The 144,179-nt window shown below is 37.4% G+C and overlaps 2 protein-coding genes across 2 annotated transcripts; both read left to right on the top strand.

The window, feature by feature from the left end:
• Nucleotides 1–42,366: 42,366 nt before the first annotated feature.
• On the top strand, nucleotides 42,367–106,162 carry LOC139735091 (uncharacterized). Its single transcript, XM_071645862.1, has 5 exons — nucleotides 42,367–42,575; nucleotides 85,236–85,328; nucleotides 101,813–101,816; nucleotides 103,477–103,653; nucleotides 105,179–106,162. Exons 1-5 carry the CDS (start codon nucleotides 42,367–42,369, stop codon nucleotides 106,076–106,078), a joined length of 1,383 nt encoding a protein of 460 aa, XP_071501963.1. The 3' UTR covers nucleotides 106,079–106,162.
• A 387-nt stretch (nucleotides 106,163–106,549) lies between these two features.
• LOC139735090 (TNF receptor-associated factor 2-like) lies at nucleotides 106,550–126,762 on the top strand. The gene is made up of 3 exons (XM_071645861.1): nucleotides 106,550–106,804; nucleotides 124,053–124,229; nucleotides 125,977–126,762. Exons 1-3 carry the CDS (start codon nucleotides 106,550–106,552, stop codon nucleotides 126,760–126,762), a joined length of 1,218 nt encoding a protein of 405 aa, XP_071501962.1.
• Nucleotides 126,763–144,179: the final 17,417 nt, after the last annotated feature.

Raw genomic sequence — 144,179 nt, 5'->3', positions numbered from 1 at the left:
TTTGTTTTGATTATGTTTTACGTCGTGTCAAGCAGTATATAAGCGTGACGAAAATACAGTGTATAATGCTACATGTCGTTTTTTTATATAAATAGGCGACAGCCCGTGTTTCATAATTGTATTACTTACTGCCCAAATTCATGCCTTACATTTGATCGCATGAAGTTTCTTTCGGTATTTTGTTGCAAATGTACCACCTACTATATCTGGCATTGGATATCACAGATTTCTGTTGTCACCGATTTAAAGCAACTGCTCGCTGTTTATTATGTACATTGTATAAGCGGCTGCTTGTTTTGTTGTTGTAAAGCTTTTTCTTGTGTGGCCCTGGCTTTTCTCACTCCTTCTCACGCTGTTTTTAATCTTCTTAAGACACTCTTCTTCTTTCCTCTTGCTCATTTCTTTCGCTAATCCCTCTCCCTCTCTTTCGCCAGGTGTCTCTTTATTTGCACAGATTACCTCAGCTCTGTTGCAATAACAATGTGTACATAGGTCGTGAAGTTCATTGCCCTTGATTTTGTCGCGATCAATGGACCGCGTGATTTAAGTGTTTTCTGGCAGTTCTGTTTCACTTTGTTTAATAATATATGACAGTTCCCTTAATAATGAAGTGTCTTATACTGGAACTGTTCAGTTACACGTTTTTATATAACCACCCTTTTGTGCTTCTTACTGAGTTCGATCTCGCCATCATGATCTTGCCGAGTTTGGTCTTGCCATTTATATGTATGCTTTTTATAGTTGTTTTTTGAAGAGTTTTTATAAAGACGGTATCTGCGGATCATTTATGACTAATTACGTTGTTTTAGAGAGATTTGTACTGAGAGTAATGCGTTCCTTTTTCTTCTCTGTCCTTCTGTCTTTTACATCTTCTTACGCCTTTTCCTATTCTCTATCTTCCATTCTTTCTTTTCTTCTCTTGCGCCTTCCGTCTTACTACCCGTATACGCATTTTGTTAACTTGTACGGTACATAATTATGTTCATTGCTCCTTCATGCGTTTCAATTGATCTTGATGATGTGTTTTTGCCCGCTCTAGCTCGGTTTATACAAAGTGTATATATTAGATTTATATCTTTCACCTTACTGTTCCTCATCGCTGAGGGCAGCGATTTTTCGTGGAAGGGGGATAGTGTAACGGTTTTATAACTATACATATATGATTAAGTATAGCGTTCAGTACTCTGTTGTGTTGTTGTTGTTATGACTGTAAGCTAGGTAATTATGCTCTGTGTGTTTCTGTTGTGTAAGCAAGGTACACTGCCAGCTCAGCGTCTTCTCTGTCTCTTCTCTTCTCTTCGTCTTAATTAGCTCGTCTATTGTCTCTTATGTTGTTCTTTGTCTCTCGCCTCGTCTCCCTCTCTCCCTCCCTTATGTTGTTCTTTGTTCTCATCCAGCCTCTCTCTCTTCCCCTCTCCTATGTTATTCTTTGTTTGTAATCCGGTCCTCCTCTCTTCCCCTCTCCTATGTTGTCCTTTGTTTGTAATCCGGTCCTCCTCTCTTCCCCTCTCCTATGTTGTTCTTTGTTCCCCGTCTAGTCTCTCTCTCTCCTCTTCTCCCTTCTTGTTCTTTGTTTCTTGTTTACGCTGGTTCTGGTGTGTCTAATTTGACCGTCTGCTTTGTAAACGTGATTGACAGCTAGCCACACTGACGGTCACTGTCATGTCCACTATAAATAGGGCAGGGTTTCTCTTTGTTGGAGCACACACACTGAGATTACATTGAGATTGGGATAAGATTACTCTGTTAGTGTCAGACTTCGGCAGATCACAAGAACGACAATGTTATACCGTGTACATGTATTGAATGTCATGTGGAGCAGGCGAGTGTATTGTCGCCTTAATAAAGTCATTGTGAACCGGAATCTCGAGTCTTAGTGCAGTCTGTCATGCTTCAACATCCACTCTACAGTCCGTGAGGCCCGCTACCAACCTCATCTATCACGGAATCTCAAAGGAACTATACATGTCTTCTCACACTTCTCCGACCCAGTACATCACACTCATAATCTCCTAATAACTATACCACATACGACTATGTTCCAAAGAGACAACGCCGTGACAATATGATATGAAAGGTGTCATGAATTATGATAATATGAGCAGTATTTCAACAACAAAAATCTCTGTCAAATCATTATCTACACTTAGTAACTGCTTATTTCGGAAAGTGTGATTGGCTCTTCATACACGGGTTATGTACTGTAGTTCAATTACAGACTTGCAATAGCTTACAATCAAGTCCATTGCAAACGCGCCAGAAATTTAGTTTCTAAATTCTAAATTCCAAAATTCGCTACAACTTGGGGCACACAAGGATCAGACTGGTTCCACTGTATGGAATAATCTCCTTTTAGTTAGATAAACTTTGCTCTTCATCAGAGTCCTTTAAAAGTAGTTTAAAACTCACTTCTTTAATGCTACCTTTTGATTACCCATGCCTTGTATTAATAATTTACTTTCTATCTTACTCTTCTATTTTCGCGTGGAGCATTCTACAGAGTGGATTTGCCGCATTACAAATCTCATCAATCATTATTATCATTATTACTTACTGTTGCAGAATTTTAGGGAAACTAATATGAGAACTGCCTCGTGCCGTTTTTTCGACCTCTAATTTACGTCTGTAAACTCGCTGTAAAACGCATACGTTTTTAGACGCTAAACGGTTCAGTGTAGGACAGTACCTTTGTATTCACGAAACATGGCCCATATCTAATATTGACTTTTCACTTGCATATTGACATGTTTCTGTGGATTATTTTTGAACCTTCAGTATATTCCCACTTTTTTACAATAAACTTATGAAACAAATTTCCTTTTTACATTCTGTGTGCTACTTGTAGCAAGGAGAAAGAAAGAGTTAATCATGTGTTATTTTCTATTTCAGAAACGTGGGAGGAAGAGAAAACGGAATCCAGAAGAATGGAAGAAAAGACAGCAGTCAAGAAAACGTAATCGGGGAGAGGAATATGTTGTACGTAATAAAACAATCCCTGCCAGAAAGATAGGAAAGAAGTGTAACACAAAATGTCCCCATAAGTGCTTCTCTAAGTTCTCTGATGAAGACAGGAAAACATTGTTCGAGGATTACTGGAAAACGGGCTCCTACACCCGTCAGCGAGATTTTATTCATCACCATATTTCTCGGTCCAAAGCAATACCTAGAAAAAAGAGAAAAAGTCAGAAGCGAGTGCGTCACATGTACAAATACCATCTCCCGCTCACATCACAAAGGGAACGAGTGTGCAAACATTTCTTTCTCAGTACTTTGGGAATTGGTTCCAAGCTTATTGAGTATACATTGAAGAAGTATGAAGGCCCGTTTGCACGAGAAGACAGGAGGGGAAAGTTACCGTCAGTGAACAAAACTTCAGAAGAAGATGTTAAAAAAGTATGTGAACACATTGATTCATTTCCTGTTGTTGAATCACATTACTGTCGTGCGTCTTCAAAAAGGAAATATCTGGACCCTTCTTTAAGCGTTTCCAAGATGTACGCAATGTACGAATCGTCTGTATCGAAACCAGTTTCCTTCGCAGTGTATAGAAACATTTTCAATTCCCAATATAATTTGGGATTTCATCATCCGAAGAAAGATGAATGTAACACATGTGCTTCATTCAATAATTCAACTCCGGAAGAAAGGGAAGTTAAAGAGCAGAACTACAAGAAACACATTGCTGAAAAGGAAAGTGCAAGAGAAGAGAAACAAAGAGACAAGGAACGAGCAAAGATCGATCCAATCTTTAGCTCCTTTACTTTTGATCTTCAACAGGTCTTGACTACACCCTATGGCCAGACATCTTCGTTCTATTACAAGCGGAAAATGTCTACGTATAATTTCACTGTATACAACCAGGCTACTGCATGTGGAAATTGCTTTGTCTGGCATGAGACTACAGCGAAGCGGGGAGCATGTGAGATTGGCTCATGCCTCTTAAAGTTCATGCAGTCACTTGATCCTGATACCACACACATAAGTTTCTTTTCTGACTGCTGTGGAGGCCAAAATCGGAACAGAATTATAGCTTGCACTTTGCTATATGCAGTTCTGCACACTAATGTTGCCATCATTGACCATAAATTCTTGATCAGCGGACATACTCAAATGGAATGTGACGCGATGCATTCCTGCATCGAAAGGAACAAAAGGGGAGTGACAATCCATCACCCCGACCAGTGGATACCAGTTATTCAAACAGCAAGGAACAGGAATCGGTATGAAGTTACCCACATGACGAAAGAGGACTTCCTTGATCTGCGTCAGTTGACAACACCCTGTGTGAAGTACATGAAGAAAGACAGGGCTGGCAATCCCGTCAACTGGTTGAAAATTCGTCAGATCCGCGTACAGAGGACAGACCCCTCTGTCATCAAAATAAAGTATGATTTCAACGAAGACTTCGTAGAAGTTCGCGTCTCGGGCTCAAGTCGAAGAAATGACATGCGTTTGCCTCTGTTGTACAAGCAACATCTCGCCCTCTCAAGGGAAAAGAAGCAAGATTTGCTTAGTTTGTGCAAGGACAACATTATCCCATCGATGTATCACAGCTACTATGAAAACCTCACGACAGAGGTACAACAGTCTCAGAGTGATGAATCCGAGGAGGAGGAAAATGATGGACACATGCATCAAACATCCGAACAGTGAATCATATTGTAGGCCTACTGTTGTGGCTTGAACACAGACGACAGTACAAATACATATACAGCTGTAGTACTCTTGTGCATCGTTTGAATTCTACACATCTTGCGACTTTGACATTTCACAGACATGATCCAAATACTAGTATCATTAGTTGTATAGAGTGTTTGGTGTATTTAGGGAAGTCTGCAAAAGGACTTTCTAACTTTAAGGCGGAGATACACATACAGTATATAACATGAGCCAACCTGATGTCTGCATTAGAGCCTATTAGCATATGGAATGGAACTTTAGATTTCATACTGCCTTACTTTGGTAAAAGGAATCAAGAGACATACCATCCAAATTTGAGTAATTGACGTTTTTATATTACACCTAATGTGCTCTTCTTCCAAGTCAAATTTAATGCACAAACACTCACCTTGCTCAGAGATATAATAGGTTATACATTGTGATATTCCATTGATGCCCTTGCAAATTTGAGACACATTTTGGTCATTACAAGGAGTATCACTTTTGTCGCTTACTTCGTTTTGCCCAACTAGGGCACCACATTGAAGGGAGAATGCAATGACTTGGACTTGGACATTACTTAGATTGAACACGTAGGCCTGTACTTAGAAAATACAGTAAGTATGTACACATTTTTGGATGAATTAAAATGTATTCTAGGAATTCTGTTTTTCCATTGGTAATTCGAAATATTCAAAATTAAGTGCAAATAAGGACACTAACAATAATTACAGAAATACCTGGTATAATGTGTGCTTGTGTGACAATTGTATCATAATAAATTACAAAACGAATTGAATCGAATCTGCAAATCCTCAAACCTTGGGAAATTTGAATACATGTCTTCTTGTATTTCAAAATATTCCGATGAACTTGATGAGATTTGGGGTTTTTCGCCCAAAGTGAAGAAAATTTATGCTTAATTTACACCATTATCTTTATTTTTTGAAATGTAAGTATTGGAAGAATGTGACATGCCCTGCAAAATTACAAATGTGTTGTTTGAAAATTGATTTCTAAGTTGCAATTTGAAATGCCACGATTTCACTTTCTTAGACTACTTTCACAACATAACTAATAATTGTGATTAGCATTTTGATATTCTGCGATGCAATGACAGCAAGGAGAGCATGAATTCATATTAATGTAAATAAAGGCAAGAACAGTAAAAAAATGTCAACAAGTTTTGAAAAAGTATCATAGTTAGAGACGCGAGTATATACCTGGCAGAATGTCATCACAAGTCCTGCATAGATGCAACACTGTGTATTATTCGAAATGTATTAATCTAATTGTCGATTTCACTTTCGTAACTATATCTGCACAGCATGAACAAGAAAGTGAATAATATTTTGATATTTAGCATTGTTTCATATTTATGCCTCCGCCAACGAAGTGGCCGCAGGCGTTATGTTTTCGGGTCGTCCATCCGTGCGTATGTCCGTCCCATTTTGTTTTTTTCAATATCTCAAGAACCGTGATGGTTTGACATCAAACTTAGTATGAGGGTATATGGGGGGGGGGGGGGGGAATAATACTTTGGTTCGATTTTGGGGTCATTGGGTTAAAGGTCAAAGGTCACAGAGGTCATTTTGTGGAAAAATGAGGTAACTTTGAGAAAATAAATAAAATGAATTTAATTGTATTAACTGCCTTAAAGATGGTTCGTTCCTTGAATAGCTATGCAACATCGTAAGTTGATTAAAATGTAATTTTAGACAATCTGAAGCTTTCACGTTTGGAATCTTGATGTATACACGCAAAACATTATGCCGTTAAATTTCAAACGACCTTTTTTCATACCTCGAAACAAATATTAGTCTGTATTACAGTCCCTATTTGTAATTATGTAATGATGTGTGAAGTCCTTATTTTTACCATATTATTACAATATTTTCCAAAATATCTTCTACAATAATGAATAATATGTTCAACATTTGTTTTTTTTTTCAAATTATACACAGAAACCTATTATTTCAACAAATAAACATGTCAATTGTCTGAGCAAGAACTATCAATCATGTATTGTTTATGTGTATTATTTGAATTTCGCGTGACTTATCGACTTCAAATTTTGAATATATAGCTTAAAAGTGTCATGTCAGGTAGACCGATGCCGCAATTTAAATGTTAATTGGCTGTATATATATATATATATATATATAATAAACTCATTTGAACATACATGGTGTTTGATTTGATTTCATTGTTGGTATTTCATTGGTCAGCTACATTAGACCATTAAAGCACAAAGATAGCTTTGATAAATCTGAAAACCTTTGAAAAATACTTCTCAAAAAAAATTGTAGTATTAATTTTGATCATGATCATTGTGCCAAGTCATTGAGCAGTAGTAATTGCTCTAAATTTCTTCATTAATTTCTAAATAATTTATGTGAGTTATTTAAGAATGGTCTCGAGGGCATTCGAATGAATACATGCACATTATCAGCTATAGTTTACAAGGTGTAACTATGAATAAATCGTTAGTCTAATATTTGTTCAAAGCGTGAAAATTATTTAGAAACACTTGCGAGAATGTCTTAAGATATAAAGAGCAAGTTCTATTTTATTTTCTGTTTTTCATTCCCAAAAGTATCTCTGTGCTTAGTACCAGACCACATTTAAAATTTTCTCGTACAATATACATGTATTATCTATGCGTAACTCTTGATTATTTTTTCTTTAAAAATTATGAATTATGTACCAAATGAAATAACCAATGCTGCAAAATATTATCCCCTTTTGTCACGGGCAAAATATGTTGAAATAGCTTGCAGGAATTATCTAAAGGCAAAATAAGCTGCAAATCCTTAAATTGGCAACATAATTCTATACACTGTTGTAGGTGCAAATTGGCAACTTTTTCGATTGGAAAGGATTGCCACATGTTTTTATGCCATATTGTATACACAAAGCATACATTTTCATAGAATTGACTTAGAAATGAAGAAATTTATGTTGCTAATTTTAATACTAAAAAGCGATTGATGTCCTCTTAGGAATGTGGTCTGGTATGCATGGGGTTAATGCATTTCTCACAAATACAATATATTGAATCCTATAATTTAGAATTTTCCAGTAATAAAATGGGGATAAGGCCCCACTACAGTATATAAAAGACACGACTGATAAAGCCTAGCAGTTACGTTAAAATCACTATTGGGTACAGACAAACTTAATGCACACATGTTATGGAGTGACAGTACCCTTTCAACACCGTCAGTTCGTGCGATGTTAAATGGCAAGAAGGGGTTATCGACGCGCGCTTTAGCGTTAACCCCTTTTTGCCATTCAAAAGCACGCGAAGATATGGCTGTATTAAGGTTACTAATGGAAAAATTGTAATTACTCAAAGATTTAATGAGGATTATCGCTGAAAGTACGCTTGTAAAGTAATTAATCGTTAATCTACACTATATATAAGAAATGAAGGAATCAACCTTGATTAAACCCAATTTTGAAGCCAAAAAACCTTTAAAGTCGATTATCTCGAAAACTTTTTTCGCGCAGCCCCGCGTAGCTCGGATGCGTTAACCCCTTTTTCCATTGAGGCGACGATATGCTCTTTAATATTTCAAAAGTGTTTTTACAATTACCTTGCAAAAAGTTAAATGCTGAATATTCATCTCGACCAAAACCATACCATACCTTTTACGAATGGAGAGGTGTACTTCTCAAATCAATGAATAAGGTGAATGTCCATCGACATTGGATTCTGAAATGAACGTGTGTTCATTCCTGTAATGAAAGGGTAGAATTTCTTTCCATGTTTGTGGCTGTTAAATAGCTAGATACACGTCCAAGCTTGTAAGCGCGTGTTCAGGCAAAATCAAGTATCCTGTAACTGAGTTTTAGCTATCGAGTAATTATGTTGCAGTGTTTTTGCGTATTTCCTTCGGGTGATTTTTCCAAGTCGTGGAAGTCGGCTTTCTATCTATGGGGTAAGAAAGTAACACTTTTGCCTTCTAGATGCGGAAATGAAGCCATAGAAATAACTGTTTCCATCTTCGATTTTAGACGGGATTATAATCCCCCTACAGCCACGGTCACTCTGACATCAAGAAAATGGAAGAGGAAACCTAGATCAATAATAGTTCGTTACGGTCGGGTCTGCTTTTGTTTTTATTCACTCTGTGTAAGAGTAAGTCTCCTTTTGTAGGTATGTAAAATGTATGTATGTATGTATGTATGTATGTATGTATGTATGTATATATGTATGCGTGTATGTGTATGTTCGTATGTTTGCATGTATGTCGTGTGTCATGTAAGTATGTGGGTATGTGTATGTGTGTGGATAGGGTGCGTGTACATGTGCATTGTGTGTATGTGTGCAGGTAGATATGTGGATGTACAGATGTGTGTGAGTGTGCTTATTTGTGTGGTTATGCTTCTTGTGATCAATGAAGACAGGTTCTGCGGAAGTTCGCCGTCGATCGGAAAGACCACCTTGGCCGCACAAAGCTCCTGAACAATAAAGGTATTGAGTGCATCGTGGCGAGCATCGTGGCTAGATCTGCGATGCTAATGCTACGACACGCCTATCTATATAAAGCAAAAAAAAAAAAAATGGTTTCTTACGCATCTAAAAGACAGTTGTTCTCATTAAAACGTTGTCTAGCTTGGGAGGAGGCTGATCATACTCATAGCATTAGCGTCTTAGATCTAAAGCTGCCTATTTGAAGATACTTATAGGGAAGTCAACACTTGAAATCGATCCTTTCAAGACAGTCGTTTTCAATGTCTGCTACTATTAAACTAATGAACACAAAAGTCAATTTTGTTTTGCTCTAGGGTAAATTGAATGATAGGGCCTATGTCTCTCTTCTTCAGTCATTCTTTTAGGCAGAAGACCTATGCCACTCTATTTTGCCCAGCATCGTGTACGTGTATGTGTAAGTGGACGGTGTACATACATGTATGTGTGATTGGATAATTACATAATTCTTCCAGCTCGAAATATTGTTCGAATATACTGCTCCTATAATTGCATTTGTTAACACGCACTTACAAAATCTACAACATATATCTCTTTCTCTATCCATCTATCTCTATCTATCTATCTATCTATCTATCTATCTAACTATCTATCCATCTATCTATTTATCTATCTGTCTATTTATCTATCTATCTATAATCTATCTTTTCATTTATATCTATTTTATGTACACATGCATATTTACCCGAAAATCTTTCGTTCGTATATCAGTCATTTACCTTTGCGTTGAACCTCCTATGAAAGTATCTAAAATATTTCAATCATGTGTCAATAGTACGCTCTAAGATATATATATATATATATATATATATATATATATATATATATATATATATATATATATAAAGAAATTGGACTGAGGCGGGACGTTGCTGCTGAGCTCTCGATCTTAGTCTCCCTTTTATTTGTCAAGCTTTCGGCCCGTCAAAACGATACGAGTCCCATGCAGGTAATTTATAGAAACTGTTGTTGTTTATACATCTGATTTAAGAGTTGATATATTTTTGGCAGGGTTAAGGTTATTACAGTTCGGTAATATAAGAAATATATAGGATATGCTGATTTAGATAGTATTACATCAACCGGAGTTGTGTGTGTGTGTGCGTATGTGTGTGTGTGGGTTTGCTTGTGTGTGTGTATGTGAATATGTGTATATGTGCGTATGTATGTGGGTGTGTGTGTGCGTATGTGGATGTATACATATACGCAATGCAAATAGACATATGAATATGATGTATATGATTCTGTTTGTGGTCATCATGCTAAGAATTATAAGACAATATGATTATCATATGGCAGCATAATGATATGAGAATCTATTTATATATTTTTTTGGACATAAATATGTTATTCTGATGATGATTTGAGGTTAGATTGGATATTTGTATTGAATAGAATGATTGATTTGTGTATATAAAGGAAATGATTTAGAAGATTGGTAATATATGAAATTGCATTATATATTACATGACACATCAGGTCATTCATATAATAATTATTCTGTTGGTAGGTCCTGACGAAGGCCTAATGACGGGCCGAAAGCTTGACAAATAAAAGGACTAAGAGACTAAGATTGAGAGCAACGTCCCGCTCAGTCCAATTTCTTTCAATATAAATGCAACCCAGGGGCGGATCCAGGAATTCCGTAAAGAGGGGGCGCGTTTACAAAATTAAAGGGGGGGGGGGCGCACGCACCCCTCCCCCATTTTTTCTTTTTATTTCTTTTGTTTCAACAAAAAATAAAGGGGGGGGGGGGCGTGCGCCGGTTGCGGTCCTCCCTGGATCCGCCCCTGCAACCAACAATGCGGCACCGCGCACGTTCGGGACCCAGGGGAACTATCTCTCACATTATATATATATATATATATATATATATATATATATATATATATATATATATATCAGCAGAAGCTTGTTCATGTAGACGAGGCAGAGGAATCCTGCGGTATAAGGAATTTATATATCCTTTTATAAGAAACCCTTTTCCTTTTTGGTATAATTTGAAGGAGACGAAATACTTTTTGAAGTCGAATCGTCAGTTGCAGTAATTTTGATTCAATTATTCTCAAATATCACATGACGCACTCTCTAGTTCGACCTGATAAGACAGTCTTCCATGTTCTCCCCTCTCTCTATGCTCAGAATGTAAACACAACATGCACTATTCATGATTTCAGTTTTTTAGCAAACCTCTCAGTATCGATATATATAGAACGTTATGGGATGCCAAATGTAACGACGCACGTTTTGACGAATGAGGTCAGTGACCTCTCGCATGACAGAAGATGCTGTCGACAAAAGAAAAATCTATAAATCTACAATGGTGGGAGGGAGAGGCGAGAAGACGAGCTTTACTTCGATCTGGGGACGGACCCTTTTCATTCATGTAGTAAGGTAACGTCTGTAACTGTTCTTGATTGACAAGTCACGCACGGATGATCTGGGTACCTACGGGCTGCAACACGGTTTCCTGTAACGCCTCCTATGCCCTTGGGTTTGGCATCAGGCTTTCGAGCCCATCATACGCCCCGAGTAAGCTTCGCCACAAACTGCCTCCCTGGCTTCTTACTATTAAGTTCTTATACTTAGTTCCACATTGCAGTGAATTCGCGGAGCGTGTTGATAATGGGTGGGGAGTGACAAAAGAATTGTACGGAGAGGTTGGCTATTTGGGAGGGCATCAAAGCAAAGAAAGGCAACTCTGAGTCATTGTCTGTGATCAGTCAATCAATAGGTATTAGGAAGGACTTCAACAAAGGTATCTTTTCCTTGTCTAGGGCTGTCACAGCTTCGTGTGTCAAGTCTTTAAACTGACATTGACTTTCTGCTTTCAGCTTGTAAAGGGGATGGCTAGTAACTGATCAGTGGGAATCAGTGGGAATGCTGCGGAGGATGATTGTTCCAATCCTTGTGGGATTCATTTAAGAGTACATTATATAATATCTATTGTTGTGTGAAAATTATTTGCTTCAGAATGGTCTCTTTTTCAAGTAATGTGCAGTTTAATGTTTTCAAGTTAGCGTGCCTGGTCAGTGACGGGGCATTAATCTGCACATTACTTGAATATGAGACCGTTCTGAAACAAATAATTATCACACAACAATAGATAGGCCTATATAATGTACTCTTAAATGAATCCCACACGGATTGGAACAATCATCCCTCAGCATTCCCACTGATTCCCATTAATCAGTTACTAGCCATCCCCTTTAAGAGTCAGCCTTACATAGTGGTTCCAGTACCTAAGAAAAATACTATAACATTTGTTGTTCATTTTCCATCTGTGAAGATGGCTGGATAGCCCATATTCAGCTACACTAAGCTGGTCTTCCATGGGGTCCAGCTGGATGTGGGGTGGGACCACTTCACCGGGTTAGAAACCCTGCTCTTTTCGATGAATGAATGAAGCGGGATCTTTTACGTGCATGAGCTGTGACTCTCTCATACACGGGACCTCCATTTTATGTCCTATCCGAGGGACAGAGTGTTTTGCCTCTTGCTAGAGGGGACGGTATGTTTACACACAACATTGCTCAGTCCAGACTCGGGTTCGAACCCGGGCCGCGTGATCGTGAGGCAGACGCGCTACCGACTGAGCCAACTCACCGCCCTTAATAAAAATCATGCAAATGATAGCCGCAGGTGGTCGCTTTTTCCTTTAAGAATTAACACTTTGTTAAAAACGTACGGATATTTTCAACAAAACCAAAGCATATTTTCTATTCTTGACTAATTTGCATGATTTTTATTTTTTGAATCTTTAAAACTAAAATTACCGCCCTCCTTATTGTCACTCATGCAGTTCCTGAAAACGTCTGAATTATTATTGTTATTCTGAAAAAAGCTTATTATTATATCTAAAACGGAATCGATGTTGATTATTACGTTGATTATCATTGGCTATTCGGAGATCCCAGGAAAAGAGTACTGCTCAGAAAACAATCTATTTAATTTGGCTTTTAAAGATATATTCAAGGTTTGGTCATTTATTTTTTTTAAATCTCCTGTGACTCATCACCACCAACAACAACAACTGCGACGACGACGACAACAACTACTACCACTACTGTTACTTCTACTACTACTGCTGCTACTACTACTACTACTACTACTACTACTACTACCACCACCACCATCACCACCACTACTACTACTACTACCACCACTACTACTACTACTACTACTACTACTACTACTACTACTACTACTACTACTATTACTACTACTACTACTACTACTACTACTACTACTACTACTACTAGGCCTACTACTACTACTGCTACTACTACTACTACTACCATTACTACTACCACTACTTCTACTACTACTTCTGTTACTACTACTTTTTGTACTCCGTATAGGCCTACTAACAACAGCAAATCACCTTATTATTTTGTAGATCACACGAAATTGACACTGCATGTTGCAGTGGCTTCTACAATAAACATGCTGACGCAAGATGGCGCTATATGTCATCACAAAACCGGTCTGTTGAAGTTCCGGACTATATGCAAACAACCCTGCATCCATCCACGCATAGTCGCTCTTGTGACTACTTTATCTATTAGTGTCTGTCAACACTTTTTATCGATTTTGTAGGTGTAGCGAGCAGGTAAACATAAACTGATTAACAGATACGAATGCAGAGGTAGAGAGATAGATGGATAATGTAAATGGTTATGTTAGCTGGAAGGCAACTATAGATACGCAGATTCATTCACTTACTTGTTCGTTCATTCATTCATTCATTCATTCATTCATTCATTCATTCATTCATTCATTTATGCATGCATTCATTCATTCATTCATTCATTCATTCATTCATTCATTCATTCATTCATTCATTATTCATTCATTCATTCATTCATTCATTTATTATTCATCCATTCATTAATTCATTCATTTATTTATTCGCTCATTCATTCACTCATTAAACAATATACATTTATGATATCAAAAACAAAGAGATGATATTAGAGGTCGTACATTCCACGTAACATAATACATGTGCACACATCTTGCTTCATTGGAGACTGGAAATGAAAATAAGGGGACGCTAAAGAGCGAACTTGTTATGGGGCAGTCCCCTCATTATTTCAATTAAACCATTAAGTTTACGATATTAAGCGGTGACACGACATTTCCCTCTGCGCCAATTGCTCCGGTCTTTAGGACTTCTAAAGGATTAGGGTATAGGGTTGTGATAGGGTTTTAGGCTTAGTTTAATGTGAGGATTAGGATTAGGGTTTGGGTGATATTTGTGGGTATAGATATTTGATTGACTTAGTGTGCAGACATTTCACGTGAGCAACACTGTCACAGGAGCAAATGTCATGGAACAAATAGATACAAATAAAGCTTTGAAAATAAGCAAGTAAAGCAAAGTAAACAGTGCAAAAATGAACATATCACTGGTAGCATGAGTAAACATACATACTCACACTATAGCGCAGAAGAACAACAACAACTACTACTACTGCTACTACTAACTGCCATTACTACTACTAGTATTATAGAAAGTAGTGGAGTAGTAGTACTATACTACTGCTACTGCTACTACTACTACTATACTACTACTACTGCTACTACTACTACTACTACTACTACTACTATACTACTAAGACTACTACTACTGCTACTACTACTAGTACTACTACTACGACTACTACTACTGCTACTTTTTATACTACTACTACTAGTACTACTACTACTACTACAAAATAAAGAAACATACAAGTGTGTCGTCATCCCGTGAAGAACAGTAAAGAGTGTGTGGGAAAGTAAGCAAAGAGAGGGAGAGAGAGAGAGAGAGAGGGGGGGGGATAGAATTATTCATGAAAGGCAGTTATAGAGTATACATCCGTGATATAGGGCGAAACGCAATTCATTGGCAAATTATTGCAAGAACTTATGGATTTGCTTAAGCAAATCCATAAGGTCATGCAATAATTTGCCACACAATATCATATTTATTTCACCAAGCTTTGATAGAAAAAAAATGATATAAAATTGATACAAAGAGATGAAATACAATCATGAAGGAATATAGACACTTCATGATAGATAACAGCAAAGTAATAGCAAGCAATGACGAAACAGACAGACAGACAAACATACATTTACCCAAACTCTTATGGTTTGAAGGGGCACGTTTAACATTAAATATTTCTATGAATGAAGTCTATCTTTTATTTATTTTCAAAACACAAAGCCATTACAAATTTACCTTCTTGTACTTTCACATGACTTGTGAGTGATATTGGAGTTCAGCACTTAAGTGTGCACTTGTAGAATGTAATAGCATTAATGTAATGTTTTTGAACATATTATCACGCGTGTAAGTCATTATTTTAGATGTATTTTTTTTCAAATTTCAATTGCATGAAAATGCTCGGTGTTGAGGTGCTTGAGGTCCCTGTCGGAAGACTACGAATACTTTACACTTACAGTACCTGCTTGTAGATAATGCCCATAAATGCATGTATTACAGCTGTTTTTAGTCTTCTATTATAGGTGCCAATGTTTGTCTTTCTTTGCCAAAAAAAAAACAAAAAAAAAAACAAAATGTAAGAGTGTTTTTAAAGATAACCAATGCCCAAGAGTGGATTGAGTGCAATCAGCAATATTAGTAGAGTACACCAGTGAAAGTTTGAACAAAATCAGACAATCCATTCAAAACTTATGTTTTTTCCTCTTTTTTTTTTAATTTCAGTGCCGTCATCTCTGGGTAAGGAGACTACTAGACTCCTTGACGTCATTATGGACAAGTTCAAATTTAAGGAAAAGTCAAAATAATTTTCATTTTCAAGCATAATGAAAGGGCACTTGACTTACCTACTGAAGAAAACTTGGGAATGATATTACCCTTAAGTAGAATGTGTATTTTTATAAGTAATACCATTTTTTCAAAATTCTCCACATATTTTCTCTATATTAATGTCTATAATGACGTCATGTTATGATGCAGTTTCCCTATCCAGCGATGACGGCACCGAAACTCCATTAACAAGTACTTATAAAATATCTTGAATCGATTAACTTCCGAATTTTCTCTTTCTTCACCGATGTGTTCTAATAATTAAATGATATAACTCAATCATAATTTATATTTAGGCTTTGGTTTCTTTTCTTCCAACTTTCCACCGATAATTTCCTTCTAATAGGGTATTATGTATAGGCCTATAATATGTGTATGGATCATAGGTTTTTAATTTACTGCTGCTCTTTATATGAGATCACACCTCTGATTTGTATTATTACAAGAAACAAACAAACAAACAAACAAACAAACAAACAGACAAACAAACTTAGTTGAACCCCCGGGCTGTTTCCTTTATAGTCAGAACAAGCATGCGATCTCATCTACCGAGAGCTAGTGGTTAAAAAATAATGCATGCATATACACACTCTCCGCAAAACAAAATTAATTCACTTCGTATTATGCCTTCCTGATTGATGGGGGGGGGGGGGGGGGGGGGATCATGAACAGACCTTCGTTCAAGTTAAAGACTTTTGTAATCACAGTGTGTTGCGATTTTGTACTATCTGCCCCTTCTCGAGTCAGTCGAATTGATCATAATTTTATTATGCTTCTCTTTCGGTTCTATAGTTGTCGCTCCCATGTGTCTCTCTCAACGACACGAATCTAAAAGCAAATAACAATGTATCATTAATAATCGCGTCTCGTAAGACGCGCAATGACAAAGAAGAAAAGAAAATAGAAAACAGAAAAAGAGAAAAAAAAAACAACTAGAGAAAAGTACTTTTGAAGGCACAAAATATATAAACTTCTAAAAGACATCGATATAACATTAATAGTGCTTTCAGATTTGTATTAAGGTCTTTAATCTTCATTTTGCCATTTTACCCTTTTCCTTGTCTCCGTTCTTATTCATTTAAATGTATTTTTAATGCAAATATTTAAGATACAGTCCACCAAGAGTTTGACCTTTGATAGGCCAGAGCCTGTCATTCCCTCACATCTGCTGCATTTACTTTTTTTTCTTTTTTTCTCAGTACTTGATGATAACAGTTCTTGTACTTTTTGTACTTTGAAATTGTTTTTTGTGTGGTATATTTCCGTATCACGTTCTGTACTTATACATAACCAAATGTCTATTTTGTGCATTCTTAAGAGAAGTGAAGTGAATTGAATCAAATTGAGTTGAATTGAATCGAATTGAATTGAATTGAATAAATGATTCGTAGGCCTAGGGGAACGTGGGGCAGGATGGGCCATATTTCACTAAATGTCCTTTATTTCAAATACTACGTCACAAACTTCCACATGAAACAGGATTTACAAAGATTATGTTAGGCAACACTATCGCACGTAATATCATCTTAATTGCCTACTTTTATTTTACGTAATAGCCATCTCAAAATAGTCAAATCTGTCCCATCCTGCCCCACACACGTGGGGCACAATGGGACAAACAATGAAGACGCATATTTCCGTGTTCCACTTGAAACTGTCGCTCTTTCTTTTGTAATTCCGGACCATTCTGAAACTGAAAAAAGAATAAAACATATACATTAACCTTATCAAATATGATGGGGCAAGATTGGACACGGTGCCCCGAGGTGAATGTCCCATCCTGCCCCATGCACACTTCTAAGCTCTACATAATACATGCAATGACAAATAGTCTGCCTATACATTTTGTGAAATAAACTTGATGTATATACTATGAAAACTACACGATATCAACGTTCTACCTTTCTTCATATTATGCCAGGGATACTATACATTTCCTAACTGCAGAAATTCTGCCGTCATCGATATCAATTTTTGCGTTTGTCCTCCAAAGTTCAAGAGAATCTCAGCTTCACAGAGCGTAAAGATGGCTTCCTGACAGCGTGTTTTTTATCAGTGCAGAATATAGTGCCCTCTGATGCTTAGTTAGATAGTTATCGCATCGTCCCATCCTGCCCCGTGTCCCATCTTGCCCCACCTTCCCCTACACGTTTTCTTATCATACGATTAAAAATAAACATGGCGCAAATGTCAAAGTTCAAATGAGAACGTCATACAATACAAACAATAAGCATGCATCGCCATCATAAATCATATTGAAAACTTTTGCCCTAATTCACGCAGAAAATCCGAGGTAGCAGAAGCTGGCGAAAGTGAGTGCGTGTGGGGCGCGTGGCTAGTCGACACTTTAATGGGGGTGGCCTGCAGCACCGTGCGAGGAGGGACATCATGTTCACATAATATTACGCGTAGTGTGTTGTGTGTGTAGGCGACAGACATCGGGTTAAATCTACAGTTGATATGATATACATTGTAGTCTATGACCTTATCATTCCTTTACAACATTATTTCAGTTGATTACCTGTGTACAACACGTGTATATAAGCGCCCGATTGCAGACAGCAGGTGGCAAGCGACCGTTGCAACTACAGTGTACTTACATTATTACCACCTCCGAAGGAAATGCACCAGTCCGACTAGAGCCATCATCGAAAAATCAGAAGAAATGTGGAATGTATTTGGTTGTTTTTGCTCCCAAACTTAAAGGGACTGTACAGTACTGGTTGAGGTGGGGATTCATGTTTTGCACATTCCTAAGTGAGATAATGAGAAACTTCGTATGAAATATTAAAGGGCATGTAATTCTAAGAAGGGTTCAACGTTTATTTTATGAAAATTGGTTTTCAAATGGCTGAGATATCCGAAAAAGTGATAATAATAAAAGGCGACATGCCACAACTTTATTAGGATCTCTTTGTTTCACCTCGTTTTTGGATATCTAAGCCATTTCAAGACCGATTTTCATCAAATAAACTTTTGATACCCCATGGAATTGCATGCTCTTTGACATCTCTTAGAGTGGTTTCTGAATATCTTGCAAAACATTAAAAGCTAAATCCTCACCTCAACCAGAACTGTACACACCCTTTAACAGTTATGTTGTTAATAAGGCTGCTACGTATCTAGATAATGTCTCACATACAACTGTATCTGGATATTGCGTTGAAAATGATATTTGGCGAGAAACAAGAGCTCGAAATCACAGGAATTCACACTGCTGACGACGGCAGACAGTGAAGGTCAACGGCTCAAATTTTCGTTGGTAGTCTCGTCACGTGATAGTTCTGTATGGATTGTACACGTTCCCTATGACAGCAATTGTGAATGGGTAGTCTAGCTTTACTGCAAATTTGCGTCAGGACTGCTCAACCAATGGACAAGATTCTTATATCACAAACATGGGCAGAATCTCTACTTTCTGAAACCGTGCGCCCAAAGTTTATGCGACCTTCCGTTCTCGAGATATCCCGTCTGGAAGAATTGCAAGACGGCAAAAATATGCTCAAATTCGTCAAATTTGTACTGTTCGCCATAGACAATTCTACTCATGTAGTTTTCTGATCTAATTTGCGTCACTGCTACAAATGTTACAATAAAGAAATATACACATAAATAATCCCTAAAGTGTACACTTTCAGAATCCGGGCGCCCCAAGTTTGCTTCTTAAATGTTTTAAAAGTTATGGCAGATTTTGTAGAAAAATGCGTCGATTTTTTACCCGTTTTACGTGTTGTAGCGTTCGCGCGGAAGCGCGGCTTCGCAGATGATCGAAAGTTTTCAATAATATGGTGAATCTGTCAAATACAAAGATGCCATGCTGAATAAAGTTTTGGGGAAAGCTTTGTTTTCAGTGAGCCCATAGACTGCCCGGGCGGTATTTTCCATCCTTCAATTAGCAATAACACCCTCTGTAGCTCATTAACAAAAAAAAAGGCAGCTTCGGCTTATCACTGACCGGCGGCGTGACTCTGGTAGCTCTATTATAATATGAATAACCCCATAGGCTTTGTACACGAAGATGGCGGCATGATTGGGGACAGTTCAAGAGATATACACCATATATCGAAACCTTGTTTTATTTTTCTCTGCTTCATAGCGGACCGATCTCTTGCACTCCCTTTTTACGTTATAATTATCTCCATATTTATAGGCTTCATGAAAATAATAATAATAAAAAAGAACAGACAAGACAACCCGTCGGACGAATGTCGTGAACATGAATAATTATACAGTATGCCAGCTGGAAACTATACAAGGATTAGAACCAGCACTTGATGTCGGGCGGAAGCTCGGTGGTCTATAGTGGATAAGACGCCCGTCCGGAGAATCAGGAGGTCGTACCTAGGTTGAATCCTGTCCGAGTAGGTCATTTTATATACTGAGTAAATGCCCATGATTTTGGTCATGACTACTACTAAAACACTGATCTCAGTGGCGGATCCAGAGTGGGGCGCAAGAGGCGCACGACCCCCATTTATTTATCGTTAAAAACAAAATAAAAAAGAAAAAAAATGAAATGAAACCCGGAAGTGGCACCAGAAATATTAGTTGCCCCCCCCCCCCCTTTTACAGAATTCCTGGATCCGCCCCTGGATCTTCTATCTAGCGCTTATTTACGTCGATTTAGGGTTATTTGTCAATCATCCGAGAAATTGTTTTGCAAGAGTGAAAGCATTTCTGGTCCATCAGATTGGAAACATTATAGATTATACTGCGACATGCACAGTCACTATTTTTCTCGCGTATATGACATTTTGTGTGTGTGAGTGGTATGTAGTAATGTTCGTTACTTTGTCTACAGCGAACTACACAACTTTATGAATACACTAAAATACTCTACTTTTGGATTTTCTCAAGGTCATTCAGAGATAGCATGATTCACCAGCAGAAAGGAAAGAAATATCTATAAAAAAAACCAATATGCATGTCGTGTTTTTCTATAATCTGTTATAAGATTAATTATTTTCATATTTGTCATGAAAGAGCAAGTCAAACTTCACTATTTTTGCTATTGTTGAATTGCCCAATGTCACCACAGTCAGACCTTCAAGGTTGATGATTCTTTTTGGGGGAAAGATAAGCCCTACATATCAAGTATCACAATCTGTTGTGATTTCTCTGTTTCCAAAGTATTATGAGTCTATTATAGAGTTTGCAGATTGATAACATATTTAGAAAAGATGCTAAAGGCAAAACCTGTGTGAAAGATTTAGAATGATACAAAGTAAAATGGATTTTTTTCTTTGTAGGAAACACTGTTTTGTTATCATTCATATTACATCTATTATTTTGATGCTTTGTGTCACATGAAAAGCGAAGGAAGTTTTAAGAAGACCAACAGGGTCATTCACAACCATTAAGAGATACCTTGTATTTTTGGTCATTCAGCAAATCAAGGCCTCTCAAACTACCGTTCCATACACTATTATATTCCATTACACTATATTATAAACGAAAATTGAACAGAAACCCTCGCAAGATCTGACAGACTTTATTGCAGTTAAACGGTTGCCATGGCAACTAGCGATATCCCACATTCTACGGTAGCTATTATAGATTGTAAATATTGATTATCACAATGTTCTCAATGAAATTACAGGAAAAGTCAATCAAATTTGGTTGAAATTGTTAAGTGACAAATGAAAAAAAAAATGGTAGGGTACATTGTGACCCCTCAAATATTCCATTTAAATCAGACTTTATCTAAGATTTAATTCATTTTACTCGCGTCGAGAGGCACAAACCACATACCTACCAGATACCATAGGCCTGTACCTCGAGAACTGAACCGCATCCCCATTCCTCCTCTCTGAGAACAGCGAGCATTCCGAAGGTTGATCACAGTGGCCAGTCTTTCTTCTTCATTGCTATGTGCTTGTAAATATCTGTAAATGAACGGTATTACGATGTAAATAACAGTCTGTAACAATTTTCAGCTTATACAATTTTGTAGGCTTAGAACGAGTTTGACTTCGAAGAAGAAGAAAAAGAAGAAGAAGAAGAAGAAGAATAGGGAGAAGAAGAAAGTATGTCGATTTATGGGTCAAGCCCTGTGCTAGATCGCTGGGATAAGTGGAGAAATCACGGATAATAAGCCAGTTCGGAGTTCCACTCTGCGCATGAGCAGAAAAAAGGTCATTCGGACCAACAGGCACGTTGGTTTTTAAAGTCACTGGGATAAGCGTCTGTGATGTATTATTATGTATAATGATTATTCATGTAATCCTTATAAATGCTGCTTGTCAGCACATCCACCTGACAGCAAAAGTGATATTTGGCAATATCGATAGAAAGAGGTTGTTCTTACATTCAATGCCAGATAATGAAATGGATGCTTTCCCAAGTGTTAACGACGAATCATTCTGGCCATCTGGTCTATGCGAGTTCATTCTTTGTTTAAGCAGGATTGATGAATACCATAAATCGTTGCGTAAAGCTTATGCATTATGTCGCTCTGAAAACGAGTGAAGAGCCCCTTAACCGACTGAGAAAAAACAAAGGTCATTCGGACCAATGTGCCCATGAGCTAACTTCGAACTGGCTTATAATAATATTATAATATTGATCATTGTCTAACCTCCGTACACTCTTAAAGGGATTGTACAGTTGTGGTTGAGACCTAATTTCAGGTTTCTAACATTTTTTGGTGATATAATGAGAAACCTCTTATAAAATGTGAAATAGTATGTAATTCTATGAGGAATTCAACGTTTATTTGATGAAAATTGGTTTTGAAATGGCTGAGATATCAAAAAAGAATGATTCTAATAAAGTGTGGGACCCACACTTAATTAGGATCGCTTTGTTTTACTTTTTTTTTTTTTTGATGTTTCAATCATTCCAAACCCGATTTTCATCAAATAAACTTTGAATTCCTCTTAAAATGGTATGTTCTGTACTATATCATAAGTGTTTTCTTGGTATCTCGAAAAAAGTTAAAAACCTAATTCTCATCTCCATCAAAACTGTACTATCCCTTTAAATTGGCAACGCCGATCAGCGATTTCTCATAGACTTTGTACAGCATTGACTTAACACGCGATTCCGGCGTACTTCCATGCGGGGTAGCACTTCAGCCCGTGGGAAAATGAGAGTCGCCGCCTTCTTATGAATAATAATAGAACGTGCCACCGCGGCCATCCCCAGGAATGCGGGGAATCCGCAAACAATTACAATAGACACGTGCCTACCCCGGCGAGACGCTTGTTACGGTCTTAAAAAACTCGGTCTTAAAGTGTAACTCCATACCTATAGGCTTCTGAAAATGTGTCTCGCGTATAGAACCTCACCTGTATGGTGGGTTGGGCCAGTTCTTTCTGTCGTCTGCTCACTCACCACTCACTGATTATTTGCCATGTTTTTAAAATGGAAGTTAAGTTTCATTCTGCATGCTTATATTTCAACTTCTCATAAATGAATATCGTTATTTTTTCCGTTAACTCTTGTCATTATGTATGAAGTGTGCTTATTTTTTTAAAGAGGCATTATAGAAGAAGAGGTGAATGACATATGGGAGATGAGGGAGTAAATGTCACTGACACGGGGATGGAATGACAGGTTTTATATGTGTGAAAACATCACAACTCCATCATACTGGAAACTTCATTTAAGAAGTGAAAATTGCCAACTTTTCATAATTTGGTTTGACCTAATTTATATGTATACCTTGCTGTATGTGGGTGTTAGCGTGTTGTTGATGCATGGTGTGCGAGTGTCTTGTATGACTTTAAGCAGCAAATTACTAGTATACATGTACAAACCTCTACACTAGTTTTTGAGATACCAAATTTTCCTTCTCACAGTGAGTTGTAAAATGTTTCTACACTCAATAATCACAATATAGGCATGATCATTTCTGTATGCAGGATATTCTATGGGGTGCATGTTTTCGAGAACAATCATGCGAAACAAACCACACATTACATGGAGCAGACATATTAACTTCAATAACTATACACGAACGCGAAGCTGCAGATGCTTTCAGGGTCCTATCTATGAGCAATTCTGTTCATTTCATTTATTGCTGTTTCTGTATTACAAATAACTTTTGAAAACATACTTATTGGTTCATCATTAATTATGGCTAACTTTGCACATGAGGGATAAGGAAATCATCATGAAAGAAAGCAGAGATAAAATAAAAGGAAAAGTGGAAGCATGAAGAAAATAGTTTGCATTTCCTGATAAAATTGTGAATTTTATCGTACAAGCTGACAAGTTGACACCTCACCGAGCAATTCATTGGCAAATTATTGCATGAACTTATGGATTTGCTTAAGCAAATCCATGAGTTCATGCAATAATTTGCCACACAATATCATATTTATTTCATCAAGCTTTGATAGAAAAAAATGATATAAAATTGATACAAAGAGATGAAATACAATCATGAAGGAATATAGACACTTCATGATAGATAACAGCAAAGTAATAGCAAGCAATGACGAAACAGACAGACAGACAAACATACATTTACCCAAACTCTTATGGTTTGAAGGGGCACGTTTAACATTAAATATTTCTATGAATGAAGTCTATCTTTTATTTATTTTCAAAACACAAAGCCATTACAAATTTACCTTCTTGTACTTTCACATGACTTGTGAGTGATATTGGAGTTAAGCACTTAAGTGTGCACTTGTAGAATGTAATAGCATTAATGTAATGTTTTTGAACATTATTATCACGCGTGTAAGTCATTATTTTAGATGTATTTTTTTTTCGAATTTCAATTGCATGAAAATGCTCGGGGTTGAAGTGCTTGAGGTCCCTGTCGGAAGACTACTAATACTTTACACTTACAGTACCTGCTTGTATACGATAATGCCCATAAATGCATGTATTACAGCTGTTTTTAGTCTTCTATTATAGGTGCCAATGTTTGTCTTTCTTTGCCAAAAAAAAATAAAAATGTAAGAGTTCAAATTTAAGGAAAAGTCAAAATAATTTTTATTTTCAAGCATAATGAAAGGGCACTTGACTTACCTACTGAAGAAAACTTGGGAATGATATTACCCTTAAGTAGAATGTGTATTTTTATAAGTAATACTATTTTTTCAAAATTCTCCACATATTTTCTTTATATTAATGTCTATAATGACGTCATGTAATGATGCAGTTTCCCTATCCAGCGATGACGGCACCGAAACTGTATAATAATAAGTATTTATAAAATATCTTGAATCGATTAACTTCCGAATTTTCTCTTTCTTCACCGATGTGATCTAATAATGCTGCTTTAACTCAATCATAATTTAAATTTAGGCTTTGGTTTCTTTTCTTTCAACGTTCCACCGATAATTTCCTTCTAATAGGGTATTATGTATAGGCCTATAATATGTGTATGGATCATAGGTTTTTAATTTACTGCTGCTCTTTATATGAGATCACACCTCTGATTTGTATTACTACAACAAACAAACAAACAAACAAACAAACAAACAAACAAACAAACAAACAAACAAACAAATAAACTTAGTTGAACCCCCGGGCTGTTTCCTTCATAGTCAGAACAAGCATGCGATCTCATTTACCGAGAGCTAGTGGTTAAAAAAATAATGCATGCATATACACACTCTCCGCAAAACAAAATTAATTCACTTCGTATTATGCCTTCCTGATTGATGGGGGGGGGGGGGGGGGGGGGGTGGGGGATCATGAACAGACCTTCGTTCAAGTTAAAGACTTTTGTAATCACAGTGTGTTGCGATTTTGTACTATCTGCCCCTTCTCGAGTCAGTCGAATTGATCATAATTTTATTATGCTTCTCTTTCTGTTCTATAATTGTCGCTCCCATGTGTCTCTCTCAACGACACGAATCTAAAGGCAAATAACAATGTATCATTAATAACTGCGTCTCGTAAGACGCGCGATGACAAAGAAGAAAAGAAAATAGAAAATAGAAAAAGAGAAAAAGGAAAAAACAACTACAGAAAAGTGTTTTTTTAAAGCACAAAATATAAACTTCTAAAAGACATCGCAATAACATTATTAGTGCTTTCAGATTTGTAATAGGGTCTTTAATCTTTATTTTGCCTGCCTGTCTTTCTCCTTGTCTCCGTTCGTGTTCATTTGATGTATTTTTTAACGCAAATTTGTAAGATAGAGTCCACCAAGGGTTTGACCTTTGATAGGCCAGGGCCTTTGTCACTCTCTCACATTTACTGTTTTACTTTTTTTCTCTACTTTATGATAACAGTTCTTGTACTTTTTGTGCTTTGAAATTGTTTTGTGTATATTTCCGTGTCACGTTCTGTACATATGCATAATCATATGTCTATTTTTGTGCACTTTTAAGAAAATTGAATTGAATTGAATTGAATTGAATTGAATTGAATTGAAAAGAATTGAATTGAATTGAGTAAATGATTCGTAGGCCTTCAAGTTTTCTTACCATACGATTCAAAATAAGCATGGCGAAAATGTCAAAGTTCAAATGAGAACGTCATACAATACAAACGATAAGTATCGGGGTACTTTGTGAATCTGTCAAATACAAAGATGCCATATTGAATAAAGTTTTGGGGAAAGCTTTGCTTTCAGTGAGCCCGCAGACTGCCCGGGCGGTATTTTCCATCCCTCAATTAGCAATAACACCCTCTGTAGCTCATTAACAAAAAAGGCAGCTTCGGCTTATCACTGACCTGCGTGACTCTCGAAGCTATATGAAGGACGGTGCTCAGAGTTCAGCCCGTGGGAAAATGAGAGTCACCGCCTTCTTATGAATAACGTGCCACCGCCATCCCCAGGAATGCGGGGAATCCGCAAATATGACAATAGACACGTGCCAATCCCGGCGAGACGCTCTCTTCCACTGACTTAAAAGTTCATGCACCCTACTGTATTGTGATATCGTATGGAAAGCCGAAAGGACGACATTGATTTTATCGCTTAACATGACTACAGTATAGACTACGGTGATTCGAATAATCACCGTCACGTGTGTGTGTGTGTGTGTGTGTGTGTGTGTGTGTGTGTGTGACGGCTTTTTAGATGCTAGAGTACCCGTCATAAAATAATTTCTGGCAACGATCAACAACTATAACTGCTCGCAATCATTAATGTTGTTCTTTGGGCATTCACAGTGTGTGTTCCAAAAGGACAAGATAGGCCTAATTAGGTGACTGTCACTTTCAACTTGATGACGGACACATTTGATTTGATTTGATGATGGTCATTTTTATTTCACACCATATCATATCCTCATCAACAGACAAGACTACCCAGAGTGGAAACCACTGCAAGGTGAATCCCCTTCTCCCTTCACAGACGCGTGGTTTTACGAGCCATATACAGTGCATACTCAGTATTCGAGCTTTTCACCGTTCACGCGATACAATGACAATGAGTGACAATGACGTAAATAGCGGGGGGGGGGGGGGGGGGAGATATTATTATGTATTTGCAAGGGATTCCCTTTATGATTATTCCCTTCTTCATTTGCGAATATGACAATATGAAAATACAACTAAGTGCTGGTAGAAATGATAATCTTAAGTCATTATAACAAAGGAAAAAATCCCACTCGGGCCGCTTCCCTGTTCCCTCATATACGTCCTCATATCTGATTTGGACAAACCCCACTAGCTGAATGAAATAGACAAGAGGGGCATGAATGATTTTGGTCGGATATTTTTCTGACAAACTGTTATAAGCTACTGAAATCCTTGCATCAAAATGCTTCATGAAATGCTCCCAGGTGTTGGATCTTATGCGAAACGCTGTAAGTGAAAAGTAAGTAGGCCTACATCACCTCTTTTCGTTGAGGACTATTATAACCCCTCTCGAGGTCAGTATTTTCCGTTCTTGGAATAAAGAAGACATGGGGGGGGGGGGGTTTCGTCATCATACACTGCATATATGACAATCCGAAAATCATACCATAATCGATCATATGAGTATGCATGCATATGAATTGATTACATTCATGTGAAGACACTGTCAAAGAATACCTGAATGCTCGCGAACTCGTGCTAGAGCCTACAAGATGAGGTGGAAAATGAGAGTGGTCCCCCCCCCCCCCCCCCCCCCCCCAGCGAAAACAATGGCACAAACCCAAATCAAGGCAAGGCGAAAAAACAAACGAACAAAGGGAAGACGAACGAAGCTGAGCCGACTGACAACCGGGCGGTAATTAAAGGGGCTGTTATACAGTACTGGTTGAGGTGGGGATTCATGGTTTATGCATTCCTAAGTGAGATAATGAGAAACCTCTTATGAAATTTGAAAGACCATGTAATTTTAAGAAGGATTCAGCATTTATTTGATGAAAATTGGTTTTCAAATGGCTGAGATATAAAATCCAAAAAAAGTGATAATAATAAAAGACTACATGCCCCAACTTTATTAAGATCTCTTTGTTTCACCTTGTTTTTGGATATCTCTGCAACTTCAAAACCGATTTTCATCAAATAAACTTTTGATACCCCTTAGAATTGCATGCTCTTTGCCATCTCATAGAGTGGTTTCTGAATATCTCGCAAAATGTTGAAGCTAAATCCTCACCTTGACCAGGGCCCCATTTCATAAAGAGTTTATTTGATGACAACTCTTTGCTGGAATGACTATTGTCATGGTAACGACAAGAATACAGCTTCCTGATTGGCTATTTGCTGTGGAAAGTGGTCATTCCAGCGAGAGTTGTCATCCTAACATCTTTTATGAAATGGGGCCCAGAACTGTACACACCCTTTAAGTGGTGCTATCATGACGTGAGGGCAACGCTCCAATTCACGCTAGACTCGGCAGTGCTCGGAGGCTGATCTACCTTCGTACTCTGATATGGCCGAGTAGGCCTACTGAAATGACCCTATCGTATGTTGTACATGGTTTCTTTTGAAAATATTATGATCCATGTCTTGATTGAATGATAGAAGTTTCTTTATTTTACTATACACTGTATCTACGACATTCATGTTATCCACTGTACATTGGTTTGACTAAGTCCTCTTATCATGTGGAAATCACAAATGCATAAATTAGTGTTACCTATAACTTTATGGTTACACGAGGATGGATGCAGGTGTATCAAAATTACATTATTTTGCTTTGTTTTTTTTTATGTAATACATTTAAAGCTATGGCTATTGATAGCCAGTATAATCATTTTAATTGTTATGTCACAAACTGAATCGGCTTGCCGTACACGTGTGAAAAGGCGAATACCACCAGTTTGGCACTCTTCCAAAGTCACACGGTATTAATGTCGGGTCGAGTGAATCACAGGGGCAGTACGTCATTCTAACACATCACACTGGAGGTTGAAGTCTCTCGAGCTGGTAGTCCAGTAGCCGTCATCCCGATCTTGAGATTGCCTACAACTATCTGTTGATTTGCAGCCGAGCGTATAGGGTGCATACTAGTATTTGGATCAGCACATCACTGGTTTTGTTTTGTTTTTCAAAGAACTTTCTACTTTCTTGGTGAGTAGGTCCTATAGTTCACTTATGAGTAGATTTTTACATTATGATGTGTGACCTTGCATTCTTGTTAACCGCAGCAGCGACCCCAATATGTTACAGCGCCCCGCGCTGGAGTTACATTCTTGTATGACATTGCCGATGAGTCAAATGCTCGACAAGCTTGTGTACTGCTTAGAAATAGTTTGTTTTCCTCCTCTCTCGCTGTATCACAGTCATAATAATTCTTTACCTGGATGGAGCGCTGCTGAAAGTAAAAGTAGGTCAGCATTCAAGGCAATTTTACAAGCATTTTGTTTGCCAATAGTCTCGTACCACCCATGGCCCAACTGCAGCAACGGCAGGTGTCTGTCACATGGTCATGGCTCTGCCTCCCTAATCTTGCACATAACAGAATGATGTGCTCATTTCAGGGATGTGTTGTGAGAAAAATTGACATTGCCATTGATTTGCCTGACAAGGCTTTGTTTACACGTTTTTAATGAAGGGATTGTACAGTTTTGGCTGGAACCTAATTTCAGATTTCAAACATGTTTGGGTGAAAAAAAAAGAAGAGAAGTCTCTTTTGAAATATGAAAAAGCGTCTAATTACAACGGGAATTCAACCTTTATTTGAATATGAAAAAGTATGCAATCACAACAGGAATTCAACCTTTATTTAATGAAATTTGGATGTGAAATGGCTGAGATATGAAACACATGCTTTTATTACGATCGTTTTGTTTCACTTTGCTATTGAAGTTGTTAGCCATTACAAAACTGATTTCTATCAAATAAACTTCGAATTGGTATGCTCTGTATCATTTCATGTTCAAAAAGTTAAAAGTCAAGCCTCATCTCCACAACCCGAATGTGTTTAGTTTTGTTTAAGACTCAAGAGGATGAAAAATTTTGCTTTCTGCTCGCATTCGTTTTCTCGACTGAAATTTTGCTATAACTGCTACAACGTAAATCTCGTCACCTCGGGGAAACCACGAGGGGTCGAAGTCCACAGTAACTAAACTGTCTAGTCGTTTTTGTTTACATATCGTACGAGTTACTGTCAATGTCAGCGGCCTTCGTTTTTTTTTTCCTCAACCAAGCGAGAGATTATCGCGATGAATAACACGCGAGGAGAGTGTATTTTGCAGGCACAAACTCTTGTTGGACACAAAGGAGTCTTAGCGCGCTACGACTACTACACGCACCACCACTGAACTCTAGACTTATAGAGTTTCGTTAACCGTGCATTTATACAAAATACAATGTATCACCGTTAGTAGTTTAAAACGAAAGAAATGAAAACAAACGATAGCTCAGGAGAGAGAGGGTGACAGAAAGAGAGAGAGAGAGGGGGAGAGGGGGGGGGGGGGAGGGGGGAGGGAAAGAGAGGGAGAGAGAGAGGGGGAAAACGAGAGAGAAACGCATGCAAAGGAAAAAAAAATGAGGATAGTTGGCTCAAGTGCATTTTTAAGCTTATAAACGTTGGTTTTTGTTTCAGTTCCAGTGATAGCTTATTCCAATGCATGATGCAGAATTTGTCAAAATGTTATGTTAAAAACAAGTTTTAATCAATGGTAACACAAAATTTAACGATGAATTCCTTACGTTATATCAGTATCTGAAAATTTTTAATTGAAACATAATTATCTAAAAAATATTTTGGACAGAGCTTGTATGCAATCTTATACATCATTATGTAAAGAATGTTTATTTCGTTTCTTATCAAGTTTAGTAGTGTAGTAGTGCTGTGTAAAGTAATTCAGGAGGGAACCAGCCTTGTACGTTCAGTATATTACAGCACGCAATGATCGATTTTAAAGAATTTGAAGTCTTTGATTAAGACATTTCTTTTTTGTTCGTACAAGTACAGCACACAGTGATCTAGTTTAAAGAATTTATTTGAAGTCTTTGAGTATGACATTTCTTTATGTTCATAAACATCACAATAATCTAATTTACTTTTAATGACTGTGATATAAAACAAAAGGGCAATATCATCAGAAATAAAGACCGAAGTCTTTTCAACAAATACATCTTTACGGTAGTTTTGCGCAAATAATCAATGTATTATGTGCATTCCAGTCATTGAATTTATCAACGTAAACGCCAAGACATTTGTAACAAGAAACCTGTGTAATGATCGTGTAATTAATGACTTTATTAACTTTTAACTCGTTTATGTGAACCGATTATCATATAGCTTCACATTAATTTTTATTGAAATTTAAAACTAAATGATCACACTTTTGCCATTTGGACCTCTGCGGCCAATCCTCGCGACTCACTCGAACTAAGTTTGGTCGTGCTAAAAAACTTGGCTGCGGATACAAATCGGACTTACATGCGCACCTCCGGAGACTACGGGCGCTGGGTACTGTCACTGGGTACTGTCACTGGATACTTTAAGCAGGCAAATAGACGTACCGACAGCTGACCAAGGATACTCATTACAATTTTTTTTTTGAAAAAAAAAAAGGATAAAAGGAAAAGAAATTTATAGAGTAGTGTTTAGCGTAAATATTCTAAAGAGAATGGAAAACGCCACTAAACACAAAACAACAACAACAACAACAACAATAACAACAACCTGTCACGTGCGGACCAATACAGGGAATTTTTTCCCCGCAAGTCGACCCGCAAATACCAGGCTTCCCCATACGACGCGCGAGCAAGTGCTTCACAGCTAGTCTTATCGTGCAGCCGCATTCTTTTTTTCTTTTTGGATGAAGCCCCTGGGCGGGAACTACACAACGCGGTGTATGTACTCATCCGAGACAAAGGAAGACATAACAAAGGGGGTTCATGAGATTGTGAATGGAGTGCGATGCTATGCTCCGCCCACTGGTACACTTACTAGTACATTAATTTGTACAGTGTACTTTGTACTCGCAAGGAGGTTTCTGGGTTCATGGATCTGTACAACGTATACAGCCTGTGTTGCGCAGTTAGTTGCCTGAAAGGGTATGTACAGTTATGGTCGAGGTGAGGATTTAGCTTTTAACGTTTTGCGAGATATTCAGAAACCACTCTATGAGATGTCAAAGAGCATGTAATTCTAAAAGGTATCAAAAGTTTATTTGACGAAAATCGGTTTTGCAATGGCTGAGATTTCCAAAAACAAGGTGAAATAAAGAGATCCTAATAAGTTGTGGCACGTCGCCTTGTATTATTATCACTTTTTTGGATATCTCGGCCATTGCAAAACCAATTTTCATGAAATAAACTTTGAAACCTTTTTAAAATTACATGCTCTTTCATATTTCATAAGAGGTTTCTCATTATCTCACTTAGAAATGTTCAAAACATGAATCCCTTTTAATACCTCAACCAGTACTGTCATACAGTCCTGAACAATGCTGTATGCTCTTGGCCCTTATAGCCTTTTGTCAAGCCCTCTTCGCTGTATGGGGAAGAGTAGGGTCGCGCTGTCGCGCCCGGCTGGGCTCGCTTCGTTCGCCCATTGCAGCGAGAGGGCCTTGATAAAAGGCTATCTTGGCCCTGGCTCGAAAATAATATCAATAATATACGTCCGCTGCTGGGCGCCACATTGCGTGGCCACGTGGTAGTGAGCCCGATTGTGTTACACCTTGCACGGCCGCACCCGCCACACGAAGAATCGTCGATGCTGTCGCAAGTGGGCCTGAAATTCAGATCTTACGGTTGTATAATCTGAAGGTAAGACGTACGTTTGAATGTATATAGGCCCTAGATCAATCGTTATCATGGTTTGTAACAATCTTGATAATATAGTGTTATTAATGTTATATATACAGACTATGCATCATAAATGTCTCAAACAATATGGATATGTATAATGGTAATATGGATATTAGGTGAAATGGCAATGTATATGATATATACGCATATAATATATGTATATAGGACCTATATGTATGTATGTATATATATATATATATATATATATATATATATCAAATGGATACGACCAATGATCAACAAGCTCGCCACATGCACTTCCTTTCATGAAGGCAAAATGAGGGGAAAAAAATAAGATTTGAACATCATTTATGAACAAGTCTTAAATTCTCTGTGTGAAGCGGACTTTGGATACCTACATAGATCTGTAGTTGGGAAAGTACCAAAAGAGTGCCACCCTATTAAACTCTATGTTTTCTACCCTAACAATGACAGAAACAGTAGGCCTATCTGAAGACTACGTTTAGATAATGAACTCTGTTGATCTGATAGATTTTTCGTCTAATAATAAATATTGTAGGCCTACGTTTCTTTCAAAATGTCGAGGGGAAGCGTTTCCAAACGCAAAGAATGCACATGCGCACACAGAGATGCTTATTCTGACGTCATCCCAATGAATTTCCGGTTCACGTCGGCACGTGTGTTAGGTTTCATTTGTTTATTATTTTTACCCAGGGGGAATTTTACCCTCTTCCCTCTTTGTGTGTGTGTGTATGCGTGTGTGTTGCATGGCCGGGCTGCAGCATGGCCTGGCTGTGTGGTTGCTCTGGGCAACTAATTTGTTATACTCACAAATTAATGTTGACACACTTGAGATGAGAGGAAAAAACATATGTTGTGCACAATGTATAAAGTTGCTTATGATTTAACCCGTAAATTTATAGGTAAAATGTTTTGAGTTGAAAGTTTTTGATTATGATTTAAGGAATACAACGCTGATATTCAAGTTACCATATCAAAACCTGCTTTAGACAAAGGAGTTTTAGTTATCAAGGTCCAAAATTATGGAACACATTGCCAACATGCACAAAACAGCAAACAATTTTTAGCGGTTATAGACGGAGTTTGAATTTGTATCTGACACCACAGTGATATTATACCCATTCCCCATTTTTTTTTAAAGTAAACCGAGCATGTATTCATTTTTTTATGTAAATATTTTTTCTTTCGTTTCTTTTTTCTACTTTTGTTCCGATTTGTTTCATCTAATTGTATTTTTATATGTTTCATGTACATGTCTATATGTTTTAAAAAAAGCATGTCATTTTTACCTCATGATACACGGACATGAGGAAGAACAGCCGTCTGGCTGAATTATGTGCCGTGCTGAAATAAATAAATGAATGGAATGAATGAAAGAGTATCTTTATCTAAATTACAGTATAGTCCAACTTTGATTTTTCGACTCGGTATAGATTAACTTTCTGCATTAATATGCTTAGCCATGAAATAAAATTGTTTACCGTTGCTCTCAGTCACTCGTCTCCAGACATCACTTTTATGCCTCCGTCAAAGTGTCACCGGAGGCATGTATACGTTTTCGGTTTTGTTCGTCTTCCCGTCCATTCGTCGTCCGTCCATCCGTTTGTAGGGCCTAATTAGTGAAACTTGGTAGGCCCAATAATATGTATACATGTATATGAGTGGAAGAAGTTGTGCCTATAATGATCTTTTGAGTGCACACGCTCAAGGTCAAAAATCAATGTCCAATTTTTCCCAATTTCTCTGCAATGCGTCAAGGCATTTTCGTAAGAAAATCTGTGAAAAAAAAACACGAATTACAATGACGATTGACTAAATTGCAGTTATGATTTGCATTCTGTGAGTTTTTCGGGCGAATTTGAATGAAAAATCTTCGAAATTGGATTTTATAAGTGCTAAAATGGACGGGAAAGTGTGATGCATGATACTGCCTGTCATTTTAGTGACAACGATTCTCTTAAGAATTTTTGGGTCAACGATCAAAGCACAGGGATGAAAGACGGGTGAATATTAAAAAAAATTGTCGTAAAATCAATAAAAATGCTGAAATTTCTTAAACTTTTCCATGTCTTAAAATTACTAATTACAAACACTCAAACTTTGTATAATGGATGGGTTCGGGCAATGGGGTCAAATGCTATACTGAAATGTCACTTTTTCCTCGTATTTTCAAAATAGACCAGATAGTGAGTACTTGGAGTAATTTAAGATTTGGATCATGGGGTGAAAGGTCAAGTGAAAATGCTCAAATTCCCCCAAAATTTGATCTCTTAAACAATTAATAGCCATTCAAAACAATGAAATCTGGTTCAAGGAATATATCCGTATAAACAATAAACACATTTGGGGTTTTGCAATCAAACTTCCAAACATGTCATTTCAATTTTTACCAATCATGATGTGAAACTGTTGTTTCACGCTATCAAGATATGCAACAGACTTATGGAAGAATAATCCAATATGGCAGACATAATATACTTGTCGCCATACTTGGCGCATTTCTCGCTAAAGATTTAGGGTCTTGTGTTGTAGGGTATCATTGTTGGATATGAGGGGCCACAACATTTTGAATAGAATATAGATAGGATACGTAGGATCGAACTTCTCTAAGACAGTGTCAATCTAAATTACATGCACAGCAGATCACTGGCCTGCAAGAAGGTATTGTTAACATCTCCAACAGTCCAATAAGGATTAACTTCAAGTAATTATAATTGGCTGAAGTCAGCACGTATTCCTATCCTTCGTAAAACTGTTGCTTTACAATGAACAATTTTTTTTTTTTTACTTGTTTTCGCACCCAGGATTTTTGACCATGGAAAAGAAGAGTGTAGAACTTTCAGTTGATCAGCTGGATGACGCAGCCAGCACTATTCGTACACTCACACTTGAACCTGGAGGTGCTATCGAGACGTCTTGTCATGGCCAGTTGGCATTGAAACTTTACTCTGTCGTACGCTTGCAAATGATGGAAAAACACGTGGATGCTGCCATCTGTATCAGATAGTATACTAAGTGGTAAGTAACTGCAGTGTCCTGCTTCCCCTCAGTCTCTGGAATAGTTTTAGATTTAATTCTGGAGATGTGTGCGATTCTCTATGGGCAACAGTATAATGTTATATCATGTACAATTATGTCCTATATTGAAATTATCGTTTTCCCCTGTGTAAATACACCAAAATCAACGATCACATACATGTATTGTCCATTCTGTTCACCCATCACCATGGGTCTCCCACCTGTTCCGCATCTCCTTATCTCGATAAATAGAAGTGAAAAAGACCAAAACGAACAAACAAACAAACAAACAAACAAAAGACAAACAAAAAAAGTTTTTGCTTGAAGCAATTGTTTAGAAGCAATTGGTAGTTTTATGCATTCGTCCCATTACTATAGTGTCTGCTAGCAAAATCTTTTGCTCGCAAGCAATTGCCTGTTTTAAGCATAGGCTACGGATTCAAGCAAAAGGTTGCACAAGCAATTGTTTGTTGTTTTATGCATCCGACCCAGTGGGTAGAATGCATAAAACTAGCAATTTCTTGCGAGCGAAAAAAAAAAAAAAAATAGCCCGGATCTGCCAGGTCGCACGTGGAGCCGAGGTCTCCATGCTTTTCGCCGAAGTCAACATCCTTCCTGTTCCTCATTACATTTTGCATCCTAACTATAGACGGGACATTCTTGTTGTTGAAACAAAGAAGTTTCTTACACTACTTATAGAAGTAATTTCTTGTAGATTTATCATACCACTTCTGTACAATAAAAGTTTGGCTGTTCTTTTATGAATATGAAAAATGATACTTATAAGGGAACGTCCCACTAAAGCAAAAGCTCAGGCTCATTTTACAGAGCTTGGGAAATCTTAATAGGCAATTGCTATAGCAAGAACAAGCAAAAGGTCTGTTTTATGCATGCGCTTTTAAGTAAATGTTTGGTTGCAGCAAGCAATGGGCCAATGCATAAAACTAGAAACTATAATAGGGATGCACATGCGGCAGTCAGCTAAATTTTTAAGCTTTGACAAATAGATCCTCATTCTCATTGGCTATTTTTCTGTGATTTCGTCAAAAACAAAAGAAACATGCATGCAGAAGGTAGTTATACAACATTGTTCTGGTAGGCCTATTATATCATGATTTCTCACAGATGTTTAGTAGTTTAGTACCATACATTTTGCTGGAAAGTAATTAGAGCTTGACTGTTGAGATATATTGACGATTTCCCCCCTTTTCCCTTGTATTCCTTTATGTCTCGCAGGACCGCAACAATGTTCCACTGCACGCTGTGAAGATGACTCCAGACCAGTTTCTTATTAAGAGCAAAGATGTTGCAGGCATGTAACATTCATTTCAGCTAATGAGACTGATTCCATCCATGTCTTCGTATGGGAGAAGCACTGGTGGTTAAAAGAGGAAAACACCACGTACCTGAATAAGCGAGACTATACTGTATTAATAGTACATAACACTGAGGTTTCTTGCATTATGCGTAGACTGGTTAGTGGAGAAGTATAGACCTATATAGGCATGCAAAGTACTATTTCTGTTCCATGTTTTAGTTGACTTTAATAAAGAAAATGAAATAAAAATAGAATGATCGGAATTTTATCAATAAGATGGAATATAAAGTTTTGGAATTTGTCGGTTGCACATAAAATTTTGCCGCATTGTTTCGTCACTTTTTTTCTTTGAAGTCTCTCGCATATTTCGAGACCAAATTTGCGAAGTTACGTAACGTGTTGCATAATTATTCGTGTCAACCCGAAAACAGCTCAAATTCATGATATCGTGTGCAAATCCAATGCAAATTGTGGTGTTTTTTTTTGGTCAAATTGATATGAATTGGAATATTCAAACTTTTAATAATAGAAAGTAATCAGTTGTAATGTAGATAAGAACTTGAAAAGGCCCTGCAATAAACATTGGAGACAAAACAATACTCACTAAGAATCGAATGAAATATTCACTCTCAAAGGAGTGAATACAAAAAAGAGTGAATTTAGAGTGAAATTGGAGTGAATTTTGAGTGAAAATGTGCATTTTCACTCGTTTTAAAGTGACCTCAGGGATCACTCTAAAACCTTCGAGTGATCCCTGAGGTCACTCCAAAATGAGTGAAAATCAACATTTTCACTCAAAATTCACTCCAGTTTCACTGAGGTCACTCCAAAATGAGTGAAAATCAACTTTTTCACTCAAAATTCACTCCAATTTCACTCTAAATTTACTCTTTTTGTATTCACTCCTTTGAGAGTGAATATTTTCACTCGATTTTTTTAGAGAGTAGAAAATCTTCTTCTTGAAAACCCCATGATGAATTTTCACCAACATTAGCATCCCAAGGAAGATATAATCACAATTCCTTCAAATGGACACCTCTCCTTGGTGACCCCCCAGGGAGCCCAATCCCCATAAGGAATCTAGAACCAGAAGTGATTGAGTGAAGTAATACAATCTGACAGTGAGTCAGTATATTGATGACTGTTGTTTCGTGTTTGTTCATGGCAGAATCATGGTAGCTCTCCCATCACCCCTTGTGACCCAGGGGAGTGAAGTGGGATGGGTACAAAAATGAAGACTCAATTGTACTATGTTCATATTTTTTAAAACACCTTGATGAATATTCACCTAATGACAGGTATCATGCCACGGGGTTAAGATCTGAATTTGTTCGACTGGGCACCATGATCCCCTTAGGGCCCATAGGGAGCTCAATCCCTCTTTAACATTAAAGAATATTTTAAATCTTCTGTAGAACCAAAATGACAAAGCAAAATAGATGCCATGAGTTTTGATGACTGCATGCAAGTAGTTTCAAGTTTGTGCATTGCAGATCCAGGGCTGCCCCCCCCCCCCCTCCCTTGGAGTCGGGCGGGGGATCCAAATGCAGACCTAAATTGTACATTATTAATTCTTCTTCTTGCTGAAAACAACATAATGGATTTTCAACAAACTTGGCAAGTATAGCATTCCTATATATGGGAATAGGATCTCAAAGGCCTGCCCATGAATTCACGAAATTGGATGGTATAATCTTTGTCCATGGTTTAAACCCCGATGGTAAAAGCATATACCACCTTCGTGAATTCGTGCCAAAGTGTTTGAATGGGCACCATGTTTTCCCTCCACCTCCTGAATTAAGGAGTATTCAAAAATATTCTTCTCCAACATCAGAAGTGATAGAGCTTGAAGCCCCCCCCCCCCAAAAAAAACAACAACAAACAAACAAAAAAAACAAAACAAAACACAAAAAACAACAACAACAAACAACAAACAAACAAAAACAAAACAAAAACAAAAACAAACAAAAAACAGGTGAAATCCAACTTTCTATAAAGTACACGCAGTGTACTTAGCAGGTATTTTTACCAGTGTGATGGAATATGCAAATGGACACCATGCCCCCAGCTCTCCTGCCACCCCCCCCCCCCCCAAGTTTCCATTTGCAAGAATGCATTGAAGGTAAACTTATACTCTGGTAAGCGCGATATCTCGTGGTCTCGGGTCTTGTGGTTTTAGCACTTGCAAACCACTACGGTTATAGATCATTACAACAGAAGAATAATTAAGTACGACAGATACAAGGCTACCTTTTATTTTCATGTTATAAGGGGATTCATTTTTAACCCTTTCTGTGCCAATGACTCAAATTTGCACAAATTTCACTCCTGTCAACAAGAATTTGTGGCGTGCAGAGTTAAATAGCTTCAGGATCGAGGGAGGATTTATCTCTATTTCTTTTTTAATAGCTGTAGGATTAGAGTGCAAGTCAATTAGAGACTGCACAAAAATGCATCACCACGCCTGTTTGATGGAAAAATAAAACTTTCAGTCCCATAGCTTCCACTATATGTGTAATTGTGACGAATGGTATCACTCCGCGCGACCACGATGGCGACTGAATTCTCCCTACAGATTCGTAATATCCAATGTGATTATTGAGGGGAACAATGTCACTTTGTCTTTGAATAATTGAAGCCGTTTCACTTTCAAATGGCCAAATAAAAGCTCTGCACTATCAAATTTCAGATTTTGGGGCAGTGTTTTCCTGAACTGTGAAATAAGTGTTGACATCTGATCATGGAATCACCAAGTACTGGTTGACAGTGCTCGATAACTCCTCCCACCAACTTCAATTTCCATTTTTTCCTAATCAACTGTGTTACCTTTTCCATAAAAGTTAAACTAAAACTGGTATTTGATACAACACGCGCAGTAATTAGTTGGATGTGTCGACTAATGTTGTTAACTCAAACTGTTGCACTTGTGCCCCCGGGCCCACATGTATAATCTTCCACCTCCCTAGTCTAAGTATGGAGGAGACTACATTTGCTAGTACTAGCAAAGACCCTACGTATTGTAGGACCAAGGAGGTTGAAGAGATGGAGTAACAATTAACAGAGTTATTCCCTTTGATCTATGTTTGAAGCCGCCGCTCAAAAATATTTGAAGCATGTGCCAAACAGGATCTGCCGCGCAGATACGAAGATTGACTCGTGTCTCATTGCATAATCACCAGCCACTTTCAAAGGAAGATAATGTCTTTGTGATGGTAAACTTTTCGCTATCCCTTCTTATAAAAGCTAGGGTTATATACAGACACGAGGATGTGCGAACAGAAATTGAGGAAAACATGCTGAAATGAAGATGAAAATTAGATTGGGCATACGCGGGCACTAATCTGATATATTTATCAATAAAGAATTATACTTGAAGATTATTACATGTTAGTTTCATTTGGGGAAATTAAGTCGAAAAGTGATAAAACCAGCTTTCCAGGATGGTACAGAAACATTTTCACATAATACAGCTCTCATTTACACTTTTGCGCAAATTTCTGAACGGAATTGACTTTTTTTTACATGCCTTGTTATCAAGTGAAATTTCATTTCATTTAATGAATAAATGAAGCAAAATATGGCCAACATTAACGTTCAAAATGATTCTTCAGATTGCTCAGCAAGACGGCGGCTTGGAACATCGATCATCGAAGGCACAGGTGCACCTGTGAAATTATTTTGTACATCAATAGAAATCTGACAACTGTTTGAATAATTACAGCCAGTTGGAACTCCATGTATAAAACCTCCTTGGTACCCTTTGCTATTATAGTAACTGCCGTAGATGCATGTGTTCACAAATTTCACGCGCCACAAATTTCACAAATCCATGCCAACTGGGAGGTGGAATTTCCGGGTATAGGGCAATTACTCCCTGTGCGATTACCCCGAACTCTTCCTCTGGCCCTAATCCTAATCCTAACCCTCATCCAAACTCCTAACTCTAAACCTAACCCTAACCCTAATATTAACCTTTATAGGCCTACCACTACTATTTAGTCGGGGTGCCCTCTGAGGGTAGGTAATTGCTGGAATTTCCCAGGAGTGCACGGCCACCAGTGTCATCTCGTCGTAAAGGACAATCCTACGGACACGCCCACACTCAGAAACCAACCAATGGTCCGAGGTCTCCACACTTCGCGCATGCGTGGTGCACGTGGGGAGCGAGGCGATGATGTATGTGGCCGTGGGATACGAAGTACGTGTACATGCCGCGCCGCACGCGTGTCAGCAGCTACAGAAGTAAATAAACAGTGCGGTACCCCGCGGTAGCTACATGTTGAGATCACCCGGTGCGATGCCTGCCTGCGAGACCATGCGCCCGCCGTAACATAAGCACGTCGCGTCGAACGTGTACTGACTGCACAGTACCACCACCAGCTGCGCAGCAGTCAGACGCATTTCGTAATGTAATCGCCGTGATTGCTGTACTGATCAGATCGCTTACGCCTGCATAATAGCGCTCAAACAAACTCGTAGTCGATCGTACCAGGGAGGTGTCACCTCCCTGATCGTACTCATCTCCGCTCTACCTATTCAACGCAACATTGTATTAGTAAACTGACCAGCGCATTGACGACACCAACTCAACTGCTTCACAATCAGATGAGACCTGGATCTAAATTGTCTTCTTCTGACCAGGGAGGTGCACCTCCCTGTTCTGACACTGATACTAGTTCTGATTGATGTTTGTCGCGGTTGGCAACAATATTTTTTCAACCTCTCTTTGGGACCCTGTTCTGCATTTCTTCGCTCAAGTTGGTGCGTCTTATCCAGTTCGTATTATCGGAGGTTAGATTTCTGAACTGACGTCGTACTCGTAGAATACTAATAAGATCTATGAAACACTAGATCTAGATCTAGTACACTGTAGTACTACTAGAAAATCTTCTAGTTTAGAGCTAGTCCCTATTCATTTCTCCTGCATTCCAGTGACTGTAGCGTTCAACAGACGGCATGCGGCACGGAGAGCGGTTACGTTACTGCATGCTGCAATCGATTTCACAAGCCATAACCCGTGCTACACCGAGCACCGCCGCCGGCGGCATGGGACCGGGCACCGGTACTGATGTGATGCTATGTCGCAGCGGCAGGGTAGCCCGCGCCCGACAAGCCACAGACGGTCGTGTTCTGGCAACGGGGCAGGCAGCGCAGGGCAGGGCTTTGTGCGTTTATACAAATGGTAGCCCAAGGAAATTCAAGAGAATAGTCACAACCGTCTTATTTCCTTTTCTAGATGTTCAATACCACGCTCAAAAATATTTCAGGCTTGTGATACTACTCTGATTAACACTTTTGCACAAATTTCTGCATGGGATTGACTTTTGCTTTACATGCTCTATCATTACCTAGAGGTCTAGGTAAATTTTCATTTCATTTAGAGTCTAAATATATGTAGATAACTATGTAGTATGAAGCAAAATATGGCCAATATTAATGTTTACGTTCAAAATAAATCTTCAGATTGCTCAGCAAGACGGTAGTGTCGAACATCGATCATCAAATCAAAGGCACACATTAATGTACCTGTGAAATTCTTTTGTACATCGATAGAAATCTGACAACTGTTTGAATAATTACAGCCGGTTGGAACTCCAACTTTGGAGTCTTGCAGCCAGACCATACGCCGTGCGAAGCGCAACTTCGGTGCAGGGACAGGGCTGAGTTGTTACTCTCAGATTCAAATGAGCTTGAGCATGATATGGAATTGTACCAGGTCCAAGTAAAGTGTTCAAGACTGTAGTAGGAGGTAGAGCTTTGATTAGCTTGCAAAACCTGGGTAAAATCCTCCACGGTTATGTGTATTATCTGGGTAGTGGGAGAAGAGTAGACTGATGGTAGATGTCTCTGTAGATAAAAAGCCAACCGTGTGAGACAGATGCCATCTGCTCAGGATTGTACGTGTACCGGTAATGCCATTCTAAATATTTAAAGCATATTATGGAAGTCTCAAGTCAGCATGCCACATACTACAATGTAGGTGTTACAAAAAAAACATTTCCCACTCTTGATCCTTATTCTTTATGTGCCATGGTGCCTGCCCCCTATGTGCCACAGTACTCTGAGACACCAAAGTAGTAAACTTTGAGAAAAAAAAACATGCAGAGTTTGAAATTGGCGAAGGTCCGCTGGCCATTGGCCACCCAAAATCACATCGGACTAGCTAGAAATCATAAAATTCTGAAGTTACTAGTCCGTCTGGCTAGCTAAAATATTGCTTCAGTGTCAAAATTGATTCTAAGTAGTCCGCCTGGCTAGTTAAAAAAAAAGTTGAGTGCGACCCCTGATATGTTTACAAATCTAGACTATAACTTCTATAGATTTCTGTTATGCTGGACATAGAGTGAGCAAAGTTTAGAAAAAATGCCAAGCTTTGCTTTGATGTAAATTGTATGACAAATCTATGATTGTTTTTCATTCAAATGATCGGTAGCTATCTTACTGTTAAAGCGATCGCGACAAAACAGTGACAGAAGCTCAGAATTTACATGCAATTCAAAAAGGAACACCGCATGGTAGTCGATAACCCCCCCCCCCAAAAAAAGCAAACTTTATGCAAGAGGAACAGTATGCACACTAAACACTTTTATTGTATTGCAGGATTTGGCGATTTATCAATCAGTTTGGGCGTGTTTGTGCGTTTGAGCATACTGTATGCGAAGTTGGCACACTGTCGACTGAGTTGGACCATGGACGTACAGCTGTAATACAACATGGACTATTCAGGGCAGTCTTTCTTTGATGTAATGAACGTCACCGACACCTGATTATAGATATATGTCCATCTTAATGAGTACATTCATGTGTCTTGACAATAACAATTGTTTGTGATCATATATCGTCACTAACAAAAGAATCGTTTCCCTCATTTCAGTCTCGTTTTGCTGATGTGCCTTTTTCAGATGGAAATGTCTTTGAATGAATACAGATGATGAGGAACAGCAAACCTGAGATCATTACACATTTTGTGTCAAAAGATGGGTAATTGCTGATTCGCACACTTTCGCCCACGCATAAGACCTTGCCTAAATGGCAAGATATCTGTTCTCTACCATCACCGTCCCTTTTTGCTCTGGAATAAGCTGGAGAAAAGTGAAATATTGAGATCACAAATGACAATCATTCTGCCAAAATGTTAGTTTTCTTTTAAAATCTGCCTACTTCTCCCAAGCACAATTGTTTGAGGTATGATTTCCTAACATACACCACAACTGCACATTCACTTTACTTGATTTTTGTGAGTTATTACCTCCGCCAAGGGGGGAGGTTATGTTTTCGTTACCGTTGGTTTGTTTGTTAGTTGGTTCGTTCGTTTGTCCGTGTGCAAAATAACTCAAAAAGTAGTGAACGGATTGTAATGAAACTTGCAGGAAAGGTTGAGAATGACACAAGTACCAAACTATTAACTTTTGGTAGTGATCCGAGAATTTTTGGGGAATTTATGAAGGATATTTGATATTTTGGCAAGTAGGGTCAATGAACTAGGGAGTTCAGGCTGCGCGTATTTGAGGTTTGCATGCGCGCACTAAAGCGCGTGCTCTAGTTTCTGCTAGGGCGAGGCACGCTGTGCAGCTGAGCTAGGTTTATGACGTAACAAAGGCTTCTATATTGGGAAATCAGGCGGCTTTGGGTGGAAATCACTGATCTCAAACAAGATCAGTGCGGGTTGAAATGGGCTGCATGCTTGGCGGAGGTCTGTGCTCTCGGAGTGCTTTTCTAGTTTTCTTCTGTGCATATAGTTTTACAATGTAGATTTCTTGAATCTCTGTCTTGTTCTTCCGGCTTGCTGGCGGTGACGATCATGGGATCAAAGTAGTGAAGCATGCTAAAAATGTTTTTGTGGCGCTTTTGAGATGTACGGGTGCATGAATTAATTAACAATACGATGAATGTCCATGTGTATTAGGTCCATGGTTGGACGTGTGAATGTGGCACATAAAGAGTTCATAGTTTGAAAAGTACATTGTATAGGACCTATTAGATACAAGTAATACTGTCATTGATATGAGCTACAGCGTATGGCTGAATAATGTACAATTTTGTAATGGAAGGTGATTTGCATGAAAGCACAAAACAGTTTCATTAAATCCATAATTAATTGTAAAGTTAAGTTCCAGATAATTATCAAAAATGAACCCTCTGTACAAAATGTACCCTTGGTAACTTTCAGCCAACAATGATGTGTCCTGATGAGTGTGTGCTTTTACAATGATCCTGAACAGCAGAATGAATAGTACCATGAATACCATCTTTTGAGAGCTCACTAGCTGACTAGGCTTCTGGTCTCTTGCCCCAAGGTACAGGATGCTTTATTCATGGTGGGTTCCCCTGGGCCCTGGTAGTCTGAATTCATGGTAATGGGTAAAATGCATGCACATAAAAAAAAAAGAAAAAGAAAAAAGAAAAAAAATGTATTTCAAAGTAGGTTATGTTTCATGTGCTTGCATGTAATGTGCACTACATTTTAGGATGAATATTGTGGAATTTCTCTTGAATAGAGCATCCAAACCATGGCCATTGTTCAGGACCATCGTCTGGGTGGTAACCACACGTTCCCATGTTTGACCCCTGTGTAAAGTTTAAAGTTTTGTACAGAGGGTTGAAATACAAGCGTAGAGCAAAATCTGAACCCTGATTCAAAAATTAATCTTGAATTGAAAGAAATTTAATATCTTCAAAATGCTCTCATTTTATTACCTCCAACAAAATTGTACATTATTCAGCTGTTTCTTGTATCAATGTTGGTATTAATGTCAGTGTTATCTGAATATAATTTTTGATCTCTAAGGCTGTGTTCACATAGAAGTATACGGTATTCGCTATTCGTTATTAGCTATTCGCTATGCGCCGTCAAGTCGACCCAGTACACCATCACCCGCACCATCAACTCCCTATCCCATGCGGTGAGGATTTCTTCCTCCTACACAATCATCCCAGCAATCTTATTAACAATTTCTAAACTGCATCAGAATGTCAGTCTACATGCCTATTTTTGCTAGAGGGCAAATCCAGACCAAAATTTTCATCATATAATTCATAAACGAAAGATGGTACACCCTGCTTGAAAATCGAACAAGCGTGATTCCCACTATGCTATACTATTCGCAACTATTCGGTATTTTCGAATAGTGCCCTCTTATTGTGGAGATGTGAACCGGTATGAGGAAATCCTATCGTTCGATTCAAGCTATTCGCGTGCCCTCGAAAACGAGCACCGAATACACATTAACTTCTATGTGAACGCAGCCTACGGGAGTTCATGGTTAACAGTTAGTGCATGTCTCATTTGACCCCTACACCACAAGAAAGGTGGAAAATGTTTTTTGTAACACCAGGGTTGTACATCACGTACAGGATGTACAAGTGTATGCATCTTTTGTATGGGTTGTTGGTTGTTAACCAATGAGTAAAATCACCCATATTTAACACTCTAAAGATACAATTACGATTCTGTACATGTACGTGTTTGCAGAACACCATTAGCCATGAGTAGGCCCTACTCTCGGTGTGATTGAGTGTAAACAAGCCAATATATTTGCTTTGAAAATCGTACAGTATGTAGTTAAGTACATGTAATATTGGAAATCACAGTGGATTCTCACACTATTGTCTTTGAACCAATTACATTTGACATCTGGACTGTCGTGTAATGGTATGTGTACTTTGGAATATAGCATTGACATGTTGTTTGGGTCCCTGTGCTTTGTGTCCCCCCCCCCCCCCCCCCCCCCCCCCCAGTTGTGCACATTCTGTAAACTGCTAGAGTGCTGCATACACTGTAACTTTATTTTTACCACTTGCCTGGTTGGGCAAGTAGATTTTCATATTCTTGCAGCACAAATGCCTGAACATGGATTTTATTTGCCTTAAAAAGTAACCCACAAAAAGAGAAAATTACTGTGCATGTACATGATAATACAGTAGGCCCTATTAGAGGGTCTGCTCTTTGCCCACTTAGTCTGAGTGCTCAGTACAAAGGGCATGAAAAATTTCACACATAGCATGAAAGAGAGAAAGAGATAGAGGAAAGAAAGAAAGAATTCAGGAATTGAACCATCGACTAATATGCGAAATGAAGGTGTTTTCAGTGATGTCTAGTTTGTAGGTGATAAGTACATTTTGTACAGATGTGCGAAGCTTGTTCCAGAGAGTGGATCCAGCGTGAACAAAAGACCTGTCACCCCACATGTTTTTTGTTTTTGTTTTGAGAATTACAAGATTGTATGAGGAGGCCAGTATTACATTACAAGAACAGAGTGATGTAGAGGGAGTGTCTAGATTGAAAGAGAGAAGTGCTATGGGGCAGATCTATTCTAACAGTGTATGTAAGTATAGAAAATCACTTGTCGGTCAAGTGCACAATGGGCGTAAAACACAATACATCGTAATTTGAATTTACATCACACATCCAATCAAACACATGGGATCACCAAACTTGGTTTGATCGAGTGTTGGTGTTGTACTAGTATTGCATTAGGACTTCTTAACATACTTGTAAAGGCCCGAATTCACGAAGGTGGTGCAAATGAAACCATGGAGCACCAAGTGTCGCACGGAATATTTCGTTACGAAATTGGTCATTTTGTCAACAAAATGACCGTTTCGTTGACGAAATTATAATTTCGTGGATGAAATATTCAGTTAGTTACAAAATGTCATTTCGTTACAAAATAATCATTTCATCGTCGAAATGACCGATTTCGAAACAAAATATTCCGTGCGACACTTGGCGCTCCATGGTTTTTGTCCATGGTTTAAACCATGGTTTCATTTGCACCACCTTCGTGAATTCGGGCCAAAGTGTTGGAAAGCTGGTGATTGTTTTGCATCTCTAATCAGTCATTATCTTTTGGGCCTCCCTGCATGGTTGATTTTATGGGTTTGTAGTGGGGAAAAATGAGAAAAGGTAGCATAATAACTTTTGCTTGCCCAATGTGGGCAAGCATTTTTGTTTTCTTGTTGCTCCAAAACACTTGTCTGACTTTGATTTTACCTGCCCCAGGCAATCGGCAAGCACCTGTAGCACCTCAGGTGCGCTTTAATACTTTGTAAAGGGAAATCCAAACTGTCAGTGATTGGATTTATATTCCATCTTTACATTAACCCTTTTAGTGTAGGCAACCAAAAGAAATGTGTTACTGACTGCTAGTGACATGTTCAGAAAGATGTTTTGTGCTAGTTATTGGGTGAGTCATGTCAATGAACTCCTGACTTACCCTTCTTTAAATCACGCAAATTGTGATTGATCGATTCATGGTGCATAGTCAGAATGATTAGCTGAAAGGTCATTTCCTTCCCCAGTAAAACACACAAATGTGTGCTACTTGTACTTTGATTATGTTTGATGAGCCACAGATTAGGCAAAACAATTTTCTGTATTGATATTTACAGTGTATTTATGGTGTGATAAGTTGGCAGGGGAATTCGCTTACTGGGTGAACGGCCTATATTTGATCAGAAACATGCTTTCAAAGCAATAGTATAGATACAAGTATCGGTTGAGGATAGGATTTAGGTTTTGATTTTTTCGCAAGACATTTTAGAAACAGAAACCATTTGTATGAAATGTTAAAGAGTACATGTATGTATTCATACAATTTCAAGAGGAAGTCAAAGTTTATTTGATGAAAATCAGTTTTGGGATGGCTGAGACAACTAGAAGCAAAGCAATCCCAGTGAAAGGTGGGTCCCACCTTTCATTCCGGTCCCTTTGTTTTGGATATCTCAGCCATTCTGAAATCAATTTTCATCAAATAAACTTTGGCTTCTACTTTTATGGAATTTATTTCATATTTCATATTAATGAGATTTCTCATTATCTAAAAAAAAAAGAAGAAATCATCGAAATATGCTTAGAAACATGAAGCACCATCTCAACTGAAACTGTACCATCCCTTTGGGTGAAACAGACAGGAACCTTTTTTTTTGTTTTGTTTTAATTTATTCATTATTTTTTTGGGGGTGGGGGTGGGGGGTGGGAGGAGGAGTACCTTGAAAGGGGCCATGTCATGTGACTACCGTAGTACTTAGTATTTGTTTCCTGTGTATAGTTCTTCCATTTCACTACGGATCTGCTGCGAAATTTTACGAAGACATGGCGAATGTGTCTGTGCTGTTCTTATTTTTTTAGTGTGTACGGGTACTTCTTTTGATAGAAAAGTATTTGGGCACATGTGTCTGTGAAACCCATCATAATATCTGCATGCACTGTGAATTCAGATATGATCAGATATTTAAACAGGGTGTTAAAATGCAAAAGAAAAGGGGGAAAAAATACCATAATGGTGTAGCTACAGGTATGTCTGAACACTAAAACTAATGAAACAATGTATGAAATGGGGTCAGATGGTGGTCAGGCATTCCATCATGTCCATGTGCGTCTGAATGTACGTACAGCTGTAGACCATAGAATGGTATACTGGACGGGGTTGCTTTTGCTTCAACACTCATTTCCCAAAGACACAGGTTTGCCCGAGCATACTCGGGACTCTTCTTCAACGGGTTAATGAGCCTGTTTCTACAGAGTGATGAAATTTTGAGGCGATGCGAGATGATTCGCAGTGATACGTGGTGATGTGCACATGGCGATGCGCGGTAACACCTCAAATTTACCTCAGTAGAGCACGTGAGGTAGTGGCCGATACGCGGTGATGCGAGGTGGTCCGTCGTCCACCTTTTGAGGTGGTAATGCGTGTAGATGTGAGGGAAGATTTTATGTAGAAACACAATCGCGGTTTACCCGAAGTCTCAAATTGCTAGGAGATTAAGCCCGCGTTATCCACATTGTCACACACCTGCTCTGCGTTCACAGTGCTGACGCATCTTGCATGTCGTAGTATCCCATACAATACATCATACATGCGTACTCAGCATACGCTGTACATACTGTACAGTCTACACTGTACTGTTCTGCGTACTGTTACCAGGGAGGTGTAGTTATTTCTCGTCTCACAGCTTGCATGTTGTTAGGGTGTAATGTTTCCTGAACAGATACAGTAACTTGTTTCTAGTTTGAATAAACAACATAAATATACATGTATGTCTGGAAATATTGACTGGACATTGGGACATTGAGATATTTTCAGTATAAAATACTCTTCTAAATAGGATTTTATTCTTAAATAAGCAACTGTTTTTATAAGATGAAAAAAGTCAGTAGTAATTAATGTTTGTTTTGTAAAGAAGAGTTGGAAGATATTGTAAATTTCTTTTATGAATGTGAATATGAGTCAATCTGGAATGAAACTGAAAACTGGATATAAATTTGAAGTATCTAGAGCACAGATAAGATTTAGTCTGGAAAATATAATTTTTAGTTTTAAAGAAAAGAGAAATGATGCTCTATGTGTTGTGATTTGCATTAAGCAACAAATGTGATGTACAAAAGTTAAAAAACAAAGTCCATGGGTTTAACTCTATGAAGAAAAAAAAATTACTGTATATTATGCAGATGAGAGAAATAATGCTTACTCTGTGTCAGGTATTCTCAACAAGTTCGGTTTAAAGTGGCAGTTACTCCAACATTTGTTTTTGTAAATGTTTATGAGAGAAATGTTATGGGAAAAAAAGATTATGGTTGAATATTTTGAGTTTGTGTTATGTTGATCTGGAGATAATAAAATAGTCCATGGAGGGCTAAGAGTTTTGAAAAAAAAAAAAAAAATCTCTTCAGCTCCCTTGCGTATACAATGTAACTGATCATATGATATCAGTCATGTACTTTGTACATTTGGTATGTCATTTGATATAGTGAATGCAAGGTTTTTGAAATTTCATTGTGTGATGCTTGTTTATTATGGCATAACCTCCAAAAGTCTTTGCTAGAGATAAAGTGTATAATGTGCTTACTCAATACTGTCATCTGTCTGGCATGAATTACAAAAAATGTGTCCACACAGAGCGAAACTATTATGAGTGAGGACACCCCCCAGGCACACACATGTCTAATGTGGAAATCTAATTGATCTTTCTAAATAGGGGTGAAGCTTATTTCTTGTTCAGTCAGTGGTTCTCAATGGTGAATTTGAATAGTTGCTTGAGAAAGTAACTGATTGTCACCAATTATGGGAAAATATCATGCTGATGAAGTAAATGTACATTATGCAAATGGCCTGTTCAATGTTTTATTTCACATTCTGCAATTTATCATCAGTTATGTTCTGCAGAAATTTATAGCAAAATTTCACAATTTCATAACTTGTCTAATCTTTATCCAATTTTTATCAAATTTTACTCTTTTAAGATTTTACTCATGGACTTCTTATCAAACCACTGTCTATTACATGATCTTGTATGTACTGGACATAATTCCTCTATTAATCATGGGCCTTGCTCTCAAGGGACACTCTCGTTAAAAGAAATTTGTGATGGATTTGCTGATTACCACTGATGATGGAAATTTTCTCATATTTATTTTGTTTGTTTTTTGTTTTTTTCTTTCAGGACGTCTACAATGGCACTTAGCAAATATAAAGTGGATTTAAAGTGTCGTCTTTGCAAGGAAGAGTGCCGGATGCCTTGCTCTGGTCCATGCAAGCACATAGCCTGCAGGAGCTGCTGGATTGTGTATCTAATAAAGTAAGTTTTACTTTTGATCAGATTGTGTAAAAGTGGATATTTGTGTGTGTGTGTGTGTGTGTGTGTGTGTGTGCTGGGAAGGGTAAGTTGAATTTCACATGTTGTATTTTAATTTTGCAGATTCAAGACATTAATTAGTGTTACATATAGTAAGCAAAAATGTTCTTGTGCTTTTAATTTTGACTAGTTTCTGGTCATATGAAATGCACAAATGCGCTAAATTTTCCACACCTCAGAAATTTTGCACTATTAAACCTAACTAGGTTGGCTGTTATGGTAAAGTCACATGATAGAGATGGAGGAGAGCCTCCCAGGCGTCCCTCTGATCTTGGCTGCTGAACGTGTGATCGCGATGAAAATCGGTACACAAATTAACATTTGCCAGTGATGTAAACTGCGAAACTGTGAAGTTGATTCCCCACCCCCAAAAAATATCATAATCATTATCTGATGCTAGACTAATTTTGCATGATGTACGTGTATGCATGAAAGCAGACTTTGATATTAATCACTAAATAAAGCTCCAAAAAGGCATATTTTTGGCGTACAAATTTTTTTTTAATGTTCTTAACAAATGTGAGTGAAAAGATTGTGCAGTCAAAAAGAATTTTCTAAGTATTTGGTTGTTTTTTTTTAAATTTCTTCATTTAAAATATAATTGCTTTTTGAATTTTTTTTTTTTTTTAATGAAATTTGTCAGCGACAGTGTTCTGAGCATGAAAATGTGTCATAATTGTTTTTAATAAATTTGATACAAAGCAAAGCAAAAACTATACATGTACACATAGTTAGGGTAACCAGGAAATATGTGTATTGTACCTTGGTTGTGGAGATATTATGATCCAGTACAAGTAGGAGTTGGTGCTAATCATGTCAAGGTAAGGGGCATTGATTGAGAAGAGGTATAGTAGTGAGACATGATGAACAAATGAATTTCAACTCATGTAATAAAATTAAACACTATGTTTAAAGTTTCCATATTTGACAAGTAGAATTTTTCTTTGACTTTGCCAGTATTTTGACTTTTGCAATAGGGCTACATGACAAATGTATGTTTTGGTACAATTGTCTTTATACAGTACACACATACAATGTGTATGCATGTACACATTAAAACAGTAAAAAAAAAAAAAATTTCATTGTTTTGTTTCATGTACAGAACACACCATTTTTCTTTCAATATGTACTGTACATGTGGATGATGACTCTCTTTGTGGAAAACGTGAATCTCAAATCCTTTATATAAATTTGCTCACTTCAGTCTTGTCTAAGTTGTGTAAATTTCCTCACTTCATGTCTATTAATTTGTGACTTAAAGGGAACACAAACCCAAAGAGCAATGTGCATTGAGTAAAAGCATTAACATTAGTAGAACACATCAGTGAAAATTTGAGGAAAATTGGACAATCGATGCAAAAGTTATGAATTTTTGAAGTTTTGGTGTTGGAACCGCTGGATGAGGAGACTACTAGAGGTTATGACGTATGAGTGGACTACAATATAAAGAAAATATGAAAGGAATTCCACAAAAATTCACTTTTCTAGCAAAATGAAAGAGAACTTGACTAACCGCTTTCAGAAAGCAGGGGAAGTAAGTGCTACCCCTAACATATGTCAGTATCAAGTTGATGGAATGTGTAACTTTCATGAAAAATGAATTTTTATTGAATTTCCTTTATATTTTCTTTATATTGTAGTCCACTCATACGTCATAACCTCTAGTAGACTCCTTACCCAGCAGTTCCAACACCAAAACTTTAAAAATTCATAACTTTTGCATCGATTGCCCGATTTTCCTCAAATTTTCACTGATGTGTTCTACTAATGTTCCTGCTTTCACTCAATCCACATTGTTCTTTGGGTTTACATTCCCTTTAAAGTACAAAATGTATTTTCCACCACATTCTTTGTTTACCCAGGGAGGTGGAGATGGAGTGTGCCCTTGCTCTAACCTCTAGAAGACATGTTTTGCCCTCTGGCTATGCCTATTATTTGGTTTGCTTCCATAATCTATCTACTCCAGGCTGAATGCAAGTTGTAAAGACTCCTGTCGTGTGCAGTGTACTAGTGTATACTGTGTGTGACTGAAGTAGCCTTTGACCTTTTTAGGAGGCACTGATTTTGTACCGTATGCAGTGTACACTTGTACATACACCTGTATGCTCGTATTTCATGCACCGCAGTTCCAATTTTCTTGAAATTTTGCGACAATGCAGAGTAGCATGTACTAATAACACATCTCTCATCAAATTGGAACCAAGGAGCTCCCTACAGGTACTGTGTTCTTGTCACCATTATACAGTGAACCAGTAGTGCTTACCCATACACATGTTTGTACAAATTTGTGATGTGTACATGCACAACAGTGTGCTCAGTAACCCTGCGTGTGTATACATCACCCTTATACACCTAATTAATTGTCCCCGCCGAACGAGTTCGAGCAGGGGACTATGAAACGGGCTCCGTACGTGTGTGTGTCCGTCCGTCCGTCCGTCCGTCCGTGCGTCTGTGTGTGTGCGTCCGTGTGTGATCAAAATGTTCAATTTGCTACTTCTCTGTCATTTATGAGCCAATTTTGATTCTGTTTGCTTTATATGATAGCACTACCTGGGAGCTTTAAAACTTGTGCACAGAATTTCAGTTGTGACCTTTGACCTTGACCTTTGACCTATATTGTACATTTTGCTACAAAATGCTACTCCTTCGCCATTTCTAACCCGATTTCGATTCCGTTTGCTTTATGTGATGGCACTAGGTGAGGGCTTCAAAACTTCTACACAGAATTTTGACCTTTGACTTCTTTGACCTTTGATCTTGATTTTTGACCTATATTGTACATTTTGCTACAAAATGCTACTCCTTCGCCATTTCTAACCCGATTTCGATTCCGTTTGCTTTATTGATGGCACTAGTTGAGGGCTTCACAACTTCTACACAGAATTTTGACCTTTGACTTCTTTGACCTTTGACCTTGATTTTTGACCTATATTGTGCATTTTGCCTCAAAATGCTACTCCTTCGCCATTTCTAACCCGATTTCGATTCCGTTTGCTTTATGTGATAGCACTAGGTGAGGGCTTCAAAACTTCTACACAGAATTTTGACCTTTGTCTTCTTTGACCTTTGACCTTGATTTTTGACCTATATTGTACATTGGCTACAAAATGCTACTCCTTTGCCATTTCTAACCCAATTTCGATTCCATTTGCTTTATGTGATGGCACTAGGTGAGGGCTTCAAAACTTCTACACAGAATTTTGACCTTTGACTTCTTTGACCTTTGACCTTGATTTTTTACCCATATTGCACATTTTGTTACAAAATGCTACTTCCGGCGGGGACATATATTACGCACCGCGTAATTTCTACTTTTCCTTGTTATTCTTGAAATTAATTTGAACTCAAACTACATCAAACACTAAATATATTCTGAGGTCTAATCGTAATCCTGAAATCACCATTTGTGACCCTGCATCACAAAACCAACAAAAAGTCGCCAGACATGGATTTTTAATTACGAGCAGATTATGAAAAGAGCACACTCTATAAAGCTTTTAAAATGAGGTATAACTCAATTCAAATGGACTCTCTTAACCTATCTAAATATTGGACAGAAAGGACACACTCTGAAAAGTGTGAACTGAGAAAACAGGCTCTGAAGAACAGGGTCTATTCAAGCCATGCTACTATAGGTAGCTGTGGGATGAATGGAACAAAAGAACAGGATGCTGACCATCGGAGCGACAACAATGAAGGGATTATCAGATCAGGCTGAAATTGAGCATTGCTTACTAAACACATTCGGCTTGTGCCGAAAGGGTGGGTTGGGTGGTGGCGCGTCGCGTTAATGGGAACACCACCCTTCGTCCAAAGCCCCCCCCGGTTTTGCCGAAAGGGTGCGTTGAGAGCGTTGGATCGCGTCGCGTTGACTGGAACCCCACCCTTCGTCCAAAGCCCCCGCGGTTTTGCCAAAAGGGTGCGTTGGTACTTTTTCTCATGTAATATTAACCGTATAAAGCCCAAGCTATTTTGACCCTTCCCAGGCCCAAGGGGGGGGGGGGGGGCACATTGTGCCTCCCTATATAACTTTGTTATTGTTTGATGTTTCATCGCCACATTTGGCACATGGGTAGAACAACTCATAGTCTACATGACCGCATACTTTAATTTTTCAAGGTCACACATAGAGGGCGCTGTTTACCAAAATATAAAGAAATACATAGGAAATATGCTAAAAACATGATTTTTCTGTATAATTTCTTTATCCCCAGTATATATGTCTTACAACTTAGACCAATATTTTTCATATTTGCCACAAAATGATCTGCAAGTCAAAGCTCATTACTTTTTATGGTTGAAATTTCTCAAGGTCACCACATGGGGGCGCTATTCATAACAAAATAAAGAAATACATTATGAGACCTGTGATGTATTGTTTGGGATAGGTACATGCATAGTTATCATATCTCATGTTCCCATAATATCGGAATAAGTTTGCAGATTGATAATGTGATAAACAAATGATATTAGAGGTACACTGTGTAACTTGGGTGAAGGAATCAAAATGACACAAAATAGAATGGCAATCTTTTGAAAATACTGTTATTTTCAAGTATCTCTATTATATCTATTGTTTTATGGCATTGTCACAGATAAACAAAGGAAATAATATGAAAAACATTTCAGGGCCATAATTACTTCACATTTTGCTCCTTCAGCAAATTTCAGCCTAGAAACGGCGATTTTATACATTATAATATGGTTAATTGGAATTGGAACAGAAAAATATGCAAAATCTGACTGACATGGTTGTCAGTCTATTGTTGCCATGGCAACCAGTAATATCAAATATAGCTAAATTATATATCAAAATGTTCGGAATAAGATTTTAGGAAAAGTCACCAAATTTGGTTAAAACTGGATTAAGGGCAAAGGAGTGGCGAAGGAAAATCTTGTAGGGGACACAATGTGCCCCCCCCCCCCCCTTGGGCTTTATAGGGTTAAAGGGACACAGTCCTCACGAAATTAACAAAAATATGTTGTTGTTGGTACCTCCAATGAACTACTTTCACCAAAAACAAACTTTAAAATCACCAAATAAGCTCGTACATTTTGGTTGAAAAAGTGTGACTCTGCATGGTGAATATGCTAATGAGCAAGTCTTGGCGGAGAGTCATACGTCGTCGATGCACAACTCTTCCCAACCGTGTTCTGCTCGTTATCCGTACGCTCCCTAGTTTACCCGGATGCATGAAGACGTCGGTGGCTACTCCATCTCGTATTTGACATTGTTTCTACGTTGTGTGTGTGTGTGTGTGTGTTTGTGTGTGTGTATGTATTGTGTATTATATTCGCACGTGTGGACGGTACAACTAGATGATAGATCTACGGTAGATACGCGTACGCACCCCGTACGCGGTTTGCCCTTCGCACTTTTCCAGTCTCAAGCGCAGCTGCAGCCCTACCTGTCGCCGCTCATGCATGTTCTATAGTACGTACAGAGTGTACATATTTGTAGGTAGAAACGATTCTACACTGGCCTGCTAGTACACTACAGGGGCGACCGCATTCAGCGTCGTCTGGTCAGGCTATCTTACATCAGTAGTTTTGCTCGAATCGTGCAGAAAATTTCCCAGGAAAATCCTTTTTTCCGTCCCAGACCAACAAAAGTATCGTGAAAGGTGAGCTGTATGGCTGGGAAATATTGGTACAACGATGCCGAACATAAGAAACTTTGGGCCTACAAAATCTCGAAATCGTGTTGTGACCTACCTGTGCGTGGACAATTTGTGAAGCGATGTTTTTACGTGGACCGGCAGGCTGTGGCCCTCGGTTATAAACCGAGAAAACTCCTGAAACCAGATGCAATCCTGACCATTTGCTCACATGAGTTATAAAACAGAAACACCTCGAGCATCGACTTCGAAGAGAACTGAAGGAAAAAAAGCGTAGAGAGGTAAGGAAAGTGGCTAGCTATGTTTAATTTACCGTGGGCCTGCAGCTGGGGTTGGACTGCAGTACAGTGCCACTGAGCTAGCTGCTGCCAGTGCCGACTGGACATGCATGGCAAAGTGGAGCGAAATCATATCCCTACGACCCCCTGTGTTTACCCTTCCCGGCTCACGTCATATTTTTTTTTTCGAGGAAAGGCGATTATCTGACTACTTACAGAAATATTGAGATACAAACAATATTTTCTTTGAAGAATTCGACTCTCTCATGCACAGGTTATCTTCGGTTTGAATGCCAAAATCGACTGGACGGAGTCAAGTGTACTGTGTATGTATACATTGGTATATGGTAAGGATTTGCGCGCGAGAGTGGTTTCTACGCTAAGAACTATGCAACACGGACGGAAGCTAGAAAACGACCGTGCCTATTTGATGTCAAGTTCATGGTATATTTGGTTTAAAAATACATATAAATTTATGTTTACAATATTAATTTTTCGTAAATTATATATATCTAAGCTTGAAATATTTTGTTTGAAATTATAAAACCACAAACTTTCACATTATATGATAAAATTGCAACTAATCATTTGAATACTTAAATTGGTTTTTAGAGGCACGGCTGTCAACTTGGTGAGTAGGGCATGCACTACGTAGCATCTTTTTGCCGGCTCTTTCACGATCGCTTGCAGGAATTATTTTTCAAAAATCGCGTACGGAGACAATTTTTGATGTCCAAGCGTATAAATTGGTGAAAGTTTATATTTTTTACTCTTCTTAATTATCAGTACAGTGAAAATCTCAGGACTGCTTCCCTTTAAAAGACAAGTTTTGAATTTATATTCAACCAACTGATATCAAACAACAAATAACAATTAGACCAAACAGTAATTGGACGAAATGATGACTAGACCAACTGGTTATTAGACCAATTGATATTAAACAGTCTATTAGACCAACTGGCTGTAGACCAAGTGGTAATAGAGTGTAAACCGATCCGGACGATAGCCTCTTTGAAATGGTTGTTTGAAGGTTAGATATAAATTCAAAACTCGTCTTTTAATATTACATGAGAAAAAGTACCAACGCACCCTTTTGGCAAAACCGGGGGGGCTTTGGACGAAGGGTGGGGTTCCAGTCAACGCGACGCGACCCAACGCTCCCAACGCACCCTTTCGGCAAAACCGGGGGGGGCTTTGGACGAAGGGTGGTGTTCCCATTAACGCGACGCGCCACCACCCAACCCACCCTTTCGGCACAAGCCAACACATTCTTATGATTAATGCCAACTTTCAATGCAGTAGTGTCATTCTTTTCAAAGTTATTGGAGTTGAAAGTGAGAGTATGGACAGGGTTTTTAAGAAATGAAAAGAGGGCTCTATGAGAAACATCTACTCACACTATTCCACCAAAAAGTGCTTGAGAAAAACTGCTGAAAACACAAATTCCTGTTTGTTTTATGATCCCAAACTTTAACATTATGTAGAAGAAAATTTGCTCTTTTAGAAGATACAACTCACGACTGGTTAGGTTGACTCAATTCACCTATTTTCAGTCCTCACACAAAATCAGTGCTTGCAAGTTTTTGTTCATTTTGTGATGCACAGTCACATTTGAATTTTATGTACACAACATGAGAGTGCTTACACTGCACTTGTGTACATTTGTACCTGTCGTACTACACGCAGGTTGATGTGTGAAATGTTCAGTAGAAGAGAAAAACTTCAAAAGAGGGCAATGCACATGCAGCACTGAGAGTTGATGTGTTGCTGACATTATTGTTAATTTTTCATGGATTTATCTTTAATAAGCTCCTTACTTAGAGTGCACACTCCATTTCTTTCCACTTCCCTGGTCTGCTTTGACATACTGTACTTTTATCATGAAATGCAGCATGCTCTGATGGATTCAGTGCCATTTAAAATCCAGGTATATTGTGTGGGAGCCACCTTGGCACCTTGCCATGACCAAGTTTGCAACTTGAGTCTAACATTGGGCATTCAGTCACTAAATCTATTGATCTTGACGGGTTACAACAGATTGCTGACGATACCTGCTCAATCCATATTAGCCACATTTGCCAAAGTACAATGTACACGTACAACATGGGTGTTACAAATCTTTCGAACATAAAGGGGCACGAGTCAGAGCACCTCAGGACGCTCTTGTGCATGACTTTATGTATTAAAATGGGGCACTGGTATTTGATAATTGATTGTACACAACTGTATTTGCATAGAGATAGCAAATTTCCAGATCAATAAAAAAAAATAAGAAGAAGAAAAGAACAACAAACAAACCCCAAAACAAAACACCTAAACAATTTCACTGAAGTGTGGTACGGTTGTATATAATGTACACGTGTACCAGTAGTCATCATTGAAGCCATAATTATAACTTGAAGACCTGAAGTTTTAGTGATTTGGGGCGATCTTGGGTTACATTTATAGGGCTCACAAGGGAGTTTATAAGAGTGACATTTAGTAACCACCAAGATAGCAAGGGTATTATATTTCACAAATATGCACCACTTTACTGGCAATTTGAATAAAGTCAAGGATCTTTCCTTATTCTGCATGACAGGTGCTGTTTTAATGGCAAGATGTACGGGTACTGCACTCTTAATATTACTTTGACTCCCCCTTTTGGTACAAATTTTGTACAGTCATGTACTGTACATTGTAAACATAATTTACATGTATGGCTGCTATATTATACAATACATGTAGCATCTTCATAATATTATATGACCTACACAATGTGTATATAGATATCAATGTGTGATTGGTCAAAATGCAGTCACGTGACCATGGTCACAAGGATGAGAAGCGTTATATTTTCATAACATGACGTAAATTACGTACAACCATGGAATATAATAGCGACTACGTTAAACAAATGGCGTTATGTCAGGAGGGGTGACGTCATCAAGAAACCAATTGTTATGATGCGCGCAACATACACAGAGATGCTTTGCACACACACGAGTGCAATCGCCGCCGTGACCACAGTACACAGCATGCACTACTGTAAAGCGGTAGACAACACTTCATGCACAGCATACACACGCTACAAGCGAGAATTGCGAAATTGCAACAGATTTGTTTTTGTCAAACTGTTGTGTTATAACTGGTATGGCAGCTTGAGAGAGAAACAAACTGGTGAATGTGTTGGAAGCTACAGAGCCTACTACTCCCGTTAATGTTAGACAGTCGTGACAGGGCCGGAAGGCAAAGGATTTCCCATTATACTAGTATTAGATCTACCACCGCCTGAACTGAGTAAGTTTCTTTGACACCGGTAGTTCTATGTTACTAGCGCTGGACCTGGACCAGGGCCAGGTCCGTAGTCTACAGCTCATGTACCAGTGACTGCAGACAGAAGAGATTAGGTCCTACATTGTTAGAAAGTTCACATTCTCATACGTCACCACAAACACTTAGTACTTCAACAAGCTTGCTTTAGACCAAAAGCGGCAGTTGTAGACCCTTAATGTTAGTTAGGCATAGTCTTCTACAATTTTTTTAAAGATAATTCTGCAACTGTCATTACAACATCTAGCTCTAATGTTACTGCTACGTAAATAGGCCCTCGCTACAGGCCTACGTACGATTGAATAGGACTGTTCTAGGAATGCTCCTGCACGGCTATATGCCACGGAAGAACGAATTACCGATAGTTAGGGCCTACGCGAAAGCCATCATAGTTATGGCTCTGTTTGGCTCGATCACATACCACTGTAGTGCCGAGCGTTGTCACGCGCGTTCATGAATTTGACTGCTGTGGGTTTGAAAAAGGAGAAGTCGTGTTGCTTTATACAGCAGTTTATTTCTTGTACTGTAGGTCATATAATATAACAGATATATTGGCTTGTTTCCTTCGGTAGGAATATAAAATTTCATTTCCCTTGGGAAGTTATATTTTTGTCTCGAAATACTATATTTTTCCTCAGCGCTACCCGCTTCGGAAAAATATAATAATCCTCGACAAAAATATAACTTTCCGCGAGGATCTCAAATGTTATATTCCACCTCTGATAAGTCAATATCTGTATAATACTACCCATCCTTGCTGAACATACCGGAAGTTCAAGTAGACTGCAGCTATGTACATGTACATTGCAGGCAAATATTAAAGTCCTGTTATTGCAGGAAGCAGGCCTTCACGTGTAGAATGTGGATGGTCACCCTCTAATTTGACATTTCAAATGAATGCAGACAATATCTGATGCTGTTGATGCTGCAGTAAAAAAAACATCAATAAATGTTTAAAGCATTGTATGTATCCTCATAAAGGATCAGAATCCCTCTTTTTTTTTTCAAGTTACCAAACAGACGTCTTCATTGGCACACTTTCTTCGCGTTCAGTGGTGAATTCACAAAGAGTTTGTTTTTTGCTTGTTTTTTTCAAAACAAAAATCATAAAATTTTTGGCAATCACCCACATGAACTTCGGGAATGGAAAGCTCTTTTGAGATTCAGTAAAAAAAAAGAAAAAAGAACTTTATGCAGAGCAGAGATAAAGTTCCTTGAATTTTGAGAACTTGCTGAGCGTGAGACCACAAGGAGCTTCAGCTTTGAGATCGTCCTGATCATGCTATCACGGAGTATCAGGAAGCTCTTTTATATGCAATATACCATTCAGCGACCAAGGATCTGTTGGAAACTCCTCGCTCTCACCAACTTATGGCGTTCTGACGTAGACCCCGTTTACAGTGCGGGGCTGGGCCGAGCCCAGCCTCAATTGCGGGGCTGAGCCCCACAATTTTGTCTGTTTACACTGCCGGGCTCGGCCGCACTTTTAATTCAATCCTTTCAATATTTTGTCGTAGTGGCGCTCTGCTTGTAAACAAACGCAATTTGGTATAGTCTGGTTTTCAGACCCTTTGCCAACTGGATTCCATGGCGAGGAAGTGGGCAAATTCCTTTGCCAAAGGAAAAATCCTTTGCAGGACAAAACCACCTGAAACTATACTAGTTTTCGACGTTGAGGGGGTTAATATCCTGAATAGTGAAATAGTACGGGCAGAGGGTTTGGAAGCCAGACTAAAATTGGCCGCGCGTTTGGCCCAGTTTGCGTTTACACTGAGAAAAGGCCGGGCTCAGCTGCGGCTCGGCCGCCGCTGAGACCACCTCCAGAGCGTGGCCAAATGCGCGGCCAATTTTGGACCTGCATTTGGCCTTTTGCGCGTTTACACTCAAATGAAGGCGGGCTCGGCTGCACGGCCGAGCCTCGCACTGTAAATGAGGTCGTAGTTGTCACTGTCTAGTATAGGCACATGAAATGGCTGTGCATTTTTATCGGGATATTTGATTCTTTTTTCTTTTTTTGCAAAGAGAGTTGTGGTAATCTGTTTGCATCATTGATACACAACTCGTCTGTTCTATCATGGACCTAATACACACATGGACGAGTAACGAATGCCTTTCTTTGATCCCATCATCACCGCCGCCACCTGATTATGAGCATCTTAATGAGTACATTCAGGTGCTTGGATAATAAGGATTGTGCGATCATGCATCGTCCCTGACAAAAGAACCATTTCCCTCATTGCAGTCTTATTTTGCTGAGGTGCCTTTTCAGACTCAACTGGCTTTGAATAAATACCGATGAAAGGGAGCAGCAAACCCAAAAACATGACAGTTTTCCTGTCACAAAATTGAAAATTACTGAAGTGGACACTTGTGGACAAGCATGTAACATGGCTTTATATAATGATGGGACATACACGTCATCTACGGTTACTGTCCATGTTTACTCTGGAACAATGTGCGAAAACTATGAAAATTAGATTACAAATCACATCCAACCTGCCAAAACAATTGCTTTCTCTCGTAAAGTACGCGCATTTTGCAAACGAAATTACTTGAGCGACAATTTCCCAATGTACACTACAACTGCACATGCATTTTTCTTGATTTATTAAAGAGAAGTACTATCTTCTGCGCATGTACTTTTTAGAGTTTTCAAAGCGTCGTCTTGATTTTACCCAGGCTGGCTGTCGGCGGTGATGATAAGATCAAAGCAGGAAAGCATGCTTAAAATGCTTTTGTGCTACTTTTGACAGAAAAGGGTGCATGAATTGATTAACGAGCGATGAACGTCCATGTATAGTAGGTCCATGGTTCTACATTGTATGTTTGTCTCTCAGGCCAATAGACCAGTTCGTAATTCCACTTTGCGCATGAGCAGAAAAAGGTCATTTGCACCAACAGGCATTTTGGTTTGTAGATTCACAGAGATAAGCATCTGTGATGCGATGATTATTCATGTGATCCTTATCTAAATGGTGCTTACACTTTTGTACAGTACCAGCACATCCACTTGACAGCAAGAATGGTATTTCGCAATATAAAAGGAAATAGGCCATTAATGCGTTCAGTACAAAGCAATGAAATGGATGCCTGCTAAATTGTCGACTGATGGAGTATTCTGACCACCTGATCTAAACGCAAGTTTATTCTCTGTTTGAACATGAATTCCTTAAAGCTTGTTCCCAGGCTCCCATCCATGCATGCTACATGTGCGCCTACTGGCTGGCATGCATGGGTGTCAAGTTTCAAGAACTCTATCTACAATTTCTGTACTCATTGTTTTTTTTTTCCCTTCTTCTTTCTTCTTTTGAACATTTTGCATCCCCTCAAAAGAGAGACACATGCAGGGAGGTGTAGACATATTGGCTGCTTGCAAGTGAGTTATTTTGTTTGTTTTGCAGTGTGTTTTTTTTCTCCCACAGCGGTAATTTGTTGGATAGGGGTCAGGGTGGGGAAAGATCACGGAGTACGCAATGAGAGGGGCCAGGGAGAGGGAAGGTGAAATCAAAAAATTAGAAGCATTCTGATACGAAATGCATATATATGTATGTACTGTATGAATATTAGTTATAAAAAAAAAAAAAAAAACAGAATCTTGAGTCTCAGCATTAACCCGTTGAAGACGGGCTGATTCTGACTACAACACGCATTTCCCATAGACACCTGTCCCCGTATACTCAGGACTCGTCCTCAATGGGTTAAAGAGGCTCTGTGATTGGCTAGTCTTTATTTCTCAAGGTGCAGGTGAAGTCTCCAGCACTGGTTTCCACAGAACTTTTCCTGTCACCTCCCTGGACTGAGATGCCAATGGTTACTACATGTATAATGTAATGCCAAATATTTTGTGAGGATTTTGCTTTCACGAATTTCGCGAGCCAGGTGCTATATTTCCAGAGACACACGAATATAATGACTCTGATCCCGATATGAATGTGACGCACAAGTTTCTGTTCAGTAGGTGCCTACAGTATACTCCGCGATTGCAAATTTAGCCACTCACAAAATTGTCAGGAAGTCCTGATTCGCGAAAATATAGACTCGCTATATGTATGCTGTATGCAGTATGCTCCAGGCTATATTTTGGGGGGAGGGGGGGAATCAGGAGTGCTATCTAGTGCTCCTGACATGGCTTGAGGAGCGTGGCAAGAGCACCAGTGTGATCAAGCTCCTCAAAATTGAAACCCTGAGCATGGAGGGTCGGTCTATGCATGCCCTGAGGAAGGCAGATTTCGACCCTCTTTATTCGCCTTGTTTTTATAAAGTTTTGCATTTCATTTCATAGCGGCAATTAGGGCCTAACCTTTAGAGTGACATTGCTAGTGATTAGTTCCTCTTTTCCCAAGAGTTACCATAGTCAATGTTTACTTGAAAAATGACAATGTTGCATGGAAGGTGAAATATTGTAGGGGTATAAAAAAAAACACACACACACACACACACACAAACTGAAATAACACAATTTTTAGGAAGCTGGTGAAATAGTAAAATCTGTAGATGGCTCATTGGCTGAGTAAAACTATGTTCCACTCTCCTGTAAATCTTGAACAAATGTAAACCAGGGTTCCCATGGTCATTTAAAACCTGGAAAAGTCATGGAAAAAGCAGAATATCTTGGAAAAGTCATTGAAATTTAATAGATTTGTAAATGATTTGCCTTTCAGTGATTTTTTTTTTGATGTACTTTTTTTTTAAAGGAAAACTTTTCATCGAATTAATTTGTACTAACTCGTTTGCTACAGATACATTGTAATTTGGGTATACTCACTGTTGCTTTACATGGACACTACTCTTCTACATTGTAATAGAGATTTTCATTTATTTAAACACTAACCACTATGGAGTTTAATACTGAGTGAAAAAGGTTCCTGGATTTCTAAGATTTTACATGGAAGAGTCATAGAATTTATTTTTGTAAAAGGTACAGGAACCCTGGATAAACTGCATTGTAAATGTCTGCAATGTACATCATCTTTAGTACAGGGTACCATGCATTTTGTGCACAGAATACAATGTATAATAATTATTGTAACACAACTGGGCCATTATGTGTCAATGCCGGGGCTCTCATGTCTTTGCATACATAGGAGTCATTCTCTCTCTTCACCGCATTTATATGGAGCAAGAAAGTACAAATAATTACACCGGTATAGCCAAGGGAATTGAGTTGCAATGACACAAGTGCTTCACTTGCCTTTACTCTTGACAGCTTGACAAATAAATGGAGGGAAGTACGGTATACCACGAAGTCACCGTTGCCCGCAGCCCTTCACAATCTAACCGACTGCCCTTATCCGGGGCTCGTACCAGCTCCCTACACGCCGTCCTTCCCCGGACATGGCTAGAATGCAACTGCCCCTTACTCAGTACACATACAGACTTTTATTCATAACGCGCACGTCTAAACGCACGCCCCGTCTGTATCCAGATACTCTTAACATGCGTACACCATACGCACCATCATGACTTACTGTACATCGTGACATCACTTATTACGCACTTCCAAAATGTATTTTGACTACTGGTACATTTTGTATATAGTACGGTGACCAACAATGTCTAGTCTTTGCATGCAAGTGTAGTTTTAATGTGACAGAACAGTTTTATGAGGAAGGTGGGAAGAGAAGGAGTGGAATCGTCATTATCCCATGTGTGCCCATGCTCCAAACCAACAAGGTTCGATGTTTGCACAAGTAATGACATTAATAAGTTGTAGCTTATAAATACTTTATGCTTTTTTAACATTAACTCTATAAATGACAGCATGTCAGGATTAAAATGTATAAAATTTGGATTGAAATTGAAGCTTAGGCTTTGAGATTTTGTGTAATACTGAAGCCCTTTTTACACTGGTGTTTCTTAACCCCGTACTTTCTCTGACCCAGGACTATCGTTAGTCCCGTACCAATTTTTTAAGCTTTTTACACTCGTCAATTAGTCCCGTACGAAGCTCTTGTCCGGCTAAGGAGAAAAGTGACCTTTTTACACTCGTTTTTCTTTAATAGTCGGGTACTTTCCAAACCACATGAATATATTCATGATTACAGTGTGCACTGTACATGTACACGCACCTGCAGCACTTGATTACCTCGTTTCTGATTGGTCAGTGGGTGTCGGACTTCGTCTCTGTCGCTTAGCTTCAGATTATTTTTACGTTCTGTTTACACTCACTTGCTTGGCACCGCAATTGCGGGGTTAGTACTGCAATTGCGGTGCTAACCCTGCTATTTTGCAGGGCCAGATAGTACCGGACTATCGGTGGAGCTAGCCCACTTTGGCAAAAACGAGGGTAAACAGAAAGTGGGCTAAGGATAGTCTCGTACCAACGCTGGGGCTAAGGCCCCCCCTTAGCCCCACCGTTGGTACGGGACTAAGCAAATAGTCGCTGCATTTATCTAACTTGAGAGAGAGAATCACGTTTTAAAACGCGTTTGGAACCGTGTTTGCAAACGTGGTTTGAAACGCGATTCTCGGGGAGCCACGTTTATCTAACCTTTCTACAATCGCGATTCGAGTGGTATCACTGCGCAGCTGCTTTGTGCCGTTTGACTTGGGAAGTAAAGGTCAACTGCATACCACCAAACATGCCTCCTCAGTCACACACAAATAATGGGCAGAGAGCACAACCGGAAACAGCTGGGATTTGACCTTGAGATATAAACGCGTTTCAAAATGGCATTGCGTTTATCTACTCATAGAACGGCGATCGTGGTCTCAAAGGTGTTTCAAAACGCTCTATGAAAGGCGTTTCAAAATGGCATTTCTAAACACGTTTGAAAACATGGTTGCGTTTATCTAACCCCTGAAAATGCCTCAAATGCGTTTAGGATCGTGACTCTGCCTCAGAATTTTTTTAAACGCCGCCAGTGTCATGTATGGACAGAGCCTGTAGCTTATCGTCCACAAGATATACAGCATCTGTTCTGTGATGAACATCTCAAAAATCACATTGCCATGTGCCCCCAATCTTTAATTGAATGGATCACCTAATTTGTCAGTCTTGACAAATTTCTAAGTCTAGTTTCTTCTTGTTTTTTGCCGCCCCCACCCCCCCCCCCCCCCCATGTAGAGATGGACGTCGGATGGATTCTACCTCATGTTATTTCTGCGGAAAGAACTTTTCGCTTGAAAAGGTAAGTGCAACTTTCTGCTTCTTAATAGTAATGTTTAAATGTTTCTTCTGGTGCTTTGTCATGTTTTCCTTTTAGCATGATATCAAGAAAATATTAAAATGAAAGGTCTACCTGTATACAAACTCTTTGTGTAGTCAAGAAAAAGGCAGCCAAAATTCCAACATTGATTCCCTTGTCTCAAGGCCTTGAATGTTTTTTCTTTACTTTGCTGTCACTCATATTTTACTTGTTCTCATGTGTCAACACACACTTATACCAGATGGATATTTGTCATAGGTTCTGTGTCTGTTTGCCCTCCCTCATTTTTGTGATTACACCTGATGAAGGATCTTGTTTGATTTTGTTTATACTAGGCCAATAATGCGGTAGTGAGGACCATTCATAGAGATCTCAAAAGGGCAAGTCCAAGATAATGCGCGCGTTACGTATGGGACATTCAGAGACTTTTATGACCTGAAAAATAGTGTTAATGGCCTTTGATCATATTGAACTTCATCTTGGTGATTGATATCTAGGAGAAGTATAAACATGTAAAAAATTGAGAAAAATGACCTTGACAATTATATTCTAGAAGAGAAAATATGTGCCGTTACGTATGGGACCAGAAAACTTTTGTTTTTTTGAACATTTTTTTCAACTTCAAAACTCTCTGAAAGTATTTCATTCTACAAATTGTAACTCACTGTGATGAAAGTCACAACACTCAAGATTATCACAGGTAAGTTTCATGTCATTAGGCAAAAAGCTCTAATTACAGGTTCTAATTAAAGACAGACATGACGTGTTACGTATGGGACAGTTACGTATGGGACAGTTTGTCCCCCATTCATTTAGTGTGTGAAGAACCATGTTTTTGGGTATTTTGCATAATTATTGTAGTAAAATCAGTTGAAACTACTCAAATACTGATCCAGACTGTCAAGGAAACATTATTCCCCAAATATTCACCATCATAATCATAGTCACAATCATATTTTTATATTTTTATGACCAACCCGAGTATGCATGCCCTTTGTCCCCCATTCGTTTAGTGTGTGGAGAACCAAGTTTATATGGGTATTTTGCAAAATAATTTTGCAAAATACCCATAAACAAATATTTGCATAATCATTGAGGTAGAATCAGTTGAAATTACTCAAATACTGTTCCAGATTGACAAGGGAACAATATTCCCCATATATTTACCATCATAATCATATTTAATCATATTCTATATTTTTTTATGACCAACCTGAGTATGTATGCCCTATTTTTATCAGGATAGTTACTACTGAAAAATTGAATAGTTTAAAGTGTTTACTTCCATTGATGAAGGGCAGTTTGCCATTTAGTTTCAATAAAAAATGACTTGACACAAGAAATATGAATTTCAATAAATAAGCAATACCTGCTGCGTGGAACCCCAGTGATCGAGTAGATGATATCTGTCTAGCAGTCAGGTCATTGATTTGAGTCACACCTCAGTATGTATACCCATGAATTTTGTCGTGGCTACTATTGAAAATGAATAAGGACAATTTGTGTATCACTTGCAATAAAAAGGAATCATTTTTATACTTTATATATTTTTTTGTATACTGTATCACAACCATTTCAAATTGGATCTCCATCACATAAACTTTGAAATCCTCTAGTCTTAGGATTGTATGCTCTTTAGTAATTCATATAATTGGTTTCCAATCATCTCATTAAATGTTGAAAACTGAATCCCCATTTCTACAAAAACTACTGTATATATACCATCCCTTTAATGCTGATTTTTCATTGTGTATTTTGCCATTTTCCCCTCCCCCTTTCTGAAAATTGTTCAGTCAAGTACATGCATTGTTTCAAGTGTCTAAAACTCAAAAAGTAGCTACAATGTTGGGATGCTTTCTTCAGGATGATTGACCATTTGTGTACTGAGAGACCTTCCCAGCTAGCTACATGCATTCACATGCAATATGTATGAGGATGTCCCATACGTAACGCATTTGTCCCATACGTAACATTATTTCAATGCCTTATAGAATGTATTTCTTTTACTGTTTTTTCTTTTTTCTTTGGTATTTGATTTCTTTAAACAATAAATTAGAACTTTCCAAAAGGGCATTAAAATATCCTCAGCAATTTCAGAAAAAACCTAAAAAAATGACCTCAATTTGTTACGTATGGGACATCTCATGATAGGACATGAGCTAATTTGCATAATCATTTGCATAATCCCTAAATTTTTATACCAAGTTAAACTATTTGATGAACTTCTTATGTCCACATATTAATCAAATATCATTTGCTTTCCTTTGAATTAATATGAATTTTTATAAATGTCCCATACGTAACGCTGTGTTTCACATTTATGCAAATGAAGCCCTTGAAATTTGTATAAACTTACATAATATCATTTTTTCCTCCATGGAAATCAAAACTTCAACTCATAAGCTTCAAAATGATACCAAACATGTCAATATTGAGCAAAGATGAAATTTTGCCTTCTGAGGGGACCTTATCTTGGACTTGCCCAAAACCAAAAAACAGTTGCACCCCTCGATTGTAAGTGAGGACTCAAAGGTTAATTGGGTCAACCTAGTCAATCTTGAGTTTTTCACATTTTCTGAAAGAGCTGTCATTCCTCTACATTATTCTTTAGTTTGGGATCATAACATGAATGGGAAAGTGTGTTTTCAGTAGTTTTTCTACAACTCTTTTTAGGGGAGAATGGAATGATCAGGTATGTTTTAGAGTCCCCTTTTCATTTCTTGAAATCCTTTTCACACTCTTCACTTTTAAGTCTAATAACTTTTGAAAGGATGACCCTACTGCTTTGAAAGTTGGCATTAAAGGACAAGTTCACCTTCATAAACATAAGGATTGAGAGAATGTAGCAATATTAGTAGAACACGTCATTGAAAGTTTGAGGAAAATCAGACAATCCGTTCAAAAGTTATGAATTTTTGAAGTTTTTGTGCAGTAACCACTGGATGAGAAGACTACTGCAGTGTATGAATAACTTAGATGTCACATGCGTACAACAATATGAGGAAAATATAAAGAGAATTTCACAAAATTCCATCTTTTGAAAAAAGTACATATTCCCTTGACTCGTTACCGACATATGTTAGGGGTAATATTATTCTCCCTGCCTTTAGAAAGAGACAAGTCAAGTGCTCTTTTATTTTGCGAAAAAAGTGAAAATATGTTGAATTTTCTTTACATTTTCTTTATACTGTTGTACGCATATGACTCACAAGCTGTAGTAGTCTCCTCATCCAGCGGTTCCAACACAAAAATTTAAAAATTCATAACTTTTGCATCGATTGTCCAATTTTCCTCAAACTTTCACTGATGTGTTCTACTAATATTGCTGCATTCTCTCAATCCTTATGTTTATGAAGGTGAACTTGTCCTTTAATCATTGACAGAATGTGATTATAGAACATCTCTTCATTGTTGTTGATCTGGTGGTTTACTCTGTGCATCTCTGTGTTTTGTCCCTTTCATCGCACAGCTAGCATGACTTGATATTACTGTATTAACTTGAATAGACCTTGTACTTTTTAGCCTTTTTTTTTCTCAGTACTCTTTTCCAGCATGCATGTGCTTTCTTTTCAAAATATCTAGGTAACAGGAGAGTCAATTTTAATTGAGTTATACTCTTTCAGAATCTGTCTGGCAACTTTTTGTTGGTTTTGTGATGCAGGGGCACATATTCAAATACACTGAGTTGATTTTAAAGGACAAGTCCACCTTCATAAACATAAGGATTGAGAGGATGCAACAATATTAGTAGAACACATCAGTGAAAGTTTGAGGAAAATTGGACAATCGATGCAAAAGTTATGAATTTTTAAAATTTTTGTGTTGGAACCGCTGGATGAGGAGACTACTACAGCTTGTGAGTCATATGCGTACAACAGTACAAAGAAAATGTAAAAGAAAATTCAACATATTTTCACTTTTTTTCGCATAATGAAAGAGCACTTGACTTGGCTCTTTCTAAAGGCAGGGGAAATAATATTACCCATAACATTTGTCGGTAACGAGTCAGGGGAATGTGCACTTTTTTCAAAAGATGGAATTTTGTGAAATTCTCTGTATATTTTCCTTATATTGTTGTACGCATGTGACATCTAAGTTATTCATACACTGCAGTAGTCTTTTCATCCAGCGGTTACTGCACAAGAACTTCAAAAATTCAAAACTTTTGAACGGATTGTCTGATTTTCCTCAAACTTTCAATGATGTGTTCTACTAATATTGCTACATTCTCTCAATCCTTATGTTTATGAAGGTGAACTTGTCCTTTAAGCAAAATCTTTTTGGGAGTCACTGAACATTGGAATAGCCTGAACTGCCATTCAGATAGCATTTATATAACTTTAGCTAGGAATGTCCAATACAACGTAGCTCTTAAAGATTTACAAGGAAGGACACACCAGATCAGCAGTTTATACTGTGATAGATTGTGAAAGGGCAGGGTTGCAGGCAAAGGTCAAAGATCCCTGAACTTTTTTATGCCTCCGCCACGAAGTGGTGCCGGAGGCATTATGTTTTCGGGTTGTCCATCCGTCCGTATGTACGTCCGTACGTCCGTACGTCCGTACGTCCGTCCGCTTTCGTTTACGCGATAACTTGAGTAATATTGACTGGAATTTTACCAAACTTGGTCCAAGTATGAAGTATGATGGGGCAATTATTTGATTAGATTTTGGGTGAAATCGGCTGAAGGTCAAAGGTCAAAGGTCAAGGTCAAATCATGAAATTGTATCTGTTTACGCGATAACTCAAGACTGAATCAAGCAAATTTCACCAAACTTTGTTGGAGGATAATGTATGATAGGACAATTACTTGATTAGTTTTTCAGTGAAATCGGACAGAGGTCAAAGGTCAAAGATCAAGGTCAAATCCTAAAATTCATCTGTTTATGTGATAACTCAAAACTGGATGAAGCAGCTTTCACCAAACTTGGTCCAAGGATGATGTATGATGTGACAATAAGTTGAGTAGACTTTAGTGACATTGGCAAGAGGTCAAAGGTCAAGGTCAAATGCTATAAATGTTACAATTTCCCCCATATCTATGCAATGCCCAAAGGTATTTTCTTGAAACTTGGTGTGGACATGTACTACTGCGTAGAGATTCTCCAGAGAGGGTTTCACGTCATAAGGTCAAAGGTCAAAAGGTCAAAGGTCTAAGGTTAGGTGAAAATGTTGCAATATCACTTTTCTCGCAAATGGTTCAATGTATATTTGTGGAACTTGGTACATACGCATGTACTGACGGGCAAGGATTATCTAGGGAATTTGGGGGTCATGAGTCAATAGTCAGGGGGTCAAAGGTCAAGGTCAACTCCTCAAAATTTTACTATTTCCCTCATATACTAGTATATATGCAATGTTTGCATTATTACTTTCAAAACTTAATACATGCATTACCTGATGGAGATTCTCTGGGAAATTTCCAGCCAGAAGGTCAAAGGTCAAAGGTTAAGGGTCAATGGCTAGGTTTCAATGCCTCCCCACCCCCCAAAGGAAAAAAAAAAATGTTTTGTACCGTCATTACACTCTTTCTTCATACCTTGGAAATTACTCATTGCATAAACTTACAAAAAGGTCCGTCAGAATGCAAGTAAAAATTCTCAATTCCCCAAATATGTGTACCTACACTCCTAGAAAAATATAGCAAACCCAGTTCAAGACATTTCTGACAAACCTGCCATTTCAATATTTTGCCAGTTATGTGAAACTGTCATGGATCACACATTGTGAAGACATTGTACTATACGCTTATTGGGAGAATCATGCATTATGGCGGAGGCATCAGTCGCCATAGCGACATTTCTAGTTTTTTTTTTTTTTTTTTTGGGGGGGGATAATTTTTCATTCCTCTTTCACTCAGATCTTTCATAAGATCATCAGTGGTGATATAATTTTATATTGTGATGATAAATAAAGGGATGGTATAATTGGTAGAGATGAAAATTAGGCTTTTAGCTTCTTACGAGATACAATTGTACCAAAACCACTTACGAAATAGGACATAAAAAATCGGTTTTGGAATGGCTGAGACATCCAAAAATCAAAGTAAAATGAAGTGACCGTAATAACGGTTGGTCTTACCTTGGAATATTAGGATTGCTCTGTTTTGGATACACACATTGTATCTCAGCCATTTCAAAACCAATTTTCATCAAACAAATGTTGAATTCCTCTGAAAATTATGTGCTCTTTGACATTTCATAAGAGGTTTCTCATTATCAAAAAAAAAAGAAAAATGTTAGAAACCTGAAAGTAGGTCTCGACCAAATCTACATGTATACAGCTATGATAACAGATTTTAGAGATATGTGTAAAGGTTTCATATCGTGTACAACCCTAATTTTGCCTGCAGTGGAAAATTTATCGTGAGGAAGAATTGAAAAATAAAACCCTTCAACCATATCGTCGGCGTTTTCACGAACCGACGCTATTTCGTTTTTGAGCGAAAATGCAATTCTGAGAAAATCGCGTTTGAAGATCTCACAAGTTTTAGACAACGTTTTCAATGACTTTTCCTGTCTTGTGTGTGAAAATTTTGACAGGGTGATGAGAGTGGAAGTTGTTCTTCCTATCCATGGTGTAATTTTAGTGTGAATTCAAAAAATTTACGATATTTCTGTTTTCAAACTCACTGCGTCGGTTCGTAAATCCATCGTTTCTTGCGCGCACCATAGGTTATGTACTTAAGCGCGGGTCTCACGAACCGATGTAAGTTGTATTACGCCGGTTCGTGAGACCGGCGCTGTAGGGCCTGTACAATAGGTAACGTGCGATACGCGTGTATTTACGAACCGTCGCTATTTCATTTTCGTATGTGTTTACATACAAATACTATTAGGGCTATACCTGCTTATCAACAATAACCTTATTAATTGAAATTAATTGTCATGTAATGATTGTTGTGATGATTACAATACATTTAGTGATAATTAAGATGATAATACAAGCCAGTTTCTCTTAATTGCTCTAAAAAGAGTGTTGTCATTGTTTTCATCTTCATTTAGTACACGCATGTATTGTTATTATAGCTGTGGTTGATCGTTCCAAAGATTTCTTTGCCCCCCCCCCTTTTTGTGGATATATTATTATTTAACACTTTTGCATTTGGACATCTATCATTTGGTAATACATGTACTCGTTATACTGTGTTTCATATTTTTTACTTTTTACTGTTTTTTTTTACTTTATTAACTTATTTTTAATTCAAATTCGGTTCACTTCTTTCATAATAATTATGAATGTTTGTTCTAAGATGAAGGATACCGCTAAATCTTGGGAAAAAGACGTGCCAGTCAGTAATAATTACTTGTATTTACTCATCTTTCATACTCATGCATGCACTCTGTTATTTCTTTCTCTGAAATAATATATTAATTTCTTTATTTCTTATTATTCCACATATTTGTGACATTTACTTTGTCACAATTTTTATCAGTGTCATTATTGTCATTTGGCTCGCATGCGAATTCACTCATAATTCCTCATTTTCCATCTTTCTCTTTCCTGCTCAACAGATTCTATGATAGCTGCACCTGATCATATAAAAACATAAAAACTCATCCTGCATGCACTCTTCGAAACTGATAAACTCCTAAAAATACATAAATATCAACAGTATCAGAATTTCAAGCTTCATTTCAAATATATAATAATGGTCATGTTTTATTATGCCTTTTGCAGCAATATATTGAAGAGGTACATTATGTAATCGAAGAAACATAGGTCCTCAATAAAATATCAAATTTGAAATATTCAGAGATGAGTAATGACAATGGGAAGGATAACAATTGTGGAAGAGCTCCATAAATCAATACATATCTAATGGCAAATGGAGATGGAATCAAGATTCAAGAATATGTGTAATTCAAGTTCATTATTATATCAGTTCTTGTGTGTTCACAAAAAGAGGAACACAGTTCGAACATGCACACCAAATCTTACATCGTACATTTACATCTATAGAGTGCGGACGGAACATATACAAGAGAAAGAATAACATTCTCAAATTAATATATCAAGCATAACTATGTACATATATGAACACCCAAAGATGTTGCTGCATATGCATGAAGCTTGAGAGTGCTGCAACACCCATATGCTCAGATAAAAACTTGATGTATATCATACAAAAGAGAAGAGGTACTGCATGTACATGTAGTTACACTATTCACAGGACAGTAGAGAAAAAGCACGAGAGAGAGAAGGAAATAGGTGTCTAAAATAGGTCGATGTAAGGAGTGCCAAGCCAATTAAGTCTCTAATAGAAGTCATACATATATAAGGAAACAAATTAATCACAACATAAATGATCATGCTCACGTTAACCAATAATTAGCATCTAAAAATGTGTGTAGAAAGCCCATAATATCAGCCTTTCGCCCCGTAGGCTTCTTACATATGAGAAAAGAGAAATTTTGGCCGAACCCCCCCTCCCTGTGAATCCTTAATCCACCAGTACTATAAACACATTCTGAGAATGTGTTTTAGTACATGTACTAGCAAATTCACAAGAGGGGTGGGGAAATTCAGCCAAAATTGTGTGTGGCTAAAATAATTAAAAAGAAAGGTCATCAGCAAAACTACGGGGTGGATGCAGACGAATTTTCATGTGATGACTAAAAAAAATGCAGCTAAAGGAAAAAAAAAAAGACGGCGGAGAGGGGCCAAGGCTAAGTTGACTCCCCTCCCCCCCCCCCCCACCAAAAAACAAACAAACAAACAAACACCACTGTTTTACAGCACCTTTAAAGGACTCTTAATTTTTTGTTTGTTAAAAACAAACGTCTCGAAGTAAAGAATTCCATATTGTAGGCGAAATGTAGACCGATACAGTGTATAAAGTGTACATCCCAAGCTATTAAAGAAAAAAAAACAGATTATGAATATCATTTAAAGTAAGAATTTCAGTGTGTTTAATCATCTTTAGTTGAGTTGCAAATGACATGTACATATTTAATACTAGTAAGAGCAGTAAACTTCGAAGCACCACCAAGCCCTTCTATACTTAATTATTCATGTGTAAAGGTAGCGCCAGGGCACTCCGGTGGTCTAGTGGTTATGACGCTGGTCTAGTAATCCAGAGGTCGTGGGTTGGAATCCTGCTTGGGCTGCCTGTGATTTTTTTTTTTTTTTTTTTTCACAGCAGCCTACAAAATGCACACTGCAGTTGCGTGCGTTACTACGGATGGAGACAAATGAATAATCTATTATTTTAATATACAATGTTTGACATCCTTATTGCAATCACTTTCTTGAATTGTAAATTTAGAGACATAATGAATTATTATTAAAAGAAATCAAATTTCTGTATTTTGTTGTGAGTTTGCATGGGAACATACACGTATCATAATTTACAATTTTAGTTAGATAAAGAACATCTTATAACAGAACTGTCTAGTGATGGTTGAATAATTATGTCAATTTGTTATAAGTCCTATCAGTTACATGGAGTTCATGTTCCCATGTTTATAAGAATCATACGTGACACATTCAAAGTGGGTTGAAGACAACAAAATAATAAATAAAAGAATAAAGGAGAATAGAACTTAATCTGATTACAGCATCATCTAAATATTGCCAATGTGCACTTAGAAATCTATCAAGATTTATCACAAGGTTATGATTACCACACAAAACCTTCAAGATTTATTATCATGAAATACATACCAATGAACACTTAAAAAAATCTAACATTCCATATCCACATGAAGCTTTCCTTGATATAAATGTCTCTCTGTAGTGTTATTAAAGTGTAGCAAAATTGTAATTACGACATCACAGAATGGAATGCATTGTTTTCACCTTCAATCTTAGTATCTCCTTTCATGTTTCCACTTTACAATCACATTTCACTGTAGATATACCGTCCTTATGTTGTCGCCCTTCATCCCAATTTCTCCCTTCTATCCTATCTGTAGATTGTCTTCTTTCCTAAGCCATTGTATTCACATTCCTTGATGATCAGCACGATGCTGTACTTTTTTCTTCTTCTCTGAAACAGTCCAGCTCTTCGCTACTGCATGGCATCAGTCATCTGAAAGAAAAGACAGAAATTAAGAACTTTCGATTAAAATCAAACATCATGATACAAGATACAACTTTCATTTTGAGAAAAAGAAATCAGCCAACTAAACTGTAGTTGAAATTATTTTGCTCTGTTTATATTAAACATAAAAACAAAACGGTATACAGGATCAAAGAATGTCAAAAAAATACTGCTGTTCGTCTTTGATGCATATTCAAATTGTCTCGCCTTTTACATATTTTAATGATGCAAGATCTTATGTCTAGCACTTAGTAAGTCTCATGTAGAATTTAAATTATTATTCACATGAATAAAATAAATCTGCATGTCCTTGTAAACAAGGCATTGCTTTGAAAAAGCTGAATATTACTAATTGCATTTGGGAAACAGTCTACGACAATCAAACTTGTTTATTATCAGAGACTTTAACATCTTAATTAGACCTAGACTCTACATTACCATTGTATTCACATCCGTTGGTGATGTACACGACCCTGTACTTTTCCTTTTCTTTTCTGAGACAGTCCAGTTCTTCGCTACTACATGGCACCAGTCATCTGAAAGAAAAGAAAGAAATTAAGAACTTTTGATTAAAATCAAACATCATGGCACAAGATACAACTTTAATTTTGAGAAGAAAAAAAAATCAGCCAACAAAACTGAAGTTGAAATTATTTTGCTCTATTTATATTAAACATAAAACAAAATGGTAGGCCTATGCAGGATCAAAGAATGTCAAAAAATGCTGCTGTTTGTATTTGATGCATATTCAAATTGTCTCGTCATTTACACATTTTACTGATGCAAGATATTATGTTTAGCACTTAGTATGTCTCATGTAGAAATTGAATTATCATTCACATGAATATAAATCTACATGTATTTGTAAACATGGCATTGCATTGAAATAGCTGAATATTACTACATGTACCTGCATTTGGGAAACAGTCTATGACAATCAAACCTGTTTCTTATCAGAGACTGTAACATCTTAATTAGACCTAGACTCTACATTATCATTCAGCTTTTAAAGGTATTAACCATTCACCTATAAAACACTGGCATTGTCATGTGCATCATATTTCTTTGATACTGCACATATTTTCATGAAGTCTGCACAAGAATGCAAATGAAACACGTCTGCTGTTTGGTATTTATGAAAAAAAAAATCACTAACCCGGAAGTCCTTGGCCTTAGGAATAACACGTGGCGAGTTAGTAGGAATTGACGTTAAAATAGAATAATAGATCTACTAAATAGGCCTTTGCCTCATGAATGTCTGGTCTAATTATAGACTAAGTGAAGTCTAGACCTTTCACTTTTAAGTTACTAGTGGTTCACAAAATTTATATTGTAGATCTAGACTACATCTAGATCTATAGACATCTAATACTATTAGATCTTGGCAACTTTTGTCTTTGTGACACGAAATTAACACGTCACGAATGATATTGCGGCGATATCCAACAGGATGACAGTACCACTATTACTGAATCAGTAAGTTGACATAGATAACTAACATCAACTTGTTAACGTACGTTAGAGATGGCACCATACAATAACCGGTGACACTGACACTGACAGATCTAACGACTACATTTAGACTAACGTTAAAGAGTTAGACTCGCCATCTCAGTAAGTCGGCCAAAGACAAAGTCAATACAGGGCTAAGTCAGTGTTACTGTTATGTTAGGCCTAACAAATGTTAACGGTTACTCGGTTAGGTTAGGTCTATCAGGACTCAAGAGTCCTGGTTAAATCAGTCGAGGGACATTTCTTAGAAGCCTTCGATTCCAAGAATAAAAAGGGTGAAAGAACAAAGGGAAAAAAGGAAAGAAGAAAGGACAAAAGATTATGTATGGCTGCTGTGGAAATCGACAGCGCTACTGTATCACTATCAATCACGCGTAAATATGTAAACGCCATTTGGTTGGGCCGCATTCACAAGTTTTAGGCAAAAAAAGCCCCACCGCTGTGCTTCAAAGGTACTCCACTCGAACTAACGTTAGACATAATGTCACATATCTACACACAGTACGGTACTAGGGCTGAATTCACAAGTATACTATAACACTGTACTGTACAGGAAAGCCACCTAACCTGTAGAGTACTACTCGTAGTGTTTAGGTAGTATCACTAGACCACATACTGTCATAGATGACATCTACACCAACGCTGCACACTGGCACTGGTCCGACGGTCCCTGACCAGGAAAAATCACTGTTGGACACTGACCAGTAACTTTTTCAGGAATGGACCAGTAAAAATTGGGGGAAAAAATGGGTGGACTCTACCTACTATTACCACTAGTCTAGATGTAGATCTAGAGCTAGACTATAGACTCTGTGTTAATTATACCCCCGCCAAACGAAGTTTGAAGGGGGTATATACACTGTAGGAATCAGCGGACGGTCGGTCGGGCGGTCGGTCGGGCGGTCGGGGGCGGTCGGTCGGGCGGTCGGTCCGTTGCAAATCTTGCGTCGCGAACTACTTCCTCAGTTTTCAACCGATTCCCATAAAACTTGGCACAGATGTGTGCCTTGGGTTGTAGATGTGCAAGACGTATTTTTTGACAGTACCCAAAAGTACGTTGCCATGGTAACGGCATATTATGGGCAAAAATGGGTACAAATCTTGCGTCGCGAACTCCTCCCACAGTTTTTGATCAATTTTTATGAAATTAGGTACAGATGTTCATCTGAATATGTTAATGTGCAAGACACATATTTCCGCAGTGGCAAAAAGTGCGTTGCCATGGTAACGGCATGTTATTGGTAAAATATAGGGCAAAATGCTTCATGGCAAAACTGCTTCATCAGTGTTCTTCCAATTCTCATGGAATTCATATTGAATGTTTGTCTTAGGATATAGGTCAGCATGACACATTTCTTGACAGTGACAAAAAGTATGTTGCCATGGTAACAGCTCACATATTATGAGCCAAAATGATGGAAAATTTTGTGTTGCAAACTACTTCCTCAGTTTTTGCCCAATTTCCATGAAACTTGGTACAGATGTGTGCCTTTGGTTGTAGATGTGCAAGACGCATTTTTCGACAGTACCCGAAAGTACGTTGCCATGGTAACGGCATATTAATGGCAGAAGATCAAGGAAAGATCTTGCGGATTTAACTACTTCCTCAGTTTTTTGACCAAAGCTTATGAAATGTTGTTTTGACCAAAGCTTATGAAATGTTGTTTGGCGGGGGTATAACCAGTCGCTGTAGCGACATTTCTAGTTTGACTTGGTCTTAGACTTCAGCTGATCTTAGTTTTAGTAACTGGCATTACAAGTAAAGTCTTAACTTAGACTTAATAGTTAAACTTGAAAGTTAAAGTCTAACATGTCTAACTTTATTCTTTACTCTTCCTTTGAGTTTTACTTTTAGACTTTTTACTTTTTTTTAGATTAGTAGGCCTACTTTGTCAATCTCATGATTTCATTTTCAACTCAAGTCAAGGCATAGCCATGAGTGTCTTCGAGACTGACATCTTGCATGTCTTGCACACAGACGTTACGACTACAATACTCAGTAGTCTCAGAAGTAACGACATAAGTTGAAAAGAAACTATAAATAATATGATTTGGGATCTAATTTGAAATTGGATGGCGTTTACAGACTAGGCTTCATAAGCATCACGCGATTGAATACATGGGACTACACTCTACCGCAATTAATGGTTATGGTAGTCCAACTGAAACTGTTATTTTGAGCATGATTTTGATAGGATTATAGCTTACCATTCACTTCACTCGTGGACAGTGGGCTGGCTTAGGTCGTCATTCATCTTTCAGAAGGTTTGGTTCTCACTCTGAGATCTGGATTAGGGCAAAAACCTAATTCTAGGCCAGTAAGTTGAACAAAGCTCAAAATAATACAACTGCGACGGTTCGTAAAACCCGCATTGCTCTTCACCCTAGCAATTCGGGTTTCACGAACCGGCGTATCTTTACTGCGTCGGTTCGTGAAACCCCTTTTTCTCAATTTCTCGATATTTCGAGTACCGTCGTTTTTTTCTTTCTTTGATAAAATTAAGAATAATTAATTTTGTGATCTAAAATTTTGGGATTTGGTAGAGTTTTGAAAGCACTTTCATTTGGTACCAATATCTCGATTTTGAAAATTTTGACCAAAATCGAAATAGCGTCGGTTCGTGAAAACACCGACGATATGTCACCTTGCAGAGACCAAGATGAAAATGAAATGATGTGGTTGAAGTATATATAAGTCCTTGCATGAAATTGGACTCCTGGCTTCTACATGAGATTTTAATGCTGGGGGGGGGGGGGGGAATATGAGGATCAGCACATTTACAAACTCTACACTAGTTTCAGGTACTGGCCATTGAGGATACAACCAAGATGACCTTACAATAACACATCCTGGTGTATTAAAGGGGATCATTGGATAGTCAATAATCTTTTTTAATATATTATGAACCTCATGATCTTACAGGTTCTCAATTTACCAGAACATTTGTAAATCCATGTCCAAAAGAGCTATAAAAGTTCATTTTCAGCCAGTAAAAGGGTCCTTCAAATTAATAGGGAAAATCTGCAACAAGTTTGAGTCTGGTATTGAAACGAAGTCACAGAACTTGATAGCACTCTAAACAGGGATACTGTATGACTATGACTATGATAATGATGACAATGATAATGATAATGATAATGATAATGATAATGATGATAGTGATAATGATAATGACTGCAAAGACTCAGATTTCCTTGATTCAACAATACTTTCCCGTAGTGACGGGTGTCAGCTCTGAAGTGACTGGCACATGTACGTTCCACTCAACAGCTATCATTTAGACACTTGAGATCTGAGGAGAATTTACAAGTGGCTTTTTCATGTTGTGACCTCAAAACTCAAAATCAAATCTACTTGTAGTAGTAGTAATTCATATTAAAAACCACACTGACAGTTTTTTGTGCCAACACTTACTTTCTTTTTTTCATTTGTGACTTTTCTAGAGGATATACAATTGTAGTTTCACAATCATTCCACTTTCATGTCTATTGGTACTTTCAAGTTGAGCACTGTTCATTTGCAACCACTGCATATAAAAAGAAAAGAAAACAAAACAAAACAAAACCACTTCAATATACATGTATGCATTCTTGTCTCTCTCTCTTTTTTTTGCGAGAACTAGATTCATTCAATGACACCTGTGGGTTAGAGAATAGAAAGTAGAAATTGAGCTTCTGCCACATTTGTTCCAACTACTGTATACGCGAGTATTTTGCGCTGTTTTTATTTTTGCAAATTTCGCGAGTCAGGTGCTGTTTGCGAAACTAAAGACACGTAAAAATATTGACTCTGATCCCGATGTGAATGTAACGTACGCGTGTACCACTTCTCCGTTCCAGTACAGGACTCCACGATCATGAATTTAACCACTTGTGAAATTGTCGGGACTTCCCGATTCGCGAAATTTTAGACTCGCGAAATATATGGCGTATACAGTATTCCATGTCTCAAACAGACAAGGGCCTTGTAAACTTACAAGTTATGACAGAAATGAATACAATTAGAATAGCAAAGATGAACAGAGCAGGGAGGTGTTACAGAGATGGAGTGGCAACTCTTCGTAATTCATGCAAACACATGTTTGGGTTCAAGGCGTTACAATGGGATGTATAGCATTCCACTACGCTTTGAAGTCATGCTCGGCACCGCTCTAGTTGCGAGACGAAGTTTGGAGATGAAGAGCGCATTTCACCTTTTGTTGAATTACAAGCTTTATTTCACCGTAAAATTTTAAATGAAATACTGGAATTGATTTAGAATAGTTTAGGAAAGAATTCAATATGATAAACATGTATTTCTAGTTTCTTCATAATGCTCTAATCGAAATGAAATGAAAATTAGGCCCTCTTAAAAACCTAATATTTTTCTATAATGCACACATTTCCGCATGTTAGTTTTCTATCTTTTAATCTGGTGTATTTTGATCTTTCAAATAAAGTACTCCGCCAAAGCGTGTTCCAACATGCTTTTAAACTATTTACTGTTAAAATTGTCAGTTTTACACTGCATTTTGATTCGCTGCTCCATTTCAAGGTACACAAATTCATTGTTGCCATCACATTAATAAAAGAGAGAGCGAATTGCAGTAGGGGCAAGTATTTCTAGATGTGAGAGCGCTAGTCCTGATTATTGATGCTCTCTTTTGTCAAAGCACATGGGTAACACCTGTAGTTAAACGCATATAACTTCTCGGCGGTGCCGCGCATGACTTCAAAGGAGAGCAGTAGTTGTCTCTCCTTCTCTAGCACCTCCCTGAACAGAGCATCACCTGCTACATTAATGCGTAGTATGCTTTACAGTGTCTAGGAGCAGCAATGAAATGTGTGTATCAGGAAGTTACTATTGTTGCCATCAATCTCATACTAGTGTTTTATTATGGGAGTGGTGGCAGGGGTCAGAGGTCAAGGGTTTAAAGGTCTACAAGTTGTACACAGTCTACTTTTGGGCTGAAGATGTCACTCCTCAACCCTACAATGTACAATTGTATCTTCACCTGTCGCGGTGTGCTGTGTCAGGAAACAAAGAAATGTTTGCACACGTGCACACTTTTGTACTAGATTACATTGTAGGAAAAGGCATGAAAGATCTCTCCTGTGATCAAAAGTTAAAATCAATGGAACTTGATGCCTGTGAAAATGAATGGCTGTAGTTGTGGAAAGACAGATCGAGTGATCATGTGATCGTGATCATGTAGTAATCTAGTATATAATGCCGCCTGAGGCATATGTGCATGGTATAATGACTCATTCCTCCAAAAATTTTATTTCCATCCACCAGATTACTATGGATCATGAAGCTGAAGATCAGCTTCAAAGGTGCCAAAGAAAGTGCGGAAGTTGCGATTGGGAAGGATCTGGGAAGGAGTATCAGGTAAACCTCCGTTTTTAATTCAATATTTTCACAGAACATTATTATCTTTTGAAAAGATGACTGAAGATGAAAATATGCAGTGAAAAGTGCATATGGTAATAGGTTAAATAAACTCTATTTAAGAATTTAAAAATGTAGGGAAATAAATTTAGATATGCATCATGAACAGGGTTATCTTCTCTACGTTAGAGTTGATAATTCAGGCAAGTGATTCACATTGGCTTTGGCTTCAAAGTTAAGGTAGCTAGAGGTTAATAGTGCTTATTTTGCGACATGAATGTGGAGACAATTAACTGTACACGTACCCACTATGAGTGTCCGGTTTGTGTTTCATAGCTACCTTGTATTAAAAGAGAAGCTGCTTTGATATGACGAGTTATAAATGGAGGCCCTTAGCTCATTGGGAACAGTAATACCCCCAAAACCTGACAAGCTTATCAACCTCTGTTAAATGGTCACAGGTTTGATTTACATACTTATTTTTCATTGTTTCTTTTCTGGGGATATGTCTAGCTGAGGAGAATGATTCAAATGTAAGTTACATCAGAGTCAAATTGTTTTTATCTATTTTTTTGTGGCCACTCTTTTACACATCATTCTTTGCATCATGGCATGGAAAGCATTTTGCAGGAGACAGCATGCATCACTCAGTGAGTTACTGTACAATTTACCCCCAAGGGGGAAAAAAGCAAATTGCATAAAAGATAAGGTTGTAAAGACAACAGCATGTTGAGAAATTTAGCAATGTTTTCAAATTGTCGAAAACTTCAGGTGTTCATGTCAAAAATATTTAATAAAGCATGGGAATCATACAAAAATGTATGCCTTGATGATGAAAACTTCTCTGTTCCCCATTTCATACTTTATACTTTTTTTCCTGACATCACAAAAGATAGTTTCAAATTTGTATTCTACTTGCCAAAAAGATCAGCTTGGTCCAGGATGATGCATTGAAACCACCCTATGTGTACTTGATATGCTTTGATGTGCCTTGATATGAAGGATGGGAAATTAACATGTGACATTTCAAACTTACACATTTGATGACTTGGTGTCATCTGTTTGTGTTAATGCTTAACTTCACCCATGGGTCTTTCCAAAGGGTTGGGGCACTAGATAAGTAAAATCTCATCACCTGCACATACAAATGCAATTTCTGTAAACCCATAAAATCCAAAGTTCAATGTTTTTTTGTGATTATGGTATGTGGACATGTATGTTACAAAATGTGATACAGAAATTGAATCTTCTGTTTTTGTTGTTGTTGTGTTCATTAAATGTTTGGTGTCCTACCCTATTTTGGGGGTACCAAGTGTAACACAAATGAATGTTGGGTTCAAAACACTAATACACATAAATGCCTTACAATAGATCATATTAGATCATTGCAAGTACACTATCACGAGTTTTCTCACTCACAATAGAAAATTTATATGGCTATCAGAAAGCTAATATTGAAAAATTATATGTGAAGATTGCTGTACCTATGTGATGATTCACATTGATCCTTTGCATGTAGCAGCACATAAGTATGCAAGCTATTCCATCAAAAATACTACATTGTTCAGAGCTGCAAAGTTATCCATGAAATCAACCCTCGGCCATAAACCATATGTGACAAAGATGGAAATGAATAGAAGCTTAACGCTTTCATAATTGCCAGAAGTAGCAGCCGTTTTGGGCTTTGGTGTCCGCGTCACATTGGTACAAGGAAATATCACAAGTCTGGTGTCCGCATCACATAGGTATTGTAGTCATATATCATTGCTTGCTGGTTTCCAAATTTCACCATTAAAAAATTGAAAACAAATGTCTTTTAATAACATTTCATGGTAGGATGGATCAATTTAATACAAAATAATTCTGCGCAGAAAAATATGTTTTCTCAGAGTTTGAATACATGTGATGCAGACACCGAGTCCTAGATTTTTGCATCACATCTGTTGTATAGGTAAATTTTGTTCATGCTCATCATCAATCACTATAAGCAAACTATAGAAAACTGATAACTGATTTCTAGCCTATTCCTAATGTTTTTTCAGTAGAACAGTCAAAAAATGTTGTTTCAGCACAAGAAAATACACGCAAACCTGTTTTTATCCAGAAATATGTTCACTTGTACCTACAGGTGTGATGCGGACACAAAAATTTGGTGTCCGCATCACTAGGTACATTCGCATGTCAGCCATGGCATGGTTACTTCAGATGTTGTATTGTATTGAGTGTTTCGCAACTGATGGCTTTTAGCAGTTGCTTTATGCATAATGCACTTTATGATCAAAATAGGCATATTTATGCCTCCTTTGACCTCATTTTAGGTCAAAATAGTACCTATGTGATGTAGACACCATTGTGTCTTTGGTGACCCCATCATCCTGACAGCCTTGCATTGCAGTTCTATTCATGACTCTTTGCACTTTGTGACTTCTAGTCCAAGCCTTCGAGAATCAATTGCTACTGGAACAGAAGGACTTTGTTAACTGTGAAATTCTTCAAGAATATCAAATTGTACCTAAATGTGATGTGGACGACATGTCTGCATCACATAGGTAACCATCATTTCATTTCCACTAAAGTACTACAAAAAGGACTAATGGAAAATTCATTTTTCTCAAAAACTTGCATAATTGCATTCTGTTCATTCTGGTCCTTGCAAAATGTTTGTAGACTAAATTCATGACATGTGTTTATTCTCACCCATGTTTAACCCCAAATGAACAAAAAGAGCACTGGTTCTATTACCATAACAGTTTAACTTCAGTATTTTGTGAAAAATAATGATGTAACTTGGGGAAAATGCATTGATCAAATGAGGATACTACATTTATGAACTTGTATCGCTGAAATATGTGATGATCTAAACCCTTGGAATTCTCATGCAAAAATCCTACAAGAACTCAAATTTGGTGTCCGCATCACATAATACTGTACCTAATATTATGTAGTCATGATTTTGAACATATCAATTGCCATAAAATTCTAAAATGACCTTTGCTGTCTAAAATTTGTTTTGAATTAATTGTTATGATGACTATTAGTTTCAAAGAACTTCATTTAATCTGAATAAAGTGATGATGAAATTTTGACTAATAATACACACATTGTATGTTAAATTTCGTTTCCCAACCCCATGGAAAGACCCCCATCTTTGTAGAATGCTATAACTGAAAAAGTGTACAATGTATACAATATGTACGTATTTCACTATAGCCACTAAACATTATTAATACCATAGACTGATGCACTCACAATATCAGAAATTAATTCATGCCTCTAGATAACAATCCCTAGGTACACTTAAATAAAAACAGAAATCCTGCCTCACATTTTGTCTCACACACATCACAGGTGTATCAACCATGTGTATATTCTATGTATTGAAATGCATGTAGTGGTAATGGATACAAATTGTACATCATTATTTATCTGTGGGAAAAGTATTCAAAGATGTAAAGGTGTTGGTAACCATCCTTTCACCATATAGGCCTATATATAGCTTGTACTTATTTATAAATCTACATCATGTGTATGCAATGCAATACTCTGTGTTTTTGGTCATGGGACCCAACATACACTGTACCACATACTGTACATGCTTGCAACTGAATAAAGCAGACAACCATTTACATCTTCAACACTGCATGCTGTACCTTTATTACCTCCGCCAAGGGGGGAGGTTATGTTTTCGTTACCGTTGGTTTGTTTGTTAGTTGGTTCGTTCGTTCGTTAGTTGGTTCGTTCGTTCGTTTGTCTGTGTGCAAAATAACTCAAAAAGTAGTCAACGGAGTGAGATGAAACTTGCAGGAAAGGTTTAGAATGACACAAGTAACAAACGATTTATGACGGATTTGTGATATTTTTGCAGGTAGGATCAATGAACTTGGGAGTTCAGGCTGCGCGTATTTGAGGTTTGCATGCGCGCACTTAAGTGCGTGCTCTAGTTTCTGCTAGGGTGAGGCGCGCGGTGCAGCTGAGGTTTATGACGTAACATTATTAACAAAGGCTTCTATATTGGGAAATCAGGCGGCTTTCAGCACACATTAATGCAGTACGTATGGGTGGAAATCACTGATCTCTGTGGAAGAACAAGATCAGTGCGGGTGGAAATGAGCTGCATGCTTGGCGGAGGTCTGCGCTCTCAGAGTGCTTCTCTAGTATTATAACAAGTGACTTTCCGTGAAAGGAAATCTGCATGAGGCTCGCCCTAAGCAAGTAATGAAACTGAACTACATGTATGGCTGGTCTGTATGTGAAATCTTGAAGCCGGACAGGTGGATGAATTCTGGTAGCTCGTTACTTGTGCTGTGCACAGAGAAACAAAAATGTTCCTAAATCTCAACTAGAGATTGTAATTTGTCATCACTGACAAATTAAGGTGATCCGATTTTTTTTTTTAATCAATGATTCGAGGTCTGATCGCAATAGGCAACACCATACAGGTTTCATCTGTGTTTAGAGACATTGGTTGTGTGATGTTTGGATTCTCATTTAGAAAAGGGAGTCAAATCTGTCATCTTTGGTTCCAAATTCTGTATACACTAGATAACGAAGATACAGCAACAAATATATAATTTAGGCATGACCATACAGGTTTCATCTGTGTTTAGGGACATTCGCCGTGTGATATTCGGAATCTCATTTAGAAAAGCGAGTCAGATCTGCCATCTTTGGTACCATATTCCGTATAACACGTCATAATAAAGAGACAGAATGAAGTATATTTGACCACTGACCTCACTTTGCACAGCCAGGATGGCATCTAAGCAAAATGTGGTTATTTTGTAAAATGATTCTTGTAACATGGTCTTTGCGTGTGCAAAATATGGAAGAGACAGGACATGTATTCACTAAGATACAGAATGAAACATTTATGACCTTTGACCCTAATTTACATACCCAAGATGGTGTCTGATCAAGAAGTTGTTATTTTATGAAATAATGTACGTGACATGAACTAAACATGTGCAAAATTTGAGGGTGATAGACGCTGTTTTTCTTGAGTTATTGCAAAGAAAGTTGCAGAAAGAAAAGAAACATCTCAATACATTGAAGATAAGCTTTAAATTCAACCACGTTTTTTAACGTGATCCCGACATCGTATGAAAAAAAATGAAGGGTAAAATACAATAGCCCAAAGTCTCAGCTACAACATATTAAGATCTGGGAGAAATTCACCGAAGCATAAGTGAGCTATTGCTCGAAAAAGATTGTCATAGCTTCATTCGCAGAAAAACTGCACTCCCATAGAGATAACACGTCATAATGAAGATACAGAAAGAAGAATATATGACCTTTGACCTTACTTTGCACAGACATGATGGCATCTGAGCAAAAAGTGGTTATTTTGTGAAATGATTCTTGTAACATGGTCTTTGCGTGTGCAAAATATGGGAGAGATAGGACATGTATTCACCAAGATACAGGATAAAACATTTATGACCTTTGACCCTAATTTACATACCCAAGATGGTGTCCGATCAAGTAATTGTTATTTTATGAAATAATGTACGTGACATGAACAAAACATGTGCAAAATATGGGATTAATAACCATTGTTGTTGTTCATCTATTGCACAGAAAGTAGTAGAAAGAAAGAAAAATAAAGAAAAAATTGTTATTTTTATAGAAATTTGAAGGAGAAGCATGAAAAAATCAGAAAAAGATAAAGTTAGGAAAGGAGATTAAGACTAACTAAAGAAAAAAAAGGAAAACTAGAGATTGTAATTTGTCATCACTGACAAATTAAGGTGATCCGATCTTTTTTTTAATCAATGATTCGACTCCTGATACTGCAAAGTCTCAGCTACAACATATTAAAATCTGAGAGAAATTCACCGAAGCATAAGTAAGATAGTGCTCGATAAAGAGAGTCATGTCAATTTTCACATCTAAAAAATTCCCTCCCATAGAGATAACACGTCATAGCAAAGATAGAAAAAGAAGTACATATGACCTTTGACCCCACTTTGCACAGACAAGATGGCATCTGAGCAAAAAGTGGTTATTTTATGAAATGATCCCTGTAACATGGTCTTTACGTGTGTAAAATATGGGAAAGATAGGACATGTATTCACCAAGATACAGGATGAAACATCTATGACCTTTGACCCTAATTATATACCCAAGATGGCGTCTGATCAAGTAGTTGTAATTTTATGAAATAATTTTCGTGACATGAACTAAACATGTGCAAAATATGAAGGTGATAGGGGCTGTTTTTCTTGAGTTATTGCAAAGAAAGTTGCAAAAAGAAAGAAATATTTCAATACATCGAAGATAAACTTTAATTTCAACCAAGTTTTTTCACGTGATCCCGACAACGTATGAAAAAACGAAGGGCACACTTACGATAGCCCTACATCTCAGCTACAACATATGAAAATCTTAGAGAAATTCACCGAAGCATAAGTGAGCTAGTGCTCGATAAAGATAGTCATGTCAATTTTCATTTCCATAAAAATTGCACTCCCATAGAGATTACACGTAAACTGGTCAAATTTGACAAGGTTACCTTCAATCCATTTTTTCGAGGTGATGTCGTCATCAAATCAAAATTGTTTAATCACATTAATGAAAGACCATTTCATAAGCTACAACATATTGAAATTTGGGTGAAAATTGGCAAAGGATTAGTGAGATACGCTCGAGTAAACTTGAAATTTGATGACGTCATTTTGAAAATTTACTTTTTTTACTTTATTAAGAAATTTGATATCTTTTAATCATTTTATCAGCATAGCCAGCCCATGAAATGACATGTACAACTCATCACCTTTCAGAATATGTAAAGAAACTGGGGGGTCACCGTCCATCCTGACGAGTAAAATCCGATTTAAAATTGGCGGTTTTTTGGCATAGTTGCACTGTGTATCCCCATTGACGCACGCGCGGAATTTTGAATTTGACGGGCCCGTATGACGTCATATTGAGTCGGATCGACTTGAAACTTGGTAGAAATATTCCTTGAAATTTTGGACATCCGATCCGTGTGAAAAAATTGAAAATTTCTATTTCATATTAGCTGTGCGTGCGTATATGTGCGCGCGCGTACGCGTCCGTCCAATTTTTTCAATTTTTCAAAAAATGCTCCAAATGGTCTGAAACGTGTGCAAAAAAAATTTGAGCTCGATTTGAGCATACAAATATTTCAACGCGCGCGTACGCGCGCGTTTTGAGATAAAAATGAATTTTGAGAATATGAGTAGAATGCGCTTGACTTGAAATATATGTGACGTAAATTTCATTGAAATATTCCATTCCATTAATGAGATATGCATGAAAATGTGTTTTCATATAATGACGTCATAGTGACGTCACGGTCGACTGATCACTATGATTTCACTTGCGCTGTCGTCTTTGCGACATGATACATATATGGTATAAGTCTGACATTGAGAGGCAATGCACTTTCTGAGCTAACCTCTGCACAACTTTTGAGGAGAAATAAAGAAGAAGAAGAAAAACAAAGAATCCGTACAGATACAGAAGGTGATCCGAGAGGATACTCGGATCACCTAAAAAGTGTTAAAAAAAAAAAAACTGGCAGGGGTGAGCATCAAACCAGGGACCTTAGGATTACGAGTCGGATGCGCTATGCAATGACCTATTTCATGCTCCATAGGCCCTGTGTATTAAGCAAAATGACGCTGCATCGAAGCCACATGCAATTTTTCAACCAAGTTTTTCGACGTGATACCAACGGTGTATGAAAAAATGGAGGTCACAATTACGATAGCCCAAAGTCTCAGCTACAACATACTAAAATCTGGGAGAAATTCACCGAAGCATAAGTGAGCTAGTGCTCGAAAAAGAGAGTCATGTCAATTTTCACTGCCAGAAAAACTGCTCTCCCATAGAGATAACACGTAAACTGGTCAAATTTTACAAGGATACTTTCAATCCATTTTTACGAGGTGATGACGTTATCCAATCAAAATGTTGTTATTACATTGATGAAAGAACATTTCATAAGCTACAACATACTGAAATCTGGGTGAAAATTGGCGAAATTTAAGTGAGATACGCTCGAGTGAATTTGAAATTTGATGACGTCATTTGGAAAATTTACTTTGTTTACTTTATTAAGAAATTTGATATCTTTTAATCATTTTTTCAGTATCGCCAACCCATGAAATGACACGTACAACTCATCAGCTTTTAGAATATGTCAAGAAAATGGGGGGTTACCGTCCATCCTGACGAGTAAAATCCGATTTAAAATTGGCGTTTTTTTGGCATAGTTGCACAGTGTATCCCCATTGACGCACGCGCGAAATTTTGAATTTGACGGGCCCGTATGACGTCATATTGAGTCGGATCGACTTGAAACTTGATAGAAGTATTCCTTGACATTGTGGACATCCGATCCGTGTGAAAAAACTGAAAATTTCTATTGCATATGAGCTGTGCGTGCATATATGCGCGCGCGCGTACGCGTCCGTCCGATTTTTTCAATTTTTCAAAAAATGTTCCAAATGGTCTGAAACGTGTGCAAAAAAAATTTGAGCTCGATTTGAGCATACAAATATTTCAACGCGCGCGTACGCGCACGTACCAAGAGAAAATGTGAATTTTGAGAATATGAATAGAATGCGCATAACTTGAAATATATGTGACGTAAATTTCATTGAAAAACTTCATTCCATTAATGAGATATGATTGAGAATGTGTTTTCATATAATGACGTCATAGTGACGTCACGGTCGACTGATCACTTTGATTTTAGTTCGATTGCCGTCTTTGGGACACGATACATACATGGTATAAGTTTGAACTTGATAGGCATAGTACTTTCTGAGCTAACCTCTGCACAACTTTTGGGGAGAAATAAAGAAAGAAGAAGAAGAAGAAAGAATCCGTACAGATACAATAGGTGATCCGAGAGGATACTCGGATCACCTAATAATTTAGTGAACTAACTTCTATGATATTTCATAGAAGTTCATACCATCAAAAACCAATCCCATTTTGAACATGGACAGCTGACGGCATTTCTGTGAATAGTATTACTCGCTATGACGTAGTATTTTTGTGATAGAGTAGAGGTAAAGTACAGCATGGGTATGGTGGTAAATCTAGTGCATCATGGCTGTCTGAATGGAATGCATTGTAAATAATAGGACACTCGGTTCCTTTTGCGGAACCTAAACACTACTTTAGGGGGCCTAATGGCATGATTGAAAGCGTGAAGACATGGTAACATGGGGGAGGGAAAGACGATTGACTGAATCACGAGCGATTCAATCAATCTTCATTTGCTACCCATCTGGGTACATTGAAAATGCATGACTTGTGCAGGCCAGCTAGAATAGAATTGCCTGTCAGCAAATAAATATGGGCATTACCACAATAAAGGGAACAAAAGTGTGATATTGTGAAGAAAAATAATTCAAGGGGAAGTAAATTGTTTTGTGTGTTTTAGGTTCACTTTACAAGTCTGTGAAATAAGGTGAGAACAAAGACTTTGTGCCCTTATTGGCACTTTCAGGCATTTGTTACGTATCTATCGGCATATGTATGTAACCTGGATGGAAATCCCATAAAGTTGTCTTAGAAAAACAACAATGAAGGAAAATTGTCTAAACGCATTCCACATTACTAGATTTATTTAAAAAAATTAGGCACACTGTGTCGAAGTTTGTTGGGTTAACAGGAAAAGAATTTATAGTCTTTTGTGCTCATGTTTGTAACAAAGACAGAATTTCATTAGTTGGTTACAAACAGAAGATAGTCCATTCATATAAATTTGCTTTCAAAAAACTGAAATGAACAATGGCCCTGTTTGTTGTGTCAAATTACTTTCAAATATAATATGAATAATCAGGATGTATACTGTTATCTTACATGTACATCTGTATAGTTGTGATTCAAAAGTATTGATCAATATCTAGGCATCACTTCAAGCATTACCTCCATCCTACTCAACCCCCCCCCCTCGCCAAACCCAAAACGCAATGCACATGTACAAATGTATACAATATGTACAGTTGTATACCTTGTACTTGTACATAAACTACCCCCATCCCCCAGCAAGCACAAAACATTTCAATCCTACAAATACACAACATATACCTGTTATCAACAGCAACAACAACAAAAACAACAACTACCTTCAGTCTTGCTGAATGAAATCTCTAGATGTACTATGTAGTGCCTACAAGTTGTACATGCATACTGTAGTCACTTCATCATATGTTTAATTCAAAATTTACTTCAAACTGCATGCTATTCATTATGTGGCACTAATGTGTCATTTAGCATTCCATTGATATCCATCCAGATTCATATAGCATCATTATGTATAGTATCATTGATATTAAATTTAATATTTACTGTAAACACAATCATAAGGAAAGTTCCCTCAGCTTTTATATAACTCATGCCAGAAATCAATACTTTCCCATTTCAGCTGATATTTTAATAGTTGGTATGATATAGTTTCACTGCCAAATCTAATATTAACTCTTGTGTTGTAGATCTTACAGAAAATTTTGATATCTCCTTTTGTCTGTTGTCATAATGACTATCTCAAAATTATAAAATTGTTTAAATCAAATTTGTAAATCTACATTCAGATACAAAGTGTTTGTGTAGCTTGTATGTTTTAATTCAGGAGAAAAAAAAAAACAGAAAAGGAATAATATTTCTCAAAACCTTAGCAGAGAGGATGAAGATCCACTGTGTACCATTTGCCTATTTTTGTTTTTGGGCTTCCGGCTTAAAACTTCTTCTGTTTCCACATCCTGTCATGACATCATTATTTTCACATGACATCCTGATTTCAAGTCAGTAATTAGCACCCTGAAAGGAAAACTTAATCCAGCACCTGCTGTCAATGCTGCTAATTGTCAAAATAAAGCGCCCATTCACTACTTGTTGCCCCATTTAAAGTTATCATAAATTACACCACGAAAAAAAAAAATTATAGTCTTTGAGCTTTCACAATGTAAATTAGATTTTGACACCCTCCTCAAACTGCCATGACCTTGGTCCTGGTAATGCATTGCTCTGTAATACAGTCTTTTGTGTCTTTTAATTTCATTTACAACTTTTTGGTCTGCCACAACCATTTGTGGCACATGTAAAGATAACAAGCTATTCAATAAGTTTTGACTTAACACATTTTGCCGGAAAATTGAAACCACACACTCACTTGGTAGTTATCGCTGTCACAAGTCTTTATTATGAATTATCTCCTTAATATTGGTATTCAACTCTCTCAGTTTAGCCTTTAGATTCTACAAAAAATGCACTTTTAAGATATTACTTTTGTATATCACATTACCGTTGTATTCCTTATGCAGGGCTCGACACTAACGGTGGCCCGTTGGCCCGGGGCCACCACAAATGAAAGTCGGGCCACCAAATTTCAAAAAAGGGCAAATTTGGTGGCCCGCCTCGGGCCACCAAAATATTTTGAAAAGTATGTCAATAAATTTGTAACTTTTTGCACCGGAAATTAGCAGTTAAATTTGTTCAAAGGATGGATGAAAAGGACTGAATGAATGCCTGAGAGTGAGTGTTGCAAGTTTGTTGAAGTTTATTTATGAGTAGATATGTCCAACTTCTAATTCTTACTATCATAAATCTTAAATATTTGACTCATGAAAAAAAAGGACTTTTAATGTTTTTTATTGTTTTTTTTTTTTCGGGACACCAAATTTTTCTGTCGGGCCACCAAAAATTTGAAATTTAGGATTTTGGTGGCCCCATCGGGCCACCAAACAAAAAAGTTAGTGTCGAACCATGCCTTATGTGCCATTCTATCTCTCCAATTTCATTGCATTAATTTTCAGTTAAACCACTCAGTCCTGAAAAAGAATACATTAACTATGAAAAAAAAAAAATTGCCATATGCTCATAACATCATGCTAATTGCAACAAATAAAATAAAATCATTAGCATAAAAAAATGCCAGTCCTAAACCACAACCAACTCAATATTAATTCCTATTTTGACTTCCAAATATCAGTAATTTGCAGAAAAAATGAAATGACTTGATGGCTCACAAGATTGCATCATAATATACAAAAGTGTAATTGTGCAGTAAACAATGTGTTTTTCAGTGTCTTTACAGTGTACTTTCCCAAATCTACAAGTTCACTGATGTTTGTGAAATTAACAATTCATGAAAATATGTCCCCTGTATGACAAATGCACTCCTTAGTATCACCAAAGTGAGAAATCACTAAATTTTTTTTTCCTAAAATGGAAAGTATTTGTTCCTCTTTCCGACATTGTGACACGTGATAGGGATTCTTTCCACATTTTGTCAATTGTGAAGTTGTTTTGTCCATATTCGCTGAATATCACACTTGCTTCCTGAATCCGTGAATATTTCGCAAGGTTTTTATGTTCGCAAATTTTGCGAGTCAGATGTTATTTGCGAAATTAAAGACACATGAAAATATGTGTGTACTCTTCTCCGTTCACCACAGAACTTCATGATCGCGAATTGAACCACTCAAGAAATCGTCGGCAATTCCTGATCCGCAAAAATTTAGACTCGCGAAATATATACATTGTAGCTTATATGTCTGCACGCAAACATTTTGTGTGAACCACACAAATGATCACCAAGAGCATCATGAACCCTATACCATTGTTTCCATGCAAGATCACAACCAATAGAGTGCCAAAAATTAGAATATGGGCACTTTCAGTAATTTTATTTGAAGGTTTTTCCATTACATTACATAATAATAGAGCACAATTACATCGAGGAAGCACAGCATCACAGTGTGGAATGGCAATGCACCTTGCAAGTACCATTGGAGGAAACACTCTCAGACTTCTGTCCATTCTGAATTTGGAGGAATAAAATCTGAACTTTGACCCTTCTCAGCTCTTGCTTCAATGAGAGTTTCATATTTTGTGTCAATATTACTACATTGTGCACACTCTTAGGGGAACTGCTCTTCATTTCCTACTTTGAGTCAAATCATCCTTGTATTACAGTCAGATATTAAAGTTTGGTGGTCTGCATTTGATAGGAGTGGAAATAATTCTTGTTTAAAAGATCCATATTGGACAGTGGTAAACATCCCTGTCAAAAGGCTTTATACATGTAACTGAAAGATTATTCAGTGTACAAGCTACACTGTACACCTAACATTGCCTGAAATTCATTTTCATATTTTTTTTTTACTGCTTGCAGGCAATTATTTCAGTATTCCTCTTTTCCTTCTTGAATTATCTTTCTGTACAATATAGCTTAAAACATTAAAGGGAATCCAGGAAAAATTATTGATAACATTTTGATCAGAGTCCTTTCTTTGGTGGGAATCATCCTTGTAAACTTTGTGGTGGATTCAAGTGGGTTGTATGTGACTGAGGGGCCCACAGCTAGTACAGAGCCTCAAAGCGATGCCCCAATTTTTTATTAATAGCGACAATATAGCCATCTTTTTCAATCCAGTCATAAGGGCTTTTTACACTTGTAAATTTTTGCTTAGTCCCGTACCGATGGTGGGGCTAAGGGGGGGGGGGGGGGGGGGGGCTTAGCCCTTCCTTAGCCCACTTTCTGTTTACACTTGTTTTTGCCAAAGTGGGCTAGCCCCACCGATAATCCCGTACTACATGTATCTGGCCCTGCAAAATAGCAGGATTAGCACCGCAATTGCGGTGCCAAGCAAGTGAGTGTAAACAGGACGAAAAAATAATACTGGGCTAAGCGACGGAGACGAAGTCCAACCCTCACTGACCAATCAGAAATGAGTTTTAAATCAAGTGCTGCCAGTGAGTGCGTGTACGTGTACAGTACACAGCGTAATCATAAATATTCATGTGGTTTGGAAAGTACCGGACTAAGAAATACGAGTGTGAAAAGGTCAATTTTCTTCTTAGCCCCGGACAAGTGCTTAATAGTACGGGACTAATTGGTGAGTCATACAGTGTAAAAAGCTTAAAAAATTGGTACGGGACTAACGATAGTCCTGGGTCTGAGAAAGTATGGGGTTAAGAAACACAAGTGTAAAAAGGGCTAAATAATGCCCTGACATTGTTCTAGTACCTTTTTTAAGGAACAACAAGTTTTTCTTGGCAGTTTCGGATGACTCCCCCATTTAGGCCCCCAAGAAAAGAAGGACCCTGTCCTCATTTTCTTATAAGATAGCTGGACAAAACAACAATAAGCTCCCATTAAATTTTAAGAAATGGTCCATATAATTAGCTTTGTATTAAACTGGTTTGTCCATGGTTTTACACTATTTGGCTTGTATGTTTTGCACATAACACTGCTGCAATTTGGTCCGACATGTGGAAATACATCTATTTCTTTGATTATTGTTATCATTATTACTACCATCATTTCATTTTACATTGTGTTGTTGAGATGATAGAGTAGGAGTGTCTTGATGTTGTGTTTTTATATGCACACTCTGATTCTTTTCATTTTAAACAAAAATAAAAAAGCGTACTGTAAAGTGGATAGATTTTTGCGCATTTTGTTCTATACTGAACAATTTTCTACGCTGGGCATGGTAAGATTAATTTCACATGTGTTTATTTCTGCAGAATCAAGACATAACTGGAAAATGAAATGAAAACCCCAAAAATATCAGCATGCTTTTATTTTCGTGCTGGGTTCTGGTTGCGCAAAAATTTCCACACTGCAAAAATATCCACCTTTACAGTAACAGCTTTTGTAAGATCCAGCCTTTGTTATATTTGTGTGCTTTGCAATAATGTCTGTTGTTTAAATAGGATGTACAAGTAGTGACAGGAATAAAGCCATGTAGTAAACCATTTAGGAGGAAAATTGTAGTGGAGTGCTTGCATGAAGCATGGGACATTAACAATATGTGTGAGGGGGAATTTATTCAAAGTGAAGCCTGTGATGGATCATGGATGGATGGATGTCTTCAAATGCATGTGTACTACACTTTTGATCCCTAATAGTTGAAAACTATTCATCATTTGTAACACTGTCATTGATATGAGTAACAGCTGAATAAAGTGTACAGTTTAGGTGGAGGTGATTTGAATATGAGAGCATGCATCAGTTTAGTTAAATCCATAATAAGTTTTAAAGTTAAGTTCCAGATTTTGGTCAAATTTGAACCCTCTGTACAAAATGGAACTTTACGCAAGAACCAATATGATATGAATTTGTGACCCTGAACTATAGACATGAATACCAGGAATACCACTTTTTCAGAGCTCTGCTGACTAGGCTTCTGGACTCTTGTTCCAAGGCACATGAATGCTTTATTAATAATTAATGATGGATTGCCCTAGGCACTGCTAGTCTGAATTCATAGTAAAGGGTAAAATGCACATGAATGCTTTTTAATAATTAATGATGGATTGCCCTAGGCACTGCTAGTCTGAATTCATAGTAAAGGGTAAAATGCACATGAAAAAACAGCAACAACAAAACGAAACATGTTTTCATGTACAGTGTACTTGCATTTCAGGATGAATAAAGACAAGCTGTGATAGTGGGATTTCTCATGAATACGTAATAGGGCATTCAAACCCTGGCCAGTTTAGGACCAATGTCTGGGTGTTAACTGCACACTCCCATACACACCAATTGACCCCTGTGCAAAATTACAGTTTTGTGCAGAGGGTTGAAAATAGCGCAAAATCTGAAACGTAACTTAACCTGTTTCATACTGAATTCTGAAATCCCAATAGACCTAATTCAGAGACTGCCAGGTTCCCGTACAGAATGTGTTGAGAAATGTTTTGAATTCAATGAAACTGTTTTATGCTTTCATTTTGAAATTACCTTCAACAGAATTGTACACTATTCAGCTCTTGCTCATATCAATGTCAGTGTTATCTGATATATAGTTTTAGAACTATTAAAGGATCAAAAGTGGGAAATGTTTATTGTAACACCTAGTACAATAATCCAATGTACAGTGTATGTAGTATAGTAATTTGAACTGTGCCTTAAAAAACAAACCATTTGAACCTCTAGGCCAAGTTTCAGAGCTCTTGAATGTCTGAATGAGTCAGCCATAAAATTCGACAAACTCAGACATTTCTTTAAAAAAAAAGCTTGGGGGCTGTTCTTAAGTTATATTGCTAATACTTGTAATAGCTCTCCGTACATTTTTGTATGAAATCTTTGGTTTTCCTTCCCTCTTTTATTTGTTCTTGTTCCAATCAAGGCCCTGGATTTACAGAGCCTTTCAAATCAGAGTTATTGTGACAACATTCAGACAATCTTTATTTTACCCTTAATATAAGCCATGGAGAACTTGGACTGTGGAACCTGAAATCAAAACCCAACAAAAATTAGGAAGGGGTGGGGAGAGGTTGATCCTAAGCATTTCTATTTGTAGTTGAGGGAGGATAAGATTGATTACAATTACAGGTGTAGTTTTGAAAAGGACTCATGAATGTGATAAAAGGGATCTGAAAGAGAAGAGAAAAAGGGCACAAGTGTTATGAAAGATTAAGTCATAAAAAAACATACAATACAATTAAATATAACTCACCTTTACTTGTTACCCCTCTTTTGTCATTGAAGGATAGTCAGTCTGTACAAAATGGAAGATTCTGATATTCCTGATTTTTGTGATGAAAACAAGTGGGGTTTTTTTCGGGGGGGGGGGGGGGTTAATGTTTAAATAAGTTTACTAACTTGTGAAGCTTTAAATAGAACTGTGTATTTCTGAAGAATTACAAGTGTACCCATTCCATTGGCCAAGGGGTGCCTACGGATGTATCTTAATATGTCTATTTAATACTATACATTGTATTTACTAATGACTTAAATACTTCTGTATATTTGACTCGTGTAGTGGACATACATGTAGGTATGCGAATGACACTATTTTGTAATGTTTCTCACAAAGACCCGCATACAGTTCAATCAGTTTTGCGACATGAACTTCTGAAACTTGACAAATGAATTACCAAAAGGATACTGAAAACAAATATTATGATAAAACTGTAGCATGCGCAATGGAAACGTGCTTACGTAAATGAAAGACATAACAGATTGGATCTCAGCAATAAAGGTCATGTGATCAGTCAAGTACAGAGTGTAAAATACTTTGGCCTGTAAATTGATGCTGAACTTAAAGATAATAAAAAGTTTTGGTACCTCAAAAGTTTCCCTGAATTTCCTTCCTTGTCTTAGTTTGTTTTTCAGGTTAAAGTACCTTTCATATAACTAACACTGTGAGACTTGCTCGCCCCAAAGTGCTCTCATGTCTTTTTTTTACCATGCAAATAACTGCGACCAGCAGCCCCATACGCATAGCGTAATGGGGCTTCGCATTGTAGCATTCAGGATCATGACAGATTTAGTATCGCGGGTAAATATCAACTTAAAATCCAAAAATTTCTTCAATTTGAAGACTTACCAATTAAGTTGAAGTATTGAAAACAGGCTTCGGGCAACGTTTGGTTCTGCCAATAGTCCCTTTCTGTTCGAATTGATGACTGAATGTGACTCGGTCGATGGGACCTTGGGAGAGCTACATGCACTGAATACTACAGCCAGTGCATGCGAACACATCACATGCACACAAATTTCAAATCCATGAACGGATAAGATGTTTGTGTGCGCATGCGCTGGCCGTAGTATTCAGTGTATGTAGCAGTGTATGTGCATGATTACTAAGACATGAGAGCACTTTGGGGTGAGTAAGTCTCACAGATAACGTACTTTAATCTGAAACACAAACTAAGACAAGGAAATTCAGGGAAACTTTTGAGGTACCCAACTTTATATCATTTTTAAATGAGATGTTCATGTTAATCATTTGTGTCAAAAGGTTGGTTGCATGATTTCATTTCTTTTTTGTTTACAACAATTTTTCAGTAGAAATCGTCTACATTTGATATATCCAACAGTTATTTTACCTCATCTAGATTATGCAGATGTTAAAAATTCAAAAATTACAAACAGGCAGGGAAAGCAATCACAAACAGCAATATACATAACAAAAGCAGTCAGGGAGAGGGTAGGAGGTCATGGGCAAGGAGCCCAACAGGTAGAGGGAGGGGGATTAGAGCAGGAGGGCAGATAGACAAAGGCAGAGGAGGGTCAGTGATGATCCTGAGGACCAAGGGGGCAACCAAGAAGGAAAAGGATGAATTATTTTTGCTAAAAAAATAAAAAAAATTGATTAAAAAAACCCAAACAATTGCAATGACTATTATATTTCTACCCTTATCTCCCAGAACCATGAAAGGGTGTGTGGGAATGTAGAACGCATCCAGTGCAAGAAGTTTGGCTGTGGCAAGTGGCTGCCCAAGAGCAGAGCCCTGGAGCAGCACAAAGAAGATGAATGGTGTCCCATGATCCACCTCATCAGGACTTACGAAGAGGACAACAAAAACCCTCCCCTCAGCATACAGGTAAGGCAATCTGTCAGTACATCTTCTGTCCTAGATTATCCTGAATCATTGCTGCTCTTCAATCTTGTTCAATTCAGATTTATCTTTTGATTTTTATACAGCTGAGACTGAATTTACAATAAAAAACATACAAACACAAAAAGAATATTTCTGACTCGTTAAAGGTAGAGGATGCTTGTAGGAAGATTGAAAGAAAAACAATCGAAACAGATGGCACAGTCGATACAATGTATTGCACAACACAACACAAAAACAAATTCTGTGGGTTATGTACTTTAATAAATAGTTTAATATACAACAAGAATGGTGCTTTTAACTGGTCAAAATCGGGCCTTTACAAAATGAAATTAAACTCCCTGTATGTAGGGATGTTATGGCAGAATCCCCTGAACACCTCACAAGATACGGGCCTGCTTGAACTACTCCTTCATATTTTTAGCAATTGACCTTATGTGTGACAGCTATCATAGGTAGATGTGCAAGTCACCATACACCTTTAATACGAGATTAAAATCTAATGATACATTTCCATGGCAATAGCTAAATTTCATTAAAAAATGTTGTGTATTGAACTAGTCTCTTATTTTTAAAGCTTGTCTTTTCAAATTAGCAAATTTAACCAATGTAACATGTAGTTGTGCAAGACACCTTTTTCATGAATGTTATTGAAAGAAATCTGTTGCAATGTCAATAGCAGTTTGTATGCAAATCATAATAGATTTCATGCATTAAACTACTTGCTCAGTTTTCAAATATTTGTGTTGAAATTTGGCACATGTGACCAATATGAATAGTAGATATCCCCTATTTTTCTTTAATTATGAACAATGCATTGCAATAGAAACATATTTTTCAATAAGAATTATTCCTATACAGAGTTAAACTAATGTGAGTTGAGCTAACTCCCTGAGCTTTTAATGAAAGTCAAACACTGTTGCCATAATAACATTTTTTTTTTCATGAAAATCATACAAATTGTCATTGGGTTAAGCTAATTCCTTCGTTTTTCAGCATTTGATAGGAGATTTTGCATAATTTACCAATATGATTTATAGTTGTGCAAGGCACATCTTTCTATCAATGCTGGACAATGCATTGCCATGGTGACATTTTTTTTTTCAGTAAAATACATACAGAAACATTTTAGATTGAGATATTGATAAATCTTGAATAACAGTCAATGAAAGCTCTTGTTGAGTATGCTATGGCATATGTGCTGGTTGTGTGTTGAAAGAGAAAAGTTTTTTTCTTGATCAGTTTTGATACACAAAATCAAGCACAATTTCTTCTTTGTTGTCTCTGTTTCTCCAGTTGTATACTTGTACATATTACAATATCATGAGGATGAGGATAATATTTAGAAGCAATGATGGGGAGTTTATGCTTTTAAAGCTACCATCAAATGAATCAAAGGAAGTCACATATGATTTGTCTGCATTTATTGCATATTATAGAGTTTTACAAATTGTATTCTCTCGAAGATAACGTGAAACATTCTGTTTTTCTCTCTACTGCATAATTTTAGATGCCTTTGGACTCCGTCATAAATCTGGTACTCGGTAGTGATCAGAAGAGAGTGCAGCAGCTCAAGGAACTGATGCAGTACATTTTTCATCGCATCGATGCATCAGGGCTGGCCATAGCCAATAAGGGTCTGATTTGTGTACCTGTAAGCGATGAACACCAGGCCCATGACGAGACACGCCCTGAATCCCACAGTACTTTGGGGGAAGATGTATGGTGTGAATATGCTGCACTACAAGCTAGATTCTCCTTCATAGCACAGAGCCGTGACGTAGTGATGCATTCATCACTGAGCAGTGCTGAAAAGAGGCTTCTCCTCGACGGAATAAACCAAGAGCTGCAAGGAATTGTTGAAGTAATAGGGCTGTTATTGTCAAGGTGTCAGAAGTTGGAAGCAAGAATCCTGGACCTTGAGTGCTCCCACAGTGGAGTCTTTCTCTGGAAAATTGACAACTACAGCCAGAGGAAGAAAAATGCTGCAACAACCAATGTGAAGTCCATCTACTCTATGCCCTTCTTCACCAGCCAATATGGCTACAAGCTGTGTGGTGGAGTTTTCTTGATGGGAGATGGTGTTGGCAAGGAAACCCACATCTCTCTCTTTCTAACCATCATGCGAGGGCCGCATGATGCCGTGTTGCCATGGCCTTTCAAGCAGAAGATCATCTTCCAGCTGGTGAACCAGGATGACCCCCTCAACAAGAGCATCGTTGAAGCGTTTCGGCCAGACCCAACGAGCTCCTCGTTCAAGCGACCGACCTCTGACAGAAACATTGGAGCAGGATGTCCACTCTTTGCAAAGATACAACTGGTAGAAGATCCCAATCAAGGCTTTCTGAAGGATGATACCCTCCACTTGAAGATTATTTCTCAGACATCTGACGTACTAGAACTTAAATAATTTTGGGATTGCGTGACCAAACGTGGTTCTGGTACTTTCTTGTTATATTTGTAATTGATGAGGAGTGGCAGAAATGTTTTTTATTACCTGTGTTTGTTCTGCAGTTTGTTTGTGGGGACCACGGCTAGTGCATTCCCGTTGCGGTCCCTGTTACGGTCTAGAGTTGGTTTGTTTCATGAGCTTGCCCTGCATTGTGTGGTGTCCCTGTCACAGGTCACTCATCAAATCTCATCACTCTTTGCAATCAGAAACTTCCCTCAAAAGTTAGCCATACACAACTTCATCAAAACTTGTTGCCTGCACAGAAAGCCATCGTTGTCAAGCTTCAAAACGTGTGAGTGGTGACACTTTAATGCATGTGGCATCTCATCAAGCAGGATTGGAACGCTGTATTCCAAGCTGATAAAAATGTTCAGGAAAGAAAGTTCACAGAAGAAAAAGGAAAGCATTTAATTTGTGAGGATTACTATGATGCCGTGTTGCCATGGCCTTTTAAGCAGAAGTATCACCTTCCAGCTGGTGAACCAGGCTGACCCCCACAACAAGAGCATCGTTGAAGCATTTTGGCCAGACCAAACAAGCTCCTCGTTCAAGCGACCGACCTCTGACAGAAACATTGGAGCTGGATGTCCTCGCTTTGCAAAGATACGACTGGTTGAAGATCCCAATCAAGGCTTTCTGAGGGATAACACCCACTACTTGAAGATTATTTCTCAGACATCTGATGTTCCAGAATTCAAGTAATTTCGGGATGGCATGACCAAATGTGGTTCTGGTACTTTCTTGTTATATTTGTAATTGATGATGAGTGGCAGAAATGTTTTTTATTACCTGTGTTTGTTCTTCAGTTTGTTTGTGGGGACCAGGGCTAGTGCATTCCCGTTGCGGTCCCTGTTACGGTCTAGAGTTTGTTTGTTTCATGATTTTGCCCTGCATTGTGTGGCCAGACCCAACAAGCTCCTCATTCAAGCGACCGACTTCTGAGAGAAACATTGGGGCTGGATGTCCTCTACAGGTTGAAGATCTCAATCAAGGTTTTCTGAAGGATGATATCCTCGACTTGAAGATTATTTCTCAGACATCTGATGTACCACAAACTAACCGTGTTCGGGGTGACATCTTGCCAGTAAGCTCCTAGACATCTGAATGCCAGTTTTGTGTGTTGTCTAGTGATAATCCTAGAAAAGCCCAAAGTGAGTTTGAGTCAACCTCTTGCTAGCATTTTTTAGAACAGAGCAAGACCCGTCTCTGTTTTAGACCCAAAGGAGTGGCTTAACAGAATAAAAACAAAAACGAACAAAAAAAAAAAAAAAAAAAGCCTTTTTCAAATGTAAATGGGATATTATATTTGAATGCATCAACATGCCTTGGCGATATACAGCCTCTGGTGGTGCCTTTTCCCAACTACCCTTACTATATTGTGTAGAGGCACCCATGACCTGTAGGGGCTTTAAATACTTCCAGATATCATGTTTGCAAGATACCGTCTGAGGAAAATGCAGAGTACAGTCCTTGCCCTTGCCTCCTTCACATGTGCACAGCAGGGTCTCTTGCATTGGATGCTGATAAGACGTAGATGTAATTCAAAGCTTACGCAATAATATACAGCAATTCTCAATAATGCATTAACAATAACCTGGCCTACAGTATTTTAATGTAATTTCCCACTTTGCATGTAATGAAGTTTTATTATGCTTTTACATTTGTAGGGTTGTAAATATGAAAAATATGCAATGAATTTTACAAGCATGACACATTGAGAAATATTTTGTAGACTTCATATTAATGCTTTTTACAATGATACATTTTTGAGATAACCATTTCATACATAGTTTTCTACCAAGAGAGTATGCATTTTTTTGGGTGAAAGAGTAATTATAGTGAGAGCAAAGAGATATTCTTATATGGACACAGCTCAGGGACAATTAAAAGAGCAAAAATTCATGTGAAAGAAAAATCAAACAAGATATGCTGCCTTCAACCAACTACTGAGATATTCTATAGTTGTGACTTTTCAAATTAACCACCATGTTCAAGTTACTTAGCACAAGACAGCACTTGGCAAACAACTATAATTGTCCCTGCCTATTGATCTAGGTGGAAAGTATTGTATGCATGACTGATTTCATTGTACTTCCCTGGTGTCCAAATTTTTGTTGTGTGGTTGGCAATGAGTCTGATACCAAATGCAGTGTAGTCGGTAACTTATATAAATCCTTTGAGGAAAAGCACCATGGCTTTAGCTGAAAATTTGATGAATATGTGAAGGGTTAGTAGTATACTACGTTGTATAGTGCACAATAGCAATGCACAATAACAGTATCGTTAAGGGGAATACCAGACCAGTCAAGTCTGGAAAGAGAGAGTAAAAGATGATAAATATGACCAGTGAAAATTTTATCTAAATCACATGAATATTAGGAAAGGTTTGAAATTGAAGTGTCATTACGTTTTGCAAAGCTGTTCTCAAACAACTTGTATGAATCAGAACTCATATTTAATCATGTTAGATTGAAACACCAAACATATTGATTGGTTTACTTGTGATTTGTTTATGATAAAAGATGTACACTGTATGTTCTTTGTGGCTTTGCTTATGTAATGCTGTTTCTCTAAATAGATATATTAATTCATATCTATGTAGTGTGTTTATCAAGCAGAGTGTAGAGAGTTTTAGAGTGCAATTTTCCCCAAAAATTGGATTTGACAAGTGTAGAACGATTAGTGAGAACTGTTGATATAAATGGGACAATCCTTTCAAATGATTTGAATTGTTGCAGTTGTAGTTAATGCCATTTTATGCCCTTTTTAGATGTGAACTCTGTAGCAATTTGCATGTCACAGTACTAGCATGATGTAGAATAATAATATAATTTGAAATGACTCACAAATCTACCTTTTTTTAATGAAAATTTTGCATTTGGTTAACAATGCTTAGCAACACTTTTTGACAAGACTCCCAAGATTTAGAAAGATTTTAGATGAAGGTACAATGTAGTATTCTGCTTCAAAGATGGTAATGCATCCAAATTTTAATTCAAAGTGTGAAGCACTTCTACATTTTCTACCATGCAAAATGTCCCAATGGAGTTGATATACTAGGAAGGTTGTGCTATGTTTCTTTCCCTTCTGCCCTTGGAAATCTGCATGTATATATTGTAATTATGTATAAAATAGTATTTATTTTACATGTCAGTCTGCACATTGACCCCAACAACCCCCTATTTGTTGTTGTTGTTATTTTTCAAGCATGTCATTAGACCTTAAGTGATTAAGATTTAAACAAGAGGATGGGTTCCCTCCATCTGAAACATTCAACACCCACCCAAAAGCAGAATTGAATGATCCACTTATGAACACTGCAGCCACACACCAGACACAGTATTTCATGTTGTATGTATTTGTGCTACAAAAGTACGTTTGCTATTAGCTAGATTGCTGCACAGTGTGGGGAAATATCTACTGGGGGTGATGTATTAGAAATTCCAATGCTGCACTGGCCAGCTAGGGGGACGTGTCCAGTACTTAAAGGACAAGTCCACCTTCATATACATAAGGATTGAGAGAATGCAGCAATATTAGTAAAACACATCAGTGAAAGTTTGAGAAAAATGGGACAATCCGTTCAAAAGTTACGAATATTTTAAGTATCTGTGCAGTCACTGCTAGAAGAGAAGACTACTACAGTGTATGATGTCACATGCGTACAACTAAATACAATGAAAACAAAAAGAGAATTTCACAAAACTTTACTTTTTGAATAAAGTGCACATTTCTTCAACTTGCTACTGACGTATGTTAAAGACAGCCAATCCCTTTTGCATGCAAATTTTTGAAAAATTGGTGAGAAGACTTAGGTATTGAAGAAAACACTATTTGGAAACCTCCTGTAAATTTTGAACTCAAGAGGGTCTTTATTTGTTTAGTTAAATTGACTGTTAGATTTGAACAATTTTTTCGTACTACGAAAAAATTACAAATCTAAACTACTAGTCTAGTTTTACAGACCTGTGTCATGCACTTAGTTGTACATGTAGTTCATGTAAGTGGTGTGTTGTTATTTGTCATTGATAACAGAGTAAGAGAAGCTAGTGAAGTCTTCTTTTCTGACAGTTTTAACATGCATATCTGTTGTTCGAAGTATAAGTATCATATTACAACCACAGGAGAATTAATGTATGCAGCTGTGCCTAGTACACAGAATATGTTACGGTGAGCGTTTGGTGCATTATTTGAATTTTAACGGCTAACAACCTTCAAATATCACAGAAATGTTATAGATTTACAATAGTCTTGTCATTCTGGTGGAATATATCATGTTCTGTGCTATTTGGGAAGGAATGCAAAAGGGAAGGGCCATCTTTAAGGGTGATATTATTCCCCCTGCCTTCTGAAAGACAGAAGTCGAGTGTTCTTTTGTTATGCGAGAAAAATGGAAATATGTTGAATTTTCTTTATTCTTTCCTTATCTCGTTGTACTCATGTGACATCACAAGCTATAGTAGTCTTTTCCTCCAGCCGTGACTGAGCAGAAACTTCAAAAATCCATAAGTTTCGAAGGGATTGTCCAATTTTGCTCAAACTCTCAATGATGTGCTCTACTAATATTGCTGCATTCACTCAACCCACATGTCTATGAAGGTGAACTTGTCCTTTTTAATTATGGCTGAAACACTGTTGTTCCTTGTTGTGCTACTGATGGCCAATTGACATTGTCGCCATTTGCTGTCTTCCTGCTATTTGTATTGTGAACATTCATGTCACTAATGAGCACAGTAGTGTTGTGACAGTGTGAACACACCTGCATATTCAGTATGGGTAAGACATTTATAGTTGCACCAATAATAGTCGTGGAATTCATAATTCATAAATGCTTGAAGATAGGAGATTAATGCATCACTGAATGAGCGAAACCTATTTCATAATTCTCATTTATTTTGACTTCTAAAAGCGCATATTGCATGTTAAAGATATGTTTATGTTTTGTGAGTTCAGGTAATGTGTTCGTCAATATACACAGCATATTGTAACAAGCTCCTGTATATAAAGGAGGTAGTTTCTGAAAGGTTTAATTTTTTGTGAATTTAGCAAATCACTGCTTGACCGCAAATTTAACAACTCGCAGAAATGTTTCCATACGCAAGGCTAATAGTGCACTTGCTGTAAGCCTTAATGTCAAATCGTGATTACAGGATCTCGTAAAAATGTCTGTGACTTCCTGATTCGCAAAAATATTTGCAAGCAAAAATCATAGCTTATATTATGGTATTGTATATGAGTTCACTGATGAGTTTTGATTCTATGTATCAATTAACCCTAAAAAGACTGGGCTATTTTGGTAGCTCGAAAGACTGGGGGGGGGGCCTAAAGGGCCCCCCCCCCCCCCTTAAGATCTCGGCCGTGGATCGCGCGATCGCCGCGGAAATTTGCACAATGGTAGTGTGCGATGTACTCTACAAGATCGTATACTTAAATTTTCCAAAATAGTCTTCTTTTATTTTATTTTGATTAATTATGCTAATTTATGCGAGAAATCAGACTTTTTTATCTAAATCAGTAAATAAAGCTCCAAAAGTGCTCATTTTTGGTCTAGATATTCTTTGTAGCATTCTTAGCAAATGTACTTGAAAAAAAATTCGGTATCAAAATTAATTTCTTATTTATTTTATTGTTTTATGAATTTCTTATGTATTTCTTTGTTTTTTGACCTTTTGTTTTTATTGTTTTTTCAGCAAAATTTGTGGCAGACCCTTTTTGAAGCATAATACTACTAAAACAAATTGATTTTAGCCATTGAGAGTAAAAATAAGCATATTTATATGAACCATGTGATAAAACTCAATTTGTATTGACTTTGTACACAAAATCACATTTTTGAGCCATTTTCGGTCTCACGTGCATGTACAAAAAGTTATGTAACTTCAGAACCGTACCCCCGGGCGTCACAAATTTGGTGTCAAAATGTGCGGGAAACTCGAAAGAAAAAAGTCATAGAGCATCGCGGCGAGAGCATTGCGTGTTGCTGAGTAATCGCGCGAAATGTCGAGGGGGGGGGGGGCCTTTTAGGCCCCCCCCCCCCAGTCTTTTTAGGGTTAAGTTAAAAGAAATAAAAGGTCACATGCTTTTTATCGCACATCAATACAACTGGATATGCTGCTGGTTTTTTGTAAGGATGTTTGACTGAGCAATATACAACTGGCTCTTGTAATCACGGGATCGGTGTAATACCCAGTGTGTATATTTGTGTGTATGTATAATATGTGTATTTAATATATGTATACATATACATATACATATATATATATATATATATATATATATATGCAAACATGACTTCAGCATTAACCCTAACTAGGCCGGGCTATTTAGGTAGATGATAGAGCCGGGGGGGCCTCCCAGGCCCCCCCCCCCCCCCCCCCAGATCTCGGCCGTCGACTGCGCGATTGCGACGAAAATTGGCACACACATTGCCTATGATGTAATCTAAAGCACCATGAAGATGATTTTTTCAAAAATTATCATTTACACTAAATTATGCTAATTTATGCATAATGATGCATGAAATCAGACAATTTGGTATAAATCACTAAATGAAGCTCAAAACAGGCACATTTTTTGTGTAAATATTCTTTTTAGTGTCCTCAGCAAATGTAAGAGAAAAAAATTGCGAAATCAGAAAAAATTTCGTAAGTATTTTATTGTTTTTTGAATTTCTTATGTATTTCCTTGTTTTTTCGATGAAATTTGTCCGCGACATTGTTCCGAACAAGAAAATATGTTATTAATTGATTTTAATCAATAAAATCCCAAAATAATCATGCTTTTATGAAATTTGCCTGTAAACACAGTTTGCATTTAAATTGTACACGAATTCACGTTTTTGAGCAATTTTTGGTCTGACATGCACGTGCATATTTATGCGCAACTTCTGAACCGCGCGCCCAGGCATTGCAAATTTGGTGTCAAAAGATGCGGTAAAAAAAAAGTCACGAAACGTCGCGGCGATAGCTTCTCGCGATAGCGATACATTGCGCGAAACGTCGAGGGGGGGGGGGGGGGGGGGCCTCGGAGGCCCCCCCCCCCCCCCCCTGGCCTAGTTAGGGTTAAACAACACGCTCGCTCGAACACCATGAAATCCATCACATAACAGTGGCTTCTCGATCACTGCAAAATGTATGTACAAATACTTTTCTATATACAGTTCGACCTTGACTATCCGGCCTCCTTTTATCCGGAAATCTCTATTATCCGGACGCGTTCACGCAGTGAAGGACTTTTTTTTTCATCCAAAAAATGAGAAAAAACAGTGACTTTAACATATTTTCATGGATCTATTTCACTAATTTCATAAGATGTGCATGATAGGTTTGTCAATATCTAATGAGGTAAAACATGTTTGATTTTCACATAAAGATATACTTTATTTTTGTGAAGTAAGGACTACAATTTTGCGCAGGCAAGCATAGATTACACCACCATTGCAGGGTACGCTACCTGCCTAGCTGCAAGTGCACTGGGACGGGAGCTTGGCGGGCAGCTATATACATTAACATTGTGTCTCTCATATCCGGCCAATTCGCTTATCCGGATGAGCGCCGTCCCGACATGGCCGGATAATCGAGGTCAAACTGTAATTACATTATTATGTCCAAATATGTGTAAATGTGAGTATGCAGTTGCTCTGTATATTTGCACACGCCATGATATAGTGCTTTGTAGCAATGTTATTTTACATACATGTAGGTTATGTTATAAATATCACTGGCTGTGGCACATTTTTCATTTTGTTTGTCGGTATAGGTCCTGATGAAGGTGGACACGGCCGAAAGCTTGAAAACAAAATAAAGGAAACAGGAAGAAGAAGCTACATCTCCTGTGGAATACTAAACTGTTTTATGCCTATATATATATATATATATATATATATATATACTTACTATTTATTTATTTATTTATTTATTCATTTAATGTTATTTATTTATTTATTTTTTTATTTATATAGGGATCAGTGCAACAAAGTGCTAACCCACACTATTGTCATTTTGAGATGATCGCTTTTGAGAGAAAAAAAATCTGTAAAATCACGTTAATGACTCAAGAAGGCCAATTTTTTGTTACATAATCCTGTACATAGGCAAGATTGAAAAACCACAGAGGTATCCACAATGTGAAACTATGAATTTTGTACTCAAGTGTTTTATTTTATAAAGATTTGAAAAATAACATTTGAATGTACAATATATATTAAGGTAACATCCTTTCCAAGATATCTAACATGTAAGTACTGTGTCTCTGTCGTGTATTGACAGAGACTTTTTTTTTGGGGGGGGGGATCGATTTAGAAATGTTTTTTTGTGTGTTTATCCATTCTCTACTGTCAATAGCATAACAAAATTGCTTTTATTCAAAGTAGATACAGTTACAAATAGATTGATGACAATTTCAAATTTTGTTCCACTATTGATCTAACCCAGTAAGATTCACTGAGAGAAAAGGCACATGTCCAAATATCCAGCTGTCTGTACATTTTTTGAACCCATATGAACGTTTTCAGATCACACTTGGATCAGAAAAATCATGCAGAGTCAATACACTTATCAAAATAAGCTATTTCAATGATGCGATCACACATAAATGAAGAGATGTATTATTTTCAATGTGTTTCATTAATCATTTAACTACCAGTTGATTTTAAGGAAGTTTTCCTTTTGTAGCAAAATGTGACCATGAATAAAGTGCTAACCCACCAATGAAACTTTAAGGTGTTGAAGACTGAATATTGGTTACTTTTCCTATTTATTCATAAGGCACAAAGCTAAAATGCTCGTAAACCATTGATTGTGGTAGTTTCCTGTTAAGCTCGACAAAATTAAAAAAACTAGCAAAATGGCAAAATATATCCTGATCATAAATATAAATGATAGATCGTAATTACCCCCGGAAGTGCCTGAAATGAATGAGTTAAATCTTTTATGAATTTGAGAATGAAGGACTTGGGTTATTCTTACATTCATATTATAGCGCCCTCCTTCATCCTTCTCTCATCTCTATAGCAGAATATCATGTATATGAATCAAAGAACGACTCAAGTCCATATGTTTCAAAGAACGACCCAAGTCCATCACACAAAATGGGCTCTCCACAATTAATGTAAATGTTAATTGTCATAATAATATGTGTATTTGTAAATACAATGTTGCCTTCCCATCATATTATTGGACAAATAAAAAAGATTTTTTTTTTTTTTTTTAAAGTTTACTCGAAATGGTCTTCCATAGACTTGGGTCGTTCTTATATTCAGATACTCATATATATATATATATATATATATATATATATATATATATTGATGTATATCAACATCGGCCGCATCTCTGTGCAAGGTTTGCTGTCAATTATATAAATGTCCTTGCACCGCCCCGCCATGTTCTGGTTAAGTCCATTGCTGTCACTATTATATGTATATATATCTATGTATATGATATATATATATATATATATATATATATATATATATATATATAGATATACAAATTTTCGAGCGTCTCGCGGCCCTTTCTCAAGTGTTGAACACTTGAGAAAGGGCGGCGGGACGCTCGAGTGAAGAAATAAACCATTGGTGAATAGAGCATGAACTTTGTTGCAGCTTTGTTACTTATCTTTTTATCTTGCCAACACGCGGACTACCTTATCAATATATATATATATATATATATATATATCAGACAAAATAGACAGGTGGCCGCTAGAAACAGGTTATCCGACTTTTGTGTGCATTGCCTGCATGTACATGTATCATTGTTGTAGGCCTATACATCTATAAGTACTTACTAAGTTACTATGTATATTGTTATGCATATGCACAAGTTCGTGTGTTTCATGCTGGTGTTGATCAAGTGAAGAAAGCTTAAAGGACAAGTCCACCTTCATACGTGTGGATTGAGTGAATGCATCAATATTAGAACACATCAGTGAAAGTTGGGGGAAAATCGGACAATCCGTTCAAAAGTTATGAATTTTTAAAGTATCTGCGTATACTAGTCACTGCTGGATGAGAAGACTACTACAGTGTATGATGTCATATGCGTACAACCATATAAAAGAAATAAAAAGAGAATTTCACAAAACTTTACTTTTTGAATAAAGTGCACATTTCTTCGACTTGTTACTGACATGTTAAAGGTAATATTATTTCCCCTGCCTTCTGAAAGAGAGAAGTCAAGTGTTCTTTTGTTATGTGAGAAAAGTGAAAATATGTTGAATTTTCTTTATTCTTTCTTTATATCGTTGTACTCATGTGACATCACAAGCTATAGTAGTCTTCTCATCCAGCCTTGAATGAGCAGAAACTTCAAAAATTCATAACTTTTGAACGGATTGTCCGATTTTCCTCAAACTCTCAATGATGTGTTCTACTAATATTGCTGCATTCACTCAACCCACATGTCTATGAAGGTGAACTTGTCCTTTAACACTAGTTCATTATGACTGAATGAGTGATGAAGGCAGTGGTGGGGGATCACTGATCATTGCCCATGAATGACTGGCAGGGCTACAAAGTAGAAACACACGCTGAATTATCGGCTCGGCTGCGGCTCCGTGTGGGTCTTTGGCCGCTATAGACAGGTTAAAATCTGGCACGGGAAACAAAATTTGTGACCGCTAGCCGCGTTAGACAGGTGGCCCCTATACACAGGGTCTTTAACAGGCCTTTTCTCTCGGGGGGATTTTCAGTGGCCGCATACAGCAGGTGTAGGTTTGACTATACAAGTACACATTCACACACGGGGATCCTCACACACAATAGCATGTAACTTTGTAATCTATGCATAATATAGTCATATTATTAGCAAGTGGGCACCAAAAAAAAAAAAAATAAACAAATAAGCAAAAACAAATCGAATGAAATCAATCTGCATAGATTTACCAAACATAGTGGTGCACGGTAGTCCAATTTAGAAAAGTCCTCTCAACACATCAACAGCAGCAACAAAGGACTTTGGGATACCAAAACTAAGCAAACTTCCGTGCACGACCAGTCTACTCAGTACGCCGCGCCGTTTTGTAGAAAAAAAGAATTTTGCACCACGCCCTCTGCGGTGTGTGACCGATGCATAAACACTTTATTACAGCCTGAAACAGGTCACACATTCATGAAGTATTACAGCATCAGAGGCTAGAAAAATAAGTGTCATTAATGTTGCCTGGTCCAGGTACCAATGATGTATCCACGCAGAGAGAAATACTAAGAAATCCCATGTGCAAAACTCACGTCGCGAGGTGCTATAATTGCGATCGTATCGACGTGTAGAGGATGATTAATTTCATATCGGGATCCATCTTTTTACTCTTCGTACACTGCGAACTGCGTCTGGTATTAATTTTGCCCAGTCCTATCGCTTACAAAAGTGTGATGATAAAAATGTAATATTAGCAATACGAGTGTCATACAATATAATACAGGCCCACAAGCCTGACTTTGAAAACATCTGCAGAAATTCAAACTCAAATTATTAATATTTTATCATGGCTACATGCAAGACAATGTGTCAATCGGTTGCAATATAATATAGGAATGTTTTGACTACTGGACAGCCGAGTCCGAATCTCAGGCGTGAAGTCTCACCCTGAAAGTACTTTTTTTTTTTTTCGCGCAAAGTCCGAGATAAAAGCACTCTCACATTGATTCTTGTATCGAGGGAGAAGGCCCAGCCAAGTCACATACTTTCTCATACAGGTGTGTAATGTCATATTCTGTACATAATTATGCATGTATGCATGCATATTTTTATGAACCATCAATTATTATACCCCCGCCAAACGAAGTTTGAAGGGGGTATATAGGAATCAGCGGACGGTCGGTCGGGCGGTCGGGCGGTCGGGCGGTCGGTCGGGCGGTCGGGCGGTCGGTCGGTCGGTCGGTCCGTTGCAAATCTTGCGTCGCGAACTACTTCCTCAGTTTTCAACCGATTCCCATAAAACTTGGCACAGATGTGTGCCTTGGGTTGTAGATGTGCAAGACGTATTTTTTGACAGTACCCAAAAGTACGTTGCCATGGTAACGGCATATTATGGGCAAAAATGGGTACAAATCTTGCGTCGCGAACTCCTCCCACAGTTTTTGATCAATTTTTATGAAATTAGGTACAGATGTTCATCTGAATATGTTAATGTGCAAGACACATATTTCCGCAGTGGCAAAAAGTGCGTTGCCATGGTAACGGCATGTTATTGGTAAAATATAGGGCAAAATGCTTCGTGGCAAAACTGCTTCATCAGTGTTCTTCCAATTCTCATGGAATTCATATTGAATGTTTGTCTTAGGATATAGGTCAGCATGACACATTTCTTGACAGTGACAAAAAGTATGTTGCCATGGTAACAGCTCACATATTATGAGCCAAAATGATGGAAAATTTTGTGTTGCAAACTACTTCCTCAGTTTTTGCCCAATTTCCATGAAACTTGGTACAGATGTGTGCCTTTGGTTGTAGATGTGCAAGACGCATTTTTCGACAGTACCCGAAAGTACGTTGCCATGGTAACGGCATATTAATGGCAGAAGATCAAGGAAAGATCTTGTGGATTTAACTACTTCCTCAGTTTTTTGACCAAAGCTTATGAAATGTTGTTTTGACCAAAGCTTATGAAATGTTGTTTGGCGGGGGTATAACCAGTCGCTGTAGCGACATTTCTAGTTTTTTTTTTCTTTTGCCTCAAAGGTCAAAAGGTCAAGATCAAGGGAAAGTGCTGAACTGACTGTTTCCTCCATATCTAGGAAATGGTTCAAGTTATCTTGAAACTTACTACATATCTATACATGTTCTGCCTGACAGTGATTATCTTAATATGAATTTAAGGGTCAAAGGCCAGATGAAAATGGCAACAATTTACTATTCAGTACAGAAATTGCACTTTTTCTCCATACCTTGAAAATTACTCAGTGCATAAACTTATGAATGGATCAAAGTCAAGTTAAAGTTCTTAAATCTCCAAATACATGGTCTCCTATTCATCCAATTAAACCTAGGTCAAGGAAAGTGAACATTCAACACATTTGTGACAAACTTGTCATTTTAATATTTTGCCAATTTTGTGAAAATGTAATGACACATTGTCCACATGTACTATAGATCTATTAGGAGAACCATGCATTATGGCGGAGGCATACCAGTCGCCATAGCGACATTTCTAGTTAAGATATTACTTTTGTATATCACATTACCGTTGTATTCTTTATGTGCCTTTCTATCTCTCAAATTTCATGGCATTAATTTTTCTACCACATATCAACAGTTAAACCACTCAGTCCTGAAAAATAAGTACATTAACTATAAACTCATTAACTCATTCTTGCTGGTTGTAACAAATAAAGTAAAATCATTAGCATAAAAAAATGCCAGTCCTAAACCACAACCAACTCAATAGTAATTCTATAGGTGATAAGCACAATCAGGGTATGCAATCATGACTTTCTCACTTTAAAAACTTGTAACTTCTAAAAGAATGCACCAACTGACTTCAAAATTCACATGCAGCATGCTGAGACATCAGTAATCACATGTGGTAATACAATAGCTGATTTCTTCTCATTTACTGCTAATTATGAAAGATTAATTGCCAAAAAGTCCCCCCAAACCTATGCAATGCATCAAAAAAAGCGTTTTACAACTTAAATGTAAAATCAAGATTTGAGTACCGAATTTTAAGTCTACCCCTATGTGTTTGGTATCAAATTAATGGATTTTTTTTTTCCTGACATTGCTTGCATGCAATAAAAAACAGTGGTCCTTTCTGCTGGAGAAAGTTATGAAGCCTGAAGTCCCGTCATGGTAGGAGTGTAATGCTGGCTTATTTTTGTGACATTGTGACCTTTTAACCCATGCTGTACAGCTACACATGGAGAAACAGCTTATTTTTCTGCTTTTCCTTAAAGAACTGAAGATACACTACAATATGGTGTGCTGTTTGCCCATAAATGTTCATCCAGTTTTGAGTTTTGAGCCATTTTCAAATGCTGAGGAAAATAAGTACAGCCGTTTTTTATTATTTTCAGTGAGGTATATCCTAATTTGACTACTTAAAAGAATCTTTCCCCTCATTGAATATCCTTACTTTTTTATCCATGAATTGTACATTGTATTATCTAGTAATCTATTGTGTGAAAATTTTAGCAAATTTGAGTAATAAGAACTTATTTTTTTATATTTTTACAAATTGCTGAGGAAAAGTAAGACTGATCCACGCCCATGTTCTACTGTATGAAGGTCATATGATAAGTGTTCAGTGTTCTTATTTCAAGGCTTTTTCAATTTCTAAAGATATCATAAGCAAAAACATAGTATTTTGGCTTAATATGTCATTATTTGAGTGTCACAGCTTGGATATCAAATCAAGTCATCATAAATCTCATATTCATTCTTCTATCTGTGTTTACAAATATATGAGAATGGATCCAAACATTATGTGCACATTCAAGGTCAAACTGTGCAGATAATGTTTTGATGAAAAATATAATTTCTTCCAAAATACCAGCCCTAATTTCATGAAACTTTGTAAAAGCGGCCAGTAAATGTCTGTTACGTATTCCTGAAAGTTTCACCTCTTCAATCTTTGGCAAAAGTGAGTTATTATAAAATTAGTTTTATATGAATTCAAAGCAATGCTTACGAAATTGATCATCCATTTTGAGTAGTGAAAATATGACATTAATTCATATTTTGTGATATGTCATGGCTTTGTGCTAGTGGTGAATGAAAGCTCGTTCTTCACATGAAATAAAAATTTGAACGCTCAGCTACAACAAACAGCAAAAAACACATTTTCACCAAGTTTTTTTCATTTTCCCCTGTTACGCATTTGCATACCCTGATTGTGCTATTGACCATTATGACTTCCAAATATCAGTAATTTGCAGAAATAATGAAATGACTTGATGGCTCAAAAAGATTGCATAATAATATACAAGTAATTGTGCAGTATACAATGTGTTTTTCAGTGTCTTTACTTTCCCAAATTTTACAAGTTCACTGATGTTTGTGAAATTAACAATTCATGAAGATATGCCCCCTGTATGACAAATGCACTCCTTAGTATCACCAGAGTGAGAAATCACTAATTCTTTTTTCCTAAAATGGAAAGTATTTGTTCCTCATTCCAACATTGTGACGCGTGATAGGGATTCTTTCCACTTGACAGTTGTGAAGTTGTCTTGTCCATATTCGCTGAATATCACACTTGCTCCCTGAATCCGGTGAATACATGTATTTCGCAAGGTTCATATTTTCTCAAATTTTGCGAGTCAGATGTTATTTGCAAAATTAAAGACTCATGAAAATATGTGTGTACTCTTCTCCGTTCACCACAGAACTTCATGATCGCGAATTTAACCACTCGAGAAACTCGGGAATTTCTGATATGCAAAAATTTAGACTCGCGAAATATATAGCTTATATACAGTAATATACATTTTGTATTCCGCACACAAACATTGTGTGTGAACCACACGAATGATCACCAAGAGCATCTTGTATACCCTATACCATTGTTTCCATGCAAGATCACAACCAATAGAGTGCCAAAAATTAGAATATGGGCACTTTCAGTAATTTTATTTGAAGGTTTTTCCATTACATTATATAATAGAGCACATTTACATCGAGGAAGCACAGCATCACAGTGTGAATGGCAATGCACCTTGCAAGTACCATTGGAGGAAACACTCTCAGACTTCCTGTCCATTCTGAATTAGGGGGAATAAAATCTGAATTTTGACCCTTCTCAGCTCTTTCTTCAATAAGACTTTGATATTTTGTGTCGGTTTTACTACATTGTGTACACTCTGAGGGGAACTTCTCATTCTTTCCCACTTTGAGCCAAATCATCCCTATTGTTCAGTCAGATAGGTTTGGTGGTTTGCATTTGATAGGAATGGAGATAATTCTTGTCTAATAAGAGATCCATATTGGCCAGTGGTAAACATCCCTGTCCAAAGACTTCATAACTGAAAGATTATTCAGTGTACAATCTACACTGTACAACTAACATTGCCTGAAATTCATTTTCATATATATTGTGCTTGCTGGAAATTATTTCATTATTTCCCTTTTCCTTCTTGAATCATCTTTCTTTTACAATATATATCTTTAATAGACATTTAATAATGGGAATCTAGGGCAAATTATTGTAACATTTTCATCAGAGTTCATTAATCTTTGGCAGGAATCATCCTTGTAAACTTTATTATGGATTCAAGTGGGTGGTATACATGTCCTTCATTGTGAGGCTCGCAGTGCCGAGCCTCAAAGTAATACCACAATTTTCTATTAATACAATGTAGCAACAATATAGCCATCTTCTCTTTATCCAGTCATACGCCCTGTTGATCTTGTTCTAGTACCTTTTTTAGGGAAGGACAAGTTGTTCTTGATAGTTTCAGAGGACTCCCCCATTTTGGCTTCCAAGGAAAGAAGGACCCTGTCCTCATTTTCTTATAAGATAACTGGAAAAAACAACATTAATAAGCTCCCATTGAATTTTGAGAAATGGTCCATAGCTTTGTAACTGGTTTGTCCATGGTTTTACAATAAATTGGCTTGTATGTATTGCACATAACACTGCTGCAATTTAGTCAGACGTGAAAACATATGAAAACCAAAAAATGTCAACATGCTTTCATTTTTTTCATTAGTTTCTGGTTTTACAAAATGTGTGGAAATTTTCACACTGCAAAAATATCCACTTTTAAAGACAATTTTTCTATGAAGATCCAGCCTTTGTAATATTCCCATGCTTTGCAATAATGTCTCTTGTTTTAATTATGACGTAGTGTCAATGAAAGGAATTATGCCATGTGTGTAGTAAGCCATTTAGGAAAGGTTCTAGATTGTAGATGAGTGCTTGCGTGAAGCATGGGACAATCTCAGTTTTTATGTTGGTGAATTTGAAGTGAAGCATGTAATGGATTGATGTCTTCGGTTGCATGTAAAATAGTACATAATATGTAATTTGCACCATGCCTTGAAAAAGCAAACCATAGCCTCTAGGTCAAGTTACAGAGCTCTAGAAAATATGAATGCACACGTAAACAGTATGATGTACATAATTGTAATTTGAACTGTGCCTTGAAACAGCAAACCATAACCTTTAGGTCAAGTTACAGAGCTCTAAAAAATCTGAATGAGTCAGCATTAAAAGTTGATAAACTCAGACATTTGTAAACAGGAAGCCTGGGGCTAGTTTGTTGATAGTGCTCTCCCTGCGTTTTGTCAATGGAATCTTTGGTTTTCCTCTTTTTATTTTGTTATGATGAAAGCCTTGATTTAACAGAGCCTTTCAAACCAGAATTACTTGGACAGCATCGCACAATCTTTATTTTACACTTAATGTACAAATGTGTAAACTATGGAAAACTTGGACTATGGAATGTGAAATCAAAAACCTACAAGGGGGAGGGGAGAGGTTGATCCCAAGCATTCTTGTGGGGAAAGAGTTGAAGGAGAATAAGATTAATCAGTATTAAAAGGGTAGTTTTGAAAGGTAAAAGTGTCATGACAATGTGGAAAATCATGAAAACATATAGACAATTTAACATGACCTTCCTTTACTTGGATTACCCCTCACTTTTGTTGAAGGACAATCAGTACTTAGAGTATCTATGAAGTTATCCTCTACACTAGATCTTCAGAGCTTTTGCTCTCTCCTCTCTCCTTTCTCTAGGGTCTTCTTTCACCAAACAGTTATTTCAAGGACTACATACCCATGATGTTACCACAAGCCTCTCTTTCCCATTTTTTGATAATGCCCAAACAAACACAGTGCTGGCAAAAACTAAGTCTTCTTGTGACTGATAATTTGATATGGAATATTTTTGCTAACTCTGTCAATGAACCTGATTTTGGTAATGGTTATGGTGTCAGTGTTAATGAAGTAACTTTATTATTACAATCACTATCTTTCTACCCTTATCTTCCAGAATCATGAACGCGTATGTGGGAATGAGGAACGCATCCAGTGCAAGGTGTTTGGCTGTGGCAAGTGGCTGCCCAAGAACAGAGCCCTGAAGGTGCACAAAGCAGACGCCTGGTGTCCCATGATCCTTCTGATGAAGACCTGTTTCACAGAGGAAGAAATCTCTCATTTCAGCTCAGAGGTAGGCAGTACATCCTAAGTCATGCCAAATCGTGTTCGCTTTAGTGTGGTTTTAGTTAAAGGAAACCAAAACCCAAAGGGCAGTGTGGATTGAGGAAAAGCAGCAACATTATGAGAACACATATAAGTGAAAGTTTGAGAAATATCGGACAATCGATGCAAAGTTATGAATTTTTTAAGTCTTGGGGCTGTAATGACTGGACAAGGAGATTACTTCGGTATAGTGACATCGTGTCTGGACAACAATGTAAAGAAAATATAGAGAAAATTCAACATGCTTTCACTTTTCTAGCTTAATGAAAGATCACCTGACTAACCTCTTTCAGGGGGTAGGGGGACTGATATTACCTTTAACATACGATGTCAGTAACAAGTTGATGGAATGCATAATTTTTATGAAAAAATGCATTTTTGTGGAAATCTTCTCTTATTTTCTTTATATTGATGTCCACACATGACCTCATAAACTCTAGTAGTCTCCTTTCCAGTTATTACAACACCAAAACTCTATAAACATTTATAGCTTTCGCATCGTCCGATTTTCCTCAAACTTTCACTGATATGTTCTACAAATGTTGCTGCTTTCACTCAATCCTCTTTGCTTGTTGGGTTTTGGTTTCCTTTGATAATAATTCACAGCATAGTGGAGGCTGGACTCACAATTTTTAATGGTAGTGTATGGTGTACTACACAAGAACATTCAGTATGATATCCAGGTTACAAAATATAGTATACTCTCTTCCACATCAAACCAAATTGCACAGTGATATTGCGCAACAGAATGTGTATATATATATATATATATATTTTTTTTTTTTTTTGGTGTAATGTGTATGGTACAATGGTCGTCACTGAATCAGGAGAAGTTGGGAGGCAATTTTTTTCCCCCCTTCGAACAGTGGCTTTTATTGGCCCATGCAAACCTCCCAACATGTGAGACCAAGCATGTTGATTATACACTAAACCATGCAAAGTTACTATTAAAACTCACTATTATCCATGGCAATAAGGGGGCATGTTTTGACATGCAGAAACAAACATCAACCACACACACACACACCCACACATACACACACATTTCATGTAAAGACACACATAGAAGGAGATTATCATGGTTTCCACATACAATTGTAGCAGTTCCAATTTATTGGGTGAGCACGATATTTTTAACTGACTTTACAGCAAGTGAGAAGTCTGTGCAAAGGCATTTGATGTGTGTGAAGAATGACAGACAGAATTCATTTTCTTGATCACCTTTAGAGACCATTATAACAAGTACTATTGCTTCAATGTTATTACAGTTTTACAAATGTAGATCAAGTCAGGATGAAGATAGTAATTTACAACATAAAGATTTACAAATCAAGTGGGGAGATGATGGGTGTATTACATGCTTTCTATTAAAGATGTCATCAAATGAACCAGTATAGGTGTCACATTTTTTTCCGCATTCATGATGTGATGTTCTACTGTTAAATGAGGAATGTTTGCGTGCATTTTAATTTCGCAAATTTCGTGGGCGCCAACATTCGCAAATTGAATTGTCAACACGCAAAAATTCTTGCGTACACAATATTCATTGGAAGCCAGTGGCAATACGCAAAGATTTCATGCCACGAGAAAGGCCTTCGGCTCCAATTTGCGAAATTTCCATGCTGCAAATATATCATGTTTTACAGTACATTCATTATTCTATACACAATATAATGTTGGACATAATGGTTTTTTTTTTCTTTGCCTCATTGCAGGAGACTTGGGATGTTACCATCAAACGGGTTATGGAAACTGATAAAAAGAATGTGAAACACCTCATTGAGAGGTTAATTCACATATTTTGTCACTTTGATTCCTCATCACTGCCACCAGATTATGAAAAGGCTGACCGTGAAGAACATGTTGATCATCAAGTGCTCCTGTCCGATTTCCTTGACAGAGAACTGCAAGTACTTAGACTGTTACAGATAGAGCTGTGTCAGATGGTTCAGGAGAGCAAAAGAAGAATCCAGGACCTTGAGTGCTCCTACAGTGGAGTCTTTCTCTGGAAGATTGACAACTACAGCCAGAGGAAGAGAGAGGCAGCAACAACCAATAAGAAATCCATTTACTCCCCACCCTTCTTCACCAGCCAGTACGGCTACAAGCTGTGTGGTCGAGTGTTCTTGATGGGAGATGGAGTTGGCAAGGGAACTCACATCTCTCTCTTTTTAACCATCATGCGAGGGCCATATGATGCCGTGTTGTCATGGCCTTTCAAGGAGAAGATCACCTTCCAGCTGGTGAACCAGGTTGACCCCATCAACAGGAGCATCATTGTATCGTTGCGGCCAGACCCAACAAGCTCCTCGTTCAAGCGACCGACTTCCGAGAGAAACATTGGAGCCGGATGTCCGCTCTTTGTCAAGATACTACAGGTTGAAGATTCCAATCAAGGCTTTCTGAAGGATGGCACTCTCTACTTGAAGATTATTTCTCAGACATCTGATGTACCACAAACAAACCGTGCTCGGGGTGACATCTTGCCAGTAAGCTCCTAGACATCTGAATACCAGTTATGTGTGTTGTCTAGTGATAATCCTAGAATAGCCCAAATTGAGTTTGAGTCGACCTCTTGCTAGCATTTTTTTAGAACAGAGCAAGACCTGTCTCAATTGAGACTCAAAGGAGTGGCTTAAAAGAAAAAGAAAAAGAAAACAAAAACAAAACAAAACAAAACAATACAAAAAACAAGCCTTTTTCCAAATGTAAATGGGATATCATATTATTTGAATACATCAACTGTACATGCCTTGGCAATATACAGCCTCTGGTTGTGCCTTTTCCCAACTACTTGTACCCTTACTACAATTGTATAGATGCACCCATGACCTGTAGGGGCTTCAAATACTTCCAGATATCATGTTTGCAAGAAACTGTCTGTGTGAGGGAAATTCAGAGTACAATCCTTGCCCTTGCCTCCTTCACTTGTAAGGCATTCCTACATCAGCATAACAACAAATTGTCGCACATGTGCACAGCAGGGTCTCTTGCATTGGATACTGATAAGAAATAGATATAAGTCAAAACTTATGCAATAAGATTTAGCAATTCTCAATAATGCGTAAACGATAATCTGGCATACAGTATTTTAATGTAATTTCCCACTTTGTAAGCAATGAAGGTTTATTATGCTTTTACATTTGTGGTGTCGTAAGTATGAAATATTTACAATGAATTTGACAAGCATGACATATGAGAAATATTTTGAAGACTTCATATTAATGCTTTTTATAATGATACATTTTTTGAGATTGCCATTTCATACATAGTTTTCTACCAAGAGAGTATGCATTTTTGGGTGAAAGAATAATTGTGAGAGCAAAGAGATATTCTTATATGCACACAGCTCAAGGACAATTAAAAGAGCAAAAATTCATGTGAAAGAACATGGTGTGCAAGTGATGAAATGATGAACTGCATGGGAAAATAATTTGTAGAAGATGGTAACAAATGATGTATATTTTTGATGAAATCTTGAAAGTCATTCCCTTGCCACATCGTACACGTATACCATAATGCAGTTCTTCATTGCATTAATATGAAAGAAACAGATATTCTTTAATATTGATTTCACACAATTTTTTTCAAAGAGTTATCATGAGTGTGCTGCATAGTACTTGTGGTGAGTTGGAAGCATAATGTACATATCTGTGTGTATACATGTATATAATGTATTTATGTGTATATACCGTATCCGGGCAATTGCCTCCAGAGGGCAATTACCCCCCGGCTAAATACTGGTTAGTGGTGAGTATAGAGTAAAGATTAGGGTTAGGGTTAGGTTTAGGGTTAGGAGTTTGGGTTAGGGTTAAGATTAGGTTCACGATTAGGATTAGGATTAGGGCCAGGGAAGGCACTGGGGCAAATTGCCCAGGGGGTAATTGCCCTAGAGCCGTATATACATGTACAATGTATAGTGATATTTATATTACATGTCGGTCTGGAAATAGACCATATCAATTCCCTCATTTTTTTTTTTCCAAGCATGTCATTAATTTTGATCATTTAGTGATTAATATGAAAATAAATGAAGATTGCTTCCCTCCCCTTAAAACATTCAACACCCACCCATAAGGAGAATTGAATGAGCCAGCTATGAACACTGCAGCTACGTACACACCAGACACAGTATTTCATGTTGTTTGTATTTACATGCTAAGTTTGCTATTAGCTAGATAACTGCAAAGTGTGGGGAAATATCTACTGGAGATGCTTATTGGGAATCCCAATGCAGCACTGGTCAGCCGCCAGGGGGGGGGGGGGGGGGGGGATCAAAGAATAAAATGGCAGAAATGCTGGTGATCGAAGTGCTGACAATCCTCTTGCATTGGCAGGATTTAACATTTTCCCATTAGTTGTATAGTGAACATACGTACATGTCACTGAAACAGCACAGTAGCATAGTGTCAGTATGAATGCACCTGTATGTTAAGTATGGTAAATCATCCATATTACAGCAGTAACAATGCTTAGACAAAGAGCATTCATACTGCAACATTTTCTTTTCAGAACTTCCATTGCTCCGGCAGTGTACAGTATTGGCATACAGGGACAATCATGTTATTACATGTATGTAGCATAATGAAAATGTAGGCGGATGTTAAAGTGTAGTTTCTGCATTTGTTTAATCGTATGTAGTGTACCATTGTGAACATACAGAGTTACTTAGTACATGTATAACCACTTTAGCTGAGTGACCAGTTTTAGGACACAAACACTCCCTCTGTGATGAGAATGATACCACTGGCATGCACTCCTAATGCTTGCAAGGCTGAGTATAATATGTCCTGTTGGTGGAAGTAAGTTGAATATGGTCACTCCTCTCCTTCCCAGCAGTGCAGCACTGTGCTCTGTCTCTGTCAGTGATTAAGTTTGAGAGAATGTTTTCACTCGCAAAGGCATGGATATTTTCCTGCTGATTTTTTTTTTTGCCTGCGTGAATGAAGGCATTACTCGGATTGGTAAATCGCTTGGAAAGTGGAGGAAGTTTATCTCCTCCTCTGGAGAAACATAGGGAAAGTGCTTGAGAAAGAGAGAGAGGGCAACCTTTATTTTACACTGCAAAAGCAAAGATGATGTTCAAGAAAGTGTATGTAGTTTTTAATTTAATTTCCTGAGAATTCTTGGCAGTCATGTGTGCTACTAGTCTTTCGAAATATATTCTTTTTGTGCCAATAGATTGCCTTGAATTGGTTATTCAGAATTCACATTTTTATCATGAAATCATATGCTCTATATGCTGTAGTAATGCATTGTAAAAGGTTAAGGCCGTGTCACACCATTCCGGGCAAGCTACGCGGGCTTGTGGCGAGGAGGTAATTTCCAGCACGTAGAAGATTTTCAGCGGGCGAACAAGAATGTTTGCAATTTTCATTCATGCCTTGTCATACTGTACGGGGGAAGTTTTGCAGCTTGACTTGCGGGGAAACAAATTTACTCCCCGGAGCTCTCCGCAGTTGATCCGCACCTGACATTATCTAGTGCGTAGTTTCCCGGAGGTGCTCACGCAAGTCCGATTTAACCGCAGCCAAGTTTTGAGCATGACCAAAACTTTTTCCGGGTGAGTCGCGGGAATGCCCGTAGAGGTCCACGCAGAACGCCAGTGGGAGGCCCTTAGCGGCAGCACTTCCCAGGCAACTCCCACGCAGGTACTTCGCAGTCCCGTATGCAGCCAAGATAATGAAATTCTGTGGGATTTCAGCCATTCCATTAGAGGAATTCCTTAACTGAGTTGTCAGCCCCCACGCGACTGGTACAAAGGTCACACAGTATACTCGCAAGTATAATGAAGTAGAACGCGTCCAGCAAGTAAGACACATGCGCTGACTCGCTCAAATCCTTTTCCGCCCTCAGGAATGTCCGGTATGCCAGAAAATCCCTACACGTAACAAGCCCGATTAGCTTGCCCGGAAGCAAGGTGTGACAGAGCCTAAACACGGTTGCGGGTAAAAATATATGCGTGCGCACCTCCGGGCGACTACGGTTGAGATACATGCTAGGTACTGTCATGTGCGGATCATCTACGGGGACCTCCGGGTAGTGAAAAATGCTCTTTGCAAGTCAAACGCAAGGCTTGCCCGGAAAGGTGTGACACGGCCTTTACAGATTGGTCAAAATGAAAATAAAGGTTTATTATACACCAATTAAACTGGATGTGCTGTTGATTTTCTCTCCCCTCAGATTGTGTGACAGCAATATACGCCCCACCCCGTGAAATCATGATTGATGTAGCGTCAAATGTATATATTTGTGTATAATCTTTATATATACACACACACAAACACACACATACGCACGCACACACATTATTACATACAACTGTATTATGATTATGTATGTGTATTAAATCATTAACTGCTCATTAGTGGTCACAGCAAAATGTAAATACACATGTAATAGATTGTGTGAAAAAAAAGTCCTAGTTAAAGACAAGTGAAATCGAAAATATTACAGTGACGAGTTGCGTATTTATTGAAGGAGCCTGCGGCTTCTCTAAAAAAAGTAATGAATTATTGCTGAGTTTGTACATTGATTGGTCAAGATGATAATGCATTGTAATAAAAATCATTTGTTTTCAAAATCTTATTTTCGGAGAAAAGTAGCGACGATTGGTTTATTTCAAATCTTGACAACATAGCCATAGTGAGCAGAAGGTTATGGACCATAAAAGGACAGACACCCTAAACACATACCTACAGTCTTGCAGGAACATTTTTATTGACAAATCTCATGTATTGAGTGATACATTCCTTGTTCCTTCACAAAAATACTCAAACTAAAAGAAAAAGTGCAATTTGTCATACCTTTGTCAGCATAATTACGTACACATCAATAGAGAGAGGAAGAATTCTCCTTTCTTCTCAACCAACACTGCGCTTTCCACACGTGACATTCTGAAATACATGTAGTAGCCCTCCAAAGTTGGATTGCTTTTTTTGATACGCACTGTATATCATTTATGTACGTAATCAACAAAAGAGGTCCTGGTATTAGAAAACTGCCTCGCGGAACACCAAGGATGACAAACATGGCAGATTGTTTGCTATAGAGTTCTGGTCAGATAACGACAACTATTATTTGCGAGCAGCAAGGTAGCTTCTGAACCATGATCCAAAACCTCACCACGGATACAATGGTGAAATAATTTATGAAGTTATATTCTATGATCAGGTATCGAACGTCTTGGAGAGGTCCAAGAACGCACCCACTGTATGATGAGACCCATCTACAGCTTTAGATATTTTTTGTTTCAAGTGAAGGAAAGAATTGCTTGAGAAGAGCTGTTTTCTTTGCGAAATCGGAATTGTGATTCGAAATGTGAAATGTATAGGGATTCTTAGGTAAACAACTTTTTTTTCCCAACTGTTAAGAAATCCAAGACAATAGAAAAAAAAAATTAATGAATGATAACTGCTTTCTTCTTCGTTACCTGCCTTGTATCTTGGACTTTTTAATACGATTTATAATGTGTAACGGGACAACACCTTTACTTAATGATTAATTACAAATGTATAAGTTAACAGTTCAATATTCTCATATCATCATATACATTTAATTTAGAATAACATTGTTGATACCATCTGGTCCAGTTCTTTTACTTTCTAAATTCACGATAATAATGTACCTTTTTAACTTACAACTATAGTAACCGGTTAAAAAAAGAAGAAGAAAAAGAATGAAGTAGAATTGCGTGATTGAAGGAATTAATGAAATTTCTTTTGAGATGTGGGAATAAAATTATGTTTGGCCGAATCATATCCAATCTAAGAAAAAAAAAACAACAACAACCAAAGATTGAAAATGCGTCGGTTATCAACACAAAGTCTGTCATTTCGACTTGAAATTTAGTTATTGTTATCAGAGGTTTATCATCTTTATGAATAGCACTGTTTACTTTTCTTGTTCATGTCATGTTTAAAAATAGACATCTGATCCACATAATACTTTTCCCCATGACATAGTATTCTTGTAAGAACATTTATAAAAATAATATATATGCGATGGTTAACACTATGATTGTTAAGTACGTTTAATTTATCTGCATAATATGAATTTGTATATTTTTCGGTTTATGAATCTTAAAGGAGTTTGTAATCTATTGAAGTCTAGAATGCATTATTTTTATCATGACATCGTTTAACATAAAGTAAAGGAGCATTTTTGTCTAAATGGGAATTTTCATTTTAAAAATCATGAATGGTAAATGAATATCTTGGGTGTTATATACTTCTTCCAATTTCCGTTCAAACCAGTTTTCAATCTATCCTTCAGATTTTGTAAATTATCAGGTATTACTTTTCGAAGTGCTTCTCTAATAGGAATGAAAATGGGTTTTGATATGACTGGGACAATATTGAAAATTGGGAAGTGGCCCGATGTATGAGACAGAATGATATTCGATTAATGGAGTTCTGGAGGTTTGACATTAGGAGGCCGGATTTAGGAGAAGGCTTGTATGTTGGATGCCAAAAGCTATAAGTACATTTGTTGGTGTTGTTGTGTTCTTTTTGTGTGTAAATATTATCATCTCCATGGACTGCACTATTCTATCTGCTGACTTAGTGACAGACATTTCGTGCATGGTCAATCATTGTAAAGCCGTTTAGTAAGACAAGACGCCCTCTGCGTTGGATAACTAATGCGCAAGCGCACTTTAATATTACTACCTGAAAAATGACGTCACACAATCTGAGAAATACTTAGTACACCGTAGTCAACTTTGCTTAGGTCGACCTCGCATAAGCGCAATAATCGCCTATAGACGTAGGTATTTTTAAGTCCTCTTCTCTTTATATTATGTTGATTTTAATCCCAAATAAATGGAATTTTCTCTAAGTCGAAGCTATTTCTTCAGTCCAGATTTCTAGATTCGACTTAGGCAAAGGTTGACTGTATATACCGGCATCATAAGCGAGAAAAATAAAAGATTAGAGACACGAATGCTGGAGAGGCCATTCGATTGATTGATGATATGATTTTTTTTCTTGCTTCTTTGTTTTTTTTTTTTTGTGTGTTTATTCTCTTTTAGTAGTCCACCGATCTATAGCTTATTTGGTTATATGTTTGGGGTTTTTTACGCGTTCAATTTCGTACGTCCGATAACGTTTGCTAAGGTTTTTAAGGGACGCTTCATTTTGTAACGCCCATTGATTATTTTGGAAACGTTTTCAAAAAAGCTGCATACTGTGCGCTAAATGCCAAGTCCGCTTTGGACGACAGATGTACCGAACAAAAAAAAAATGGAAGAAGAAAAAAAAAAGAAAATGGGGGGATGGAGAAAACGTTCTGAAAGTATACCACATGCACAGAATTCCTTTCGTGCACTAAAATCTCTGCATTATTTTTATTCTGTGAATGCACAAATGTACAGTTTTGGCCAGTGATTCACAATATTAATGTCGAACGTAAAGCGAAGAAAAATCGATGCACTTCTCTCGACCAATGAGACTGTAGAAATTCCTGTACTCGTTTTGTATATTCTGATCTTTCTCCGTCTCCTGAATCCCTCCCACTCGTTTCACCTCTTTCTCTTTCTGACCATTGTCCCTTAGCCACATTTCCACCCTCCGGGAAATATGGCATGTCAGAACACGTCAAACAGGAACCATTATGTGAAACTATACAGCAATGTCTATGTAAATACCGTATCCAAGTATCTTCGTAGGTGTGTTATGAAAATAAAAATATCACGTAGGTGCGTGTGGGTTAATATACATTCGCACGACAGGTATTTCACACAAAAAGAGAAAAGGGCATGTATCCACAGTAGGCCCACTACAAGCAAGCAGACTAATACATAAAAATGCGATGTAATAATTCAAATAAAATGTGATTTTCATTGAAATTATATAAAATATCTAAATAATGTAAGAGTAATTGAGACATAAGATTTAAAAAAAAACTGACATAGTAAATCGCATCATTTGCATGCGGTGAAAAAGACCCGCACGATCACGCACTGATGAATAATGGCGATGATTCACCTTCCTGGTATGAGCATGATGTGAGCTGCTGCCTGACCTTCGTCAAAATCAGGTAAGATTTTCAGTCACACTATTTCTTGAGACAAAAATAGTTGATGCGATTGCAGTATAGGAATGTAAATTTCGAGCACGCACAGGACTGCAGCTTTTCGTTACTCCCGTATACAGGGTGAATTACACACGCGTTGCAATGATTATACAGCATCCTGTCGTCAATCGTCAATGCACGTACCACGTATACAGTCAATAACGGCAGCTGGAATATACTTCGGGACGGTTAGAAAGAGCGCGATTGCTGTTGGAGACATTTTGTGCCATTCTGCGTACATAAGCTACTCCTATTCGAAAATTTACGTGATCTTTTTTTTTTTTTTTTTTTTTTGCGTATTAACATTTCTCGATCAAAATGACGGTGGGACGAAGTTTAACTCGCTTGAACTACAATGTATTTTCGCTTCGGCACAAATCATGAATGTGTATGATTTTCCTATGGACGCCATAATTGATATTTTATGAACACAGTGTCTGTCTTTGGTTTGGCTCATGCATTATAAAACTTATTTACTCTGTTAATATGATGAATATTGTTAGTGTCGTGCGGAGAGCTCAGAGCGACATAAAACGAATGATATATACACGAGACCTCCTCACGTTTGCGGAATAAAAATATAAATTCCAACAAATTCATCCTTTTCAGCCGATATTTTATAAGTTGAAGAAAAAAAAATACCAAAAGAGTTACAATCGAAAGTATAGAGAATGTGGAACAGGACCACTCGACACACCCTGTATATATATTGTGCTCTTAAATTAATCGTGACCGGAGTGAAGGTAGTCCAAGTCCTTTCCGGATGGCAAGAGGACTATCTGAAAACGAACCTGCATGGTGCCCAGAAGTCACGTTGACAAAATGGCATTGATACTCAACTGCATATGAACATGATAATATCACCACTGTTCCTTTTATACATAAAATGAAGGGAGAAGATCAAACTAGCTAATGATGATGCATATTATTCAAAGAGCCAGTGCCAGAGTTGGGGAGGGGAAAGTTGTAACACCATGAAATCGCATTTACGGTCATGAGATTTTATGAATGATTCCTTCATCACTATTCGAGTCAACATCCGGGGTTGTCAACTATTGAGTGGCAGCGGCAGTCCAACGGGATGCATAATGAGGAATTGGTACGTGGAGGGTGTGGTCAGTGATCGAGGATCGGTGCCGACTTTCTAAACCACTGCACTGGAATGTCATTGGGAGTGGGAGTTTAGAGGAAATTAGTGTAGGCCTATGTAAATATGCATATCCATACATTATATATATATATATATATATATATATATATATATATATATATATATATATATATATATATATATATATATATATATATATATATTGTATATATATATATATATATATATATATATATATATATATATATATATATATATATATATATATATATATATATATATATATATATATATATATATATATATATATATATATATATATATATATATATATTGAAACAAGGAAAGGAAAACTGACCAGAAACAATTGTAATAATAGATAGCGAAAACTTTGAGCAAAGAAAATGGGTTTTCATCGATGAAAACCCATTTTCTTTGCTCAAAGTTTTCGCTATATATATATATATATATATATATATATATATATAAATGGGAAAAACGTACAGGCTTGTACCGATTGAGCGTTGCACTAGCTTAGCTAAGAGAGTGTCACGTGCAGCAGAAGAATATAATTATGTTTAATGATAGTTTAATGAGATGTAATGATGATAGTGAATATAAAAATAGTAACAGGTGCTATACAGTATAGAGCAAAATAGTATCTTTCAGCCTACAGCACTGTAACAATTAAAAAACCAACATATGGAATATATGATATTATTTATTTCACTAAAGATAGACTCAATTTTGAACATGATTTCACAGCAGTTGTCAATTTGAAGCTCGCCTGTCCCACGAGCACTAATGTGCACTGCTCATGAATTTCAGAATACTTATTAACAAGGAAGTGCACTGTTTCCTACATTCGAAATGCTTACAGCTATATACGCCTCCATCACAATCGTTGGAAATATATGTCACGCATTGTTCATGCATGGTTCCGTGTCTTATGGTGCTGACGTGTTCTTACCCGTAGGCTATACCATTGATCTGTACTCATTTAAGTTTGCCTTTGTCGAAGACCCTTTTAGAGAAATATATTTCCACTCCAAACAAAACCAGTGGAGGGACAAGGACGCGTGTTCACTTTGCTTCACGTTGCTTCACTTCAGAAAATTCCCTTGCAGTAAAAGCTGTTGGCATCGGACGGTATACTCAGTATAGAAAAGAAACCTCTTCACTGACATCATAAAAAGATTACAAGGGTTCCTTGAAGAGACTACCCTGTATTGTATACGACAGTTGCTCGTTGTCATTGTGTTTTTATGCTTTGATGTTTGTTGGGGAAAACCAGAGTCATGCGCGTTTCGTGGGTGAAACCGGCACTTATGAAACGCCATGTGTTGCAAAAGTCGGGAAACCCCTGATCGGTGAGTTTAAAATCTTAAGTTATGGAACACCATGATGAAAGAGTCAAGAAAACCCATGATCAGAGGTTCTTCAATACTCTCAGTGGAAAGTTAAAACTACTGATCAGAGATTTATTTATTTATTTTCTTTTTTGCTCGTTCAGTGTTGGAAACTTCTGATCAGTAGTCATTACTTTTCATGAGCATAGAAAAACCTCTGATCAATCCATGGTTTTGAACCTCTGATTAGCTGTTCTCCCGACTGTTGCAACACATGGCATGCCCTACAGGACGTTTTTACTCTGTGTGTGCAAAGTAAACACAACTGATCAGGGTTTCTAACGTATTTGAGCGAGCAATAATCTCTGATCAGTGGGTTACTCACTGCATGCACAGCGCAAAACATGACGTGTGATCAGTAGTTACAACCCTGCACAAATATCATGATTCAAATGATCCAAACTTTATTTTCACTTTTTTTTTTTTCGACAGAGCATACAAAGAAATATGTGAAATTTGACACGCGTGTCGTTGAAAATATACATAACCCGCCAGAGATAAAAGCATGTTCATATTCATGTCTATGTGATCAGTACAACAGAGACATAATGTATTTATACACTCTGCGAAAAAAAAGTTCAGGTACCCACTCCAAAGACTATAAAATTATGCTTGTATTTTGTGGGTACCTCTGAGGGAAGGGGGAAAGAGAAGTGAAGAGCTTACATCTACAAAAAGTGTGGGAAACTGAGGAAATAGGGAATAGAATATTTGTAAAAAAAAAAAGTGTAAAAAAGGGAACAGAAAATATGGAGAAGAGAGAGAGAGAAAGCCGAGATCAATTGTTTCTGTGGGCTTCGGCCTAGTTTGGTGTATGCCTTCAACTGATTTAGGTTGTTTCTTTTTCTCTCTCCCTCCTCTTCTCCCTATTTTCTGTTCCTTTTTTTCACACTTTTTCTTTCCCCGCCCCGATTTCCCCAGTTTCCCGCACTCTTTGTAGTTGTATATAAGCTTTTCACCCCCTCTTTCCCCCTCCCTCAGAGGTACCCGCATAATACAAACATACTAGTCTTTTGAGAGTGGGTACCTCCACTTTTTTTTCCGCAGAGTGTATAAAAACGATTGTATGTCTCGTTTGTGTACTGATCATGTAGACATGAACATGCTATAGGACGTATGGCACTATCACAGCAGGGGAAAACAAATAAAATACAGTTTACGTGTACATATTTTGTTTTCTTTTTTATTTGCACCGAAGCACATTAGATTATGAAGCATGATTTTGATCCGAAAAAAAATCAAAACTATCTGGCTCGCCTTTATGTTTGTATTTCTTTCTTCTTCTTTTTTTACCACTGGTGAAATGCTTGCAATAATGTTCTGGTCTTTGAGCATACGAATCAATACTCCGAAAAACCCAAAACATATACACTGACGAAGAATGACACATGTATATATGAGGAAGTTCAGACATTCAATAATGTTAGTCATCGCCTTTACATCACTTGTGTAGAATACATTATGCATGCATGCTTTCTCCTTTTAAAATCGATATCCCATCAGACAAAAGGCGATACATACAATACAAAAGGCGATATACATAATGCAAAGTGTATAAGCAAGAAGTAAAAAGAAGCAATCTTACGTAAAGCTGTATTATCATCATTTTTGTTCATTATTCATATAAATTCCTTAATGCAGTCACTTTTAATTTTAAAAAAACTCTGTACACATGTCCGGTTTCATACTCAAATTAAAAAGTCTGTTCAAAACCTTTCCTGACATGAAAAAAAAATTATAAGAATTGGCATTCCTAAAATCTGCAAGACAATAAAATATTCAAAGTGCAGTTATTGTTATCTGATGGCAAGCGCTGATCTAAAGCATGCTCATCAAGTTTTAACATCTTGAGAAGTGTGCCATATACAATATCTCACATCATGCAACATGATGATCCTTGTGTCAATCTTTGTAAATAAATGTCACATTGTTTTGCATACTTACAAACGACTTTTCTTTAGGTGTGAAATTTCAGTTAATATACATTTAAAAATGGAATTTGGAACATCGCAAGTGCTGATCTGTAATTAACCAACCTGTTAGAAAAAAGGAACCACGGGATTCGAACCTAGTGTCATCTACTGCTTTCATGCCACCAGACTATCCCTGCTCATGGTTGCCGGCAGGGACACGATGAACTCGGAGCAAACAAATATACCCAAGCTCCTAAATTCCGACATTGTTATTTTAGGTCCTCTAAGGCGGACAAGGCATTATTGAAAGCAAGATAATGTTAAGTAAGGGGGGGGGGGGGGTATACAGGGGTCATCCCACTCGACCGACACCCACGAGTCGTACAGCTCACGAGTTCGACATTGAAAACGGGTCCATGAGTCATACAGATCTCGAGTCATGAAGCCCATTGAGTTCGACACTATAGGCAAATAAAACCTATGAGTTCGACACAAGGCGAATAAAGCTCATGAGTTCGACACTATAGGTAAAAACAGCTCACGAGTTCGACAGATACAACACGGGGCGTAATGTGTTGGCCTCGTGGGCCTTGTTAGCATAGTGCAGAACTTATGAGCTGTATATGGCCCATGGGCTGCATGAGTTGTGAGCGGTATGACTCGTGGGTGCCGCGGTCTGGTGACGTGCACCAGTTATAGGGCCTACTGCAGTATTGAACATTGGCGTTAGGAAGAGGGACATTAGTGAAGAACATTAGGACCATAGGAAGGAAACTAAAAAAATCAGACTGATCTGCATGCTGATAATGAATATATTTCACAGTCAGATACAAATTCATAAAGTTATGAACTCTGTAAGTTGTACATGTTTCTCACGTAACAGTGATCGTGCGATGGTGGTGACCGTCTTCAATTCAATTCAATTCAATAGTTTATTTATTTCCATCATCACAAAGAAAAGAAAAGAAAAAGTTGACATAATCCAAAGTGATACAATTTTTTTTTTCATTTCTCTTACACTCGTCCGATAAAGGATTTTTTTTTTCAATACAATATAAATTATACACGAATGATGTCGTAAAAAAGAAACAATGCACTTTGTCATGGCAACAAAAATAGTAAATAATCACAATGATGGAAAACAGTGTTCCACTAAAAAAGCCACGCTTGTAAAACGTGGAACACTGGAACAAAACAACAACAGCACCAATTTGTTATACCAATAAGACATATTCATTTTAAATTCTTCTATATACTATTGTACATTTTACTCATTGATATAATGATGTTGATACTATGAACAATACTTACTAGGATTTTAGGATGCAAACGTATAAACTATATAACATATCACATTTGTGGCACAGACACTATGGGGCCAGGTGTGCCAGGAAAATTGAACGGAAAGGAAGATATGCAATCGGCCACAAAAAAAAAACGTAACGACGACAACAACAACAACAACAATAACACAATACACAGAAACAACAGAATTTGAGGAAATGCACTCAGACAGATACTGGACAACGAAGAACGAGGAAAAAGGAGCAGGGAAGAATAGAGAAGGAAAAGGAGAGGGATGGAAAAGGTCTGTGGACACACTACAAAATCTCAAGGAAAAGTGAAACATGACGGGTTTTTTCATTGAACAGAATTAACTGGTATATTTAGAAAACAAATATTTTTTGAGTTTATACTTAAATATAATTAACTTCACAGATTCTTTTAGATCATTATCTAAGCTATTCCAAAATCTGGGTCCGGTATAAACAAATGTATTTTGAGTGTGTACAGTTCTAACTAAGGGAAGATGAAATTCTTTAGATTGTCTAGTGGGATAGTTATGTACGTGGCTGTTACGGTGAAATAAAGAATAAAATATTTTGGGTAGATGATTGCAGTTGTAATTAAACATAAATTGACCAAGTTGAAACAAATACAACTCTTTTATTTTCAGAATTTTGTGCTCAAGGAAAAGCTTGTCAGTATGTGCTCGGGTATGAAGGTTAAAAACGATTCTGAGCGCCATCTTTTGCAGAAGAAAAAGTTTATCTAACAATGTCGAATATGTATTCCCCCAAGCAAGAATTCCGTAATTCAAGTACGGCAATACCAAACTTGAATAAAGCGTAATCAAAGCCGAAGAAGGGAGATAATATTTCAATCTATTCATTATGCCTATGTTACGTGCAATTACTTTACAAATATTGTTTATGTGACACTTCCATGATAACTTATTATCAACACAAACACCTAGAAATTTAATAGACGAAACCTCTTCTAGGGGAGTAGTGTCAAATATAACATTACCTGGTAATCTATCTAAAGAATTACTGAAAAACATATACTTTGTCTTCTCAATATTCAGTGACAATTTATTTGCATATATCCATTGTGAGACATTCTTCAATTCATCATTCACTGTACTAATCAAAGTATTAGGGTCAGGGTGGGAATAAAAAAGATTGGAATCATCCGCGAATAATATGAAAGAGAGTTTATCTGAAGATCTATAAAAATCATTAATGTAAACTATAAATAACAGTGGGCCTAACAAACTTCCTTGCGGAACACCACATTTTATTTTCTTCATAGAAGAATCAAAACTGTTCACATGTACATATTGAAATCTGTCAGATAAATAACTCGTAAACCATTGCAAGGCTTTTCCGCGAATACCATAATGGGATAACTTAGAAAGAAGTATACCGTGATTAATCGTATCAAAAGCCTTTGAGAAGTCCAGGAAGATGCCTATTGTATGAGAAAATGTATCAAGTGCATGTGTAATCTTTTCCACAAAGGTAAGTAAAGCGTGGGTGGTGTTGTGATTTTCTCTGAATCCAAATTGAAAATTCGTAAATATATTACTCATATTGAAAAATTTTACAGTTCGGATATATACTATTCTTTCCAAAATTTTAGAAATTGAAGTTAATAACGATATTGGTCTGTAATTATTTACATCATTTTTCTCCCCTTTCTTATATATAGGTATAACTTTGGCAGTCTTCATTTGACTTGGTACAAGCCCAGTACTAAGTGATAGATTAATAATATATACTAAAGGATCTATTATTTGAAGAATTATATTTTTCAACAAATAATTATCGATTCCATCACAACCTGGGCTTTTCCCTTCTTTCAAATTATTAATAATATCAATAACTTCTTCATTATACGTAGGGTCCAAAAATATAGTTTTAGGATTAGGTATATCTAAAAAATCAGAAAACACTTTATTAGATGAAGGGATACTTTGTGATAAATTTTTCCCAATCGATGCAAAAAAAAATCATTAAAAATTTCGGCCATACCAGCAGGTACATTGCTTGAGGTATTACCCCATCGTACTTCTGAAATACTAGATGCATCATTAGATGTATTCATAACATCTTTTATTGTTTTCCAAGTATTCTTAATATCATTTTTATATTTCATTATCTGGTTGACATAAAATTTTCTCTTTTGTAAACGCAATAAATTAGTAAGCGTGTTTTTGTAAGTCACATATTTTTGTCTGTTTTTATCCGTAGGGTTACTCCTGTATTTATAAAACAAATTATTTTTTCTACTAATCGATCTTAAAAGTGATTGGGTTATCCACGGGAGTCTTGGAGTTCTTTTATAAGAACTTTTCCTTGTGCAAAACGGAATATGTTCATCAATTTTAGAAGTGATAGTTTTCATAAAATAATCATAACACAAATCAAGATCGGTATTGTTGTATACAAAAAACCAATCAATATCTTTTAAACTATTTTGCAAATTAATAAGATTATTGGCCGTAATCTTACGACGTCTCTGATAATTATTTTGCCTAGGAGATAACTTAATTGGCACTTGTGTAAAGATTGGATAATGATCAGAGATGTCAGATAAAACAATGCCAGACTCGGGAATTGGGAGAATATTACAAAAAATATTATCAATCAAAGTGGCAGATCGGTCAGTAACACGGGTTGGCTTAGAAATTAACGGTAATAAAGAAACAGACATTAAGGTTTCTACAAATTCTTGCGAAATATGTTGGGAGTTACATTTCATAAGATCAATATTGAAATCACCCATTAAATATACATGTTTATTTGTAAAGATAGAGTTCTGCATTAAATTTTGTACATACAACAAAAAATCATTCGGATTCGATCCAGGGGGTCTGTAAACAACTCCAATCAGTATGTTTTTCCCATTCGGGTTTACCATTTCAACAAAAAGAGATTCAACTACATCAGTCATGACATTCAATTCTTCGTGGATAGAATATTCAAATTTGTTGGGGATGTATAAACCCACGCCACCACCCATTCTTTCTTTTCTATTTCTGTACACGAAATCAAAGCCGGATATAGAAAATAAATGACTTATATTGGGAGTCAACCATGTTTCGGTCAGACCTATAACAGAACAGTTATTACCAGAGTTTTCTAAAAATAATCGCAACTTATCAAAATTTCTACTTATGCTTCGTATATTCAAATGAGCTAACAAAAGATTGTCATCATCACTATTCATAACATATTGTTCATACTGATTTACAGTCAGATAAACACATGATGAACTTTGCACAGGATCTTCAGGATCAAAATTATATTCAAATTCTTGTGCTGAAGCATTAAGTTTGTTCGATATGTATGCTTCATATAAGGTGGAAGTTTTGTTTTCCTGCGCGGACGTAAAAGAGCGCCCAACTGTATCATAAAATTCATCATCGTTCACAGAGTTGAAAACAAATGTTGGATTAGCCATAAGTATAAAGAAAATCACACCGGAATCGACAAAAGTTCCACTTAGACCTAGACCTGGAGATTGTAGTTATGTAGGAATGTACAGACCTGGAAGAAGAGAAAGAGAAACGCATATACACAAACATGAAACACATACAAGAAACACACACATGAAACATAGACATGAGACACAGACAAGACACGAGAAACAACAAGGACGCAGACAAGACATAGCCGATGATATCAAATTGGGCACACACGTCCGTGGCCTGTGTCTGCTCTGCCAATACAAAACGAGGCATAAGCAATAATATCATCATGGATTTAACAACAGACTGCATTTGAGTGAGGGGGCTCCCTTGATATTCAAAAAATATCATTTTCATACGAGATATATTCACGTGCATAATTCAAACTATCAATATGAATTTTTATAGGTTATTTGGGGATCAGGAGAGAAGGAGAGAGACGAAGGGAGACACGAATAGAACTTTGATGTTTACTGTATGCACCTACACTGTAGTTTCTGATATTAACAGTAAGTGCCTATTGGCCATAATAAAACAATAAGTGTCATATCTTCACAAGTCATGATAGACAAACTACGATGTAGAAATCAATTCTGAATATTTGTTCGCTGGGAATGTCATGAAGGAGAAAAATGGAAAAGAAATCAGAGAAGAA

Source organism: Diadema antillarum, unplaced genomic scaffold (genome assembly GCF_040938485.1).
Source record: "Diadema antillarum isolate AM-2024a unplaced genomic scaffold, OU_Dant_1.0 seq00000563_RagTag, whole genome shotgun sequence".
Classification (NCBI taxonomy): Eukaryota; Metazoa; Echinodermata; class Echinoidea; order Diadematoida; family Diadematidae; genus Diadema; species Diadema antillarum.
Note: the sequence above shows the minus strand (reverse complement) of the source record. Positions and strands in the feature narration are given on the sequence as shown.

What these genes read in the sequence shown, in the direction of transcription:
- LOC139735091 (XM_071645862.1), top strand. Translation starts at nt 42,367, where the DNA reads ATGCGGCACGGAGAGCGGTTACGTTACTGCATGCTGCAATCGATTTCA. An exon ending in GCAGCGCAGGGCAGGGCTTT is followed by an intron (nt 42,576 to 85,235) that starts GTGCGTTTATAC and finishes TCCATCCACCAG; the next exon opens with ATTACTATGGATCATGAAGC. An exon ending in ACCCTCCCCTCAGCATACAG is followed by an intron (nt 103,654 to 105,178) that starts GTAAGGCAATCT and finishes GCATAATTTTAG; the next exon opens with ATGCCTTTGGACTCCGTCAT.
- LOC139735090 (XM_071645861.1), top strand. Translation starts at nt 106,550, where the DNA reads ATGCCGTGTTGCCATGGCCTTTTAAGCAGAAGTATCACCTTCCAGCTG. An exon ending in TTATTTCTCAGACATCTGAT is followed by an intron (nt 106,805 to 124,052) that starts GTTCCAGAATTC and finishes CTTATCTTCCAG; the next exon opens with AATCATGAACGCGTATGTGG. An exon ending in TCTCTCATTTCAGCTCAGAG is followed by an intron (nt 124,230 to 125,976) that starts GTAGGCAGTACA and finishes GCCTCATTGCAG; the next exon opens with GAGACTTGGGATGTTACCAT.